Source organism: Ursus arctos, unplaced genomic scaffold (genome assembly GCF_023065955.2).
Source record: "Ursus arctos isolate Adak ecotype North America unplaced genomic scaffold, UrsArc2.0 scaffold_11, whole genome shotgun sequence".
In the NCBI taxonomy this organism is placed as follows: domain Eukaryota; kingdom Metazoa; phylum Chordata; class Mammalia; order Carnivora; family Ursidae; genus Ursus; species Ursus arctos.
Window position 1 is genome coordinate 9,150,295 of NW_026622775.1, and position 144,179 is coordinate 9,294,473.

A 144,179-nucleotide genomic window follows, 5' to 3' on the forward strand; every position below is an offset into this window, starting at 1 on the left:
AATAAAATAGATTTTTAACCAGAGCACTTTTCTTTGTTTTTTTTTTTTTAATGATTTTTTATTATATTATGTTAGTCACCATACAGTACATCCCTGGTTTTTGATGTAAAGTTCGATGATTCATTAGTTGCGTATAACACCCAGTGCACCATGCAATACATGCCCTCCTTACTACCCATCACCGGTCTATCCCATTCCCCCACCCCCCTCTCCTCTGAGGCCCTCAGTTTGTTTCTTTTTTTTTTTTTTTTAAGATTTTATTTTTATTTATTCGACAGAGATAGAGACAGCCAGCAAGAGAGGGAACATAAGCAGGGGGAGTGGGAGAGGAAGAAGCAGTCTCATAGCAGAGGAGCCTGATGTGGGGCTTGATCCCATAACGCCGGGATCACACCCTGAGCTGAAGGCAGATGCTTAACCGCTGTGCCACCCAGGCGCCCCCCTCAGTTTGTTTCTCATAGTCCATAGTCTCTCATGTTTCATTCCCCCTTCTGATTACCCCCCCTTTCTTATCCCTTTCTTCCCCTACCAATCATCCTAGTTTTTATGTTCCATAGATGAGAGAAATCATATGATAGTTGTCTTTCTCTGCTTGACTTATTTCACTTAGCATTATCTCCTCCAGTGCCATCCATGTTGCAGCAAATGTTGAGAATTCGTTCTTTCTGATAGCTGAGTAATATTCCATTGTATATATGGACCACAACTTCTTAATCCAGTCATCTGTTGAAGGGCATCTCGGCTCCTTCCACGATTTAGCTATTGTGGACATTGCTGCTATGAACATTGGGGTGCATATGGCCCTTCTCTTCACTACGTCTGTATCTTTGGGGTAAACACCCAGTAGTGCAATGGCTGGGTCATAGGGTAGCTCAATTTTTAACTTTTTAAGGGACCTCCACACTGTTTTCCAGAGTGGCTGTACCAACTTGCATTCCCACCAACAATGTAGGAGGGATCCCCTTTCTCCACATCCTCTCCAACAATTGTTGTTTCTTGCCTTGTCTATTTTTGCCATTCTAACTGGCGTAAGGTGATATCTCAGTGTGGTTTTGATTTGATTTTCCCTGATGGCTAATGATTTTGAACATTTTTTCATGTGTCTGTTAGCCATTTGTATGTCATCATTGGAAAAGTGTCTGTTCATATCTTCTGCCCATTTTTTGATTTGTTTATTTGTTTCTCGTGTATTGAGTTTGAGAAGTTCTTTGTAGATCTTGGATACCAGTCCTTTATCTGTAGTGTCATTTGCAAATATATTCTCCCATTCCGTGGGCTGCCTCTTAGTTTTTTTGACTGTTTCCTTGGCTGTGCAGAAGCTTTTTATCTTGATGAAGTCCCATAAGTTCATTTTATCTTTTGTTTCTCTTGCCTTTGGGGATGTGTCATGAAAAAGGTTGCTTTGGCCGATGTCGTAGAGGTTGCTGCCTATGTTCTCCTCTAGAATTTTGATGGATTCCTGTCTCACATCGAGGTCTTTCATCCATTTGGAGTTTATTTTTGTGTATGGTGTGAGGGAGTGGTCAAGTTTCATTCTTTTGCATGTAGCTGTCCAATTTTCCCAGTACCATTTATTGAAGAGACTGTCTTTTTTCCACCGGATGTTTTTTCCTGCTTTATCAAATATTAGTTGCCCAAAGAGCCGAGGGTCTATTTCTGGGTTCTCTATTCTGTTCCATTGGTCTATGTGTCCGTTTTTGTGCCAGTACCACGCTGTCTTTGTGATCACAGCTTTGTAGTACAGCTCGAAATCCGGCATTGTGATGCCCCCAGCTTTGTTTTTCCTTTTCAACAGTTCCTTGGAGATTCGGGGCCTTTTCTGTTTCCATACAAATTTAAGGACTATTTGTTCCAGTTCTTTAAAAAATGTCCTCGGTATTTTGATCGGGATAGCATTGAAAGTGTAGATTGCTCTGGGTAGCATGGACATTTTAACTATGTTAATTCTACCGATACATGAGCATGGAATATTTTTCCATCTTTTTATGTCTCCCTCAATGTCTTTCAAGAGTGATTTATAGTTTCTAGAATATAGGTTCTTTACGTCTCTGTTAACCAGAGCACTTTTCAGGTCAAGGAGAACAACAACAAAAAAATAGATATAAATTATTTGAATAATGTCATAAATAAATTTCGTATTGAAATTATTCTCCCCTAAGGTCCTCTTCAGCTACTAGTCACTGACTCTCTCTTTTTCAACACAGTTCCCACACATTTTCTAAAGCTCCCTTTCCAGGACTCTGTATCACTCTAACATAATTCAGAGTTTTATTTGGGTTTCTGTACCTGTCTAGTACTTTCACACCTATCACCTAGAACTATCTTTAAATATGTAAAATGCCAGTTAAAAACAGATCCACTGGTTATTATTATGGTCCATGCTCTTAAAAGAGAGGAAGGGGTGAGATGAGTTAAATATGAAATACATAAATATAACAAGCAAACATATTTTCTAGTTATAAAGGTGCTTAGCTGTAATTTGTATGGGGTCAAAATACATTGTAAACCCAATGGTATTGTACATAAAGTAATTGACTTCTGTAAAACTTTTGGATGCTGTTCTGGGTTATGGGTGGGGACTGTACACAGTATTTACTATAGCAAAAGATATTTTATAAATCTAGTATTTCATCTATTTTCAGTTTCCATTCCTATTGCGAATGGATTCTTTCTTACAATAAGTATTTTAACACCCATTTCCCAAGACCTTTGGCTGAACCAATATAAAAATATCAAGAACAGTCAGACCATAGACACAGAGGACTCACATTACATTGTCTGGTTAAGGAACCTAGAACAAGAAACATACTTTTCAGTATGAGCTGAATAAGGTAGGAGTGATGTGAGACCAGCAGAAAAAGAACACATCAGTTCAGAATACTCAAAGTTTGAAAATGCCATGGGTCCTAAGTGGGGAGAGGCTATATCCTGATACCAGAATTGCACTTTGTATATTCCTTATAGTTCCTTTATACATAATTCTTAATATAGATTGTAAGTTCAGTCAGAATTTAAGCATTTGTTTTTAGGTAGCAAGATGAACTGAGAGGATCTTTCCTGACTAATAGGGCAGCAATTCTGTTGCCGAGAGAGAAAAAACTAGGTTAATAGCACTCCTTAAAGAACAGTCTTAATGAGGTTTTTTGTTAGAGGTTTTCATTTTATGCCTCATTTCATAAACAAAAACAATGAAGACGTTTCCAAGATCAGTTATTTCATATTCAAGAAAAACTAACCAGATAGTCGTGTTTGTGAAGGAGCATAATCTCTCCTTATATGTGGTACCTGGCTGCTCCTTGGGCCTGGCATTAAAGTGAGTGCAGTTACAGTCTTCAGGCTCTGAAAGCTCAATTCATCCATCCTCTCTGACACTAGAGCTGTCACACTGAGAAAATTCTCCAAGGCCTTGACTAGAAACTCCAAGCAGAATAAATCACAACAAAGTTTCAAAGTCTGAGTTTAGTATTTCTCACACTGTAGGAAAATAACTGGTTTTAGAGTGATTTTAGGAAATACTACAGCGAATGGTTCATTTGCCCCGTACTGGATTAGGCAGTGTGTGCTTCTGTACAGGTATAGGCTCCATTACACAGCCATACCCTTGGAGAATTTCAGATTTATAACATTTAACTGTTATAAGTGTAATTTCTTCACTTGTGAAAGGTTGTGAATTATTACTGTAATGAAAAGCATGGACATTGGAAGAAAAATCGTTTTTCATTCTGGAAAAACTTGATTTTGCCTGATAGACCAGGTAAAATCCATATGATACCTATACAGATATGGTATACCTACACTGTATGATAGTAAAAGAATGTCAAACAAGATGTGCCTATGCCAGATATAAATCGCAATTTAACTTGATATAAAACATTTGTTTTTTTAAGAGAAGTGTGTGGTTGAATTAATTAATACAATGAGCCTCTATTTTAAGACCTTTAGTTCCAGTTTTTCTCCACAAATCCTTATTTTTTAAAATTTATTTATTTATTTATTTATTTTTACTGAAAGGAAAATACAAGTAATTTTGCAATTAAGATGGTGCGTATTCAAGGACACTTTATTCTTGAACTTGCTTGTTTCACTACTTATATACAATGAAAAGTAGTTGTTTATATTTCTGTTCCTAGTTATGTTAAAATTCTCTGCTCTTTTTCAGTTTTACCATCAAATAAAAGAAAGTTTTGCATATACAATTTTACTATCACTCTTTCTGTGTTACTAGTTGTTTCTCGTATTAATTCCTTTGCTAGATTAAAACCGCCTTGAATAGAACCAACCAAACCATACTTCCCTTACAATTTAGAAGGTGGCATTTACAATGGCAAATCTTTCAACTAGCATCTATTAAGTTTAATGTGGCCCTCAGTAACTGTTCAATGGTGTAACCATTTTCTAATATGTATTTTAGTAGCATGCCATAATATATAAAACCCAGAGGACTAAAAGGAATTTATAGTGAAATAGCATGAAATTAACTTGATAAGGCTTCCCATTCATCTTCAACAAATTTTTTTTTTTTTTCATTTTAAACACTGGTGACTCTGTTTAAACAGTTTGGAGTAATAGAAGTGTTTTTTTCATTCTGGTTAAATAATGTCCTGATACCGTAGATTCTTCTGAGAAAATACACACATCTGTGCCTGACTCTGCATAATGTGATCAGGAAATGTGGGAAAAATTTCCTTATATTATTGACTAAAATTTACATATTTTAAGTTGACAATTACATAGGACTTTTAAATATTTATTATTTTTTCCTTTAAAGAAGACTGCTAAGGTTAGAGAGAAATATCTTTAAGAATTCTTTATCTGGTTTCAAAAAAGCTTAAATATTTTAACTTTGATGCTTTTAAAATTTTATCATAAAACAAATGAAAAAAGAGTAATTCCGTTTTCAAAGTAAATACCCGTATATTTGGGAAACGGTAAATGTGACATATATAACTTTATATAAAGAGCTGATATTTCTCCAAATAATGCACATTATCTTAATCATTTCATCAGAAAAAAGGACTGGTTCAGAATCAGGGTTTAATTAATTAATTTTTTAAAAGATTTTATTTATTTCGCTGAGAGAGAGAAAGAGAGTGTGAGCAGGAGGAGGGGCAGAGGGAGATGGAGAAGCAGACTCCCCACTGAGCAAGGAGCCCTACATCCCAGGGATATAGGATCCCAGGACTCTGGGATCATGACCAGAGGTGAAGGCAAATGCTTAACCGACAGAGCCACACAGGCAGCTCCCAGGGTTTAATTTAGAGAGAGAGAATAAAAAATTCTCAGTGATGAAATAATTTGCAGATACTCCCTAACTGTTACCTAATAAAAATGAAGCTTATGAATGCATTTTTTAGTTTTGTGAAATATTTTAATTTATACCTTTTTTAATTTCAATTCTCCCTAACTGTGGAAAAATATGAAAAGCAAATGATTAACAATTACAAAATACTGCAATCTGATTAGGAACCGAGAAAACGGAGGCATATAGTAATTTTAGTACTACGTTTGAACAGATAAGGGAAAGCAAGGAGAATGAAAGAAAGATCAACCAAAAATATAATCTGGGAAAAAATAGAAAAGCACAAATTTTCAAAACCACCAATCTTTCATCATTCAGAAATAACCTTCATCATTCTGGCATATTTCTGAATATTGACAGAGTATAGACAGTCTAGTAATAGCATCATAAGGCATATATATTTTGTTTTTTGAGCAAATAAAATATTTTTGAATGTCAGTAAAAATTGTTTTTTAATATACTAATTTTTCATAGTATTGTGATAATATAATTAATCCTTTAATAAAGATATTTGAGTCATTTTGGAATTCTAAACAATTATAAACAATTAAAGATGAATATTTTATAGAATATATAGATATTTTAAAATTTCTTTTTTATTATTAACATATAATGTATTATTTGTTTCAGGATATAGGTCTATGATTCATCAGTCTTACACAATACACAGCTCTCATTTTGAACACTTTTCTGATAATTTCTGTTGGGTTAATTTGTAGGAAAAGAATTACTAGTCTAAAAGGGTATGAATACTTTAAAGTTAAAAAAACATTTGTCAAGTTATTTGATGAAAATGTTTAAGCAATATCCTCTCCTACAACCCCACTGTAATGTGCAAGGAGGTCATTTTCTTAACCCCTTTGTTAGATTGATGCAAGGAAAATATTATCTCATTTAATGCATTTTAATTATTGAATATTTTTATTGACTAGTTGTATTTCTTTTTATGAATTACATATTAACCACCATTTCCTTTTTTCTGTTAGTGTAGTCATCATATTATATTGATTTATGATTGCTTATTTATGAAATATACTAAGGTTTATATCATTAATATTTTGTTTGTCTTTTACTTTTTATTTGTGGTCATTTTTGAGGTACTGATGTTTCAAATTTTAATATTGTTAAATCTATAAAATTTCTCTCTAATGGTCTCTGGCATTATTTTGTTTCAAAAGTCCTTTTCCATTCCTAATAATACATACATTTTCCTACATTTTCTTTCAGTTCTTTAATTTCTTCGCTAAGCTCTTTATTCTACATGTGCTCTACTGGAAATAACAAATGGACCAATGCATAAATCTCTGTCCTTTAGATTCTGAATCAGTCATGCTTTTTAATTATGTCTCATGATGATTAATTTGGTGACTGCTAACTTCATGGGGTTTATACTCCCAGAATTTCTAAAAGTATAACATATAAATGCAAAAGGCAGTCTTACCCACAGCCCATAAAAAGAATATTAGCTGAGTTATAGAAATAAACTGAATAGAGAGATACATAACACATATCAGTTTTACTCTGTTACACTATTAATGTTAAATATCTCATGAAGTCCTTATTCTCAGGCTGTCTGCATATCTGTATGTAATTCAGTCAATAGGATTAGAGCACAGATGAGATAGGAGGTGGGTGAGCTCTGATGCACTAGAAGGCAGAAATTCTGTGCTATCAACTCTCTTCAAAGGCATGTTCATTTTAATTCTTTAACCTTCACTGACTTGATCCCTAACCGCCATGCATTTTTCAGCAAAAATATTGCTCAAGTTTTTTATGACAACTATTATGTTCCATTCTTTTCCACTGCTTTTTCCATCCTACGTCCTTCTTTTTGCCTTTTCATCTTGGTAGGGTGGGTTTTAAAATCATCTAAAGAACTATTAGTAATCCAGTTGCCTCTTTAAAAGCAGTATCAGTCATGGTCCAGTGGGGAAACAGAAATGACATTACATATTTAAACAGAGAGAATTTTGTATGACTTGCTAATGAGGCATAAAGTTGTTAGCTAAGTAACTGAAAGGGTAAAAAGAGAATGATAAGCTCTCATGGAGGTAGCAACTGCAAGAAACAGCTACCACCCTTGGGAAGAGACTAGAATTACTAAAACTTAGAAACTTAAAAGAGGATCCCAGGGGGCCAGGAACCAGACCTTGGAAGAGGGAGCACCAGCCTGCTGGCCCTGGTGCCTCTGAGGAGTAGCACATGATGCAGCTGGTTCTGCAAGTTTTGGAAAAATTGAAATCCGGATTCGGTACTTTCTATGGGAAGGAACTGCCCTTGTTGGGGTAAAAAAAGAATTGCTGGGATGATACTCACAGAATCAAGAAGAAGCCAGGAGGCCCGCTGGAAGCAATCAGGAAGGTGCAAATCCCTTTTTCCTCCCCTAGGCTCCCAGTTTCCTCTGGCACTTCCTATTGGTCAAATACAACATGTCTTCTGGCAAAACAGAAATGTTGGGTTCCAGTCTCACCTTCAATATCAGAATGCAGAGAGGAGAAAGTGGGTTTGGAACTGAAAGGCAGTAACTTAGTGGAACAGGGGATTTCTCCTCTACCGCTCACTACTCCGTCATTCACTCTTTCATACGTTTAATGTCCTTAATACTGACCTCTCACATTTTCATTTCTACTTACATACCATTCCCATCCTCTGCCCAAACTGTGATCAAATGAACTTGTTACTTCCAGTTACTTTGTGGTTTTTCTGTTAAAATGCTTTATAACTACCTGTTTTACTATATAGGAAAGCCAGTTTCACCCCCAGCGTGGTAGTGAAATTGGGTTAATTTAAGGTTGACTTCTTTCTGAAGAGTTCTTAGGTGGATTACCAGGGGGATATACACTGATATCACAGAATAGTGTATTGAGTAATGTGGTAGGACAGGGAGTAAAGTAACTGGTGGGAATCTCCAGGTGTTAATTATCTAGACAGTTTGTGTTTCTGTACAAGTAAAAATGTGTATCAAGCAAGGTAACACATTATTTTCTCATTGTGTCAGGGTGTTGATTTGTTCTGTCTATAGCATTCTAGCTAGAGAAAAATTCTGTACCAGAGTATACAATGGACGAGCCGCCTGGAGGAGCATGATGTGTAGGTAGGAGCAGAAAGCCTATCATGGAAAAAATTCAAGCCCCGTACAAAGAAAATAACGTAAGCCATTAGCAGCTGAACTCATAAACTATAATAAAATGATAAAATGTAACAAAGCTGTAGCAATTATCATGATATCAATTTACCCATAAACTTTTCTGATCCTTTTCACATATATCATTCCAGCAAAATAATACCCAGATGTAGTAATTACAGGAAATTTCCATGTCTGTTGGCAAAAACTCAGAAGACTTTGGCCCATCGAAAGTCTTACTGCATTAGCAGAAGCTGTGTAAATGGGCCATTCTGTAGTTACAAGGCAAGACCTATTGGCTTTGGTTCAGTTTTTAAGTGACTCTAAGGGAAATTTCATACTGGGTTTTATTGACTATGAATTGCTATTTCTCTTTAACCAGAGCACATGATTTTTATAAAATACAATGTTTAACGTATATAATTATGCATTATTCAACTGCAAAACAGTAATTGATAGCTTTGCTTAACATGGAGATAAAAACGGACACTTTTTTTGGGTAAGATTTATTTATTTATTTATTTATTTATTTATTTATTTATTTATTTGACAGAGAGAGAGGGGGAGAGATGAAAGCACAAGCAGGGGGAACGGGAGAAGGAGAAGCAGACTCACCATTGAGCAGGTAGCACAATGCAGGGCTCGATCCCATGACCCTGGGATCATTAGCTGAGCCGAAGCAGATGATTAACCAACTGAGCCACCCAGGCACCCCCAAAACTGACACTTTTTCAATTGAGCATTGTTTCAATTTTATGAAAAATGAAAATTTTGCAGATTATATCATATGAAAAAGTTGTGTTGATCAGAATATGAATAACGTCATACCATTTAATATTTTAAAAATTATTTCTAATATTAGAATTCAACTATTAGTTAATTAGCATATATTTGGCATCTAAGATTCTGTAACTAAATCAGGTCTGGATGCTTAGCTGCTCAATGTCTTAATAAGTTAAATACAAGGCAATAGAAAACTGTACTTTATGAGAAAACTCCATATAAAGCAAAAGTTACACAAATATTATTTGGCCTTGTACTACAGTTATATAGCTCTTTAAAATGTAAACTCCTATATAGGTTAGAACAATTTTATTTTTTTTTGGTGCTTACTATCTTTATTTTTTGACAGTTTTACATTTCATAAGTGTTTTAACAACTTTTTTTCCTTTGAGGAGGAATCTGAGAAAAGGAGTTAAAAATACGCATTTATTTTCATATTATAATCAACACCATCAATAGTACTAAAGACATAAAGAGAACATAACACTAAAATATACAGACTTACAATGGATATAAATTTGAGATAGTGATATATATTAATGTAAAGTCTTGGCTATCAGTCAGGGTATTAACTGGAAAACACTAAGTATTTGAAATAGAAGGAATTTAATGTAGGTGATTAGTTATATAGGTGATAAAAGAATTAAGAAGCCATCAGGCTGGTGAGGCAACTCAGAATTTAAAAATGCAGGAAGCGAAGCCATCATCCTTGGACTGGAGTGACGAAGCGTAGAAGCAATTTTACCAAAGCTCAGAGCACAGAGTCACCAGTGATAAGATGCAGTCATAATAGGCCTATCAGTTGGAGTCGGCAGTTTTAGAGTAAAATGTATTGGGAATGCCACTTTTGTCCTAAAGGAAGAAATACAGCTGGCTGACTCTCCCTTTCTTCCCACTTTCCAATGACCTACCAGTGCTTCCCTGAGTCAGAACCAGCCAGAAGCCAAGAGACATGGAAGCCTAGAAGTGCAGTTGGCAGTACTTGGTCCCTTCCACCCTTACAGCCACCTAACCCTCATGATACAAAGGCAAGCAGGGAAAGAAGCAAGGCAGAAGATGGGCACTGAGATAGTGCAAACAGATCCTGGAAAGGTCAAGATTATTAAGTAAACAATATAACTTAGGAGCCAAAAGCAAATATTTTGTGCATCTCTCATTAATTCTTTATTGGTACTTGAACATGCCAAATATGGTATACAATTTCTAGGAAATCCAATTTTTTCCTATGGATTACTTAAACAAATTTAAAAAATATATTTTACAAAATATGTAGAGAAAAAATAATAAATTTCACCTTTAAAAATTTTTTTATAATACCATCTAAACTTTTTAATGGCAATGTGACTTATTTCTCTTGAAGAGAAAAAAATCCCCTGAAATGGAAAGACAAGATAAGAGCAAAGGACCAAGGATAGACATTTGTTTTTGCTGCTGCATTAAAAAGAAGCTATAAGGGAGGTCATAGTTTCCACTATAGAAGTCCAGCAGGGTGATGCAGGTCCTCTTTGATCTGGCTGGTATCATAACCAGAAAAGAGGGCAATGGAGTCAGACGTTATACTTGACAGAGAAGGCTGGACGGAAAAGAAGTTGAGAATTAGAGTTAGAAATTAGGGCTGCAGCTTCACTAAAAAAGAGAAATATGCTTGGAGACTGAATTGCCTTTCAAAGGCTCTGGCTTCTTCCCGAAGCTCCCAAGCTCACTGGACCGGGGAAGTGAAATTTTATCAACCAGCTTCCAGTTGAAGCCTCATACCTGACAATAGAGTTCTAATAACAATCAGGTGGTCAGTGAGTGGTTCTGAGAGCCCTCTGTCTGTTTATGGCCCACATCTGGCCTGGATAAATCATTCTCTATTCTGAGTCAACAGAGAAAGCATATTTTCCAACAAATTGAGGTCTATGGGAATACACTTCAACATTGAAACGAATATAATATAGAAGATGTAGAAAAAACATAGACTTAAAAAAGATTTACTACAGGAAAATTAAAATACATTTTACAACCTTTCTGCATTGAGATAGTAAAAATAATTCAAGGAATCAGACTTTATGAAAAGAGTAAAGAACTATTCACTTAATACAAAAGATGGAAATAAAAAGGAAGCTAGGAGATGAGAAAATATTGTAATTTTTAACAGGAAACTAAAAATTTAATAGCAGAATTGAAATCTGCATAAAACAATAAGGAACAGAATAAATTTGTGAAATTGTATCAGTGATATAATAAACAAACTGGATAGATCTGAAATGAAATGTAATTTGATAGAAGGAAAATGATAAGAGAGATCATTATGGATCAAGAATACTTATTTAGAGATCTAATATAAGAAAAAATATATTCCTGAATAAGAAATCAAATGGAAAAAGTCAGCAATGTAAAATACAATAAAAGGAATATATTCTGAAATAAGGAATGTTAAATCACCTGACTTAAAATTTTTCCTTATTTACCAAGAAAAAATAATTAAAAAAATACCTTAGACATATTTTGGTTAATTTTGCTTTTTTTCAAGAATATGGATTAATCAAGCACTCCAGACATTTAGGTACAAGAATTTAGCTTTGATATGTCTTTGTATTTTTAATGCCTTTCCTTGAACCTGCCATCCCCATCTTGCAGATGGAGACAGTGAAATTAGAAAGATGAAATAATTTTCTTAAAGTCCTGTAACATTTGCTCCACAAATTTTATATTGGTAAAACTGAAAGGAATGATAACATTAAGTAAGTTAAGGGCATGATTCTTGACAAAAAAATAATACGTGTATTGTATATTAAGTACTCTATGAGTTGAGATTGATTCCCAAAATATATGAAAGAAAATGATCATAAAAAGGAGAGAAAAAGTGGGTTTCTGGGTTCAGTTGAGGTGCCAGCATGCTCTATGGAAAGCAACTCACTTTGAGGATCAATGGCAAGGAAGCTGAGTTGCTGGAAACTATTCCTGATGAATTCATGGCATAATGGGTAGAAAGACATAAAAACTTGAGTTGTGAATCAGTATGTTAAAAAGTACACAAAAATTTATCATAAAAAACAATTGTCCCACGCACTTCTCCTCCTAACCCCTAATTCACTTACCCAGAACAATACTTTTAAGCACTTTTATTTCAGTTCTTCTGGCACATGCACTTTTTCTTCCCAAATATAGTTATATATACCACTCTTTAAAAATGCTTCTGTTCAAATTCAAACAGGTAGTCAACTATTTTGAAACCATTCACATATATCTTTTTTTATTCTTTCTTTTTTCTCCTGTAGCAGTTCTATTGTCATTGGTAAAAGAAAAAGGAAAGTCAAATGGAATATGGAGAAATATGATGTAGAGAGAGTGCTTGCCAGATAAGAAGTGGAGTAAATGAAAACCCTTTGCAGTCAGTCAGTGGATCGTGGGAAAGAGAAGAGGGAGAAAAGCAGTAAAAACACCTATTTGCACACTTTGCCCTGGCTCTCCACCACTGGGGAAAGAGGGCGGAGGACTGTGTGGTTGAGGGAAAGCCAAAGACGGTGAAGTCTGCGGAAATGTATTCTTGCACAAACACAGCAGGGCACACATGGGGGCTCAGTGAGGTTATGAGGAGAAAGGGTGTAATTTATGACTTTATGATATAGAATCAATTCACCAGTTCCTTGTGTCTTGTGGGGACAGGGAAGCAGCTGAGATGAAAACCAGCTGGCATGCAGGGAGGAGGTTTGAGATATTTGGATGTGTGAACTAAGCCAAGGGCCAGAGGGAGACTTTGCTGAGACCTGGAGGAATGGGCAACTAGTAAGAGCCAAAGTGGGGTTAAGTCAGAAAGGGAAGTTCATCAGGCCTGAGGGAGCCAAGAGAACAAAACACAATTCTTCATTGCAAATGTTAGCAGAGGAAGCCAGTGAGGTACCCGGCACATTCAGGAACAACTCTGAGGGGCCCAGGGGACCTAGGGGAACATAGTACAGGAGCTCACATAACCTTCTCCTACTTGGACTTGATAACAAGTTGGGGTAGGAAGGGAGGAACATATATGAGGGGTAAGAAATTTTGCAGACAAGACATTTACATAGAATAAGCTGAATTATATGAAAAAAAAAGTTTAAACTGGAAACAATTGATTTAACAGGAGTTTTGTCAGAAAGATTAGATCAGTTTTAGAAAAAACAACTACGTTATTTTTGTACTGCTGACTGGTAGTGAGTTTATATTTCCATATAAATTATATATTAAATCTTCTATTTATTATTCAATGTCTTTTCTTTCTCAGTCTGAAAGATGGAACTATTTTCTTTTTTGTTTTTCCCTCCACCTTTCCTTCTTTTTCTACCTCCCAACAGCTGTCTCCTGTACTTTTACACGTATGTGGTCAAAGTGGATAAAAATTGCAATCTATTTTGTAACCATAAGTTTTACAGCTTTTCTTAAAAGTTGATTCTAAAAGCAGAAAATTTGAGAGTCATCTTCTTGCTTTATTGCCTGGACTATTTCATGCCCTTAAATGAAAGCCATTGAATTCCTTTTCCAATTTGAATAGTTTCTTTGCATTTGGATTCTGATTATTTTAGATTCTTTTTCTTTCCTAGAGTCTTAATGTGGTTGCTCTCTAGACTTGCTGAACACTTGAAGAGCTGGGACCTCCCTTTATTGCTTTCCTTGGTTAGCTCTTTTGTTTCCTATTTTATGTTTATACCCTCATTTTTTTTCCCAGAGCAAATCCTTAAATAATTACTGGGGTAAGAGGTAAATATTTTAATACTTTCCATGTCTAGTATCTTTATTTTACCTCCATATTTAGTAATGATATGAATGGACACAGAATTCTGGACTAAAGTAACTTTTTCTACGTCTTTGAAGGCATTGCTTCATTGTGTTCTACCTGTAGTATGTCAGTTGGATAGTGAGATGCTAATTTTCTTCTTATTGCTTTGAACATAATGTGTTTTTCTGTCTTTTTAGATGATGTTATTCTTTTTCAAAAATTGAGATATGATTATGCATATATATCTGTAATTGATATATTAGTTTCAGATGTACAACATCAGATTCAATATTTTTATATATTGCAAAATTATCATGACATGACAATAAGTCTAGTTAACATCCATCACCATGCGTGGTTACAAATTTTTTTCTTGTGATTGAAACTTTTTAAGATCTACTCTCATCAATTTCAAATATACAACACAGTATTGTCAACTGTAGTCACCCATGACTTATTTTTTTTATAACTGGAAGTTTTTACTTTTTGATTCTCTTCACCCATTTCACCCAACCACCCTCCCTACCCTCTAAGGATGATTTTATTCTTGACACATATTGCTGTGTCCAATTACGTGTCAGCTTTCACTTGTCCTACTATTGCGAGGTAGTCTCTTTTAATCTGAAGGGTTTTTTTTTTTTCTTCCTCTGGGGAAATTATGCTTATTTTATTTTTTCAACTGATTTTATCTTCTCAATTTGGTGTTTTTGGTTTTTGTTTGTTTTATTTTCTGTTGTTGCATCTTTTAGATTTGTCTTCTGGATCTCTTATGTTTTTTCCTCACATTTTTTATCTCTTAATTTTATTTCTGCTTTCTTGGAGCTTTCCTAAACTTTATATTCCTACTAATTTTAAATAGTGACCATCATATATTTAATATGCATCACTCTACTTAACAGCTCCAAACTGAAAACTACCCAAATGCCTGTCACCAGTAGTATTAAAGTCACACAGTAGAATGCAGTGGAATTCAATGGGATGAATGCAACACTATGGATAATTTTAGGAATACAATGTTGAAGGGCTCCTGGGTGGCTCAGTTGGTTAAGTGTCTGCCTTCAGCTCAGGTCATGATCCCACGGACCAGGGATCAAGCCCCATGCTGGGCTCCCTGCTCAGCAGGGAGCCTGCTTCCCCCCTCCCCCCTTGTGCTCTATCTCTTGCTCTCTCTCTCAATTAAAAAAAAAAAAAAGAATACAATGCTGTTTAAAGAAACCAGGCACAAAAGAGCACATATAGTATAATTCCAACTATGTGAACCTAAAAGAAACAAAGAAATGAAACTAAACTAACACATGGAACTATATGTTAGAAGTCAGAATATTAGTCACCTTTGGAGGGGAGAATAAGGACTAGAAGGAGCAGAAAGGTCCCTGGTGTCAGGGTGCTCTGTTTCCATATATGGCTGCTAAGTACACAAATGGATACAGTTTGTGGAGTTTATCAAGCTGTGTACTTTTCTGTACCTATACTACACTTGAATAAAGAGTTTAAAAGAGCAATAGCAAATTGGTAAAAATAATATTGGCAATATATTTTACACAGAAATTATTTAATAAAGATCTTCAAAATGAAGAAAAAGATAAATACTCCATTTAATATGTAAAAAGAACAAGAATTTAAAAAGTTGTATATGAATATGTACAAGTAAGTAATAAACATTTAAACAATGTTAGAAGTCATTGGTAAGTAAACAAATGCAAAGTAAAATGGGTATGGCACGTATCTTAAACTGGTAGGAGTAAAATGAGGGAAATGCTCCATGTCAGTAAAGCTTTGGGACCCTGAACACTCTAAAATATTGCACAGGGGATTAATACTGGTAGAGAGTCTCTTGAGGATGAATTGGCCATGATAACAACAACAAAAGGCAGTAAAAGTGGATATTCCGCGGCCTTTTATTAAGCCCTAAGAGTTGATCCTTAAGAATTTTGTTTATGGATGTCCATTACATCAATTATTTATCAAAGCCTGATTTATCAGAGCTAAAAAATTTACCAACTAAGCTTAACAATGAGAGATGGGCTAATCAATTTGTGTTAAAGTTTTACAATGGTATCTTGTGCAGCCTTTAAAAATGGTGCTGCGGATGAATATTTCATTATACTCAAAGATGTTGAGAATACATTATCAAGAAAAAAAATTCCCAAACCACATACATCTGGTTTTTTTAAGTGTGCTTTTTGTGCACTTTTTCTCCTCTGGAGGGGAATGAAGTGGGACTCATCAAAACATGGGATTCTGTCTCTTACAGATGAACTATGAGTATGTTTAATTTTCTTAGTTTATTTTATGGATTTTCACATGTTTCTATAATCAACAAAAAAAGTATTTGTCATTTTTATTTATTTAATTAATTAATTAGAGCATGTGCAAGCCCGTGGGGTGGGGAGGGGCAGAGGGAGATATATATATATATATATATATGTATGTATTTTTTTAAAGATTTTATTTATTTATTTGACAGAGATAGAGACAGCCAGCGAGAGAGGGAACATGAGCTGGGGGAGGGGGAGAGGAAGAAGCAGGCTCCTAGCGGAGGAGCCTGATGTGGGGCTCGATCCCATAACGCTGGGATCACGCCCTGCACCGAAGGCAGACACTTAACCGCTGTGCCACCCAGACGCCCTGAGGGAGAGATCTCTTAAGCAGACTCCCCGCTGAGCCCTAAGCCCATTCCGAAGGCTCCGTCCCAGGACCCTGAGATCACGACCATGGATGGAAAGTAAGAGTCAGACAGTTAACTGACTGTGCCACCCGGGAGCCCCAGGATTTGTCATTTTTAAAGATTAAAGATATTCTAAAAATATTAATATTTTGCTTTACAAGATAAATTATTCAGAGTCACAGAACTTTCATTTTTGCCTTTCTGTGACAAAGATTTTATTTTTATTTATTTATTTGACAGAGACAGCCAGCGAGAGAGGGAACACAAGCGGGGGAGTGGGAGAGGAAGAAGCAGGCTCTTAGCGGAGGAGCCTGATGTGGGGCTTGATCCCAGATCGCCGGGATCACGCCCTGAGCTGAAGGCAGATGCTTAACGACTGCGCCACCCAGGTGCCCCTGTGACAAAATATCTTGATCCTCTTCCTTTATGCAATTTCTAGTGCTACTAAGCACATCATTTTAATTTTCATATGCTAGAGAGTTATTTTTATTCCATTCAAATTCAAGTAATTATGGTTTTAGAAAGAGTAAAAAAAAAAGTAAAGAAAAAATCTTTTCTCATGTATAGGGAGTGAGTCAAATTATATAATTCTAGCACAGGAGCAATGAGCAAACACATTAATATTGGGCGTCTCTGCCATTTAAGCAAGAACCATAATACTCCATTCAGTTTGCGAACTTGGTACAGAGGCCAGATACAACATCAACTAATTATATTCAGGCTACAGAAAAGCAGGACTGATACTGACCAGGCTTTAAGACCCTGTATCTTTCTCTGGATGATTTAGGATCAAATCAGTGGCATACGTCAGGCCCTAAAGGGAATGACTTTCCTAACTAAAAGCTGAAGACTTAGTAATGCAATCTTAGTAACGGTAGAAAGTGTGAGCTTGAAAGTTAAGTTTATAATTGCAAGTCTAATTTTCTTTAGAATTTTTGCAGCACTACATTTCACTTAATTTTCCATTCATATGCAATAAAATTACTGATGTAAAACAGTTGTGCTATTGCATGGATGCTTTTAAGAGTGTGTTTTGCAGGTGCTTAAGACAAGGATAGTCTTTTGTGAGAGGCAAGAGAGAAAGTACAAGAAGTAATATTGATAAAGGCATTTCTTAGGAATGTCTGTATATTCCAAAATAGCAGTTAAGCCAATCAACTATATGGAGTTTCCTCTGAGTTGTTTTTCTTTTTAATTATAAGTGCAATGATTATATAAATATAGTCTAATTTACCCTAGCTTTCAAATAGTTAAGTTCAATCTACATTTGTCTAGCAGGTATGAGTCTCAGGCCATGCAATGTTTTACTTTTTATATTACTTAAATTAATTTTTATGTTCATCTCCTATTTAGCCATCTAGCAAAAATTTAATCTTAGTTCAGGTTCATCTACTCTTTGGCCTGGACTTCCATTAAGTTCCAGGAGGTTTACAGAGTGCCCATAGGAAGGGAGGATGTCTGTTAATCAGTGTCCTCTCTATCTTGGTGGCAGCTACTGGTTTATCCTCATTACCATCTTGTCTTTAGTTCCTGGTCCCTTTAAGTAGCTACTGGGTCATCCTTTGTCCCAAGCACTATGCCTGGCCAGTTGTCTAGCTTACTTCCTTTCCCATCCTATATGGTATTGGGCTTTAGGAAACTATGGATTTAGCCAAGGTTATCATCACTTTGGGGACTATGCTAAGATATACAGAATCGTATTGCTCTTTGTGTATGGGAAACTCTGTCTCCTACGTCTCCACCTTTTTGTTTGTAGGAACCAGCTTGAGACTAATTTATAAGACCCCCATACAAAGTTTTGAGCATATTAAAAAATGGCAGTCCCTTTGGGCAGATGACCTGTGAGAGCAGACATACACTTTCGTAGATGTGCTTCTTGCAGGTGGGTATAGTGCCACCCTAGGCACATGGCTTGGTGTGTTGAATATGAGCTGGATTTCAATCTCTTTACCTCCCAAGTGCTATGATTCAAAATAACATTTTTTAAAAATGCCCAGTGGCTACATCTTCATGCAATATATAATTGTCTAGAAAACCATTGTTTAAGCGTCTACCGATATACCCAGAAGTACAATTATCAGACCTATATTTCTCAATTGTGCCTAGAAGGCAGGTGTTATATTGCTGTTAAATGCCTTTCTTGAGCCACAATGCACAGTGTATTTGCCATTACCCAGATGTAAATGTATAATACTGTCTTTTAAAATGAAAGTAGTCTTCCATGACTTTCAGTAGTGAATCATTACTATTTCTCATTATCATCAATAGGTTTCATAAATACTTACAAATGATCTTTAAATAGCCTTCTAAAATTTGCCTTAATTACCATGTCTTGCATACTAATACAATATGTCTAGAAAGAAATTTTCTCTCCTTACTACCATCTCTGAAAGTAAACATTTTGTAGTCCTGGTGTGTAAGGTATTATGATAGATAATATCAGCTATATATATTTGAAATATCAATATGTTATTTCTGAGTGTATAGGGTTTGAGGAATGGAGTTAGGGAAGGAAAATTATATATCATTGAATGTCTATGGTATTTTAGGCCTATTTTATTTTATTTATTTATTTTTTTAAAGATTTTATTTACTTGTGAGAGAGAGAGAGAGAGAGCATGAGCAGGGGGAGGGGCAGAGGGAGAAGCAGACTCCCCACTGAGTGGGAAACCCTATGCTGGGCTCAGTCCTGGGACTTGATCTCGGGACTCTAGGGTCATGATCTGAGCTGAAGGCAGATGCTTAACCCACTGAGCCACCCAGGTGCCCCAGGCATATTTTATTGTATTTAAATTTTCCCACCTGATTCATGTGCCAGATATTATTATTCTTATTCTCATTTTATCGGTAAGAAAATTTATGCTGAGAGGTCATAAAACCAAAGACAAAAATGTATCTGATTCCAAAGTCAGTGTTATTTCAGTTCATCAATTGTGATCTTAGTGTATATATTACCAATTTATTAAGAAGCGGATTCTTGGATCCTTATGCCTAGAAATAGTGATATTGTTAGTCAAAAGGGGACACTAGGATCTGAGTTTTAACAAGCAATCCAGGTGATTTTGATGCAGCTAGTCTGTAGGTCACAGTTTGAACAATTGTATTAAAACATGTTCTCAGAAAGTGACAATCCTATATGGAACCATCGCTGCATGCAAAATTCCAATAAAGGTAAATTGGGCTTATTCTATAATGCAGTTACAAAGTACTCCTTCGTCATAAAACAAATTTGAATCTGGAAGACATTTAATCTGAGTATTAGAAGTTGGCTTTGGGGGGGCACCTGAGTGGTGCAGTTAAGCCTCCAACTCTTGATTTTGGCTCAGGTCCTGACCTCAAGGTCATGAGATCGAGCCCTACATGGGGCTCTGTGCTAAGCAGGGAGTCTGCTTGAGATTCTCTCCCTCACCCTCTCCCTCTCACCCCTCTTGTGCATGCATGCTCTCTCTCAAATAAAAAAATCTTAAAAAAAAAAAAGTTGGCTTTGATGTATCAGAAGGATGTGATCCTTGAAGGGTTATGAACATATTTACAGGGAAAGTAGCAGGTAAATGAAGTTCATCATGGCTAGGGATTATGGTGCAGGGTAAGAGGCATAGCAGATGATAACTTTTGCGGTTAGAATGTGCTTAGGTCACATACCCAAAATTGATCTGTGAAAAAATTATCCTGGTTTTTTTTTGTAATGTGAATCATCTCCCCCCCCCCCCAAGGATAGTAGTGATGTAGATTAGATCTATGTTTTAGATGATAAAAAAATAAAAGGCATTAGGAAGACTCAATGGGGTAGAAGTTATAATCCACTTTAGAAAAAGCTCTGGTTTTAGATCAATAAATGTATAAAAGTATCTGGAGAGAATAAAAAGTGAGTGGAATGAAGGGGTCGAATCTCAGAATGTTTTGTGCTAAAATTGGCTTGATGTGTTGATTGGTTATATTAGCTGAAAAAAAAAAGACTTAAATATTTCTTTAACAGTAAATTAGGGTGACTGGAAGTGTGGCAGAGCCATGAGCCCTGAATGGAAACATAAAAAACAGATTTGAGTGGGACATACGAGTTCAAGTTTTGATTTAAAGTAGTTGAGGTTCTAACAGGGTATCACTGTGGAGGCATTTATATAGCCACTTGGAAAAATAGATTTGGAATACAATAGAAGGCCAAGGCTGATATATACACTTGGGAGTATTCTGCATGATGAGTTCATAAAACCAGGAGCACAGTTGACACTAAATTTGGTATATCAACTAAGAAGATTTTTGTGTCCTGAATTTGAGGCAATGTACCTCCAAGAGGTAACCAAAGAAAAATTAACCATTAAAGAATATAAAACAGAGTCCCTTAGAAAGGCATAAGAAAAGTTCAAAAAAATACAGTGTCATAAAGTTATAAGGGAAAGAGGCAATACAGAGGGGATAATAGTTCTGAATAGTGCAGTATGGTCAGGATTTATGGAAAAGAGAACCAGTCATCTGATTTGGAAATTATGAAATCATTAGGCGGCTTTGATAAGGAAGAATTTTAGCACATAGTGGACAAGAAATCCCGGTGTCAGTGTGTTGAGTTGAGGTTAAATAAGTGTAGCCTGCAAACCTAGATCACGTCTTCAAGAGTAGCATGGCTGTGAGGTAAATAGAGATAGGGATAATAAGTAATGTGAGCAAAACACAGGTTAAGGAGAGAAGGTGATTTTTTTGTTTTAAGAACTGGGGAAATTTAGTATGTTTATAAACTGAGATGAAAATAGTCAAGAGACAGTGTGGATTGAAAGGGTAGAAAAGGAAGGAGATGATTGGACAAAAAAAATAATGAAATTGAGAGCTTAAAGGAAAGGAAAAGGATGGACCTCCTTGAAAAATAATCAGCTATGGAATACTCTCTGTCAGGTCTTAGAATACCTCTTTTAATTTTCAGAACATCTATAAGTTATATATATGTAACACATATGGAAATTGATGTGATAAAGAATTAGTTTAAGGTTACCCAGTAAGAAAATGTCAAGTCCTTTTTTTTTCTTTCTGTTTTTTTATTATCTCTTTTCTTTGTGCTAGAAAGTAAACAATAAAAAATCAGGAATTAGGGGGCGCCTGGGTGGCGCAGTCATTAAGCGTCTGCCTTCGGCTCAGGGCATGATCCCAGCGTTCTGGGATCGAGCCCCACATCAGGCTCCTCCGCTAGGAGCCTGCTTCTTCCTCTCCCCCTACCCCTGCTTGTGTTCCCTCTCTCGCGGCTGTCTCTGTCAAATAAATAAAATAAAAAATCTTAAAAAAAAATCAGGAATTAAAGTACAGTAGGAAAAGAGGAAAAGGAATTTGAAGGAATTTACATGGGTATTTTTAACATTTTAAATAAACAACGAGATGAAGTCATTGCTCATAGATTTGACTGCATCTAGAGATAGGCAAAGGTCAAAACTACTGGGGAGTGGGGTTATTGAAGAGAATTTAAGTTAAATAAAATAATGATTTGTGATTAATATTCATTATTCAGTTGTAGTTAGACTCTGCCTTGTAGTGAGGTCAATTGGCACAATAATGTGATTTTTGCTGTTTAGTCATTTCAAATAGATACGGAGAAACAGCAATATTAACACAGAATTAGAAACTGCTAAGGTATGTAAAACAATAGGTCAATTCTTGGCTGCTTATGAGAGAGCATGGCTTACTGACTGATCATGGTCAGGCTTGGTAAGGAATTGAGTGAGGCTGGAAGGTGGGGTAACAGGATGGGATGTAGAGTTTGAGTTGTGCAGGGAAATTCAGACTTTGAAGGATGCACATATTGGAAGATTTCAAACTGCTGCTGTTACCAGATCTTGGAGGTGAATCAGTGGGGGTGATAATGTGCTCCAAGTTTGCTAGTTGTATGGGGAGCTGAAAGGGAGATGATGGTTGTTAGGGTCAGGATGTTTTGAAATTTAGGGTCTCTGATGTTGGAAAGGTTATGATTGTGAACAGTCATGTAAATTATAATAGTCTCCCCTTATCCATGGTTTTGTTTAGGTGGTTTCAGTTACCCACTGTTAACCATGGTCTGGAAGCAGATTATCCTCCTTCTGACATGTTGTCAAAAGGTGAATAGTAGCCTAATGCCGTGTCGCAATGCCTACATAATTCATCTCACTTCATCTTATGATGTATGCATTTTATCGTCTCATGTCATCACATGTAGAAGAGCGAACAGAGTACAGTGTAATATTTTGAGAGGGACTATATTCACATAATTTTCAATGCAGTATACTGTTACAATTGTTCTATTTTATTAATAGTTACTGTTGTTAATCTCTCACTGTGCCTAATTTGTAAATTAAACTTTATCATAGGTATGAATGTATAGAAAAAATAGTATATATAGGGGTAGTACCCTGCACTGTTTCAGGCATCCTTTGGGGTCTTGGAAAGTATCCCCCACAGATAAGGTGGGACTATTGTATAGTCCACGGAAAAGTGGAGAGTAATTATGCAATCCAGTTGCTAAAATTGAGGATTATGGAGTAGTTTCTGCAAATAATTTAAGGGATGAATGGAGAAAGTATTGTAAATATATCAAGTGAATTATCGAAGAGAGGAAATGGGAAGCAAACAGGGAATAAAGAGGATGTCAGCTTAACTTCTTGTTCTTATGAGAAGACAGTTTGCATGGGATATTACACAATTTATGCAAGTAATTTAATTTATCCTTAAAATAATTTTGAAGGTGATAATTTCTATTTATATAGAGTATGGCTATTAATTTATTTGCAGAGTTATTTAATCAAGGCTAGGTCTTAACATATGATATCATGGAGAAATTAGATTATTATTGAGGCATTTAAGTTATTTCCATTAATATAGATTGTTGCAACAATGACCAAGTAGAAATTTTGTGGTCTTCAACTTGTGATATGGGTCAATTAAATAGAAGTGGTGAAATTAAATAGACAGTAATGATCAAGAGCCATGAACCAGATACTGCCTATGTTACCTTGCAAGTTTGGATCCTACTGAGTAACCTAAATTATCTAAGAGTCTTGGTACTGAATATGTACAGAGAAAAAATGTACTAAAGAACTAAATATTTGCTGCTAAAGAAAAGGCAAGCAGATCCCAGTTTATTTGGAGTTCAAATCACTTCACACAAGTCTTCAAGATTTCTCATTACAGTCCTCTAAACAATGTTTTTCCCTGAATAAATAATATTTAAAGTCTACAGTTATTTAGAGTTCAAATATCTGTCAGTTGCAAAGATCTCTGTGGTATCATTTTTTTTAAGGAGAAAATTTTACTTTCAATCTGTATTAACAGGCTCCATTAAAGATGACACACAAGAAGTTTCAGAGAGAACTTTCTAACATTTACATCATGTGCTTGCAATAAAAGTAATTATAAAGTTTAGGTACTGTATTCTCTTTGCCAAAATGAAGTCTCTCTGGAAAGAGTTAAATGGATACCTCAGCATGTAAACCTCTTGTTTGATCTGTGTAGCTTACTTTGATAATGATAGAAAATGATTATAGTAACAAAAATCATACCTTAGTTAAAGGTGTATTTGATATTACAAAGCAGTATTTGGATTTGTAGTTGAGTCATAACAAATATATGGCTGAATGAAAATTGAGGCACATCAGGCTTCAATCTGGAGGAATGGAGGGGAGAAAATTTCACTTGTTCATGGTTATTCTAGAAAGCATAATACCATAATATATGTTATTGAATTAACAATTTGCTTTTGATTAAATATTCCACAATGTAATCCACTCTCTTTTCTTTTTTTGAAATAACTTCAGACTTACAGATGAGTTATGAAAATATTAGAGTTTATATATACCCTTACATTATAGCTTCCTCTAATGTTAAAAATTTACATAATCATAGAACAATTATTATTAATGTTGGTACAATATTATTAACTGTGCTACACACCATATTCAAATTTCAAAACTTTTTTCTCCTAATACCCTTTTTTTTGTATCAGAATCCAATCTAAAATTCCACACTGCATTTACTTGTTACATTTCCATACTCTCCAGTCTGTGACAGCTCCTCAGTTTTTTCTTGTGTTTCATACCTTGACATTTTTGGTGAGTATGGGAGTTATTTTGTAGGATGCCTCTCAATTTGACTTTGTCTGATACTTTCGCATTAGATTGAGGCTATCCAATTTTGGCAAGAATACCCCAAGAGTAATGTTATTTCCATTTGTCCCTTTGCATCTTATTAAAAGCGTATTGTGGTGATGTATTTACTGGCAGTGTTAACCTAGATTATTTGGCTAAGGAGGTAGCTGCTGGTTTTCTTTCAGTCAACTGTTTGTTTTTTATAGAGTTACCTTAGCTGATCTCTACAGATTACTAATCTCAATTATACATCCTGAAAGATGTATGGAATATGAGATAATGAAACAGAAAATTTAATTCTATCCTTATATTTCTGTATGATTGAAGCTTCACTTCCATTCTGAAATCCTTGGGTGAAGCAGAAACAACCTGGTATTTTGGTACCTGTGCAATGAAATGTTTAGGCTTCTCAGAATTCAGGTAACATTGCAGACTGAAGTCAACATCCCTGTATATCCCTAAAGTAAAGGTAATTTTGGAACACTTTTGACCTTGAAGATTCCCCAATTACCCAGGTCCAGAAATTGCCAATTGAAGTTTAATTTTCTTTTAAAACTTTCTGTTTTAGTCTTACTATTATTATTCATTAGTTTTTTTCTTCTGTGACATTTCCCAATCAGTTTGGTCGTTTGATTAATCTTGTAGACTGTAGACTTCTGAATATTTGCAATGCAATAGCACTAACCTTTCTTCTCCTTTCCTCTTTTTACTTTATCTTGTTCTTATTGGCATGAAATCCCAAAGAAACAGTGTGGAGAATGATAGTTATTTTAAAAGCCCCAAATAATTTCAGTTTTCTAAAAAAAAAAAAAATTCCAATTTTCTATAACAAATCTAATTTATATTTACATAGAGCTCATTCTAAGGAAAATATTTTTTAATTGTAAATTTAAATTCCAGTACCAATATACAATGTTATATTAGTTTTGGGTGTACAATACAGTGATTCAGCAACTCCATACATCACCCAGTGCTCATCATGAAAAGTGTACTTCTTAATCCCCATTACCTATCTCACCCATATCCCCCTCTACCTCCCCTCTGCTAACCATCTGTTTGTTTTCTCTAATTAAGAGTCTGTTTCTTGGCTTTTCTCTCTCTTTCTCTCTTTTTTTACCTTTGCTTGTTTGCTTTTTTTTTCTCTCTTTAATTCCACATATGAGTAAAACCATATAGTACTTGTCTTTCTCTGATTGGCTTATTTCACTTAACATTATACCCTCTAGCTCCATCCATGTCTTTGCAAACGGCAAGCTTCCATTCTTTTTCATGGCTGAATAATATTCCATCATATACCAACTCTTCTTTTTCCACTCATCTATTTATGAACACTTGGACTGCTTCCATAAATTGGCATTGTAAATATATATAATAAATATATAAACATCAAGGTGCATGTATCCTTTTGAATTAGTATTTTTTGTATTCTTTAGGTCAATACCTAATAGTGCAATTGCTGGATCATAGGGTTCTATTTTTAACTTTTTGAGGACCGTCCGTACTGTTTTCCACAGTGGCTATACCACTTTGTATTCCCACCAGTAGTGTTAAAGGATTTCTTTTACTTCACATCCTTGCCAACACTTGTTTCTTGTGTTTTTTATTTTAGCCATTTTGACAGGTGTGAAGTGATACTTTACTGTAGCTTTGATTTGCATTTCCTTGATGATGAGTGAAGTTGGGCATCTTTTCATGTGTTTGTTGACCATCTGAATGTCTTCTTTGAAGAAATATCTGTTCATTTCTAATGCCCATTTTAATAGGATTATTTGTTTTTTGGGTGTTGATTTCTTTAAGTTCTGTATATATTTTGAATACTTACTCTTTATCAGATATGTCATTTGCAAATATCTTCTCCCATTCAGTAGGTTTCCCTTTAGTTTTGTTCCTTCTTTTGCTGTGCAGAAGCTTTTTATTTTGATGAAGTCCCAATATTTTATTTTTGGTTGTATTTCCCTTGCTCAGGAGACATATCTAGAAAAATGTTTCTATGGCCTGTGTCAGGGACATTACTGCCTGTGCTCTCTTCTAGGATTTTTATGGTTTCAGGTCTCACATTTACGTCTTTCACCCATTTTGAATTTATTTTTGTGTATGGAGAAAGAACATGGTCCAATTTCATTCTTTTGCATGTTGCTATCCAGTTTTCCCAGCATCATTTGTTGAAGAGACTGTCTTTTTCTCTTTGGATATTATTTATTGCTTTGTTGAAGATTAACTAACCATATACTTGTAAGTTTATTTCTGCATTTTCTATTCTGTTCTATTGATCTATTTTTGTGCCAATCCCATACTGTTTTGATTACTACAGCTTTGTAACATAAATTGAATTCTGTATAGACATTTTAATAATATTTGTTCTTCCAATCCATGAGCATGGATAGTCTTTGCATTTCTTTGTGTTGTCTTCAATTTCTTTCATCAATGTTTATAGTTTTCAGAGTAGAGGTCTTTCACATCTTTGATTAAGTTTATTCCTAGGTATTTTGCTGTTTTTGGTACAATTGTAAATGGGGTTGCTTTCTTAATTTATATTTCTGCTACTTCATTATTAATATATAGAAATGCAACAGATTTCTGCACATTGATTTTGTATCCTGCAACTTTAGTGAATTCATTTATCAGTTCTAGTGGTTTTTGGTGGAGTCTTTAAGGTTTTCTGTATATAGTATCATGTTATCTGCAAATAGTGAGTTTTACTTCTTTCTTACCAATTTTATTTCTTTTTGTTGTCTAATTACTGTGGCTAGGACTTCCAGTACTATGTTAAATAACAGTGGTGAGAGTAAACATGCTTGTCATGTTCCTGACCTTAGAGGAAAAGCTCTTGGTTTTTCCCCATTGAGTATGATATTCACTGTGGGTTTTTCATGTATGGCCTATATTATGTTGAGGTACGTTCCCTTGAAACCTACTTTGTTGAGGGCTTTTATTCTGAAGGATGTTGTACTTTCTTTGTCAGTTGCTTTTCCTACTTCTACTGAAATGATCATATGGTTTTTTTCCCCTTTCTCTTATTGATGTGATGGATCACATTGATTGATTTGCAAATATTGAATCACCCTTGCATCCTGGGAACAAATCCCAGTCACTCATGGTGAATGATTTTTTAAATATATTGTTGGATTCTGTTTGCTAGTATTTTGTTGAGGATTTTTGCATTTATATTCGTCAGAGATATTGGCCTATAGTTCTCTTTTTTAGTGGTGTCTTATCTGGTTTTGGTGTCAGGGTAATGCTGGTCTCATAGAATGAATTTGGAAGCTTTTCTTACTCTTTTAGTTTTTGGAAAAGTTTGAGAAGACTAGGTATTAATTCTTTTTTAAATGTATGGTGGAATTCAACTGTGAAGCTGTCTGGTCCTGAACTTTTGTGTCTTGGGAGTTTTTTGATTACTGATTCAATCTCCTTGCTGGTAGTCAGTCTATTTAAACTCTGTTTTTTCCTGCTTTGGTTTTGGGAAGTTATATGTTTCTAGGAATTTGTCTATTTCCTCCAGGTTGTCCAATTTATTGGCATATGGTTTTTCATAATATTTTCTTAGAACTGTTTGTATTTCTGTGATGTTGGTTTTTATTTCTTTTTCATTTGTAATCTTATTTATTTGATTCTTCTCTCTCTCTCTCTCTCTTTTTTTTTTTTTTTTTTTTGATGAGTCTGACTAGAGGTTTATGAATTTTGTTTATTTTTTCAAAGAACCAGCTCCTGGTTTCATTTATCTGTTCTACTGTTTTTTGAATTTCTGTATCACTTCTTTCTGCTCTAATCTTTGTCATTTCCTTCCTTCTGCTGCTTTGGGGTTTTCTTTGTTGTTCTTTTTCTAGCTCGTTTAGATGTAAGGTTAGGTTGTTGGAGATTTTTCTTACGTCTTGAGGTAGCCCTATGTTGCTATAAACTTCCCTCTTAGGAAAGCTTTTGCTGTATCTCAAAGGTTTTGGACCATTGTGTTTTAATTTTCATTTGTTTCTATGTACTTTTGGATTTCTTTGATTTCTTGGTTAACCCATTCTTTGTTTAGTAGAAAGTTATTTAACCTCTATGTATTTATGGTCTTTCCAGATTTTTTTCTTGTGGTTCATTTCTAGTTTCATAGCATTGTGGTCATAAAAGATACATGGTATGACTTTGATCTTTTTGAACTTGTTGAGACTTGTTTTGTGACCTAATATGTAATCTATTTTGGAGAGTGTGTCCCCTGTGTACCTGAAAAAAATGTGCATTCTGCTGTTTTAAGATGGAATGTTCTAAATATATCTGTTAAATCTACCTGGTCCAATGTGTCATTCAAAGCCATTGTTTTCATTTTGATTTTCTGATTGGATGATTTTGTTGGGGGTTCTGTTCTCTATGACTCTTGAATCTGGATATGTGTTTCCTTCCCCAGGTTAGGGAAATTTTCAACTATTATTTCTTCAAATAAATTTTCTGTCCCCTTTTCTCTCTCTCTCTTCTTCTTCTGGGATCCTGTAATATGAATGTCTTATGTTTTATGGAGTCACTAAGTTCCCTAAGTCTATTCTCATTTTATATTGTACATTTTTCTCTTTTCTTTAGATTGATTACTTTCTATTGCTCTGTCTTCTAGGTCATTAATTTATTCCTCTGCTTCTTCCAGCCTTCTGTTCATTCTATCAAGCGTGTTTCTCATTTTGTTTATTGAACATTTTTTCTATTATGTCATTCCTTATCTCTGTGTTAAGGGTCTCACTCATGTCTTCCACTCTTTTCTCAAGTCCAGTGAGTATCTTTATGATCATTACTTTCAATTCTCTATCAGATATGTTACTTATGTCTTTTTCTTTTAGATCTCTGGCCATGGCCTTGTCCTATTCTTTCATTTAGGACAATTTCCTTTGTCTTCTCATTTTGTCTAAATCTCTGTGCTTGTTTCTCTGTGTTTGGAAAGTCAGCTACATCTCCTGTCCTTGAGAGTAATGGGCTTATGAAGACGAAGTCCTGTAGTGTCCTGCCAGGAACTGGTGCTTCAGGTAGTGTTTCCAGTGTGTGCTATGCATGGTCTGCTCTTGTGTCCTGGCTGCTTTATCCTTCAGACCAGTAATCTGCAGAGGCTCTCTTTGCCTGTTGTGAACAGTATTTGGTCCCTGGCCTGAATGTTGTGAGTTTTAACTAGGTGTGCTCTGGTCTGCTTGTGAAATGAGACCTGTCACTACTGCTGCTGAACTGAAGTTCTGCAAAACTCCCAGGTCAGGAGATGGGGCTTTTGTAGGGGTTTGGGCTTGTCTTTTTGAGGAGGAGATCTGCCACACTGTGACTGAGGCAAGTGTGACTGGGAAGGGAGATTATATCAGTGTGTGTGTATGTGGGCTTGGTGTAAGCAAGTAGCAGTGTCTGTGCTACCCTGGTTCCCACAGGTGGTCCTCTGCTTATGCTGAGGGGGTGGGGTCGGGAAATAGCACTGGCCAGTTCCTTTATTCCTGGACAGGTCTCTCCACGAATGCTGCCTCTCTGGGACATGCTCAAGATGAGCAAATAACCACCCCACCATGTCCCAGGTGCTCTTCAGATCACTGTTGCCACACTGTATGTCCGTAAGCTGTTTGCCTGCCTTCTCTCCAAGAGCAGTCCCAATGCCCTAGGCTCTCTCCAAGCCAGGCCCCCTGATCTTTAAAACTCCAGGCTTTAAGCCCCACTGGTTGCAAGAACTCACGAAATTTGGCCCCTCTCACATTCTAAGCCAATTACTATGGGGATTCGTCTTACCTGTGTGGGCTCCTCTGTGTGCTGGCCTGTCTCTTGCCCTTCTCTGCAATTTTAGTGACCACATCCATTTCTGCCCTAAACCATGTCTCTGTACTTCCCTACTTTGATGTGGCCTCTTCTCTACCTTTAGTTGTAGAGTTTGTTCTGCCAGTCTTCAGGTTGATCTGAGGTATTTAGGGTGATTTGATAGTTATCTAGTTGTATTTGTGGGTTGAGGTGATCCAAGGATCCTTCTACTCTGCTGCCATCTTCCCCCTCCAGTCTGGACATTTTTTCTTAAGTGAAAAAGAATGTAACTGCATGAGTGCTAGAATTTGTGTCTTTTTTTTTTTTTAAAGATTTTATTTATTTATTCGACAGAGAGAGAGACAGCCAGCGAGAGAGGGAACACAGGCAGGGGGAGTGGGAGAGGAAGAAGCAGGCTCCTAGCGAAGGAGCCTGATGTGGGGCTCGATCCCAGAATGCCGGGATCACGTCCTGAGCGAAGGCAGACGCTTAACCGCTGTGCCACCCAGGCGCCCCAGAATTTGTGTCTTTTTGATTTGCAATAGATTTATCCTAAATACCTGAATAATCCCTGACACATTATAAATTTTCAATAAGTATTTGTTGAATGAATGATTGAAATATCATGTAATAATTCCTTATTTTTCAAACAGAAATTAAACTACCTAGACTCCTCAGATAAAAGAGGGCATACATGCATATGTGTACAGACACATAAACCTATTCATGAGCACTTCCGTGATACGAAATTTTAAATGAAGCAAAAGCCACCTAACATGTAGAAAAGCAAAGTGCTGAACCGATACCCCTATTTGTCTACAAATGTTTAATTCATCCATTATCCTATGAAAATATGGAATCTCTGTGAGCTTAAACCTTGAAATCCCCAATTCAACTTTCTTTTGTTCCTGCAACTTACTTGGTAATTTTGCAGTTCGGAATCAACTTCTTTTCCTCTCATTGCAAAAGTTGTAGGTAGAGAACAATGAGGAATGTACCTTGAGATTTTCGTTCTGACTTCAACATTGTTGCAAACTGTCCTAAGCCAATTTGGATGCCTATGATTTTAAGCTTTTTTCCAGTAGATAAACAATAGCCAGCAAAGGAGTTTGATGGAGAATGAGGCTTAGTTAGCTACTCCCCATTGCTACAGGTTGTAATAAAAGTAAATCTCAAATTAAATCTCACTCATTGACTGAACATTTATTGGTAAGCAAGCACACACACACACACACACACAAAAAACCAGTTTCTTTACCTGTTATGTAAGTACCAGCTTTCTGTTGAGTTAGGTATTCAAAAATCAATTTACAGGAAAAGCTCACTAGAAGTCAAAGCCAGGATTCCAAATGGTTCTTCCACCCTTGTATCTGAACACCAGGCAACCAAAATCATGTTTGTGGATGAGCAAAGACTTGTTTAGAAATTTAGATAACATCTCATTGAATTTTTGTACTCTCTTCATGCTAGGGAGGCAAGGTCTAAAATTGTTTTGCTGATTCATATTAACACCCTTCATTTACCAGTAAAAGCCCATTTCTAACATTCAACAGGCCATTTAAAAGGCTGCAAATTTTACCAATAAAAATGCCCTTAATCTTTATAATGCAATGTTTGGTGCCAACCAAGATACAATAGCAGAAAGACCTGTAGCAATCTTTTACAAAGTACAAGTGGACTTTCTAATAGAAAACTTACAGACCATGTTTGCGCTGAATATTTCCTTTTAAAATATCTTTTTACTTTCAGATAACTAAAGAGTTCATAAAAACTGAAAAAAATAGTATAAAGAATCCCTGTATGTTCTTTACCCATATTCTCCAAATGTTAACATTTTACCACATTTTTTCTCAGTCTTTATAAAATATATGCATAATTATCTTATCCTTGCTGTCATGATTCTCCTTTACCTAGATTCTTCAAATTTGACTTGTGTTACTAATGATCTTAACAATAAAAGAAAAAATCTTCTTACAGTGTTTTAGTTTCCTTTCATCTGGGTTATTTCTAGGTCTTTCTTTGTCTTTCATAATCCTGCCATTTTGAAGAATACTAACCATTGATTTTATGGAGTGCCTCTCAGTTTATGGGTTGTCTGATGTATCCTCATGATTAAGTTCAGATTATGTATTTTTAGCATATTGATATTGTGATAGTGTTTCCTTTTCAGTGCATTATATCAGGAGGTTAATTTTGTGGTCTGTCCAGTTTTTCCATTGTAAAGTTACTATTTTTCCTTTTGTAGTTAATATGTGTCTTAGAAATAGATAATTTGAGCCCATAAAAATATCTTATTTCTCATTAAAATTTCAGTCATTAATTTTAGCATCTATTGTAAATTTTTGAAGAAAACAATTGTTACTATTTGCCAAATGATGTTTTTCTAATCCTTTATTCTTTCTGCTGAAAGAAAGAACATTCTTTTCTCCTTATTAAATTATTTCATATTTACTTTTATAATTATAGATTTGTGGCCCTTGTTTTATTCTATGGGTTACATAATCTGTTCCTATCACTATTCATTTTGATGAATTCATTTGATGTTCAAATTTTTGGACTGTGTATTTGGATTTGAATGCTATTAGTTGTTCAGTAGACTGTACATGTCTGATTAGAATGCCTAACTGCTCCAGGAGCATAGCTTAATCTAACAGCCTTCTCCCCCAACACACACACACACACACACACACACACATCACACTATATATGTTGAAGTATTTTCATGTGAATTATCGACATTGTAACTAACATCAGATCCATTCCAGGTGAATAAATTTAAGTTGAAATATAAGCTCTCCAAAGGAGAACGATAAACTCTGAAAGCTATAAATAAGCATTTTGAAAATGCTTTGCATCATGATTATTAGTCAGGTCCAAAACAAATTCAGGTAAGGCTTATCATTTGATGTAGCACTTATTGAGGCACACAATTTAATTGGTATTTTTAAAAATAAGCATTCACATTATTGTTTCTTTATTCTTTTGGGGAAAAATTAGTTTGAATCAGCCTAGGGTTGAAAACACCTGAATATTTTTTGAAGTTAACCTTTTGCTGGTTTTGTTTCTGGTGATTTAAGGAAAGTAGGGACTTGAGGTTTCCTATTATTGTTTCTAAATTAGTTATTCAAAAACTGAAATAAGTGCTGGATGTTAACTCAAACTGATTTGGGGAAAGTTAAAAACTTCTGTCAGGTCCATGTAGAATATGGATGGAATGTAGATGTTTCCTTATTTACTTCCCCTATAAATTTTCTCATTGTGTATCTAGATTTTATAGTTACAAAAACTATTTGCAATGATCAAGCTTCATTTCTCCTGATTGTTATTAGTATTTCATAAAATATTGTTCTAATAAACCAGTTTTATAGAAGATCATGAACTCAACATATGGACAAAAATAAAGGCCAATAATAACCTTCTGTTTTTGGACTTTATAGGTAATTCACATAAGAATAAGGTCAATTAATATTTAAATTCAAGGAAGGTATAGCATTTCCAAGGCAGTCAAAAATACATTGGGGTGCCCTCAAACATGATAATCTTGATTTTATCCTAATTCTAATTTTTTTCAATGGGCTATTAATTGCTTTTTAGGGAAAAAGCAAAATGAAGAGGAGGGAATAATGGCAATGCATAATTTTTCATAATGCTTTATGCCTCCAGGCTGTTTATTTTCATAGTTTCATTTCATTCTAACCATTGTCTTATGAATAAGGTGTCATTATCCCTGTGTTTCAAGTGAGGAAATTTAATTTCCAAGATAATTTGCCCATGATTATTTAAATGAGTTCTCTGTATTGGAAATGGAACTGAAACCTAGGTAATTTTACTTCATATCCTGACTTTTCCACTTAACCATGCTTTGCGTTGTGAAAATGTGAAATGTGTTGTAAGGGACACTCAGAAAGTGAGTTGTCATCCTAGCTCTGCCACGTTTTATTTATGACTTTGAACAAATAACTTCCTCCCCACTGTCAGTTTTCTCTGAGATCTTTTTTGGTTCTGAGTCAGTCATCCGGACATTCATTCAGCACATCTTCACTGAGAGCCAACTCTGGCCAGGGTGAATGGTATCACTGTTCTTATGGAGCTTATATTAATGTAGGAAATATAGGCTTATATTTATGTAGGAGCTTATATTAATGTAGGAAACAAAGGCAATAAACAAGTCAACATATATACAGATGTGAATTCTATTAACATTTGTTTAAAAAGAGGAAATTTTAAGATTTGTAGTTGGTTAATATAACTTAAAAAATTATTGAAATTTATAATACTGACCAAAATCTGGACCTTTCAATTTTATTGACTAATTCGTTTTAGTGCGACTGACATAGCATTGTTGATCGGGTTCTGAATTTTATTTTAATAATATAGACATACACAATCTGTTTCCATTATATTTTATTTTTTTTTGAAAATGTATTTGTTTAAAGAGGTTAAACTAATTCCTTTGCTTTGGGCATTAATATTGCTGAGCTTATGTAATATACAGCAGCTTTTAAAAAAAAGGTTTATTGAGATATAATTCCAACTAACCTATTTAAAGTACAAATTCAGTGGGTTTTAGTGTGTTCACAGAATTGTGCAACAGTCAGTTTAGAACAATTTAAGCACTTGAAAAAGAAACCCCATACTCATTATTGGTCACTCCCTATTTTCTTCAGGTCTCGTGGTCCCCATTTTTGTGTACTCTGACCACAATAGAATTAAATTAGAAACAGATAATCTAAACATCTCTGAAACATCCCCAAATATTTGGAAACTAAATGACAAACTTTTAAGTAACTGTCAGATTAAAGGAGAAATCAAAAGGAAAATTAAAATGTATGAACATAAAAACAGAACAAAACAAAGTTTATGGAATGTCTTAAAACAGTGCTTATCAGGAAATTAACAGCACACTGAACACCTACATTAGAAAAGGAAAAGTTCTCAAATCAATAACCTCAGTTTCCATTCCAAGAAACAGAAAAAAAATAAGCAAATTAAATCCAAAGAAAGTAGAAGAAAGGATGAAAATCAGAGCAGAAATTCACTAAATAGGAAAACAGGAAACAATAAAGAAAAACAATGAAATAAAAAGTTTGTACTTTGAGAAAATAAATCAAATTCATAAATTCCCTCCAGACAGATCAGGAATAAGAGAAAACAGAAATTATCAATATCAGAAATGATAGAGGAGACATCATCACTACAGATCATGTGACCATAAAAAGAGTGATAAGAAATGTTCGGACAACATTTTGTCAATAAGTTTGGCAACTCAGATGAAATGAATAAGTTCACTGAAAGACAAACTTCCAAAGCTCACCTAAAATAAATGCATAATGTGAACTCCCCTGTATCAATTAAAGAAACTGCATTTGTAATTTAAAAGTCTGGCAAAAAGAAAATGTGAGGCCCAGGTGGCTTCATTACTAAATCTTGCCAAACATTTAAGAAGTTAGTAATCTTCATTCTACCTAAGTTCTTCCAGAAAGTAGTAAAGGATGGTATGTTTCCCAGCTTATTCTGTAAAGCCAGAATTACCCTGATACCACAATAAGAAAAAAAAGACATTACAAGAAAAGAGAAAGACAGATGAATATCTCTCTTAACATAGATGTAAAAATTGTACTTTAAATTTTAGCAAATCGAATCTAGCAATTAGGAAAATGTATATTGGATTAAGATGATCGTATGCTTTTTTTTCTAGCTTGGTAATATGATGAGTTTCATTTATTGTTTTTGAATGATAAACAGTCTTACGTTGTAGGGACAAATCTCATTGTATTAGCAAACTTTTTAAAAAAAGAAAAAACCATATAGTCATCTTTTTATTTTTTATTTTTTAAAAAGATTTTATCTATTTATTTTAGAGAGAGAGCATGAATAGGGGAGGGGCAGAGGGAGAGCCCATGTGGGGCTCAATCTCATGACCCAGAAATCATGACCTGAGCTGAAACCGGGTTGGATGCTTAACCGACTGAGACTACCCAGGCGCCCTGTGATCATCTTAATTTAACCTACAGTTTTAATATAAACTCCCAACAATGTAAGAATAGGAAGGAATTTGCCTAACTTGATAAGGAACATTTATGAAAAACCTAGAGTTAACATCATATTTATTGGGGAGCAACTAAATACTTTCTTAAGATTAGGAACAAATTGGATATCCACTCTCACTATCTGTTTAACATTGAATCAGATAATTCTTACAAATGCAATAAAGGAATAGGAATAAATAAATGACATCCAGATTGGAAAAACTGTTAATTTTCATAAATGACATGATTGTCTATGCAGAAAAATCTGATGAGATCTTTAAAAAAGCTATAGAACTGAAAAGTGAATTTAACAATTACGGAATATGAGATCAATATAAAAAAGCAATTGTATTTCTGTGTACTAACAATGAACAATTTGAAATTAAAATAAAGAATGCCATTTATAATAGCATCATATTATGATATGCTTTTGGATAAATTTGACGAAAGATTTGAAAGACATATACACTTAAAATTGAAAGCACTGCTGAGAGATTTAAAGATCTAAATAAATACACAGATATGCACATCCATAAAAGTAAGACTCAGAGTTATCACTGTGTCAGTTCTTTCCAAATTAATCATAAATTCAACTCAATCCCAGTAGGCTTTTGTTTTGTTTTGTTTTGGGAGAAGTTGACAAATTGATTCTAAAATTACCTGAGAATTCAAAGGACCCAGAATAGCCAAAACAATTTTGTTATGGGGGAATGAGCAATTACAAAAGGCATGAGGGAACTTTTGGAGTTGATGGAATTATTCAATACTTTGTGGCAATGGTTTCACAGATATATATGTATTTGCAGATTTGTCACATTCGGGAAGTTAAATATGTAGAGTTTATTCTACATCAACTATACATGAAGAAAACAAGTTAAAGATAAAGGAAATTCATTGAGTGTATTTCATTCTTTACATCTTCAGTTTGAAATACCTAACATTTTGAAACATTCCATTTTACTTCTCATGAATTTAGGTTGTTAATGCCTCATTACCTGAACCTTTAAAGTTACTTAATGTTATTTCAGGGTGGATTTCAAAAGCTGAAGGAATAATTTAGTCAGGCCCTTTTATTGTAAGTCTTGACTTACTTCCTGAAAACCTAGCTAAATGATTACTAAAAACTAAAAAGACATAGAGTGGCCATTTAAAATATTTAAAAACATGTTTCATTAAATCCCTTACTTATGTACCCATTTGCTTTATAAGTGCAAAAAGCACATATAAAGTATCCAGTAATATTACTGTTCAAAGATGGTCTCTTCAAAACAAACTTCCAAAAAATAATAATAAAATAGCCTGAGTGAGTTAGAATAATAATATTAAGAAAATCTAAAGATACATATTTTTTGTTTTCTATGTTAACTTTCAACATTAGTTAATTTTAATTCATAAGCAGCAGGACACATTTGAAATGAAGTAGTTCTTGAGGCATGAAAATAAATATTCTCTAATTCCATGGCAATACCTCCACATAATGATGCCTGGCTTGAAAGTATTAAAGTTTTGAAGTGGGTAGCTAAATACTGCCTGGCCAGGGAGCTTTGTCATTCCAGATAGCACCATATATTCTCTTTTGGCATTGATAATTTCAAGTCTTATTTTCCTATGTAAAAAATTTAGCAAGCATCCAGCACTTTGTTAATTATAAAGCACATACATCTTTAAATTTATCATAAAAGATAGAGCCTTATATTCTAGTTGCGTTTTTTAACAAAGAGGCAACTTAGTCTGTATTTCTCTATCTTCTATTTATTTTATTTTATTTTGGATGAAAGTAGCAAATATTAGCAAACACATATACATTTGTACTTAGTAACATACATGTTCATTTATTTGATATCCTCTGTAACCACTACAGAGTACAAGATAGGCCACAAAAGAGATTAATTTATTAGTAGAGATATTTCAGCAATCTACCAGATATAATTAATGGTTTGATTAAGATTATCAAATGTAATCTATTTAAAGATATCAAAATGAATATGTGTGGTTGCTAAGCAATAAGATAGGAAAATCAAGATGTGAATGGTTTAGTCAATAATCTTAGACTAGTAACTTCATCACTCTCTGGCAAGGTTATACTTTGGATGACAATTCCAACTTGAAAGCTTGAAAGAAGAATATGGACAGGTTAGGGACTTTGGGACTGGAAGAATGATAACGTGGTGACCTCCTTAGGTTTTTCCTTTATTTCTCATATACCACTGGACTGGGTGCTAGACAGAACCTGGAACAACCAAAAAACATGGACAAAAGCCAACCAACCAACCAACCAACCAAACAAACACAAAGCGCTTGCTCCTCCTGGCCAAAGGACAGAGAGAGAGGAAGTCAAAAAGAGGTCTAATGGAGGAATGTCACCCACAGCTCCACAAATTAGGCTGATGTCCAGTCCAGGCTTCTGGAAGCAGAGCAGTAAAGGTCTAGACCATCCTAATTGCTGTACAGTTGGGGCATCAGTGGGTGTTCCAATGTGGTGGCAGTGGTGGTGAAAACAGCGAAGCCCTATGTCTCCATGTCCTCATCCACTAGCATAACAAAACCCAAACACAGAGGCTTCTGCACTCTTCCCCAAAAGGTTGTTCAGTAACAACAGATGGTCCAGGGATGTGCCTACTCTACCTGCAAATGGTACCAGTAGGGACTGAATGGGAATCCCAACAGTACCAGAAGAAGAAAGTAGATCAGAAAAACATAAGGGCACAGAAAAGTAAACCATCACTGAAACTAAAGACCACAAAAATAGACACTAATCTAAAATAGAAGGTTTAAATAGAATCAGAAGTTTCCTACAAAACAATCACAATGTCTAGGATATAATTTAAAAAGTTACTTTTCATCTCAATAACCAAGAAAACAATAATTGAATGAGAAAAAGAAATTAGCTGATACTAATACTAATATGAATCAGATGTTGAAATTATCTGACAAGGATTTTAAAGAGAGGCTATCATAAAAATGCTTCAATTATCAGCTGCAAATACTCTGGGTACAAATAAATAAACCAAAAATCTCAGTTATAAACCAAAATCTAAGTTATAGAAAAGAAACCAAATAGAAATTATGGAATTAAAAAATATAATAACCAAAATAAAAATCTTACTAGATGGATTCAGTACTGGAATGAGGATGACAAGAGGACAGAATCAGAAAACTTGAATGTAGATCAATAGTATTTACTCAGTCTAAACAATAAAGATAAAAAACTGAAAAGAAAAAAAAAAGAGCCTTATTATCCTTGAGGGATAATAACAACAGCTATAATATTTGTATCACTAGGGTCTCAGAAGGAGAGAAAAAAGGGTGTGGAACTTAAAAGCTATTTAAATAATGGTTGAAAACTTCCAAATTTGGTGAAAGACATAAATCTACAGATTCAAGAAACTGAAAACAAACAAACAGAAAAATAACTTCAATTGGGATAAACCCAAAGAAATTTACACCAAGATACAGCATAATTGAACTTCTGAAAACTAAAGACAACGAAAAAATTCTACAAAAAGCCAGAGAGAAATGGCATATTATCTAAATAACAGCAGATTTCTCATCTGCAACTATGGAGGCCATGACTGGAAGATTTTTCTAGTGCTAAAAGAAAAGGACTGTGAAAATGGACTCTTGTATCTATTAAACCAGTCCTTCAAGTAAGGAGGGGAAATAGAGACATTCTCTGATGAAGGAAAACAAAGGTAATTTGTTGCTAGCAAATCTATCCTTCAAGAATGACTAAAATAAGTATCCAAACAGAAAGACAATGATAATAGAAGGCTGGGACCTTCAGAAAGAAAAGAACCAATGGCATGGGTAAAAACAGAAGTAAACAAAATAGAGTTTCACCTCATGGGTTTCTTTAATCATATTTTAGGGTTGAAGCAAAAGTGATAACACAACTTGATATAATTCTATGTAGAGGAAATGCTTAGGACAATTATATTTAAAGTTGGGGAGGGTAAAGGAACCTCAAAGGAAGTAAAAGTTCTACTTTTCACTCAAAGTGTTAAAACATCAACACCAGGAATCTCTGATAAGTTACATATGTATAAGGTGATACCTAAAGCAGTAATTAAGAAAACTATAAAGCAATATACCTAAAATATAAATAAAACATAATGGAACTCTGGAAAATGTGCAAATAACCTACAGAAGATAAGAAAAAAGAAACAGAAGAATGAAAATCAGAGATTGACAGAGTGAATAAATAAAAATGACTCAACTGGATGCTGTCTATAAGAAATGATTCAAATATAACAAAATTTGTTGGTTAAAAGTAAAATAATGCAAAAAGGTATATTTATCAAACATTACTTTTAAAAAATTAATCAAAAAAAGTAAGAGTAACTACATTAATATCAGACAAAGTATATATGGCATTCCTAATTAGTATGCACCAAACTACAGAGCTTTTAGACACATGAAGCAAAAGCTGATAGAGCTGAAGGAAGAAATTGAGAAGTCCACAATTATAGTTGGGAAACCAGAAAAATAATAGACAGTAAATCAGCAGGAATATAGATAATTGAATAACACCATCAATAGGATACCGTCAACAGTTATAGAACACTACACCAAACAAAAACTAAATATGTCTTCTTGAAGTGCAAATGGAACTTTCACTACAATAGACCAAATCCTGGGCTATAAAACAAATTTAACATATTTAAAGGAACTGAAATCAAAGAGCATAAGTTTTCTAGTGATAATGGAACCAACTTACAAATCAATGGTAAAAGACAACAGAAAAATCTCCATACATTTAGAACGTAAACAACACTCTTTTATTTTATTTATTTTATTATTTTTTAAGATTTTTTTTATTTATTTGAGAGAGAGAGGGAGAAGGAGCAAGGGGAGGGGCAGTGGGAGGGGGAGGAGCAGACTCTCTGCTGAGCAGGGAGCCTGACATGGGGCTCCATCCTGGGACTCAGGGATCATGACCTGAGCTGAAGGCAGCCCCTTAACAGACCGAGTCACCCAGGCGCCGCTAAAAGCTAGTTCTTAAAAAAAAAAAAAAAAAGTCAATACAACTGATACACTTCTACCAAGGTGACAAAGATAAATGTTGGGTTTTTAATATTCATTTTCATTTATTTTTTCCTGAATGTGTGTACATGGAGAGTTCTGGATCAGAGACAGATTTCTTATTAGATACCTTTAGCAATAATAAGTGTTTTTTGTTGTTGTTGTTGTTCTTCCCACCATTCCTGATTCTTTGTTCTAGTATTTACCCTTAACGTCAACATAAAATTTTTCCACATTCTGAAAATTGACAACGTTGACAACTGTCTGTGGAGAATTTATTCAGGAAGGGTGAATCTTGGTAGGAGATTAGTGCCATTTTATTTTGCCCAATTTCCATCCTTTTCTTTCCTTCTCAAGTTCTATGATAGCCTTGAAAACCAAGAAGCTCATTTCCAGATTTGTCACATTTTATTTAAAATGTTTATTTTTTTGCCATTAGAAAAATTATGAGGCATACGAAGAAACAAGAAAGTATGGAAGTATGGCCCATATACAGGGAAAAGTGGTCAATACAAACTGTCCCTGAGGAAGCCTAGATGTTTAACTCACTAGACAAAGGCTATAAATGAGCTATCAAAGAACCAAAGGAAAGTATGAGAACAATGTCTCCCCAAATAGAGAATATCAATAAAGAGGTAGATATATATTTAAAAACCAAACAGATAATGTGGAGTTGAAAGTATAGCTGAAGTGAAAAAGTCACTGGAGGTGCTCAAGAAAGATTTCAGCAGCAGAGGAAAGACTCAGCAAACTAGGGATTATTCAGTCTGGGGAACAGGAAGACAAATGAATAAAGAAAAAGAAGAGAGACTCAAAGATATGTGGAACACCATCAAGCATACCAACAAAAATATAATGGGAGTCCTAAAATGAGAAGAGGGAAGAAGAGGCAGAAAGAATATTTGAATATTATGGTTTAACAATTTTCCAAATTTGATGAAAAAAATTAATCTGCACATGCAAGAAGCTCTGTGAACTCCAGTAGAATAATCTCAAAATGATCCTCCCTTAAAGACATCATAAACTGTTGAAAGCCAAATACAAAGACAGAGTCTTGAAAGCAGCAAGAGAAGCGTGACTTATCACATACAAAAACTCAGTAAGATCAACAGCCGTTTTATAATTCGAAATTGTGGAGTCCAGAAGCCAGTGGGATAACACATTTAAATTGCTGGAAGTTGTGGTGGTGATATGAAGCTACTTATGTGACAAAATTCTAGACAGCTACACACACATGCACACACACACACAGATATACAAGTGCATCTACGGCTGGTGAAATATGAATAAGTTTTATGGTTTATATACATGTCAGTTTCCTGGTTTTGATACTGTACTGTAGCTATGCACAATGCTAACATTGGGAGAAGCTGGGTGAAACATGCACAGGACCTTCCTATATTTTTTTGCAATTTTATGTGAATCCATACTAATTCCAAGATGAGTATTTGAAAAAAATATTCTTCATCTTATGTAAAATATTACTGTTAAAGAGAGAATTCTCAAAGCTCCTGAAAGAATAGTCATCAAAGGTAATCTAGTTGTACTTTTACTTTTCTATTCTCCAAAACCTTTAGCATAAAACAGTGCGTGTACCATCAACCTGGTGCCAAAATACTACTGTTACATTCTTGAAGCTGTCCTAGAAATTGTAGTGTGACCTTACACTATCCATTGAATTTATTTACTCTTGAGAATCTTCAACTACTGTCTAACAAAGCAATTTTACACATATTAGGCAACATATGTTTTAACTCTTTGAAAAGTAAGTGACATTTTATAAAAAAGCAAGATACTAAAATTTTTTAATAATTTAAATTAAGTTTATACTTATATTAGAAAATAATCCAACAGTGTACACAGAAAATATAAAGGCTTTCATGAACAAACATTATATTTCAAATGGTACTGGTATTGCATTTTATAAACTGCATCATGTTCAAGTCTGTGGCTCCCAATAATCTTATTTATCTATCTTTTGTTAATATTCTTCACATGATTATTGACTCCACAGACTTCCCCTCGTTCCTAAAAATTACTCTCTATCATCTGTTAAGTTCTATGTCATTTTCAATATATGGTGTCTAGTTTTGGAGTATTCTGACGTGCCCTGCTCACCTTAGCAATATGTAAGTATCATGTTAAATTAAAGCACTTTTGATCGCATTGACTAGTCTCTTACACATCAACAGCAAGGAAAGTTGCAAGATACACTGCAGTTTTTGCCTAATTATTTTTTATGTACAGCATCTTAGGAAGAGTTTGATTTACACTGTGACTTGAAAAAATATTTTCTTGCTTTTTGAGATTTTTGAGACTGCCTTGATTGATCAGCATGGTCAAACTATAAGAATGCCATGGACTGTTCTTGCTTACAAGATTTTCTTCAAAGACCAGCAAACCCAATACAATAAAATGTTCTCTAAATCCTAGGCTACAAATGCACCTATGATACTACTCAACTCATATTGAATGTAGAATGAAACGGATTACAGTTAGTGTTTTGTTTCACATTAAAAAATTTTTTTTCTCTGCTTCTGGTATAATTTGTCCTCTCACCACTTCAGGATAATCAGCAAAATGATATAGTCATTTCTAGTGAATATATAATCCAGACTTAGGATAAGATCCATCAGCTTTAATAGGTGGTCCTTACAGGAAGTCAATTATGGAGAAGTTTGTGGTTGGAATCTAGTTTCAGTGAGCACAAGGGTTTGTTTCAGGCTTAAAACAAAGATGGGTTTTTATGCACAGAAAAATCTTGACAACTAAGGAGACTGCATTTTCAGTAGGATTTGTGTAAAATCCTTTTCCTTAAGAAGGAAAAGAAAAAGGCTTGGTATGAGTTTTTCTCTGCCAGGATGTCATTTTGTTACAGCTTGAGAATGTGATTAGAGTTCCATTTATTGAAGGCATAAACAACAAAATATCTTTTGAAGTGCCACCATGAAGGCTCAGTGCTAGGTTCTTTACGAAGTGTGTTAAATAATACAGGTGTTGCCTTTCATTAGGAGCTATCCCATCAGGTCACATAGTAAAATTGTCCCATTTTTTCTTTGTGGTTGAATTCAGTAAAGGCCAGATCTATTAGAAAATTTAAATCTACCACTAATTATATTACATCTATAGAACACATCTTACTATATTGAACATCTGACATAGATTTTGATTCTATAATTAATGTCAGTGATTATGAAGCTCCTTGTGTTTACTTTTTTTTTTTATCTGTTTTGCAGAACATCTCTTTCCCATCCCTACCCCACTTTTTCATTGAAAAAGTTCAGTGGAAAGTATATTGGATCCACATTTCCTTTATTTTAAAAATGTATGTCTCAGGTATTCAGAATTAGTTTAATAATAAACATTGATTTGTGGTACACCATCATCACTGAGCCATGCATGGCCACATTTAAAATTTTATTTTTAATAATATAATTAACATTTATGAACCTACTATCAAACTAGACATGTATAAGACTGAATGCACAGAACAGCACTCAACACAAATAACTATCCAGCCCCAACCGTCAATGGTGAGGTGAGAAAATCTGTTCTAGATCATCACTTCTCTAACTGCAACGTGCATGTGAATCACCCGGGATTCTAGTTCAAATACAGGTCCTGGTGTTCCCAGAGATTCTGAAAATCTTACAAGTTCCTAGGTGCTGATGATGCTCTAGATCTTAGTCTGGACCACTCTTTTAATAGCAAGGCTATGGTCTTGTAATAGAATAAGATGTAGTTAATTTTAGGTCTTCTGAATCAAAATTCTTTGTATGTAGTTTTATTTTTTAATTATTTTTTCTAAGACAGGTAATTTTATTTTTTATTTTTTAATTTTAAGTTTAAAAAGTGTTTATCATTGAAGTATATAGTTCACATTGAATGTTATGTTAGTTTCAGGTATACAACATAGTGATTCAGTAATTATATACATTACTCAGTGCTCACGGTGATGAGGATAGTTACAGTCTGTCAGCATACAATGTTATTACATTGTTTTGACTATATTCCCTATGCTATTCTTTTCATTGCCATGATTTATTTATTTTGTAACTGGAAGTTTGTACCTCTCAATACCCGTCACCTATTTTGCCCATCCCTCCATCCACCTTCCCTCTGGCAACCACCAGTTTGTTCTCTGTATGTAAGAGTCTGTTTTTTATTTGTTTATTCATATGTTTTGTTTTTAGATTCCACATGTAAGTGAAATCATATGATACTTGTCTTTCTTTATCTGAAGTATTTTACTTAGCATAATATCTTCTAGGTCCATCCATGTTGTCGCAAATGGCAAGATTTCAATTATTTTTATGGCTGAGTAATATTCCATTGTTTACATATACCACATCTTCTTTTCATTCATCTATCAATGGGCACTTGGGTTTCTTCCATATTTTAGCTATTGTAAATAATACTGCAATAAATGTAGGGGTGCATATATCTTTTCAAATTAGTGTTTTCACTTTGGGGAGTAGATACCCAGTAGTGGAATTATTAGATCATAAGGTATCTCTATTTTTGATATTTTAAGGAACCTTCATGCTGTTTTTCAAGGGGCTGTACCAATTTACATTCCCACCAACAATGCACAAATGTTCCCTTTTTTCCACGTCCTCACGAATATTTGTTATTTCTTATCTTTTTGATACTTAGCCATTTTGACTGGTGTGAGATGATATTCCTTTGGATTTGATTAGCATTTCCCTGATGATGAATTGAACATCTTTTCATGTGTCTGTTGACCATCTGTATGTCTTCTTTGGAAAAAGTCTATTCAGATTTTCTGCCCATTATTAATTGGATGTTTTTTGGGTTGAGTTATTTAAGTTATTTATGTATTTTGGATATTAACTCCTTATCAGATATATCATTTGCAAATATCTTCTCCCATTCACTAGATTGCCTTTTTGGTTTGTTAATGGTTTCCTTTGTTATGTGAAAGCTTTTTATTTTGGTGTAGTCCCAATAATTTATTTTTGCTTTTGTTCCCGTTGCCTGAGGAGACATTTCCATAAATAGGTTGCTAAGGCCAGTGTCTAACAGACTACTACCTATGTTTTCTTTGAGGAATTTTATGGGTTTCAGGTGTCACTTTTAGGTCTTTATTCCATTTTGAGTTTGTTTTTGTGCATGGTGTAAGAAAGTGGTCTAGTTTCATTCTTTTGCTGTCCAGTTTTTCTAACACCATTTATTGAAGATATTCTTTTCCTCGTTGTATATTCTTGCCTCCTTTGTTGTAGATTGATTGGCCATATGTGCATGGGTTTATTTCTGAGCTCTCTATTCTGTCCCATTTTTCTATGTGTCTACTTTTGTGCCAGTACCATACTGTTTTGATTGCTATAGCTTTGTTGTATACCTTGAAAACTGGGATTGTGATACCTCCAGCTTTGTTCTTCAAGTTTAGTAGCGGTTTTTATCATTAATTCATGCTAAATTTTATTAAATATAATTTATTATATTTCTATGAATTTTTTCTTTCTTTTGAGATAATCATCGATGACATTTTTATATTAAGTGCTACATATTATTATATATTATTTATATGTTAGATATTTACATATTAAATGTTAACCCATCCTGATATTAACCCATCCTTATATTACTGCAATAAATCCTACCTGGTCATGTGTGATTCTCATATATGTATCTCAAATATGCTACTTGATTTAGGGAAGAACCTGTAATTTTCTTTGTTAAGTGTTGCATTAAAATTTTACAGGTTTGAGATATATTCTTTCTTTTTCCATTGTCTAGAAGGGTTTCTACTAGATTGTAATGATCTGTTTCATGAAAATTTGGTAGAACTCACTTGTAAATCATTTGAGACTATTATTTTCTTATGGGATATTTTTAAGCTATGGTTTCAATAATGAGTCTTCATTTTTCTATACTTTCGGACTCAGTTTTGGTAAGTTACATTTTTTTAAGAATTTGTCCAAGGTAACTAAGTTTTAAAATTAATCTCATAAATTTATTGATAGTTTTATTACATCTTTAATATCTGTTTTATTTCTAATACCTTCTCCATCTTACTCAAAATGTTATTTATATATATCTTCTCTTTTATCATTTATCAATTTTGTTAGAAGTCTGTGTTTTATTTTTTTGAACAACCAACATTTGACTTTTTGAGACTTATTTTGATGTTTCATCAATATTTGCTTTTACCTTTATTTCTTTTTCTATCTACTTTGTATGTTTAGTTAATTATTGGCACTTGTTAGTTTATTTTGTAATTATTTGAGGTATTTAATTGCCCTTTAGATACTGTTTTTGCTGCAGCTTCAAATTTTGACATATAGTCTTCTCATGATTATGCAGTTTTCATTATGTTATCTTGAAGGAAAAGTTACTTAGAAAGTATGCTCTTTCCATTTCCAAATATGTGCACATTTTTATTTGTATTTTTATTAACTTCGAACTTAATTATGTTGTCTACATCTAAATAATATTATCTATATGAGCCCTATTCCATAATCCTAATGTACCTATTTTTCCTTTAAAGAGCTGTGTTTTAGTCTTGCCCTCTGATTGGCAAATTTGCCAGTTTCTCCTCATAAGTCTATTAATTTTGATTTTCTAAATTCTGAGACTTTTATTAGATATAATATACTTATAGTTATTATAATTTTTTAATAAACTGGACTTTTAATTTTCATGAAGCAATCCCATCTATAATATCCATTTTTCCCTTAAAGTTGAATTTGTCTGAAAACAAAACGATTATACCAGCTTTGTTTTGAATAGTATGTGCATACCATCGGATTTCTTCCTTTTAGCGTTTCTGTCCATAAATGTCACTTGAATATCTTCCAAATGAAATGTAGCTGGAGTTTTTTTTTTTTAAGACTTTATTTATTTATTTGAGAAAAAGAGAGAGAGAGGGAAAGAGCTATCACACAAGCAGGGGAGGGGCAGAGGGAAAGAAGCAGGCTCCCTGCTGAGCAAGGAGCTTGATATGGGACTTGATCCATGACTCTGGGATCATGACCTGAGCCAAAGGCAGATGCTTAACCAACTGAGCCACCCAGGTGCCCCTGTAGCTAGAGTTTTAAAAGCTATCTAATAGTTCCTATTTTGTAACTGGTAAGTTTAGTCCATTTATTTATATTGATTGTGATTGCAGATATTTTAGACTTATTTCTGACTTGTTTCTTTTCATTTCAGTTTGTCTCTCTTCTACAAAATCTCTTTTCTCCTTTTTTTCTTTGTTACTGTTACATTTATATTTATATCTGCATCTAGGAAAACAAGAATGTTAAAATCTTCTTGGCATGCTTGAATTCCCTCCAACTTCAATAATGTTAGTATCATCTAGAAGTTTAACTCTGGGTTATTTGAAATTCCTTTCCTCTTTTCCTTCCTCCCTCCCTTCCATCCTCTCTTCCTTCCTTCCTTCCTTCTTTCCTTTTCCTCATAGTTATTTTTGTTTGTTTTAGATAGTGAGAGATTTTCCAATTAATTTTTAATCACTACTACTACCTTTCTGTAAGTATTACATTTCTTGGATGTTTTTTCTCTTACTGGTCCAGTTCCTCAGAAATTATTTTCAATGTGCTTTTCAAATTTTCAGAGAATTCAAATGTCTGAAAATATTTTTTATTGTATCTTCACATTTGACTGACACTTTGTAGGATGCAAAATTGTGATTCCCAGGGTTTCTTCATTTAATAGTTAAAATATTTCCTCATTGTAGTCTTACACCCTGTGTGGCTTTTGAGAGAGTCTTATGTTAATCTAAATCTTGTTCTTTGGTAGTTATTTTGCTCTTTTGGTCTTGAAATTTTAGAATCTTCCCTCTGTGTTTGATATTTGCCTTAGTCTGTTCAGGCTGCTATAACAAAACAGAGACTGGATAGTTTATTAACAACAGAAATTTGTTCCTCACAGATTGGGAGGCTGGGAAGTCCAAGACCAAAGTGACAACATGGTCACATTTTGGTGAAGTCCCTTTTCTTGGTTCATGGCTTGCACCTCCTGTCTAGATCCTGACATGGTGGAAGGGGTTAGGGATCTGTCTGGAGCCTCTTTTATAAGGCACTAATTCCATTCAGAGGGCTTTGCCCTCATAACTTAAGTATCTCCCAAAGAGCCCATACACTAATACCGTTACCTTTGAGGTTTAGGATTTCAGCCTATAAATTTTGAGAAGACAAACTTTCAGACCATAGTGATGTTTTAAAACTTTCTGAAATAGTTCTATGTGTGTGTTTTTTTCTTATACCATCTGTTTGGCAATCTATTCATTTATTCAACAAATACATGTTAAACACCTACTCTATCTAGTCATTGTTCTAAGTGTTTAAAATAGGTTTATAAACAAAACAGCCCTATATATTTTTCACTTGTTGAGTTTATAACTTGATTGAGAGGGAAAGAAGATGAGGAGTAGTGATCTAAAATAAATATAATAAATAAATAGAGTATATAGTTTATTACACATTATTAAAGTTAGAGTAGGTTGAGGTTGTTCGGGAGACCAGATTCCAATTTAAATACAGTGATCAGGGTAGGCTTCATTAAATAGGTTACATTTGAACAAGATTTGAACAAGGCGAGAGGGTAAGTCTTGGGATGACTGATCAAGGTGGAAGAAATAGTAGGACATGTGGCAAAAAAATACTAGGAAAGCCAGGACATGTAGAGGATTTCAGGTCATTTTAAGAATTTGTTTTTTAAATGAACTAAATCCAGACTTTATTCAGTTTTCCTTAGTTTTTACCTAATGTTCTTTTTGTTCTGGGATCCTGTCCAGGTGACCAAAATACATCTACTCACCACTTGTACTTAGGCTTCTCTGGGCTGTGACAGTTTCTTAGACTTTCCTTGTTTTTTTTTTTTTTTTTAAAGATTTTATTTATTTATTCGACAGAGATAGAGACAGCCAGCGAGAGAGGGAACACAAGCAGGGGGAGTGGGAGAGGAAGAAGCAGGCTCATAGTGGAGGAGCCTGACGTGGGGCTCGATCCCGTAACGCTGGGATCACGCCCTGAGCCGAAGGCAGACGCTTAACCGCTGTGCCACCCAGGCGCCCCTAGACTTTCCTTGTTTTTGATAACATAAACAGTTTCAAGGACTCCAGGTCAGATATTTTATAGAATGCTCCTCAACTGGAATTTTTCCGATGTCTTTCTCATGACTAGATTTAGTTATATGTTTTTGGGAGGATGACCACAGAAAGTTCCATTTTTATCATATCATATTAATGATGCATCCTATCCACGTGACTTACCACTGTTGCTTTCAATCTCGATCACGTGGCTTATCAGGTTTACCTACCGTAAAGTTATTCTTTTTCCCTCCCACTTCCATGCTGTACTCTTTCCTATGAAGGCACTGTGCATAGCCCACATTTAAAGAGTAGAGAGTTATGTTCCACCTGATATTATTGTTATGTCCCACCTGTTCCACCTTTCCTGAGGACAAGTATCTATATAAATTGCTTGGGATTCTTCTGAAATTTATTTCTTCTACTTTATTTATTTGTTTATTCAAATATTTATATCAGTATGGACTCCTAGATTTTTTATTTTAGTTTAGGTTATAATTCAGTACTGCATTACATTTTGTGTTATGGTTGTGGTTATGTTGTTCTAACTTTGGCCCTTGAGAACTCTTCCAGTTGGCTCCTCTATCCCTTTGACAAACCCCCATTGTTATGTTTAATTTGAAAACTTCTTACTTTCTGATACTGTGAGATGCTTCAAGTTCATTTTGTGTGTTTCCTGCCCCAGTTCTAGAATCAGCCATTTCTCCAAGGGACCCTGCTTACTTTTTTGGGGAATGGCTTAGAAACCAACATCTGGATACTACATGTAAAATTTTTGACTTTTAATCAGAGTGGTCGTTATAGGATTTTGAGAAAAGAATGATGTGTTATGATTTACAATTTGAAAAGTTTCCTATAACTGCTGTGTTAGACTAGATTATAGGAGGGAAAGAGTGGAAGCTATTAGGAGGCTGTTTGGCTATTAGGAGGCTACTACAGTTATCCAGACCAGAGGTGATAGCTTGGATTAAGGTAGTACTGGTGGAGGAGGTGATGAGGTGTTTGTATTGTAACCCTTCACTTTGAAGACAGTTTATCTTCATTTTTTGTAAAATATTTCTTCCTTCTTTCAAGAAATTGTACTCCTTCTAGGACTTTATTATGCAGATATAAGCATATCTGTATCTGTCCTACCATGTAACTATTACATTTTAATTTTTTGCTCTCTTCTACCATTCTATGAGAAAATTTCTTAATCCAGTCTTTTTTTTTTTTTAAGATTTTATTTATTTATTTGACAGAGACAGCCAGTGAGAGAGGGAACACAAGCAGGGGGAGTGGGAGAGGAAGAAGCAGGCTCCCAGCGGAAGAGCCTGATGTGGGGCTCGATCCCAGAACGCTGGGATCACGCCCTGAGCCGAAGGCAGACGCTTAACAACTGCGCCACCCAGGCGCCCTTAATCCAGTCTTCTAACTCATTAGCTCATTCTTTAACCATATCCACTCTTTTACTTATTCTATTCATTTTTTTGTGTTTTTTATTTTGCCAATTATATTTTACATCCTAAACATTGCTGCTATTAAATATCTCCTGTCACCTTATTGCCCATCTCCATCCTTTGTTTTATATATTTCTTTAGCAATCATCATCATTTAATATACTAGATACTTTTTCTTATTTTTCTCACTTATTGTCTGTCTACCGCTAGAATAGAATATAAATTCCATGAGGGCTGGAATTTTTGTTTTTGTTTTTTCTTTGCTTTCTCTCCTGAACTTATTATAGTATCTGAAACATAGTAAGAGTTCAATAGATAGTTTTTGAATGAGTGAATTGAAGAGTAGGTGGCATAGATAATCTTGCACTTGGGGAGGGGGGCATGACAATTTCATTAAGGAAATTTATGCCACCTCTAGTTTTAGAGAAGTATAATCTATTGGGATGCCTTAGTGACTTATTATACCGTGTGCTTAGCCTTGGGCAAGGCCACCTTTGGAATCTGACTTTTAAGTGTTGTTCAAATATCCCCATGTCTGAGAAAGGACATATAAAGATGTTAAGTGGGAAATGTTGAATGGAAGTATAGTCAAAGATGTGATATTCTCAAGTAGTCTGTGTTTGACAAGCCTTAAAATTATATAATTGTATCTGTGGCTTGACCATTTTCTGAAATAAGAAACTGAGAGTTATTTAGTCTCTAAACTAGGTGCCATTTAGGCAAACTGGATGGAAAAGCACCTCTTTTATTGAGTATTCCTTATCTCGCTGATTTTTTTTTTTGCATTTAATAGTTTCCTTGTTATTTTTTAAAACAATAACAATTTCACTTTTCTCTTTGCTTTGGCTTTAACAAGACTTCATTAGTTAAGGGGAAAAGAGCTACTAACAAGGATGACTTCTTTTCTTTTGGAAGACTTCTTAACTGTAAAGTCTTTTTGTCCTGATTTCCCATCCCAACTTCTGTTATAGAGGAGATGTTCCTTTAGAAGATCTTTACAAAATTTGAGGGCTGCAGAACAACACTTTGCTTTTAAGACAGCTTATGTTGTGCTAGCATATCTGTCTCATTTGCACACACACACACACACACACACACACACACACACACGTATAAATCTACATCTGTGTACGTTTAACTTACACACAGAATTTTATGATGCTGTTTACCCAAAAGTTAAAGCAAGGTGTGCCTCTCCTTATATGTGCATTTGTTGTTGTTATTGCGTTATCTCCATTTCTTATTGATTGCCAATTTGTTATCCTCTGCCTTTGCAGTCCTAAAGATTGATGCCATTTTGGGGTCTAATTACCCAAGCTGTTCTCAATTACATTTTCAATGTATTTTTTTCTGAAATGCCTGCAGCTTATGGCACTGCCCCAAATTGCTTGTTCTGGTGAGGTGCTTGCTCAGCACATCTTCTTTCCGCAATCATGTCACCTTCGATGAAGTCTCACTTTCCCTACAGTCTTTTTTATTTGCATTTACATATGTCAGCCAAATCCTGTCCTTTTGCACTTGGCATTTTAATTAAGGTTTCTTTACCATGAAGTTACCATAATTTATAGGGAATTGGTCAGAAAATGCAAAGAAGAAATCAATAGGAAGACATTTTAATGTATCATCTAATTATTTTTCCTTTTTCAACTCTTTCTTATTAAAGTGCATACATAAGGTTTTTCAGTCTAAGGTTTTTCATAGTAATTGGGTCTTCCCAAGGTGTATTTCTTATTAAATGATACATTTAAAATTTCTTTTATTAAGAAATGGTGTTAGTAATGCAGAAGCTGAATTCCCATTTCCCCAAAGGGACAGTTAAATAAATCCTTAGGTATATATCATACGTAGTATTTAAGAATACTGGCGAAAAAATTACACAAACTAGAAAAACATAGCCTGGAGTATAAGTTTAACTTCTAGATTCTGGAAGATATTGTTTGATCCCATCTGGTATGGGGGAGAATGTGCATGCAGGATATGTTATGAATAAGAGCTGGGAAGTGTTTAGAGGAGTCTCTCAGAAAATGATATATCAAATGAATAAATATATGTAAAGTTAATAGAAAAATCCAATAGCAAAATCAATAAACTTGTGCATATATTTGTGTCTATACCTGGGTACATATAAATTTATCTTTTTATTCAACAAATACCAAAGTCACGTTCATTCCAAACATGTATAGAATATTTAAAAACATTGACAATATGCTAATTCTCCAGAAAAGCTCCAATAATTTTTAAAACATCAATATTATACAGGTTAATTCCCTAACCAAAATGTAGTAATGATTAAAAATCAGTAATAAATGGCTAGCTATAAAAAAAATCTTGTGTTACTAGAAACATACTAAAAAAAGAGAAAGGTGCTACATAACTGTCTGGTTAAAGAGGAACTCAATGGGTAAATTATTAAATTTTCGTAATGAATAACCAGGGAAACACTGCATGTTAAAATATGTGAATGCAGTTTTTAGGAAAAAATGATACATTTCATACATCTTTCAGCTACCAATACAAATGGAAAAAATGAGCTAAATTTTTATTTCAAGAAGATAGAAAAAGAATAATAGTATAAGCCCAAATAAGCAAGAATAAGGTGAATATAAAGCAATTATGGATATCAATTTCCATCAACCAGATTGATAAAAATATTATGAAGTTGGATAATATTAAGTATTGCCGAGGGTGTTGGCTGGTGCAATAAAAACTGATGAAGAGATTTTGATGAGCAATTTGGCAGTTACTTAGTGAAGTAATGTACATATACATCTTGCAATTACATCTTTAGTATAAACTGAAAAACTCAAAACTCTTGAAAAGGTACACGCTGAGACTATGCAAAAATGTTCATTGGACTCTTGTTTGGGTAAATAGATGAAAATAGAATGACATCTATGGTACAATAATCTTTATGTATTTCAAAAACCATGTATAAGGTAACATTATATATTTTTTGAGAATATTTATTTTTTTCTTTTCAGTTTTTTATTCAAATTCTAGTTAGTTAACATACAGTGCAATAATGGTTTCGGGAGTAGAATTCAGTGATTCATCACTTACATACAACACCCAGTACTCCTCACAACAAGTGCCCTCCTTAATACCCATCAACCATCTAGCCCATCCCCCACCCACTTCCCTGCATCAATCCTCAGTTTTTTTCTCTGTCATTAAGAGTCTCTTATGGTTTGTTTCCCTCTTCCTTTTTTTTCCCCCATCCCATATGTTCATCTGTTTTGTTTCTTAAATTCTACATGTGAGTGAAATCATATGGTATTTGTCTTTCTCTGACTGACTTCGCTTAGCATAATACACTCTAGCTCTAGCTCCACCCACATCTTGCACATGGCAAGATTTCATTATTTGTGATGACTCAGTAATATTCCATAGTATATATGTTTATGTGTGTGTGTGTGCACGTGCATGTGTGTACATGTACCACCTATTTTTCATCCATTCATCAGTCGATGGACATTTCCATAATTTAGCTAGTGTTGATAATGCTGCTGTAAACCTCGGGTGGCATTTTCCCTTTGAATCTGTATTTTTATATCTTTTGGGTAAATACCTAGTAGTGTAGTTGCTGGATCGTAGGTAATTCTGTTTTTAACTTTTTGAGAAACCTCCATACTGTTTTCCAGAGTGGCTGTACCAGAATAAACATATTTAAATAAATAAGTAGTAGATTAGAAATTGTATTAGTTAAGAGAGAGGCTAAGCTGCTATGTGATAAAGGGACTCAAATATACAGAGACTCAAATGAAATCAAAGTTTATTTGTTTCTTAAATAAAAACCCAGAGGTGGGTACACATGTTGATAGTATGGCTCTACCATTAATACTTGGTTTCCAGAGTTCCCATATGTGAATCTTTGCAGATGTTAGACAACTGGAAGGACTTGTCCCTCTTCCGGCAGAACACTTAAGCATGTTTATTCTTATGAAGCTGCTTATAAATCTGACTGCCTGTAATGTATTGTAATGATTGAATGACTATCAGTAATGACTAACCAAGTATAACTCTGTTCTGTTTTTTCTTTCTTATGAAAACCAACATTACAAAGACACATTTTTACCTGCAAAACTTTGGAGTTTATGAGGCAATTTTGTGTATGTTAACTCATTTCATTAAATTTGAGAACATAAATGTGAAGCATTCATAATTCATAATGTAAACACTAAAAAAATCTGCTTAGAGTTTCTAAAATTCAGTATAAGAAGAGAATCTTAGAGTACTGCTTAAGCTTGGCCAATCAATGTACTTCATCCTCTAGCTAAAACAGGTCTTCTTGCTGGCATTGATATTTGTCTTCATAGAACAGAAGACAAGTTGGTAGAATTAAAAATCCACCATTGCTGTCAAAGACATGTGAAACAGAAGTGAAACTCTCCTTCTAATGGCAAAATTCTGTCTTGCTGATAGCACAATTCCTATTATGTCATGGTGTAAGTTGTACAGTGCCTGGCATCAAGTCCACACGGACTTTGTCAACTCACTAATTAGTTGATCAATTGATGATTCTGTGTCTCATCAGTGAAGGACATAGCAGTTTGGTGGTGTTTCATGTTCTGCCTCTGTCTGGTGTTTAAGTCTCTTATTACTATGTCATAAGGATACTAGGAAGCAAGTTAAAAAATATATAGTAAATTAATACTCTTGAGGAACATCTCAAGGGGAAGTGTTTACAAATTTGGAAATCTTATTTCTAAGACATGGAGAATATTTGCATGCATCACTGCATTTAATGTGATCAGTTTAGGTTATTTAACTCACTTGGTTTTTCCCTTTGAGAGAAATTCAAGAATAACTGGCATTGACCTTGATTTTATTTTTACTTGATGCCATGATTAATAGCACAAAATAGTTCACTTTATTTTCTCTGTCAGAATATTTTTGATAAATGGGTTGCCTTGATCATATTATATGGACCTCACTCCTCAATTTTCTCAGTCATAATGCTACCTCTGAATAAAATTGAGATTTACTGGTGACCCTCCAATCTGGTGAATAGAGCAATAAAATAAAGATGACCAGTACAAGCCAAATATATATATATATATATATATATATATATATATATATATATATATATATATGACAAACTTTTCTTTGATGCCTTTCTTTCCAAATATGGGGGAAATTTCTTGATATTCTATTAGTGGCTTTGTAATGAATTTTCCTCTCAATAAAAGACTTTATCGTAAAACATGTTTTAATTATATTTCTTCACTGAGGACTATGCTGTTTTGCACATTAGAATGGAGAGCATTGCAAAAGGAATAGGTAGGATCACTGGCTTTTGTCTGTTGCTACTTTTTTGACAAGGCACATTGCTCTAATAATACAAAGGTGCTTGGAACCTGAAGTAGGCCACTGTGCAGGGCATAGACCTGTGTGGGCAGCCTCAGGGGTGCAGTTACCAGGAAAGTTTTGTCAAATCCTTTAAACCTGAGCGCAGCCTGATGGTGTAACCATTAGTCGCAGGATGACCTGATTGTTTGCTGGGCTTCTCCTGTGAAGACTTTGTGAAGACACTGAAATGAGAAAATGCTTAAAATGGACAAGTATCTAGATTGGGTGATTTAGAATGTAACCTCTGTATTTCACATAAATGTTGGGTTAGGTGCAAGAGATAATGTGCACAGTGAGACTTTTTGCTTCTGGTAATATTCTTTCCATTTCTGTAAGCAGAAACAACTCCTCCCTGGCTCCCTGCTCAGGCCAGAGCCCTTGAGGTGTAAGAGGGCTTTAATATCTCTGTACCTAGCACTATACTTATATGAATGAAAGTGGTACTTTAAGTGCTTATCTTAAATATATTTGTGCCAAATGGAATAGTGAGCAAATATGTCCATTTACTTGTATTTACATTGTTAAGAAATGAATTTCTCTGCATGAATGTTTTTTCCAGACATCTGGAAATGCACTCACTGAAGATCCTTATGTTTTCTTTTATATTTGTTAATGACGGCTTATGACAATGCTTTTTATAATCCTTGCCTTAAAACTTGGAAATGAACAGATCTTGAGCTCTTCTCCATGTTTCAGTGTGTTATAATCCAGGCCTGGGTGATGGCAGAATGGGATGGCCTGAGGTCCAAGGTCAGACAGACCCCTGGCAGTAGAATGAATATCGTTTGGAGCAGTGGGAGGAGGTTGGGTGAGGGGACAGTGGGAATCAGTGATGAGCCACAGTAAACAGCCTGCTAATGGTGTAGAACCCACATCAAGCTAACCTGGCAGGAAGCAGTAGTTTGAAATCCAGGTAGATGAGACTGGCAACAGGGAGTTTTGGCCAGAAAGAATAGAGATTCTGTCACAGAAAGGGATCAAACACCTAGGAAAACTGGAGAATGAGGCAGGGTCTCATAGGATCTGGATCCCTGAACACAGGCCAAGTGGAACATAAGACTAAATCCTCATGGAAAACTAATAATGGAACTGAAAAATTAGGTTGCCTTCTCCAGTCTCCATTATGCAAGTTTAGGATTAACAAAATGAACTCTTCCACTTTAGAATTTGGAAGATATTAAAACTACAGGCAATAGTTTAGGATTTGAAGAGGCAAAGGGTTAGAGTTGATAAGCCAGTCACTCCATGGATGAACTACATGAACTTCCTCATTCTATGGGGATACGAACTTATTTCCAGAGGCTATTTCCTCCCTCCCTCGTTCTTTTCCTCCTTCCCTCCTTCTCTCTCCCTGTCTTGCTCCTTCCCTCCCTGCTCACTTGCCCGCCCTTCCTTCCTTCCTTCCTTCCTTCCTTCCTTCCTTCCTTCCTTCCTTCCTTCCCTCCCTCCCTCCCTCCCTCCTCTCTCTCTCTCTCTCTTTCTTTCTTTCTTTCTTTCTTTCTTTCTTTCTTTCTTTCTTTCTTTCTTTCTTTCTTTCACCTATGGATTCATTTATCTGTCTATCATCTCTATCATCTGGCTATCTATAAAGTATTAGCTATGTTTCACTGCTCCCAGAGTTCCATACTTTTTTTTTTTTTTTCAATTTGACCCCATGTTTAGTTTCTGGGAGAGTCTTCTCTCACATCTCTCATTGTCACCTGTCACTTATCCCTGAGTAGTTGTATCTGTTTTGAGGTGTTATCTCCTGCTTTCTCATTTGTATCTTCTAATTTGTTGTAGGTAGGAAAATCAGATGACCAAGCTCTGTTGACCTGTTAACAGGAGACACTTTGGGAAAATAATTCAGTGGTTTTTCACATACCCAGACACCTCTTAATCTGAAAGATGCAGTAAGGACATCGTTATCCTTATAACTCTTCAGGAAAATTCTCTTAGATGCAAAAAGGAATCTCAGAAAGATCATGCCACAGTCTCCTGTATTTCGTTTATAGGTGAGTCTCTCAGGCATCTATCCAGATTTTATTAGTATTTATACTTTATGTCCAAAGATATTCCTTTGATTCAAAAATAAATCCATGCCTTGACATAATTCAGAATTGGTGCAGGGAGAAAGAGGCAATTACTCCAACCTAAATATTTTATAAAGAAAATTCCTGCCAGTATGTTTAATATGTAGCCTAATACTAAACACATTACATCATTTATTTATATACAAAAGTTTTTGCTTTCAAACAGCATTGGATGTTATTTTGAAGTTTGGAATGATAACACAAAGTTATCCAAAAGGCATTCTTTGTTGCTTATATCCTTCAAGTCTTTATGTTCTAGCCAAAAAGAAACAGACAAAAATAACAGTTGCAATGATGATTCACAAGACTAGAAATATGAGCACAGGGAAGTGTACAGTGGAACAGTTGAAACTATACTATTTACAGGTTTACATCTTTCCAGTTATTTTATTGGCTTTTCCATCTTTTCCAGTTTTTCTCACTCCTGTTGTCTGCTTTGTTCTTAGTCATTTTCTCCCTCCTTATGTTTTTATATTTTTTTCCAATTTTCTCTTCAAATAATGCATTTCCTTTAAACATACTTTATCATTATTTTATCTTACCCCTTTCTACCTCTTTTATATTACAGTTTAGTTGCTTTTTGATTGTATCTTTTCAAAAACGGCATCAAGGATCAAATAAAACAAAACTCAGCAGTAATTCAAAACTGGAAATATTATATTAAAACTGCTAGCCTCAAGGAGATATTTTACATAAATATGTGTTGCAACTTGACCTCAAAGTCAGGCAGCTGGGCATTTTGCCTGGCTGAGGAAGGCAGAGATTTGGAGGGTGGGAAGGTTTTATGGCTTTTTTCATCTGTAGGCATATGCTTGTGTTCTTCTAGCTCAGAGGTAGGAAAGGGAAAGTAGATAACAGACCATTAAGAGTGGGCTGATGAAATTGTTAGAAGTTTGGTGAGTTTTTAAAATATATATTTATCTGCAGCCAACAAATTAACTCTTATAAGTGATACTACTTACTACCTTTAACAATTAACATTCAGTTATAGGCACATTTAAATCCCCAGCATATCAGTCCTGCTTGTATTTATAACTACCCTCATGCTATCAGTCAAACCTAGGATTTCTTTTGTGGATCAGAAAAGATCTTTAGTACAAAACATGTTGAATCACTAAGTAGACTTGGATTGCAGAAAAAAAATAGTAGGAGAGTATTTCAAATGACTAAAATTGGTTAAAAAACAAAGACTAAAATTGGTGGCTAAAATAATTTCCTTCATGTCCTCAGTAGGACGGGATTACTACCTCATCTGTCCAAAATGATCATTCAAAAAATATCAGATCTGCTGACAAAAATATCAGCAGCAATGGGCCCAGCCACCTCCTACCCATTCTCATGCTCATCCAGGACACTCCCTTTCTTTCCTGTCTTCATAGCACATAGCACTCTGTGCAAAGAAAACAAAAGATGCTGCGTGTGATGAAGGTATGATATACATGAAAAGAAGGCAATGATAATGCTGTTCTTTTCTGCCTGGGCTTAGAAAGTAGGTTATATAAAGAGCCCTTCTCAAGTTGACATTAAAAATGTGTAAATCAAGTGGCAACAGATCCTGTATTCCTTCTGGCGTTGACTACCTACGTGAACCTTAGCAAAGTCTTTTATCTATTAAAATGAGGTAACTATAACAGATAATTGCAAAAGTTCCTTCTAAATGTAACATTCTTTGATTCAGATGCAACAGATCTAACAGCCCAATTAAAGATAAAGGGTTGTTATCTTATTTATTAATTTGAGAGATAGAGAGAGAGAGTGGGAAGGAACAGAGGGAGAGAATCTTAAGCAGGTTCCACACCCATCTAGAGATATACCCAAGATAAATGAAAACATGTCCATGCAAAATCTTGTACAAAAATGTGCCTAGTGGCACTGTTCATAATTCCTAAAAAGTGGAAACAACTCAAATGTCCTTCAACTGATGAATAAGTAAGTAAACTGTGGTATATTCATACAATGAAACATGATCATCAATAAAAAGAAATTCATCAAGAAAAAGAAATGAAGTATTGACAACATGCTAACCTACAGCATGGATGAACCTCAAAAACATTATGCTAAGTGAAAGAAGTCAATCACAAGAGACCACATAATACTAAACCATTTTAATGGAATGCCCAGAATAGGTACATCTGTAGACACAAAGAAGGTTGCCTAGGGCTGAGAGACCTGGGTTGGGATGAAATGGAGGAGTGACTGTTAATGGATGTGAGTTTCCTGGGGTGATAAAAAATATTCTAAAATTGATTGTTGTGAGGCTGCACAATTCTCTGAATATACTAAAAACTTTAAATGGTTAACAGTATGGTATATGAATTATATCTTTAAAAAGTTTCTGAAAAAAGTTCTTGTAAAAATGTAAATTTGTACTTTGGCTAATGTGTTATAATTATATATTTTTCCATTTTGCTGTTTGGCTTTGTACTTAGTTATAATATTGGTAACATTACAAAATTTTTATCTACTTGAAATTATCAACAATTTTCTTTATGGCTTTTGTCTATTGTGTCTTAAAAAGGAATTCATTTTTTTTTGAAGATTTTATTTATTTATTTGACAGAGAGAGACAGCAAGAGAGGGAAAACAAGCAAGGGGAGTGTGAGAGGGAGAAGCAGGCTTCCTGGCGAACAGGGAGCCCTACGTGGGGCTTGATCATGACCTGAGCCGAAGGCAGACGCTTAACAGCTAAGCCACCCAGGCGCCCCTAAAAAGAAATTCCTTAATGCAAGATTGTATTAAAGTTCTCTCATTTTTTTTAGTACTTTTGTGGTGTGTGTGTGTGTGTGTGTGTGTGTGTGTGTGTGTTTATTTAAATTGTTATTCTATCTGAAAAAATTGTTTTAAAAATCTTTTTCCCAGAGCTTCTGGCTGGCTCAGTTGGAAGAGCATCTGACTCTTGGTTACTTAAATAAATAAAACTTAAGAAACAAATAAATAAAAATCTTTCTCCCTAATTGGCAGGGCCACCTTTATCATATACCAATTGTTGACAGTTTTTTAGGGCTATTTCTAAAAGCTCACCATCTAATCATAAAAGTACTTCACATCCTTTTAATGACTGTCACCACCAAATGTGTTTTCATAGCTGTTAAGTATTGTCATAAATCATCTCATCTTTAACATTTCAGAATTTTTATGGTTTTTCTTGAATGCTTTTTTCACTGTAAACTTTTTAATCAGTTAAACTAGTTTCAAAAAATGGATATTGAATATTCTGTTATTTTTATTGGAGTCATATAAAATGTGTAGATTATGGTTTAGGGGTATTTAAAACACTGAGTATTCATATGCAATAAGAAACTGTCTATTTGGGGCACCTGGGTGGCTCAATCTGTTGGGTGTCTGAGTCTTTGTTTCCACTGAGGTCATGATCTCAGAGCCCTGAGATGGAGCCCTGAGCAGGGCTCTGAGCTCAGCAGTGATCTGCTTCAGATCCTCTCCCTGTCTCTCTCCCTCCCCCTCTGCTCTGTTCTCTTTCTCTCTCTCTTAAATAAATAAATAAATAAATAAAATCTTAAAAAAAAAAAGAAACTGTTCGAGTCTTTTATGTTTGAGTCTTAAAGTTATCTGCATATAGAATTGACATATTGCTTGTTAAGTTTATTTCTAGGTTCTGTTTATTTTATTTTGTTTTTGGTGGCTTTTATAAATGAGATTTCTCTCCATTTTTTCTGTGTAGTTATTTGTAAACAGAAAAGCTGTCCTTCTTTGTATTAATTTAATAACTAGATAATCTATCATTTTCTAGTAATTTTAGTTGGTCCTCTTGGATTTTCTAGTTATGAAAATAAAAATTTTGTTTCTTCTGTTTAATTTTTATACATTTTTCACCTTTCACTTCTCTAATTGTATTGGTTAGTACTTCCAGAAAAAATAACTTAAAAATTAGAGTAAAGAAAAAAAAATTATAGCGAAGATGGCCAACATTACGTTATACTTTAATGAGAATGCTTTTAGTGTTCATCCAGTAAGCAAAATACCTATTTGTTTTAAATTTTATTTCTTTAAGGAAGTATCCATCTGTATCACAATTTCTTTAAGAAATTTTAACAGGGGGGCGCCTGGGTGGCACAGCGGTTAAGCGTCTACCTTCAGCTCAGGGTGTGATCCCGGCGTTATGGGATCGAGCCCCACATCAGGCTCTTCCGCTATGAGCCTGCTTCTTCCTCTCCCACTCCCCCTGCTTGTGTTCCCTCTCTCGCTGGCTGTCTCTATCTCTGTCGAATAAATAAATAAAATCTTAAAAGAAAAAAAAAGAAATTTTAACAGGAATCAAGATAGTTGCCTTTTCTCAAAGTCTTTTTGATGTCAAGAAGCCTGGTCCTGTGTTCTTTTTCCTTTGACCTATTTATCAATTGTAGGCAACATATCACTCTAGCTAGTTTAAGTAGAAAAGGATTTCACACCAGATATTTCATGGCTTTCAAAATCTTTTAAAGAGCTAGAGTTTCTGGCTCTAGGTTGAGATTCCAAGTAAGGCCCCGTCCCTTTGTATCATACTTGCTGCTCTCGGCTGGAAAGCAGCTGCCAATGCCATTCATCTGAAGTTGAATCAGGAAGCTGGTATCCCTTGGGTCCACAAAGTTCTACTTCAAACCATATCACAAAACAGATCCCCATTCCCTGCCTCTCTCTTGCTTAACTCGGTTCCAAATTCAGGCCTCAAAATCTCATTTGTATGCCTGGTTGGTGGAACCAAAATCATACCCCGGTTCATAGGTTCAAGTGTGCCTGGGAAATGCAGATTTTAGACCCCCAGCCTCTGAAGTACAAGGAAAGCATACCCCAAAGAGGGTGTAAATGGTTATTGATAGAGGCAGTCTACAAAACCTGCCATATTATTAATATAGTGAGTTATATTAAGAGAGCTTGTGATATCATAACAGCTTTCTAGAATGAATCCAAGTTCATGTTATCTTTCTACTCTCCTAGTCAAAGGTATAGGCCAATATTTTGCATTAATATTATTAAATGTGATTTTTTTTTCTTTTTTCTTTATGGTTTTTGTCTGGTTTTGTGATCAGTGAATTCATAGACAGCATTTGGAAGCTTTCCTTTGGACATATTCTGGGACATTTTAGATATTTCCTTGAAAGTGTGGTGAACTTCACCTGTGAACTATGTGGTCTCTATCATTTCTACAGAGTAACTTTGTTGTTTTTCTCATTCAACAAATATTAGACAATATTCAGTATCTATTCCTTTTGTGGTCAATTTTAGAAATTATTTTCCCAGGAAAGAAGGCATCTATTTTTTCCAGGTTGTCAAATTTAATTGCATATATTTGAGCAAACTATGTTATTACTTTAATTCCTCCCCATCTATAATAATTTCTTCATATGTATGTCTCTGCTTGCTGTATCTGCTCTCTTTTTTCTCAGGTTAGATATGGGCTTATTTTTTTTGCTTGCTTGTTTTTTTCAAAGAAGTGCTTCTGGAATTGATTTATTACTTTTTTTCCTTCTAAATTCATTCTTTCTGTTTCTTTAGGTTTTATTTATTTTTTAACTTTTTCTATTTTTTTGTGTTAAATGATTAACTCATTCAGTGACTTTCTTTTCTACAACAATTAGCATCTAAATCCACAGATTTTTCCTCATATATATGTTATTATTATTTGTATATTTTGTGTTTTCAAAATGGTTGGCTATTTCAGTTATTCCTGAATCCAAATAAAAAATACTGTCCAGGCAGATGTTTTTGGTATTTTCTTTTTATTGTTTCCTATTTGTATTAATTTGTAATCACAGTATTTTATCATTTTATAATAAATTGACATTGTCTTTATGGAATGATATAAAGTCAGATTTTAAAATACCACATAAAAACTTGGAAGAAAGGTATGTTCTTTGTTTTGATTCTTCAGTGGCTGAGGAAGGTGAGTTAAAATCTCTCGTCGTTAATCCTTTATCTTCAGTTGCATGTCCTAAAGTGTTTGCTTTATACATTGAAATTCTATTTAATCAGACGTATAAATATTTACAATCCTCTTTGTAAATGTTACCTTTTATTATTAATGAAGTTGTTATGTGTCTCATATATTTTTGCTTCAATTTCTACCTTGACTAATATTAATATTCCAAACCTTTATTGCATTTATTTTTTACAGCACTAAGAGCAAAAATGGTAATTTCATTTTCAACTCTTGTGAGTCACTTGTTTTAATTTTTGCCTCTCGTACACAGGTTGCTATTGGGTTTTGCTTTTACGTCCAATCTACTTGTGTTAATAGAGTAATTTATCCTTTTTATGTTATTTGATATGATAGGTGTTTTTGGTTGGTCTTAATTTTATTATATGTTCATTTTTCTTGATAAAAGTGAGAAAATATATAAGAACAGGAGATTTAATTGCACCTTTATTAAACTGCAAGAGCTGAGTTTTCATCTTCTCTTTTATTCTGATTACCTTATTTGTCTTTACTTTCTGAGTCCTTGTTTAATACAGGATAAAACTGGCTCTGAATGTTTGTAAATGGTTTCTCTCTCTCTTTTTTTTTAATGTTTTACCTTTTATGTATATTTCATTAGGATTAGAGAAGAATCTGATTTCATTCCTCCATTCTAACTCAGAAATCTTATAATTTTTCATGGATGCATAGCATGTCATATTATAGATGTTCCAAATTTGTTAAAATATGCCTGATTTGTCAATATTATAGGTAATGATAAGTGGAATATCATTGTACCTATATTTTGGTATAATTATGCAAATATTTTTGTTGATAGAAACCTAGAAGTATACTTTTGGGACTATATATACAAATTTGCACTCTACCAACAGTATGTGAGAAAGGTTGTTTGCCTGTAGTCTAATCAACAGTGAATATTTTCGATATTTTAAATCATATTTTTTCACTTTGATCAGTATAAAAATGACATTTTCTTTCTATTTCTATTTCTCTTATTGGTAGTTTGTGTGTGTGTGTTAGTTATGTTGCCTATTTTTATTTTATTTTTTTTCTGAATTTTTCTTTTTAAGTTGTAACATTTTACATATTCTTTTTATGTTGTAACATTTTACATATTCTAGCTATCCCTACTCTGTTACACATGCTGTAAATAGTTTATCCTTGTGTGTCACTTGTATTTAAACTTTATATAGGTGTTCTTGACATATTTTAGTTACCACGTAATCAGCCCTGTCAGGTCTTTTTTGTTTTGTTTGTTTGTTTTGCTTATGATTTTTTTTTATAACATTATTCTCAACTACTACCAGGTGTCCAGGTTGTCAATTATGATAATGAGTCAAGTTAAAGATAGTAATGAAGCTTTTCTTCACTAATAAGATTAAACTGCTAGATCGCTCAATATTTCATTTTTCACCATGGCATAGCACCAAGCGAATGTCAGTCAGATGACTGGCAGCGCACGTGGAGGAAGTTGTCTCATTGTTGAGTCTGAACTAAAGGCTTTTGCCATTTTATGAACCTGGGTCCCCAGGGAGGGAAAGAAAGAAGGGCTAGGAGTGAAAACTACTGAGCCATAGTGGAGAAAAGTGTCTTCAAGGACATTCCACAATGCCTCATAGGAAGTCTCAGTGAAGGCACCTGAAAAGTGTCTAACTAGAGACAGCCCGGAGAAGGAAGTCTTTGAATGGAAGCACTAAGACTAAGAATGTGGATCTGTGTGTGTGCAAGGCCAACAGGGTGATGCTGGGACTGAGGGGCTGAGTTTTTTACTGCAATTTCTCCCAGTGCACTGGCTGTACACCAAGTTGGAACTGGGGATGGCAGCTTTCCACCCATGGGCCTGCCAGGTAAAGCCTTTGTAATTACTGAAGATTGGGCCTGAAATAGCATGCACTGGATTTTGGCTTAGAGCCAGACTTCTCAGTGAAAAGTTACGGATGTTTTAAGCTAGAGGTATCATGATTCTGATTTCAAGATATACTAAAAAGCTCTAGTAATCAAAACAGTATGGTTCCGGCACAAAACTAGACACATAGATCATTGGAACAGAGTAGAGAGCCCAGAAATAAACTCATGACCTTTTTTTAGGCTTATGTTTACTACTTCTTTTTTCTCTTTTTTTGTTCAACTTTTTACTTAAATTCCAGTTAGTTAACATGCAGTGTAATATTAGTTTCAGGTATAGAATTTAAGTAATCCAACACTTACGTGCAACACTGGGTGCTCATCACAAGTGCCCTCTTTAATACCCTTCACCATTTGGCCCAGTCCCCCACCTCCCCTCCAGTAACCATCAGCTTATTCTCTATAGTTAGGAGTCTGTTTCTTGGTTTGCCTCTCTCTTCCCCTCCCCACCCCCGCCACCATATTCATTTGCTTTGTTCTTATATTCCATATATGAGTGAAATCATATGGTATATGTCTTTCTCTGACTTATTTCACTCAGCATAATACTTTCTATCTCCATCCACATCATTGCAAATGTCCAGATTTCTTTTTTTTTTTTAAGATTTTATTTATCCATTTGACACAGAGAGAGAGAGAGAGCACAAGCAGGGGAAGTGGCAGGCAGAGGGAGAGGGAGTAGTAGGCTTCCCACCAAGCAAGGAGCCCAGTTAGAGCCTCTATCCCACGACCCTGGGATCATGACCTGAGCCAAAGGCAGACGCTTAATCAACTGAGCCACCCAGGGCCCCGGCAAGATTTCATTCTTTTTGATGACTGAGTAATATCCCATTGTATGTAGATACCACATCTTCTTTAACCTTTCATCAGTTGATGGATATTTGGGCTCTTTCCATTATTTGACTATTGTTGATAACACTGCTGTAAACATTGGGATTCATGTATCCCTTCAAATCAGCGTTTTTGTATCCTTTGGGTAAATACCTAGTAGTGCAATTGCTGGATTGTAGGGTTGTTCTATTTTTGACTTTTTGAGGAACTTCCATACTGTTTTCCAGGATGGCTGCCCCAGTTTGCATTTCCTCCAACACTGTAAGAGGGTCCCCCTTTCTCTACATCCTCACCAACACCTGTTGTTTCCTGTTAAACCCATGATTTTATGGTAAATTAGCCTATGACAAAGGAGGTAAGAATATACAATGGGGAAAAGATAGTCTCTTCAATAAATGGTGCTGGGGAAACTGGTCAGCCACATGGAACAGAACAAAACTTTTATACCTTTAAACTACTTTTTAACACTGTAGACAAAAATAAACTCAAAATGGATTAGAGACCTGAAACTGTAAAATTCTTAGAATAGAATACAGGTAGTAATTTCTCTGACATTGACTGTAGAAACATTTTTCTAGATGTTGTCTCCTAAGGAAAGGGAAACAAAAGCAAAAATAAACTATTGGGATTACATCAAAATAAAAAGCTTTTGCACAGCAAAGGAAACCATCAACAAGATGAAAAGGCAACCTAAGGAATGGGAGAAGATACATGCAAATGATATATCCAGTAAGGGGTTAATATCCAAAATATATAAAGAACTTCTACAACTCAACATCAAAAAACAAACAATCCAATTAAAAAATGGGCAGAGGACCTGAATTGACATTTTTCCAAAGAAGACATGTAGATGGCCAACAGACAATGAAAGGGAGAGGAGGGGCACACGGAGGAGCAGAAGGAGGCGCAGAGGGAGAAACGGGAGGAGGGGTGGAGGGAGAGAATCTTCAAGCAGACTTCCTGCTGAGCACAGAGCCCAATGCAGGACTCAATCCCAGGACCCATGAGATCACGACCTAAGCCAAGACAGAGTTGGAGGCTTAAATGACTGAGCCACCCAGGTGCCCCAAAAGATTGTTTTAGCATATGTAAAAATATCAACTAAAACTAGGAAATAAAAATACAATGGTCAATGCCCAAAGAAGGAGATATCTCAGGGCAATGAATAGAATGATACCAGCAAGGTAAATACCATCTTTATCACATCACTCCAGTAGCTGCCAATATGCTAGAAAGTTGTGAACCACCACAAAAGAAGCCTACTATTTTAGCAGCTGTCAGACATGTTTCAAGAGACTTGGCATAAATGATTAATAAAAAACAAAACAAAACAATCATACCTATACCAGAGGGGAAAAAAATCCAAGAAATTCATCAACTAGAGACAAAACAAGAAGGAGATGGAGGGGCTCCTTAGAAGCAATATGGGCAGTCTCAGGGGATTTATCACTGTTTCTTATTTTGTCCAGTGGTCCTCTCCACAAAGTTCTGCTGGGTAGTGGGCTTCCTCTTTGAAACTGAAGTAGAATTAGCCTTGCTTTCTAGGATCTGTGCACTCTAGCCTATGGTAGAAGTAGCAGCTTTGATAATCTCTGAATTGCAGCCTTCTTCTTCTCTCTCTCTCTCTCTCTCTTTTTTTTTTAAGTAAGCTTTACATCCAACTTGGGGCTTGAACTCATGACCCTGAGATCAAGAGTTGCATGCCCTACCAACTGAGCCAGCCAGGCACACCCTTTCCCTTTTCTTGAGGACCCCTTGTAGATGGCTACATTCTCCTCTGTCCCTGCCATGGGAGGACACAGGAGAAGGCAACATCTACAAGCCAGGAAGAGAGCAGTCATCAGAAACAACTGTGCTGGCACCTTTCAGCCTCCAGACCTGAGAAAATAATTCTCTGTTGTTTAAGCTACCCTGTCTGGTGTTTTGCTATGGGAGCCTGAGCAGAAATCTGAACAGGGAGAAATCTCCCTGACTTGATTTTCACTCTGCTGATCTTTATTAATTACTTAGAATTATTATAACTGGTATAATTTTAGCTTCCTTGCATATCCTCAAATGTTGTCTTTTGTCTTGTGTTAGAATGAAAAATTGCTAGGAAATTATTCTTGGGTTATGGTGATTTTCTGTGAAAATCTGGGTTTGTTTTGTTTTTGTTTTAGCCTACGTGAGAAACTTTTATTTTTTTTTCTTCTGTATCTAATCTATTCTATAGCCTTATAAAATTTTCTCTTTATCTCTGTTATTCAGAAAATTTTCTAGCTACCTCTTTGTAAATTAATCCTATTTTAAACTCAGTGAGACTTTCTATTTAAAAATTTAAATCTTTCTATCATTTGGGGAGGTTTTCATCCATTATCTATTTGATTATTTCTTCTTGCCCAGCTATCCCTCTCTCTTTTTAGAAAGCTCTGGATTAGTTCCATATCACTTATATTTTCATTTGTGTCATCTATTATTTTTGCTCTATATCTTCCTTTGATCTTCCCAGGACATAATTTGGTTTACAGCAGTTTTGAGTTTCAGTATTAAAACTTGAAATTTTTGAAACTATTTTCTATTTCCTAAAACTATTTATTTTGTAGCTCTCTGTGCCATTGTGCTATGTTGTAAAACCTTAAGAATTTACATTAGAGTTCATTCAAGATTGTCTTCTATTTTTCCAACTAAATATGTACTCGGTGAAAACCACTTTTTTGAAAACCTGGCTTGGTGTAACTCCTTAAAATTAGTGTGTTCTTATGATCTGTAATTTTTCTCTGTCTATTCACGTGTTTGGGTGAGAGTTCCTTAAACGTATTGCAGTCATTGTTTCAGGTTTTCTAGGGAACGTGACTTGAAATTATTAGAGATACAGTTTTTATTTCTTTGCTATTTGGCAAGCAACAACTATGCTGGCTTAGTTGAAATTAGATGTTTAGGATTTTTGCTTTGCATGCCTTTTAGCATAAGTGGGTGAGAGATAGCCTTCTCCCAGCTGCACTGAAAGAGAGCAGTTGATAACAGTCAATTTCTACTAAAATGTTGTTAACTAGATCCTAATTATTGGAATTTTATCACAACTACACATATAGAGCAAAGTCCTTTAATGGCCCTACTCATTGAAGAGAAAGTGGTGTACCCTCTGTCCTCCCCCACACTAAATGTAATCCACAATAAAAAAATAATATGCGTGAGAAAATCCAACCATGTTATGATCTTCACATTATATTTTAAAATATATCATCAAATATTATTCTTTTAATTTCCCCATAATCCCTGCTTTATTATTGCCATAAGCACTTGCTTATCTGATTGAGGAATAATCCAATACCATATATATTGTGAGCAGACTGGGTGGTTCATCTATATGGGTTGTAGATTCTGAGCTGGAATGCACTTGTGACTGTGAGACCAGAAGTTTTTGTTCAGATGCTATCAGGAAGGAAGATCTCCTCTCAGACCTTTGGACCTGAGTCCTCCTGTGGGCAGAGGCATTCTGTGAGCAGGAATATTCTGATGCTGACATCTTGCTGGCATTGACTGACCTATTTTCTCTGGAATGGAGGCTTTATATGTGTTTGGGAGCCCCATCATTTTCCAGGAATAGGTTTTACTCAAAATACAAGTTGAGCTGTCCCTGACCAAAATAGGGAGAGAAAGGAAGTCATAGATGTATGCTTAGGCAGCCATTTCCCAAGAATTTCTGAAAACATACTTTCAGTATAATTTTCATAAGATAACATCATTTGTTTTCCATAAAATAAGATGAATAAGGCTCCTTTCTAATTTGACAATTTGCTGTCCACAGAATGTTTCAACATTACTTGAATTCTTTATTGAAAAAAAATTCATCTTGAGAACTAGAGCCGAAATGGCACATAAAATGAGGTAGCTTTGAATGCTTTTTAAAAGAGTAAATGTTTTTGCAGGACTAGATTTAATTAACTACATTAGTTTAATGAGAAGTTCCATTTCCTATCTACCATTTTTGATGTTCAGAATTACATTGAAGTTATCTGTATGAAAGCTGGTTACTAGTATAGGAATTTGACTTTATAATAGTTCAAACATTTTGAAATGCTAAATTGTGAGTTTCCTTGCAATATGTGTTGATTGCACAGTTGGTATTTTGGAATGCTAATTTTTTTTGTGTGTGAAAATTATCAGAATGGACATATACATGATCATCTGCTCATGCCATCTATATCTGTTTCTCTTTGACTTTCTCAGATTCCTAATGGAGGAGGAAGTATAGCCAGCAACATTAGCTCCTTCCTGGCTTGGTTTAAAGATATAATTTATCTAGATCTGACTCTTTACGTGGTCAGAGAGTTCTGAGTCAGTGCTCTGCCCCCCTTTCCCTTACTTTTTAATTGAACTCAAGATGTGAAAAATAACTTCTTCTCATAAAAGTATAGGGTAACTGTTGATGTCACAATATAACTCTCACATAGATTTTTGCCAAGATTTCATTTTCTGTGTAGAAAGTTATTCACATGTTTATTCAGTGCAATAAATTAACTCAAATGATTCAATAATAGTCGTGAAGAAGACAGTAGGAGTAATTCTGTTATTGCAGAGAGAATTTTACTCATGCTGACTAGAATAGAGGTGTCAGTTCCTTTACAATATCTGAAGAAGATATGTAAAATATAAAAATATAAGGAAGGTGCTTATTCTTCCCCACACTCAGAAAGAGGTAAAGGATATCAATGCAATTCTTCAGTTTGGGGTCACTTCTGATTCCTATCTCTCCTCCAATTTTTGTTCTTTCCATGAGAAGAGAGATGTCTTTTTGTACTTGGTGAGATTGGAGAAAATGACATTCTTCTGGCATAGCCTCAAATCCTGATTCCACTTTTCCCTGTCATGTAGATTACAGATAAACATGCCTTTTCTCTGCTTCTATTCCAATGGGGTGTATTCTAGATTGAAACAAGATTGAGTGGCTGAGTGGGAAGGATAGGGGTTGTCATGCTGTCCTGTGCCCCACCGGAATAGCTACACTACCAAAGGAAACTCTTCCTTTGCTTTAGAATAACTCTTCAATAGAGTTTATTATTTCTCCAGCTACACTTAAAGCAATCCAGTTCAGGAAGGTAGAAATAAAAACTGACCAGCTATGCTGTCAGTTTAGGGCCTTTGCATTCACTTTTCCCTCTACCTGGAATGCTGTTCCCTCAAATATGCCGTTCAAGTCTTTGCTCAGGTGTCCCCTTCTTCATGAGGCCTTTAGAGACCACCCTATTTAAAATAGCAATCCCCTTAGTAGCACTCCTTATACCCATTCCTGGATATGCCATACAGTTTATTATTTCTTCGTTGTATGTGTTTTCTTAACTAGATGAAAGCTCCATAAAAATGTAAGTTAACTGTTCTATCCCCAGTGCTTAGAATAGTTCTTAGCATACCTCTATCAGTATTTTTTGAATAAATGAAAGTTTTATTTTGGTTTTTGAATCAAGCTGTGTTCTCAAAGCTGGTTTTGCCAAAAAAACTGTACTTTGAAAAACAAAGCTAGTACTACATTGTAGTTCCTATACAGCTCCTATGTATACTTCTCAAATTTTTAGCTTCCTTGGTGAGAAGGATTGTGATTGATGAGATCCCTGGACTCAGAGAATATGTGAAAAATCACAGACCATTAGCCAAAGCTGGAAAGTTTTGTTGGGGAGAGGGCAGGTGGGAAGACTGCTTATAGTGATCTGGCAGATCAGATTCACTTTCATCCATGGCTCTGACAATTGTATATACATAGTGGCTATCTCAGAGTGAAGTGATTATGAGTTTCCATCTTCATTGTATTTTTGAGGAGTTTACTTCAAATTTTCTAAAATGAACATAAATGGTTTAAACACTGCACAAGAAATAATAAACTCTATTGAAGAGTAATTCTAAAGCAAAGGAAGAGTTTCCTTTGGTAGTAATATGTCTCACTTGACATGTTGAAGAGAACTTTCTGTCCTCAATTTGTTTAATAACAACCCTATCTGAATGCTGATACTTACAGAACACCTGCCCTTTTAGACTTGAGACAAATCCCAATAATTCCCATGTTCACACAGTGCATTTTCTCAGAACAATGCTTTTATCATAACATTAACTTATTGTTTTCAAGAATAGGGTAGCCTTCCAATGGGAGTAGTTCGTCTTATAATTAAGGTGACTGGTAAGCTACAGATATATGGTCCATTTAAAAAAAAAAAAGATTTGATTCGAATTACACACTAACCATACTCTGCAAAAGGTTTTTTTTTAGTTCAATATCATATAGTTCCTTTTCTTCTTATTCCCAAGAAAATAAAGTTATTAATTCATTCAGAAAACATTAACTGATCATTTACTGTGTTTAACTTAAGCACATACTAATAACATGGTATTAAGTTCAGACATGATTCCTGACAGATGGTACTGTCTCAGGGGGTCTGCTTAAATCTCAGGTACCCTTTCTCTTCCACTCATGCTATATTTTCAGTAGCCTTTCTTTAGTCTCAAAAGCCCTTTTGAAATCTCTATAACTTTTCATATTTCTCATGTTGTTTTGTGTTTTGTAAATCTCGTCTCAGAGAAAATGTAGTAATTTCATCTAATATCTAAGGACTTCTTAAAAAGGGATTTCTTTATAACATTGAGAATTTACATGCTCCTTGAATATATAAGGACTAATCAGTTACTTTCCTTTTGTTATTTTATCCTGGACCTATGTGCCACTATACTTAAAATACAGGCATACAGACGTACATTGCTTTCAAACTGGGGTCTTATAGTAACACTTACCTGTGCATATGTTATGCTTTACTCCCTATCTGAAATTCCCTCCTTCTCATTCCATTTAATTTCTCTAAATCTTCTCTCAGATCTCCCTTGTTCAGTCCATCTCAAGTAGGTTTGTCTCTACTCTAAAGCACTTATGTTGTATACTATATGGTAATTTGGTGCTTACAATGGGAAAGAAACTGCTCTCTGTCAGCGTTATTCAGAGTTGCCATTTGTTTGGTGTACAGCTACACATGCTCTCTCAAAATGGTCAACAGGGAAATGTATCTGGTACTTTAAAAGTATAGATAAACTTACATGAATCTATATAATTTGGTAAAGAAGTTAAATATATTTAGTTTTAAATCCTTGGAATGTAAGCAAAGTCTTTTACTGATTAGGAAAAGATAGTCATGAATAAATATGCCAAGCATAGCCACCATTTTTTGCCATGCATTTTTCCCTAATTATATGAGGGGATTTCTCCCTCTTGCAGAACTGTAGCTAGAGCATTTGCAAGAACAGAGTGTGGTATAAATGGGCAAGACAGTGCTGTTAAGAAACCTGCTTCAGTGAAATTGTAGTCTTATGTGGCCCTAGTAGTTGAAGCTGTTCCAAAGGAGGCTTCTGTCACCCAGAAGATAACTTTCATGGTTTCTGTAAATAGGGCTAGAATAATCAATTAAGAGTGGTTGAACACTGGTAGTGGGTAATTTCAGTGTGATGATGCCTTACCATGCAGTATAATGAAAACTCACTCCATTTTTTTGAATTTTTGATTGCTCACAGCTTTTAAGCCCACCTGTCTCTTTCTCTTTGCCCCAGTACTGGACAAGCTGCTAAGAGAGCCCAGGTATTCCCTCCTTTGGCCCTGGTGACTCAAATAAGAATGGAAGCTCCTGACCATGCAAGGGAGCGCTCACCCCAGCCCTAGCTCCTAACTGCAATAAAAACCTCAGCCCTTTTCCTTTCTTTGCTCTTTCAAGCCATTTCACACCTGCTTTGGAGGCCTGTCCTTCTCTCTTCAGAAATGCCTCAATTATGTAAGTAATAAACCATTTATACTCTCTGGGTGTGTGTCTGATGTCATTGGTCTACATGAACCAAATTTTGGGTGGCAGGCCACATGCTTTTAAAGCAGGGTAGCCACAAAAGCCAGTGTTTGAATGACAAAATTTTTCAGTGTTTGTGCTTGTTTAAAGTGATTGACTTTCATGTTTTTCATATTTTTTAAATAGTAAAGACATAGGTTATTATACAGTGGCTTTTACTTATCTAAATATATGAGAAAACTGAGACACGTGGGTCATAAAGCTATAGCAGAAAGCCGAACATTGCTCACCTGGTGACTGATTCTTGGATTGCAATTATAAGCCTTATTCATGTATGCTTACCTTAGACAATCCAATATAGGGGCTTTAAGTGCCATACTTAGAACCCTGCAAATATTAGGCCTGAAAGGAGGAGCACGTGTTAAAGTGCTTGTTAATGACTTGTGTTCTTAGAAGTTTGTATATAACCTAATCAACCCATTGACCCCTGAAGTCAGGGAATACTGCCACTTTAACTTCTATATAACCTAGTCATCATAATACTTCTGCTACTACTACTGGCTAACTTACTATTTACTACTAAATTCCGAGAATATTGGTACCCTCTTTTCATGTATTATCATGTGTAATTCTCCAAAAGCATCATTAGGTAGGTTTCAGAGATCTCACTCATGAGCAGATAAGACTTGTATCAGATAGTCCCCAGTCTGGGGTCACCAGCTGGTATGTCAGGCCTCCAGAAGCCACTGTTAGCCTCTTTGTGCATCTATCCCAGTATGCACTTTACTTTCAGTACAGCCGAAATTTGTTGGACAATTATAATTACTTTTGTATAGAACATGTTCACGGAGAATCAATGTGGTCTTGTAGAAAGACTATTGAATAGATTATTTGAACACAGATCTTTGAATTTCCATCATGTTACATATAAGTTGGTTGTCTGAAAAAAGTACCCTTCTAGTGACTTTATTTATTTATAAAATTTGAGGGTTGGATTAGATCAACAGTTCTTATTCTGGGATTCACAGAACTCCGAAATTATATGCAAATGTTATTTTTATGTATGCATATGCACTTTTCTAGAAACAGTATTCATAACACATCTATTTCTTAGAGGGTTTTGTAAAAAATTATAAGAATGTTCAACTGGGTGGTTAAATTCTCTTGTAGTTCTAAAAATATTATGACTCCATTCAGCTGGAGGATGACATGGAGCAGAAAGGATTAGGAAGTGACAAGGAAAATATTAGATTACATACTTTTTATTTAAACAATACTTGGCTAAAAAATATTTCTAAACCTGCCACTTAAAATAAATAAAAACCTATAGAGCTTTTTTTTTTTTTTTAACAAAGCCCAAGTCTACATCTTTATATATGAGCGGGAAAAATGATAAATCTGGTCTGACCAAGATCCAAACAGAAGGACCTTAATGGTGTTGTTAAGAATTATAATCCATTTCAAGAGAAAAAAATTGAATCCCATAACCATTCCTGGCTTGAATGAATCAGTAAGTATCTTTAGTTTGGGAAAGAAAAGGTGGAAAATTATCGATTGCATTGGTTGACCTTGAATCTTGTATCCAGGTGATTTTAGAGTTCAGAAATCCAGTTATTAAAAAGTCATTTTCTTTTCTTTCAAATAAATAACTGAAAAATCTGAAGCTTCTGATCATGTGGAACTATGGGATTTTAGGGGAAGTAAAGAGTTTACTATCTTTCAATTCCTCATATTTAAAAATAATGATATCTTGGAAAGTAATAACAGAGTGCCTGTATCCTGATCATATAATGAGATGACCACTAGGGTGAGTACAGCAGGGAAGATGCTATTTAAACTAATCTCCTTGATTACTTTTCAAAGGTACGGAAAGTTGCAATGAGAGAACATCTGCTTCTTATTAGGAATTTTTCCACAGCTAAAATTTTATGGAAGACAATCTCAGAGATCATAGGGAACACTCAGTAGCATGTCTGGATTTATTAATTGTGCATGGCATCTGTCCATGAAATATACTGTTGCCATTAGAGTGTACTCATGTTTGAAAGAAACAGAGTTTGTCAGAAAGATTATGATCATGGAGCACTGGGTGTTATATGCAACTAATGAGTCATCGAACTTTACATCAAAAACCAGGGATGTACTGTATGGTGACTAACATAATATAATAAAAAAATATTTAAAAAAGAAAGATTATGATCAGTATTATAATTAATTTAAAGAAATTAAACCAAATTTTCAGAAAAAGTAATGAGTATTCATTTCTACTTTCATCACCCATTCACTATAAAACTTGTTGCAGTTTGGCTTCTCCACTTCGAGCACCCCATCTTTGTTCCCTCTTTCTCACTACAAACCTGTTTTCCATCATTGGTTATCAAATAATCTTGTCACCAATTTTAATGGTTATTTCTGAGTGATTGACCTTCGTATCTATTCAGAAGACACTACTGAACTCCAGCTCATTTTTGTGACTGTATCTTCTATTTTTTACTTTTTACTCTTATAAAAAGTGATTTTTTTTACTTTTGTAAAAAAGTGATTACTTTTTACTCTTCTTATTCTTCTCCATCCTCCTAACGCCTCTTTCTTCTACCTCTAAACATAGGGTTTCACTAAGATATTTTTAATTTTCCTTTTATTCTTTCTAAAATTCCTTCTTGAGTGATCTCATTATGAAGGGTTAATTCCAAGTGGAACACAATCAATTAGCTCCCATATATTTACTCAAGTCATAAAATATAATTGAAAAGAAATGTGGTTATTGAATAAACAGGTCTAAGATAGTGAAGCACCCTGTCTAAGATGCAGTAGTGAGAAGGGGAAATGAGACTGAGATCCAGGCATTATGATTCTAAATGCAGTCCTTGTTCCAGCGCACAAGGAACTGGGAAGCACAGCTCCGAGAAATAAAGGTGGAGAAGGAAGCCAAACAGCCATAGGTGAGGCTGCACAGTACACTTTAGTTGATAACAGTTAGATAGAGAAGAGATCACTTTAGGTGGCAATTTGTTTAAATGATGATTTTCCTTCCGTACTTAGTATTCCCTGTCACCATTTAGTTTGTTCTCCCTTCCAGATTGGCTTTTGTTATGGCCCCATTTCTCTTGGTTTCTTGAAATACTGTAATGGCTTCCAAAATTTTTTCTTCCTTTTCTTTCTTTTTTAAATTTAAGTGTGTTTAAAAATTTAAACTACTTGCAACAAAGGAAACTTTCCTAAGATATTTGTATTTGTAGTTTAGTAGAATACATAGCTTACTGTCTTCTCACTAGTATAACTTCATTTCCTTCCAGCGGCACTAATACTCTATTACCCATCTCCTAGGCTGCTTTACAAGTTTCCATTTGCACTTACTATCACAGTACCTGAAATACCCTCTCTTCCTAATACTCACATTTGCACTTTCTTTATTAAAAAGTCACTTCCTCAATGAAGCCTTCCCTGACTACTTTTCTAAAATTTTGGCCTCCAACCCTTCAGATCCCCTTCCCTGTTTTTCTCTTTGCATAATACTTACGTTATCTCTAACATACTATATATTTTATTTATTTATTTTGCTTTTCATCTGTCTCCCTGATGGCAGGGTTGCTGTGTTTTGTTCACTCTCATTTCTCCAGTATTAGGAGAAGTCCTGGATCCTGGCAGGTACTTGTAATAGGTATCATTGTGTTCTACACAGAAACCTGTTAACTTCAGTGAGATCAAATGAAGAAAATACACTTCTAGAACAAGATGAAAGAAACTGAATTTCTTCATCAAAAACATAAATTAAGCTATCAGAAGAAAGAACGTCTACATAAACTCAAATTCTGTCTTCCACATCAAAATCATTCTCTTTACTGACAGTCTTTGCTCTTGGAATCCTGATTAACAATTCCGTCCTTACCTTCAGTTGTCATTTCAAAACACTGAACACCTGAGCTCGTAAGTGTCTGTTTTTGTTAGGAAACAAATGCTTCTGTCAGTGCTGCCAAATTCCAGAAAAAATATCAAGGAAACAATGTTTTTCTATTCCTTTTTATGTTTCCTTTTGAAACAAAATACAAGTAACAAAGACAGTGTAGGTTGTTTTCAGAATTCATTATCCAGGCATAAAGAAATTCAGATGTCAGGAAGCTGGCATGAATCCTTTCCATTCTTGCTCTCAGAACACAGTTGGAGGACAAGGTCAGCTAGCAACTCTTCTTTATTTTTCTTATGCATTTTCTGATGCCTCTTCAGAGAAATTCCAAAAATGACTTTCTTCATTGCAATGTAAAAAGTAAAAATTTTCAAAAGATAAGAAGGACCATCAGGATTGACCCATTCACCTAAACCTAAACCAGAATTTATAAAGGTAGATTTTGATCTCAGAAAAGGCAGAAAGTTTCATAGTGTTCATATATTTTTGAATCACATACTTCCTTTTTCTTGCTGGATGTAGTAGGAAAGAGCATAAGCTTTGAAGGTGGACAGATTTTAGTCTCAACTTCAGAGTTAAGTAGCTGTGTCACCTAGGGTAAATATTTATACCTGTTTAATTATTGGTGTCCTATTCTGTAATTGTGCTTAATATGTCTGTTAGGGCTGTTTGAGTATTAAATGAGATCATTTATATGATGTATATGATATAAAATAGGTAAATAGATACTTAAAATTACTTATTCTTCCCCCTAACACACACACACACACACACACACACACACACACACACACACACACACACACTCATTCTTCTTAAACTTGTTAATTTATTTCACTTAATTACTAATTTAAAGAAAAGATGGTCAAGGAATTTAAATTTTGACTATTTTCTAGTCCTGTCCGATTTATTTAGTATAGGTATTTTGGCAATTTTCTGACAATAGCAAAAAGTGACATATTTTTAAAAGGGTTAAGTAAAGCTGCAGAGAGCGTGGTTAGAAAACTTAGTCAGAATTCCTATGTTGACTTTCTGTGGCTGAATATTGAGCTTGTACCATGAATTTCTATAACAGTGGTGCTTCTCCAAGACATTCTTTCAGCAAGTCAAATTTAATGTGCTTGAAAATATTATCCTTAGGATTATTGCTATACTTTTTAAGGTAAATTGCTTAGTTATCATTTTTCATTTTGGGTGAAATGGTTGTGTTCCATTTGTTATAGTTTTCCATGGCAAAAGGATTTAAACTGCCTGAAAAAAGGTGTTCCCTGCAAGTAAGGAAATGTAATTGTTATAAGCCTAAAGCATCTGAACGTAAGTCTTACATAGCCCTTCATGGGATTTTTTATTAAAACAGATGACAGAGACTAAACTGTAAATAGATGCCCCTTGCTTAATGTGTTCATTATTTTGATGTACTCATAATCATTTAAATAAATATTTGGTAAATATAAAAATGTATCTTTTACATACATGCTCACTTATGTAAATCTTTGGTTGTGTTGCATGGCTCCAAATTTGGTTACGAGTGATATAGCTTTCTGACGGGTAAGAGTGAACAAGTGGCATGTTTTCTTTCATTATTTAAAGCTCTAAGGTGTTTCCTTCACCTTCCTTGGAAGAATTAACTTTTAGGTGTTAATTAGTATCCCTGTCTAACTGTCAAGCAGTTACCAAAATAGGAATCAAAAGATTATTGAAGCAGAAAGAAGGTAGAACCTTGAAATATTAATTAGTTAGAAAATAAAGATCCAAAGGGCGTGTTTCAAATGGTGTTTTATAGCTTTATTTTTTTAACCTGGAAAATGTCTTAGAGATCTTCTAGTTCAACACCACTGTATCCTCCACCACAATTTTGCACTTTCCCTTTAGGAGTGCATAGATGGGCTGTAAGGAATGGTTTTGCATCCTGTCCCACAGAGGTGCCCCCTGGGATCCCTTATTCTCTCTCTCTTCACCCATCCCCCAGCTTCTGGGTGCTTTCCTGCTAATGCCTTGTACCTGGAACTTTTAGAGGATTGCAATGGAGCCTTTTCACCTGGAGAAGTTGCTGGACATCTGGGAGTTCTTAGGACATCCTCCATCCTCCAACGCCCCATAGTCATTGACTGGTCCAGGAGTGTAAAAGCCAGGCTTCTTTGCCTCCCTGTGTGATTAAACCTGAGGTATAGTTACACCTCAGTGTTCCTCATGGTATCAGACAGTCTGGAAATTTTCCTGAAAATTCTCCTGTGCTTAGTTTGTCTCCCTTCCTTAATCTGCCCTCCTCACAGCCTTTGTGATTGCTCCTGGAAGCTTATAATGTGTCCTTTCACTATAATCCTTGTGTTAGGTTGGCTTCTGGAAAAACCGGCCTGGTGATACCTCCTATAGCATTTTATAAAAAAATATATTAGACCTAACCGGATTAAGTGACTAGATCCACTCAAGAAATCTGCAGAAAAAAGAGGGCAGAGGGTGCTTATACTCCATTATCAACAGGTGGCAAAATCCATACAGCAGTGATCCTAATGTTGGATGCCCATTAGAATCATATAGGGAGCTTTTTAAAAAACACTGATGCAAAAGACACATTTGACAAATGTTGAATAAGAACCTCTAGGGGTGGAGGTATGATAGTTGTATTTTTAAAGTGCCCCAGGTGATTCTAGTATGCAGTTGGATTGAAAATGACTGTCATGGAGTTAAACACTTGGTAATATTTTTAACATAAGTGGTGAAATAGAAGTAGGGTTGGGTAAGAAATAGCAATCAAGTGGAATTTAGATTTGGCAGTGCTAGGATATTTCCTGTTTCTTCTTTCTAATTTGATAGGGACACAGGAACAGATAAGTTTTAAAAACAAAGTTTATAATCTTAAATGGAATGAATAAATGAGCAGAGCAGACAAGACTCCTTTTTTTCCCACAAAACCTTCTTTTATTGCTTGATATTAAAAATGTAGAAACAGTCTATGCTTCCACCATATGCTTTTCCCCGTCCTCACTCCCACTTTTTATTTTGATATACCTAGCCCTCGCTGCTGATCTTTCCATTTTCCTATTTTTGACAGAATATGGATACCAGAAATGTTTCATTAAAAAACTGTCTATGAAAACATTAGGCCATTGATGTCCTTAGTCCAGCAGAAGCAATAAGAAGACTGCCCTAAAGTGTCATAAAACCATGAAGACAAGCTGCAGCATAGTTCCAGCCGATCATTGCCTTTTGGGGACTCAGGGCCAGTGTTGCCAGAAAGTTGATTTTTCAAGAGTCCAAAAATCTAGATTTTATGAGAATTCACATATACTTAAATGTTAACAAATAATTTTTTTAAATTTATGAAACGGTGGTGACTGACATGGTGTTAGGACTACTGAAATAAATTTGTGCAATGCATTTTTCATGTGGGTCACCAGTTTTTCACTTCTAGTTTACAGTATATTTGTAAATCTGTAGGATTTTTTTGAAAAATACTAATTTAATTCAAAATTTGATTTCAGTTTCTTTATCACCTAACTTTCAATGATCTGTAATTTTGCTGGCTTTATATGATTTAACCTTGTTCCCCTTCACCCTATACATTTGTTTATGTGTCCTTATGGTTGCTTCATATAATATGTCTACTTGGAAGAAACATGCATGAATATTATTAGTTTACATAAATTTAAATATTAAAATTTCCACCATGGCCTTTTGGATGGGAATATCTTAATAGTTTATGTAGCTTATGTAGGCTCTACATATAATACATAAATCCATATTAAAAGATCTTTAGATGGAAGTATTTTTTAATGCTGCCACATTTCTTATGTCCTTTTCCCTTCCTATTTTATAAAGCTTTTTGCTATTCATTAGTCTAATTAGCTGTTCAATATATATTTGCGGAAATGCTGTGTTTATGTGAGTTTGGGGGTAAGAACATGTAAGAGAAAGGAAAATCGGATCTAAAAATTTAAATGTATATAGTACCTATAAGTCAAAATATAAAACTGGGAGAGAGATTAGTATATTTGAAAAAACTTATCATTGGAAAAAAAATACATTCTAGACTTTTTAATATACTCAGGTCCCAGAGAAAGGATACACAGTGAGAATCTTTGCAACTGTAAAAAAAAATATGAGACAAATAGCTTTTTATGTCTACTTATTTATCATTGCAATTATATATTACAAAATTGGAAATTTGGAGCTCTGTGTAGAAGCAAGATAAAGATGACAGTTTTTTTTTTTTTTGGTAAGTCTGTCACATGAGTAAATGGTTTATTCTGAAAGAAAAATCTTAATATCTGGAAAGAAAGAGAATAAGAAAGGAAAGGGAAGTGAGGGGAAACTTTGTTAAAAGCCTCTCTTGCTTAATTAGCAATCAGAAGTGGAACAACAAATGTGAAGACCTGAACAATCTGGTGTATCCATTAATGAATGTCTGAGTGGGATGGGGGCACAGAGATAATTATGGCAGGAAGTTTATATTATTATACTAGGCATATTTCAGGCTACCAAGAAGAGCCCTGCTGTCCTAAAGCTTATAAAGTAGGTGTGACATCATTTTGAATTCACACCAAATATTAAATGATAATTTATGAGATCTAATAAAGCAGTGTAGAATTTTATAAAAAGAAATTTTGTAAGTGCTATGAGTTTAAAGGATGAAGAAAGTTCATGAAAGAGAGCTAAGTTGAGTTATATCCCAACTTATTTGATGGATTACGTAATTTTTAGATCAAATCCTTGGTACTATCCCTGATTCTCTTTCTTTTAGTGAATAACTTTGCTTAGGTTGACACTTAAATATTATGTTAAAAAACATAATATTAAATATAAAAATTACATTTTAAAATTATGAATACCACATCCACGACCTTTAAACAGTAGGAAGAATAATTATTACCATATATTTTAGGCAACTTTTTGTTTGTGGGTGACTTTTTTCTTCATGATAATGGTCGTATTTTCATGATGTTGACACCAGGATAGTATACCCCCTCTTTTTACCCAGGACCTCATGTACGGGGAGTGAGGGGTGTTGGTCTGTCCTGCTTGGAGTTGCCTCACTTTTGGTTAACATCTTGGGAATGCAGCTAGTTTCCCCCATGAGTCTCTTAAAAGGTAGAATTTTGGGGGTGAGGGAATAATTACAATAAAACTGGGTAGCTCTCAAATTTTAATCAAATGGATATTAATATGGAAAAGGAAAGAAAGAAAAATACTCAGTAATCCCAAATATATACTCTGTATTTATAATTTCATCTGTTTTTAAATTTAGCAATTTATTTTTTATTACTGGTATCCTATCTAATCTGAAATAAATTAGAAATATGCTATAAATTAGAAATATAAGTTAATAAAAAATTAAAAGTGATACAAAGGAATCATTAGAACATGAATAAGAAAGAATCAATGGCCACATACTGAAGAGAGGAGATGCTTATATAAAAATGAATTAGGCTAAAAGTAAATTTTAATATGGTAAATTAATACTGAATCTAACTTTTGCCCTCATATAAAGCAAGAAAGCAAGAATTTTGGCATCAGTTGGTTTAGTGGCCTTAAATCTGTTAGCTTTTATTTGTCTGGGAAAATCTTTATCTCTCCTATTCTGAATGATAGCCTTGTGGATAGAGTATTCTTGGCTGCAACTTTTTCCCTTTCCACAATTTTTATATATCATGCCACTCTATTTTCTGGCCTGCAAAGCTTCTGCTGAAAAATCTGCTGATGGCTTTATAGGGTTTCCGTTGTATGTAACTGTCTTTTTTTCCCTCTTGCTTTAAAATTCTCTCTTTATCACTACTTTTGCCATTTTAATTACTATGTGTCTTGGTATGGACCTTCTTGGATTGATTTTGTTGGGTGATTTTTGTGCCTCCTGGATCTGGATATCTGTTTCCTTCCACAAATTAGGGAAGTTTTCAGCTGTTATTTCTTCAAATAAATTTTCTGCCCCATTTTCTCTCTCTTCTTCTCGGATCCCTTCTAGGTTCCCTGTAAGGATCACTAGGATCCCCAAGTTATTACTCTTGATGGAATCGCTGAGTTCCCTAGGTCTATTCTCATTTTGCATATTTTTTTTCTCTCACTTGCACAGCTTGATTACCTTCCATTACTCTGTCCTCTAGGTTACTACTTCATTCTTCTGCTTCCTCTACCCTGCTATTTATTCCATCTAGTATATTTTTTATTTCATTTATTGTATTTTTCATCTCTCATTGATTCTTTTTTATTTCTCTTTGTTAAGGGTCTCACTAATGTCCCCCACTATTTTCTCAAGTCCAGTGTGTATCTTTATGATCATTTCTGTAAATTCTCTATCAGGTATATTGTTTCTATTCATTTCACGTGGGTCTCTTGCTGTGGTTTTATCCTATTCTTTCATTTGAGACATATTCCTCTGTCTCCTTATTTTTTTTTAACTCTTTATGTCTTTTTCTCTCTTAGGGAAGTCAGTTATATCTCCTGTTCTTGAGGGTAATGGCCTTATGAAGAAGAGGAACTGTTGTGCAATGCAGTGCACTGTTCCCTGTTCACCAGAACCTGGAACTTCAGGGATGTCTTCTATCTGTATTGTGTGCCCCCTGCTATTGTGTCTTGGCCACTTTTTCCTTCCATCTGGTCATCTATAGTGGCTCTCTTTTCCTTTTGTGTGCAGTGTTTGGTCCCTGGCATTTGCCAATGCAGTCACATCAAACTGCAGGGCACTTTCCCAGTGTTATCCCCCAAGAAGTTTTTATTGGGGGGGGCGTGATCAGATAAGCTGTCTGCCCCCAGCCTACTGCTTGGGCTGCCACAATCTGACTGGTATGTGTGGTTATCATCCCCTCACCCAAGAGCAGGAATCACTTTGGAGTGATTCTGGCTACCGTTACGGCTGCTAGCACACTGCCAGGCTTGTGGCCCTGGTTTGAGGGGGCTCCAGCCAAGAGTGTATTGGAGGGGACAGGGCACATAGTTTTAATAAGGTGCCTACGAGTCTGCTTGCAGTATGAGACCTGCCACTGCAACTGTCCCAGGAGTGGATGAATGGGGCAGATCAGCAAAGCATGTGTGGGCTAGGCATGCAATTATAACAGGGTTCCCGCAGTCTTCTATGGTGGGGAACCCACTGCTGCTGGAATTGAGGGCCTGAATAGTGCTCTGGTTGGGAGGCATGGTGTTGGCAAGTCTTGCATTGGTCTTCTGGGAGAGGGAATCTTCAGTGCTGGGACTGAAGCAAGTGTGACTGGAAAGGGTGGAGCCACCAAACCATGGAGGAGAGGGGCTTGGTGTAAGCAAGTTAAGTAGTGAACGTCTCCTGTGGTTGGTTTCTGCAGATGGCCCTGTGTTCATGCTGAGGATCAGGGGAGGGAAATGGAGCCTGCCAGCTTCTTTGTTCCTGGAGAAGTCTCTCTATGAACCCTGCCCCTCTGACCAAGCACTGAGCTTAGTAAATAATTTTACTTCTGTATGCCTCAGGCATTTTTCAAACTGTTGCTCCTATGCTGTATCTCCACAGGCTCTTTGTTTTGCTGTGTCATTAAGGGCAAAGACTTAGTTTCCTTTCACCCTCCAGGCTTTCCCAGAATGGATTTCACTGATTTTTAAAATTCCAAGCTTTATGTTCTGCTGGCTATAAGAATTCACGAAATTCAGCCTGTCTAGTTTTAAAGCCAAGTGTAACGGGTATTCATCTTCCCTGTGTGGGATCCCTGGTGTGAGGGTCTGTTTTTCTCCCCTCTCCACACATTGACTCCCTCCCTCCCTCAGATGCCCTGAAGTCTGTTTTGTTCTCTACTGCTGTCTCCACCCTTCCTACCCTCATCTGTGTAGCCTCTTCTCTACCTTTAGTTTGAGTTAGTGGAGTTTGTTTTGCTAGTCTTCAGGTCATTTTCTGGGTTATTTACATTGACGTGAGTATTATCTAGTTGTATTCATGGGATGAGGTAAGCTTAGGGTCCTCCTACTTTGCCATCTTCCCAGCCTCTGCCAATAAAATGCTAGTTTTATTTTTAATAATTTTTCCAGGAAGTAGAATAATTTGCAAGCTTATCCTAAAATCCCAAGTTCAAAAAGATAAGATATAATCAGCAAATTAAATATTTAAAATTATATAATGTAAAGAAATCCTTAAAAAGTTAAAAAACAACTGAAAAATCAGAAAAATTATTTGTCACTCACTTGACAAGAAAGATGTATTGACGTATAATTTTCAAAAAGTTAAAAAGTTGACCTATACAAGTATAAAATGAGCATGTCCTCCAAGATGAAATTAACTCATTAGTGAAGTAACCAAAATTTTTAAATTATATTTTGAAATTAGGTAATTTTCTTAGTATAAAATGAACTCTTAAAAACCAAAAAGAAAATAAGACCCAGTGGAAAAATTATGCCATGGACATAAAAGACAATTGACAAAATAGCTTAATATAAAAAAAATTAATAAAAATATTCAGCCTTACTCATAATGAAGAAAATAAATAGGGCCAAAGAATACATATAACAAACTAACTAAAATTTGAATTTCACTGAAACTTACTGAGACATTTTATTATCTTCATTTAACAACAACAACAGAAAAAATCAACTCTCTGGAAAGCTGACTTTAAGGAAACTATTATAATTGGTTATTCTAGGTAAATTGTCTTAAAAATCTTTACCTCTAGACCTCTTCATTCTATTTTTCTATATTGCAAGTATCTGCAGAAACAATTTGCTAATGTAACAGTGATCTTATTTCAGATTTTTAAGCTTTAAAGGGATTTTTGGCATTCTTGTGATACCCCAAAGAATAATTAAGCATCAACTTTCTTTACCCATGTTTCATGTATGAAATAAAATAATTTCCTAGTTTGTGAAAATATTTGTTGTACTACTCAATTTTAATTTTGAGGAATTATAAAACAATAATAAAATCACTACACATACCTATATTCTGTTCTTAGGATCTGGGATATTTCCACAGAACATTAAATTAATCATAAATTGAAAAGGTTTATTTTACTTTTTTTTCTAGTGAAAGTAATACATGCCCATAAACAAAGGAAGACAGAGTACAAATTTACTTAAAGTTTTGGCTGTCATTATAACCATCACAGACAGTGGCTCTCAGCCATATCTTCATGGTATTTAGACATCTGTTTAATAGCAATGTCAAAACTTGGTTATAGATTTCTTAATGATATAAACAAACTGAGTACTTTCTAAAAGAAAGAGCTATATTGACCCAAAAGACAATCTCTAATGCAAAAATTGAGGCTGTAGCAATCTAAAAATTGGATATTTAAGGAATATGGTTTATAGTTGTATATAGATCTTTTGTGTCTTCCTCATTCCTTCTTCTTCACCTTTGGAGAAAGTCCAAAAATGGAATTGCAGAAGTAAAAGATATATACCCTTATATATATTTTTATATGTACCCTTACATTTTTATATATTACTGTTTCTTAGCCTAGGTTTTCTTGAATGAGACAAAGGATTGGTTACAGAAGGTTAATTTGGAAATATAATCTCAGGAAGTAGGAGAGCAGCATGAGGTAGTAAAACAAGGAAGAAGGCAAAGCTAAAACAAGAGTGCATTACTGAATGGCTGCTGCTTCAGACACTAGGGCTAGATTCTCTGGAACTTTATGAGGAGCTGTAGGCAATGATTCTCAGTGCTTTCTGTCCAGGGAATAAATTGCCTCCTTTCTCACCGGCGGGGTGGCCCCTTAGGCATGAACTCCCTCATACTTGTAGGCTGCTTTGAGAAGGTTTCAATTGAAAACCCTCACCAGAGCATCAGAGAGGTCCTGTATCCTGAAACAAGAGAGAGGCAGGGAGGCCTAAGTTGAGGAGCTGTGATTGCACATTAACAAAGTAGTTAGCAGTGTTAGGAGTGAGAGGTGGGACTGAGAGGGATTTCTTTTTCTTTTTCTATTTCTTTTTCTTTTAATTTAAATTCAATTTAGTTAACATATATTGCATTATTAGTTTCAGGGTAGAATTTAGTGATTCATCAGTTGCATATAACACCTACTGCTCATTACATCAAGTAACGATGTATCCATCACCCAATTTCTCCATCCCTCCACACATCTTCCCTCCAGAAACCCTCAGTTTCCTTCCTGTAGTTAAGTCTTTTATGGTTTGCTTCCCTGTCTGTTTTCATCTTATTTTATTTTTCCTCCTCTTCCCCTATGTTCTTCTGTTTTGTTTCTTAAATTCCACTTATTAGTGAAATCATATGGTATTTGTCTTTCTCTGATAAAGCCAGCAGGAGAAGAGAAATAATAAAAATTAGAGCAGAAGTCAATGAAGTAGAAATCAGAAGAATAATAGAATAGATCAACAAAACTAGGAGCAGATTCTTTGAGAGAATTCATAAGATCAATAGACCCCTAGCTAGACTTATCAAAAAGAAAAGAGAAAGGACCCAAATAAATAAAATCAAATATGAAAAGAGGAGAGATCACAACCAAAACCAAAGAAATGCAAATAATTATAAGAGCATATTATGAACAACTATATGCCAACAAATTAGGCAGTCTGGAAGAAATGGATGCATTCCTAGAAACATGAACTACCAAAACTGAAACAGGAAGAAATAGAAAACATGAACAGACCCATAACCACCAAAGAAATTGAAGCAGTAATCAAAGATCCAACAAACAATAGTCCAGGACCAGATGGCCTCCCAGTAGAATTCTACCAAACATTTAAAAAATAATTAATACCTATTCTTCTGAAGCTGTTTCAAAATATAGAAATGGAAGGAAAACTTCCAAACTCTCTATGAGGCCAGCATTACCTTGATCCCAAAGCCAGATGAAGACCCCACCAAAAAGGAGAATTACAGACCGATATCTCTGATGAACATGGATGCAGAAATTCTCACCAAGCTACTAGCCAATAGGATACAACAGTACATTAAAAGGATTATTCATCACGACCAAGTGGGATTTATTCCTGGGCTGCAAAGGTGGTTAAGCATCTGCAAATCAATCAATGTGATACACAACATTAATAATAGAATGATAACTATATGATCCTCTCAATAGATGCCAAAAAAGCATTTGATAAAATACAGCACCCTTTCTTGATTAAACCTCTCTGCAGTGTAGGGATAGAGGGAAGATACCTCAATATCATAAAATCCATATATGAAAAACCCATAGTGAATATCATCCTCAACAGGGAAAAACTGAGAGCTTCTCCCCTAAGGTCAGGAATATGACAGGGATGTCCACTCTCACTGTTGTTGTTCAACATAGTACTGGAAGGCCTAACCTCAGCAGTCAGACAACAAAAAGAAATAAAAGGCATCCAGATCAGCATTGAAGAAGTCAAAATTTACTCTGCAGAAGACATGATACTTTACGTTGAAAACCCAGAAGACTCCACCCAAAAATTGCTAGAACTCATACAGGAATTCAGCGAAGTGGGAGGCTATAAAATCAATGCACAGAAGTCAGTTGCATTTCTATACAGTAGCAATGAGACAGAAGAAAGAGAAATCAAGGAATCAATCCCATTTACAATTGCACCAAAACCCACAAGATACCTAGGAATAAACCTAACCAAAGAGGTAAAGGATCTGTACTCAGAAAACTATAGAACACTTATGAAAGAAATTGAGAAAGACTCAAAGAAATGTAAAAACATTCCGTGCTCATGGATGGGAAGAACAAATATTGTTAAAATGTCTATGTTACCCAGGGCAATCTACACATTCAATGCAATCCCTATCAAAATACCATCAACGTTTTTCACAGAGCTGAAACAAATAATCCTAAAATTTGTATGGAACCAGAAAAGACCCCTAATAGCCAAAGGAATGTTGAAAAAGAAAACCAAAGCTGGTGGCATCACAATTCTGGACTTGAAGCTCTATTACCAAGCTGTAATCATCAAGACAGTATGGTACTGGCACAAAAACAGACATACAGATCAATGGAACAGAATAGAGAACTCAGAAATGGACCCTCAACTCTAAGTTCAACTAATCTTTGATAAAATAGGAAAGAATATTCCATGGAAAAAAGTCTCTTCAACAAATGATGTTGGGAAAATGGACAGCCACGTGCAGAAGAAGGAAACTGGACCATTTTCTTACACCATATATAAAAATAAACTCAAAGTGAATGAGAGACCTAAATGTGAGACAGTAATCCATCAAAATCTTAGAGGAGAACACAGGCTGCAACCTCTGTGACCTTGGCCACTGCAACTTTTTGCTAAACAAGTCTTCAAAGGAAGGGAAACAAAAGCAGAACTGTTGGGACTTCATCAAGATAAAAAGCTTTTGCACAGCAAAGGATATAGTCGACGAAACTAAAAGACAACGGACAGAATGGGAGAAGATACTTGCAAATGTCTTATCAGATAGAGAGCTAGTATCCAAAACCTATAAAAAAAACTTACCAAACTAAAACACAAAAACCAAATAATCCCATCAAGAAATGGGCAGAAGTGGTGCCTGGGTGGCTCAGTCAGTTAAGCGCCTGTCTTTGGCTCAGGTCTTGATCTCAGGGTCCTGAGATAGAGCCCCACATCAGGCTCCCTGCTCAGTGGGGAGTCTGCTTCTCCCTCTCCCTCTGCTGCTCCCCCTGCTTGTGCTCTCTCACTAACATGCTCTCACTTTCTCTCTCTCAAATAAATAAAATCTTAAAACAAAACAAAAGAAATGGGCAGAAGACATGAGCAGACATTTCTCCAAAGAAGACATACAAATGGCTAATAGACACAAAAATGTGCTCAACATCACTTGCTCAGCATCAGAAAAATACAAATCAAAACCACAATGAGATACCACATCTCACCTGTCAGAATGGCTAACATAAAGAAGGAAATAACAGATGTTGGCAAGGATGCAGAGAAAGGGGAACCCTCTTACACTGTTGGTGGGAATGCAAACTGGTATAAGCCACTCTGGAAGACAGTATGGTGGTTCCTCAAAAACTTAAAAATAGAGGTAACTTATGACCCAGCAATTGCATTACTAGGTGTTTATCCAAATGATACAAACATAGTGATTCCAAGGGGCACATGCACCCAAATGTTTATAGGAGCAATGTCCACAATAGCCAAACTATGGAAAGAGCCCAGATGCCCATCAACAGATGAATGGATAAAGAAGAAGTGATATATATATATATATATATATATATATATATATATACACACACACACAATAGAGTATTAGCCATCAAAAAATATGAAATCTTACCATTTGCAACAGTGTGGATGGAACTAGAGGGTATTATGCTAAGCAAAATAAGTCAGTCAGAGAAAGACAATTATATGATATCACTCATATGTGGAATTTAAGAAACAACATAGATGAACCTAGGGGAGGGAAGGAAAATTAAAATAAGATGAAAACAGAGAGGGAGACAAGCCGTAAGAGACTCTTAACTGTAGGAAACAAACTGAGGGTTGCTGGAGGGGAGGTGTGAGGGGGGATGGGGTAACTGGGTGATAGACATTAAGGAGGGCACTTGATGTAATGAGTGAGCAGTGGGTGTTATATGCAACTGATGAATCACTAAATTCTACCTCTGAAACTAATAATACCCTATATGTTAATTAATTGATTTTAAATAAAAAAATAAAAAATAAATCGCTCAGTTTATAGAATACCTTTACATTTTGAAGTAAATTTATTTTGAAGTAAAGATCAAGGAGATGGAAACTAGGGAATTGTTATTCTTCCTTAATATATTTATTTATCAAATATTAATTGAGAATTTTTATTGTAGAAAGCTTGACTCTGTGGGAGATACTCATTTGTAATAAGTATGGCTTCTGTACACAAGAAGTCCATAATATGAAAGAAGATATAGCTGTATACATAATCATTGTAACACAATAAGCATATAATAAGTAACAGATCAGTGAAAAAAAAGCCATAGGAATTCATTGGAAAAATAGATCACTTATTTCTTTGAGACATAAGCAAAGAATACTTAATGAATAGATAGATAATAAGTGAAGTGAAAGCTTCAGCTTAATAGTCTTAATATTAATGTCTTCAACAAACAGATGAACAAAGGAAAAATAAAACAAGAGAGAGAGACATAAACCAAGAAACAGACTCTTAACTATAGAGAAAAAACTAATGGTTACCAGTGGGGGGGGGATGGGTGAAATAGGGGATGGGGATTAAAGAGTACAGTTTAGAAAAAATATCTTCAATAAAGAAAAAGGCAAGGATACCTGAAGATCCAGAGTGTATGGGAAAGTTAGGCAAGAGAATTTGAGAAGATGAGAGAAGATTTGGAATTCAAGTTATAGGGAATGGACTAATTTATCATCTAGAAATGAATAATATGATTGTCAAGTAGCTTTGAGAACCCAATTGAAAATAGCATGAATTTATGGTAGGTCGGTCAGCATAGTTCTATGATTAGCAAAGTCAAATGAGAGGAATGCTCTTCTTAACTATCCGTGGCAGACACTGTGGAAAAATTTAACTCTTTATTTGAGCAAAAAGTCTATTTTGAACTATAATAGGCCATTAATCTTCATTGTTAATTCCTTAGGTCATTGAACTTTCACAGAGAGACTGATGTCAATATCAAAGAACTGAGCATTTCATTTTGTTTCTGCCTTTAGAGTGTTGCAATATAAAATAATAAGGGACTTGACTTTATTTAATGCTCCAGGTGCTGTTGATTTTCTGTAAATATTATATAATCAGAGAGGGTAATGTCCTGTACAGTTGTATTTCTCTCAGAATACAGTGTGTTATGTTCCGAGTGGTTGCATGTGATTTATAATTGTTGGTAAGATGGTTCTGTCAGGCAAACTGTGTTATGGCTTATTTTCACTTATCACATTCAATAAATCACTATAAAAACAGGCGACAGCATACATGAAACACTACAAAAGAACACTTAAAAATTCATCTGCCTTCACATTGTCTTATGGAGGGTTTCAGTTTATTGGGAAAAGAAAATGGAATTTTTTTCTCTAAAGATCAAGTATACATCCCCAACATTTTTGCCCTTATTATTATCCAGGGTTAATAAGAGCTAGGATTGTAGTATATTATTTTATACTTTTATAATCTCTATTTTTTTTAGGGATTTCTAACTCAGTCACCATATAAGCTCTGAGTCTAATTCCAGGATATTCTAAAAGATGAGTCTTCAATAAGAAATTTCACATTTTCTTAGTATTGTAGTTTGTCATGTCCTTTTTGTTTACTATCTCCATGTACGTAGGAGAAAAGAGAAGGAAGAAATGTTGAGAGGGAAAGAAACAAACTTTTATTCTGGCATTTTGACCTGAAGAAATGACTCATACCCTGTTTGGTGATCATTATCTAATGACTCTTTTCTTTTATTTGGGATTACTGGTCTAAGAGTCAAGAAACAGTCCTTACTTTCAAGCACGTGGATGTGGATGGACTCTGATCTTGGTCACTGCATTGGTGGTCTTTGCATAATAATGCGCAGAACTGGAAGGGGACCACTGTAAACACATTGAGCCCTGGACACAGTTCCCAAGGGTGTGGCAGCTGGTGTTGCATCATCTTATCGTGATTTTACCCTGAGACCCAATGCTGCTTCTCTGTCTCTCCTTAGACAGAAAACTTGGTGACTTAAATAGCCAATATTTATAGGGCAGATGAGAAAATTCAGGGAAATGTGGTCAACCATGCAATAGTGGAAGCTTCCTGGCCAGTGATATGGCCTTGTAAGATAGTAACCTAGTTAGGGCAGTTCAGATACTAATTCCACTAGTATGAGCTGGAGAAACAGCTTATATTCTTTTCATGAGTTTATTCAGTGCTGCTGAGCCAACTATCCGCCAAGCCACCTAAAAGGGGAAGGGAGAGGGCAACAAGGACCATGCACCAAGACAACCCAAAAGATAAGAAATAAGTATCTACTTAGTGACCTTAAAAGCAGCATGTTCAGACAAAAGTTTGGTTACATCAGAAGAAAGTAAAAAGTGCTGGCAGCTCAAAAAGATGCAGGGCAGGATTTATTTATTTATTTATTTATTTATTTATTTATTTATTTATTTTTAATATGGGAGATGCTACCATGTTGGTGTGCTGAAGAGAATAAGTAGAGACAGAACACTGGTAATGCAGAATTGAGAGGGTCACTCAAGTTAGCTAAGATGTTTGAGTTGGTGAGCAGAAACAGAATCTAGAGAACTTGTGCAGGAATTATCATGAAGTAGGAGAGGAGAAGAAGAGTCTAGATTTGAGTGTTTTGTAGGCATTTATTCCTATCTGCTAACTTGATAATCTCAAGGCCTGGATAATTCTCCTAAGGATTCTGCATTCTACTGACTCTATTGCTTCTATACTTTCCCTAATAAATACATCATAGGGACTAGTGTGTATGCATCTGTGTCCCTTGCATAACAATCTCTAGTGACTTCTATGCTGTATGACACTGCCATAACTTCATTTTACTTAAGTTCTCAGTGGCATTCAACATGTGAACCATTCCCTCCTTCTCTTTTCCTCTTTGTTTCCAAGACTCTCTACCAGTGGGTCTCAAACTTCAGAGTCCATAAGAATCACCAGAAACACAGATGGCTGGGTCCCACTCCAGAGTTTATGTTTCAGTAGGTATGAAGTAGGGCCTGAGAATTTGCATTTCTACCATGTTCCTAGGTGATGCTGTTGACTTTGTTCTGAGGACCACACTTTGAGAACCACCACTTTACGCTCTCATGAAAGCTTCATTTATCTTTACAAATTTCCAATTTAATTATGCCACCATTATGGACACTTCCCATTATCCTCTTTACCAGATTAGTCTCCTTGAAGTGACTTCTAATTTCTCCTCAGAGTTCAGTGACTCTCTGTAGTATTCTTCCAGTCCCATGGCTTTACCCATTTTGTTTGTTTGTTTTATCTCTCTAGCTTACACATTTTGTATAAAGCTGCCAAGTCTTTAACCTTGGTCATCACTTGGCGTTGTGAGGATTAGGTTGTAAACTTCAATTACTTTGGCCAAGACAAAAATGGTGTCATGACTAATTAATAAAGCAGGAACACTAACACCTGGTAATTAATCGTAAACTTTATTCCTATTTTAAAGTAGGTTCTGAAAAGAGAAATTCAGAACCTAAATTATTTCAGAAATATTAAATTTTATATAGGTAGTTCCTGTAAATCATAGCTCCATATCTTTGATTCTGTTGGCCACAAATTTAAAAATTTGTGGCATCATTCACAGTTTAAACTTTTTAATATAATCAGTCTGATCAGACAAATTGCATTAAGTTCTGTTTTCAGTCATTGTCAGAATAGATTTATATAAGGCAGACATTCTGTCAAATTTTATAATTACTTCTTACATAATTTTGTCCAGTGCTAGGAAATTTTATTGGTAGAATGCCCAAAGAGAAGCAGTCACTTAATAAAATGAAGATGCTATTCAAACAAATGACTGTTTGACAGCATAATTCTTTCAAGTTGGACAGAAACGGTCATCACCTTTTTATGTAAGGAAAACAACATTATTTCTAGAAGCCCATTCTAATTGCAGTATATTTTGAAGTTACGTAATCATACTCTTCATGTTGAAAGAAAGTTGGTATGGCTCTCTTGTATACCCTATTGCATACGGGCAGGAAGGAATATAAATCAACTTAGTAATTCATGTCTTTTCATGTCTATTTTTCTTTAAAAAGTTAATTTATTCCATGTCTATCTTTGTTAAAGATCTTTAGGAAATTTTCATGATTTACTTAATTTTGGTATCAAAAGATTATAGTTTATGATATATGAGTAATTCTATTCAATTGACAAGTTCCTCAAAATCATTCATAAGTTGACTCATTTGAAAAATGTAAAGTGAAGTTTTACTTTATTTTTACTTTATTTACTACATTTATTTTTCAATAAAGTTATTCACAAATAACTTACCATATTTGAAAGATTATTTTTCATACCTGTATTCCTTTTATTTACATATATTTCATATCTGTATTTCTTCTTACATTTGAAAAATGTAAAGTGAAGTTTTACTTATTTTTACTTTATTTACTACATTTATTTTTCAGTAAAGTTATTCACAAATAATTTACCATATTTGAAAGATTATTTTTCATATCTGTATTTCTGAGACTTGGGCAGATGCATATAGATATTGCATGGCTGTTAAACAGATTTTAACTCTGATTAGGTTCCTAATTGACCTGTAAGAAACATTTGATGTAAGTGAAAAATAAACACTTTTGTTTTAAGCCACTGATATTTTGGCAACTGTGAGTTATCATAGTGTGGATTTAGTCTATCCCAAGTATGTCAGTAAACATATTTGGGGGATTTGATTGTGGGCCTTTTTGTTTAAGTTTTTAATTTATCTGAATTAAAAACACTACAGCTTGCTTTTAACCAACAGAATATGTCAAAGGTGATAGAGTGTGCATTGTTAATGTTTCATGAGATTTAAATGACCATCTTGCTAAGAGACTTTCTTCTCTGGCTTTGAAGAAGCAAGTTGCCGTGTTGTAAGATGCCATATGAACAGGGCCACACAGCAAAGAGCTAAGGACAACCTTAGGCTAACAGACAAAAAAAAAAAAAAAAAAAGAGGCCCTTAGTCCACAAGAAACTAAAAGCTACCAATAACTGAAAGCTTGAAAGTAGGTCTTTTCCCAGATGACCCCAGATGAAACCCAGTCATGCCTGACACTTAAACTGCAGGCCTGTAGGGGACTGAGTTAGACCTTGCCTATATTCCTGACCCACAGATACTGTGAAATAATAGATCTGTATCATTTTTAGCTGTAAAGTTTGTGTTAATATTGTTATGCAGAAATATGTAAGTAATATAATTGGGGATATAGTTCTATATATTTTTTAATTTAACAAGGAGAGATTTCACTTATTTTGTTGCAGCAACTTCAAAGAATAATAAATTTAATGAAGGCAGTTATGAGACAAAATATTCTGAAAGCTCAATGCACTTTCAGTAGTTTTATGAGTTTTATATAGACTTTACTATCATAGATGATATAGAAGATTGGATGTTTTGATCTTTTGAATAATTAAGACATACTCATTAAAGAATACTTTGGACCATTTTGTGATTTCTGTCCAGGTTATTATATGGCTATGAATAGTTTATGAAATATTCACTTTCTATATATATATTATTCTTCAGTAAAATGTGGAAAAGCATAGCTATACTGGTTTGAAATATAATCAAATAATCTACATATTTATTTTTTTTTACTAAAACAGAGTGAATACAAAATAAATAGAACTAATAAGGCAGTTTTTAACATCACAGCAAAAATTTTTACGCTAGGAATTATGTAGGCTGGCATCTTTTAGAAGTAAAGCAATATCAGAAAGCAGTTAAGTTAAAATTGTAGATGATGGGTAGCTAAATAACAGGTAGACAAATGATAGATATGTAGATAGATAGTAGATAGATAGATAGATAGAAGATAGATTGTTCTAAAATAGTGTATGTCTTTCCCTCATTTTCTCTCCTGACAGTAGAGTTAGGGATTTGGTTTTATAGACCTTCCAATGAACTGTATCTTCAAGTTCATACCTATTGTTCCAGTCTGGTCTTTAGGTGTTTTTTTTTTTTTTTTTGGATTGTTGTTTTAATCTAACTACTGTACTTTAAGATGTTCCATTATTCTCCACAAACTTATATTTATGAGTAATCCTTCACTGTTTGATTCTATTATATATAATCTCCTTTCATTAATGTAGCTTTCTGAATATGGAATGCTGCAGAGAATCTCTGAATCACTTTTTATTGCAGAAATTGGATCATGATTTCATGTTTAGCAAAAAGCTTGTTGCTCTGTTCAGTCTGATATATTGTCCAATATATCTTCCCACAATTCACAGCAAAAGACTAACTGCGTAGTAATGCATTATTGTGGGATACTGGAAAAAATGCACATGAATCTACATCTATAAATCATTGGTCTAAAGTCTTTATCTTCGGATCTGTGAGGCATATTATCAATCTCAGCTGAACCATAGAACAGTTACTGTGTCATTGCCCTGGGTGAAAGTAATTGATGACACTGTTAGCAGGTTTGTGACAGGGGAAAAGCTATGTAATTTCCAAGCCTTTGAATCTATGGCCATGGAGAACAGATGAATGGAGTAAACCTACCAAGATTGGTGACTCCTCTATTAAAGATGGAGAACATGAGGCAGATAACTTGGGATCTTCCAGTATGTTCTCTGTGTATTTTTGTTCCTGGGCCTTTGTCATAAAAATGTTCTAACTTTCCTTACCCTAACCCCACCGTTTATCTGTATAATATAGAGAGTGATTAAAAATGACTGCTTACCTATCCTTTAAGATACAACTTATGTTTCCACTTCCTCATACATTTTCTTGGACTTTATTGTGTTCCTTTTATTAATTTTTAGACCACTGATCTCAAACACATGACTTAGAATTTAATAATTTCTGTTCATATACTGGCTGCATCCTTTTCCAATGGTTTAATCTCAAGATAATTTACATTTTTACATGATATTAACTTTGTATATACTTACTATTCACTCATATTTAAAACATATTTATTGAGTGCTTTCGTATACACTAGGCAAGATTGATTGATTGATTGACCGGTCCTTTTGTTTTCTATTCTATTAATATTTACTGAATATATACTATATGTCTGAGATACGATGGATAGTATATACAGAACAATAGATACATTGGGCATATCTACCTAAAGAATTCTAGCGTAAGAAAGGAAACCATAACAAATTCCATTTTCACAAGCATCCCTAGGTTCCCTGAGAGAAATAGTGAAGGAGATTGTGAGACTGAAAACAGGCTTTCAATCCCGCATCAAACGTCCTATAGTGGGGAAGGAACATAAGAGTGTTCTGCTTTGTGTGTTTTCCAGGGAGAGGTGGAGCTCTGGTAACTTAGGAAGCTACTAAATTACAGGAAAAAAAAAATCAAAATACACATGCCCAGTACTGGCATGGATAGAGCAGTGTGGAATCACTTCCAAGAATTTCATATAATTCTATCCAGTGTCTGGTTCCTGTCTACATCTTCACCTTTATCTTTTACTGTTGCCTAATATTGTGAGCTTCTTCAACACCACCCTAAAAAGATGTTTCTATCTCCCTTCCTTTACTTACATTGTTTCCCATTACAAGGATACCTACCCTGCTCCCTTGTCCTTCTTCACCTTGCTAAAACTTGTTAGACTTTGTCAGGTCTGGCCAGCAAACCCTGAGACGGTGAATGAAAAGTTTACTCCAGACACCCAAGTAGGAGAAAGGAGAGGGCCTGGGGACCAGACACTCCAGTGGCAAAGGCTCTGAGCCAAACTCTACCTCCATTTTTATTATGCATGTTATCAAAGAATCAAGATCAGAAAGGAATGTAAATTTTCAATAACGAGTGCGGTGACATTTATGGGCATTGTGAGATTAGAACTATCTGTGTTTGTGGCTTGCAGGGAGTAGATGACTATTAAGGATTTATGTCTAACCTATCTGTCCCTGAGAGATAGCATTGAGCACAAATAGGATCTGGCTGTTTTCAGCCTAGAAACCTAAAAGGAGGCCCAGTTTTCTGGTCACTTCTTTGTTTTTCAATTAGCCTCTCCTAAGGAAGATTGTGTTTATTGTATCTTAGCTAGCCAGGCACTGTTCTGGTCACTCCTTCTTTGTTTTGTAATTAACCTTTCCCAAGGAGCATTGTGTTTATCATATCTCAGGTAGCCAGGCATTGTGAATTCCCACAGGTCTTAACCTCTCCCACATCTTTACTAATCAGATAGGGTTAGCTGCCTCTGAGTTTATGTGACATCTATGAATATTTCCAACACAGCCTTTCTACCCAATAAATTGGAGTACTACACTAATCCTAGAGCAGGAACTCTGTTTAATTCTTCTGTATAATAAGTGCTTGATAAGAAGTGGAGTGATTCAAATCAATGGTTCTTTAATTCCACTTTAGAAAATAAGACATGTTCATAATAATTATACAATGGATAAAACTTTCATCAAAGAAGTTCAGATAAAATGCTATGGAAATTCATAAGTTTGGATTCTTCATATATTGTGGTTCTCTAGACTAGAAGGAATTTGATCTGTCTTCCTAGTATCCTTTCTTTATTCCATAGTTAAGTTTTTCTTCTTCCAAATTGGAGAATTTCCTTGTCATTAGCAATTCCTGACAAAGAAAGAATTCATAAGAGCTAGCCAACACCTGTTTTTCAGTTGAAGCACATTTCTTTTTTTTTTTTTTTTAAGATTTTACTTATTTATTTAAGAGGGAGAGAGAGAGTGAGTGAGAGCCCAAGAGCAGGGGGAGAGAGAAGCAGACACCCCGCTGAGCAGGGAGCCCAACTCTTTTAATGTGGGGCTTGATTGGAGGATGCTATGATCATAACATGAGCTGAAGGCAAGTACTTAATCAATTGAGCCACCCAGATGCCCCTGAAGCACATTTCTTAAGTTAGTGGCAGAGTCAATAGAATTCACATTTTCTTACACAAAATTTGTTCTTTGTACATGGAGACACAAGAATAGTTTTGTGTTTCTTAATTGCGTTTTTATATTGACACTTTGATGAATAAGTTCTACTCTTACAAATATTCTATTCATTAATCATTTATCATTATATTATTGACAAACATGTAGTTTGGTATCATATAATTTTAATAACAATGACTTCCTATAGTGTTAATTTGATATTGCAACTTCTGGGGTGGTTTTTTTTTTTTTTTTAGTTTTTATTTACATTCCAATTAGTTAACATACAGTGTAATATTAGTTTCAGGTGTATAATATAGTGATTCAACACTTCCATTCAGTACCTGGTCATCATCACAACAAACGAACTCCTTAATCCCCACCATCTATTTAACTCATCCCCCTACCCACCTCTCCTCTGGTAACCATCTGTTTGTTCTCTGTAGTTAAGAGTCTGTTTCTTGGTTTGCCTCTTTCTCTCTCTTTTTTTTTTCCCCTTTGCTCATTTGTTTTGTTTCTTAAATTCCACATATGAGTGAAACTATATGGTATTTATCTTTTTCTGACTGACTTATTTACTTAGCATAATACTGTCTGGCTCTATCCATGCTGTTGCAAATGGCAAGATTTCATTCTTTTCATGGCTGAGTAATATTCCATTGTATATATATCACATCTTTATCCATTCATCAGTTGATGGACATTTGGGCTCTTTCTCTAAATTGACTGTTATAGATAATGCTCTTATAAACATTGGGGTGCATGTATCCCTTGGAATTAATATTTTTGTATTCTTTAGGTGAATACCTAGTAGTGCAATTGCTGGATCATAGGGTAGTTCTGTTTAACTTTTTGAGGAGCCTCCATACTGTTTTCTAGAGAGGCTACACCAGTTTGCATTCCTACCAACAGAGTAAGAGGGTTCCCCTTTCTCCACATCCTCGCCAACACCTGTTGTTTCTTGTCTTGTTGATTTTAGCCATCCTGACAGGTATGAGGTGATATCTCCTTATAGTTTGTATTTCCCTGATGATGAATGATGTTGAGTATCTTTTCATGTGTCTGTGTTTTATAAGTTCTTAATTTTTAAAAAAATATTTATTCATTTTAGAGAGAGAGAGCACAAACAGGGGGAGGAGCAGAGAGAGAGGAAGAAACAGATTCCATGCTGAATGCAGAGTCCAATGTGGTGCCTGATCTCAAGATCCCAAGATCATGACCAGAGCCGAAATCAAGAGTTGGATGGTTAACCGACTGAGCTACACAGGTGCCCTTATAAGTTCTTTATATATTTTGGATGCTAACCCTTTATCAGATATGTCATTTGCAATGATCTTCTCCCATTCTGTAGTTGTGTTTTAGTTTTGCTGATTGTTTCCTTTGCTGTGCAAAAGCTTTTTATCTTGATGAAGTCCCACTACTTTATTCTTGCTTTTGTTCCCCTTGCCTTAGGAGACATATCTAGAAAGAAGTTGTTACAGCTGATGTCAAAGAAGTTGCTGCCTGTGTTCTCCTCTAGGATTTTGATGGTTTTCTGTCTCACATTTAGGTCTTTCATTCATTTTGAATTTATTTTTGTGTATGGTGTAAGAAAATGGTCTAGTTTCATTATTTTGCATGTTGCTGTCCAGTTTTCCCAATTCCATTTGAGGAGAGACTGTCTTTTTCCCATTGAATATTCTTTCCTGCTTTGTTTAAGATTAATTGACCATACTGTTGTGGGTTCATTTCTGGGTTTTCTATACTGTTCTGTTGATCTGTGTGTCTATTTTTGTGACAGTACCATTTTGTTTTGATCACTACAGCTTTGCAATATAACTTGAAGCCTGGAATTGTGATACCTCCAGCTTTGCTTTTCTTTTTTGAGGTTGTTTTGACTATTTTGGGTCTTTTATGGTTTCATACAAATTTTAGTTGTTCTAGTTCTGTAAAAAATGCTGTTGGTATTTTGATTAAATTTTCATTAAATGTATAGATTGCTTTGGGTATTATAGATATTTTGACAATATTTGTTCTTTCAATCCATGAGCATGGAATGTCTTTCCATTTGTGTTATCTTCAATTTCTTTTATCAGTGTTTTACAGTTTTCAGAGTATAGATCTTTTACCTCTTTGGTTAGGGTTATTCCTAGGTATCTTATTATTTTTGATGCCATTATGAATGGAATGGACTGATTCCTTAATTTCTCTTTCTGCTCCTTCATTATTAGTGTATAGAAATGCAACAGATTTCTGTACATTGAATTTGTACCCTGTAACTTTACTGAATTTGTGTATCAGTTCCAGCAATTTTTTGGTGGAGTCTTTCAACAAATTGGACAACCTGGAAGAAACGGGTGAATTCCTAGAAACATATAAACTACCAAAACTGAAATGGGAAGACATAGAAAATTTGAACAGACCAATAACCAGCAAAGAAATTGAATCCATAATCAAAAAACTCCCAACAAACAAAACTCCAGGGCCAAATGGCTCCACAAGCAAGTTCTACCAAACATTTAAAGAAGAGTTAGTACCTATTTTTTGAACTATTCTATACTATTCCAAAAAATAGAAAACAAAACCAAAAAAACCTCATTCTATGAGGCCAGCATTACCCTGACACCAAAACCAGATAAAGACTCAACTAAAAAAAGAGAACCACAGGCCAATATCCCTGATGAACATGGATGTAAAAATTCTCAATAAAATAGTAACAAACCAAATCCAAAAATACCTTAAAAAATCATCCCCATGATCAAGTGGGATTTATTTCTGGGTTGCCAGGTTGTTCAGTATTCACAAATCAATCAATCTGATACAGCACATTAATCAAAGAAAGGATAAGAACCATATGATCTTCTCAATTGATGCAGAAAAAGCATTTGACAAAGTACAACATCCGTTCGTGATAAAAACCTCAAAAAGTAGGTTTAGAGGAAGCATACCTCAATATAAGAAACTTCTGGGTTTTTAAAAGACTTTTAAAGGAGAAGAGATCAGAAGAACTTACAGAACTTCATTAGTGCTTTCAGGTACAAATCCATTAGTTTCCAAAAGAGGAAGTCAGAAATTTCAGGGATTGAAATAAGGGTAAAAGAAATTTAGTTCCTTCTTAGTGTTAAACAACAAAAATTCAACTGAATAAGATTAAAGATTAAATTGGCTTTATTTAGTGATTCATAAATCAGGTAGCATCCCAGCTAGCAACAGAATGGAGCTCCGTTAAATTGTAGAAAAGGAAAGTTTTTAAGGGCAGAAAGAGGGTGAAAATGACAAGGGAACAGAAGGCAAGCTGAGGACAAGGCAGAAGCTGACACCCTACAACCACACCCCTCCATGGGATATATGTGACATTCCTCATGCATTCCTGGCTGCCCTAAAGGAAAAACAAATGGTTAACTAATAGAGATCACAATCCTGCAAGACCTGATTCTCCCTCAGTTTACACATGTCCTAGTGATTTACAGGAAAGAAGCTTTCTTATCAATACCCTAACTTCAGTTTCCTGAAGCCCTAACATCACCCTCCCCTCCACAAAATTGAGGGAGGCCGAGGCCGAAGCCGAAGGAAATGTAAATAAAATTGAATTTCTTTTAAACCTGCAGCCCATTGATAAGGACGTGTGATAGGAGGAATGTAACATTCCTCCAGGAAGCTCCCAACTATCTTACTGTTAATGCCTTACTTAGAGTTGTAAACAACCTTAACTTGACAATAACAAGGCCTCTGGTACCCTGTGAGTCTTCTTTAATATATGAAAGTTCCTTTTCAAAACCTCCCTTTTTCCTTAACCTCCCCAACCCCGTAGTATATAATCAACCCTCACAACCCCAGTGCAGCAGCTCTTTCTGCCCAAGGGTCCTGTCCCCATGCTTTAATAAACCACCATTTTGCACCAAAGACGTCTCAAGAATTCTTTCTTGGCTGTTGGATCCGGACCTCACCCCACCGAACTTCACCTATATTCTAAAACTACATCAAAAAGAGGAAATTTTTAGGAAAGATTGGATCTTCCTAAGAAGAACAGAAAGAAGGGGTCTATTGGGCAGATTATCTAAAGGAGTAGTCAGTGAATACCATATTGACTAGTTAACAGTTCCATTTCTAGGGGGGTTAAAACTGCAGTTAGGCTGGGTATTAAGTTTGGGTTGCCAACACAGGGTTTAGTACAAGTGCCTCCATTTTGGGCTTGCTGCCTCTTTTTTACCAGTAGATACTTCCAACAAAGAAAATAATAACCGATATTTTATAGGAAAGCAGTGTGCCTAGTATTGATTGAGGTTATCGTATGTGCCAATTCATAAATATCAGTCTTTATGTGAGTAAATATTTAAAAAGAGAATTTTATAAGTGTGTGTGGTAGGCCCCCTAATGATGTCTATACCCTAATCCCCTGAACCTGAATATGTTACTTACATAGTAAAAGGGATTTTGCAGATGTAATTAAGGTTGCTAACTAGCTGACTTAAAGAAGGGATTTTATCCTGAATTACCTGAGTGGTTCTAATGTAATCACATGGACTCTTCAGAGGAAGAGGAAGACAGAAAATTCAGTGAGAGATGTGACAAGCGAAGAAGTAGTAGAGATTTGAAGCATGAGAGGAATTTTGCCCACAGTTGTTGGCTTTGAAGATGGAAGAAGGGGGTCATGAGTCAAAGAATCAAGTGGCCTTTGAATAGCCACCAAGAAATGGAAATGCTAGTTCTGTAATGATAAGGAACTGAATTCTGCCAAAGACTTGAATGAGCAAGGAAATGGATTCTCTCTAGAGATTCCAGATAGGAATGCAACCTGCAAACACCTTGATGAGACCTGTTAGACTTCTGACTTACAGAATTTAAAGTCATGAATGTGGTTTTTTTATACTGCAAAGTTTGAGGCAGTTTGTTTTGGCAGCAATAGAAAACTAATACATCATGAAATTGTCTATATAATGCATTTAATATTTATAATCCATGATACACAATACACTCATGAAATTTCATGCTTTTTAGTTTTCTGATTTAAGAAAGATGCCTCAAAATATTAAGTGAAGGTGTAAATTTTCTCCCTATGCCCAAGGAAATTCAGCCTCTGAAGGATCACAGAGCCATGGAAATTGCATGAGGTCTGAGAATAATTCCAAAGCCAGGAGACTGTTCTCTGCATTCAGGCCCCATCTGCCGCAGAGAGTCTTCTTCCCTGATGAATTATATTAGCAGAATATTAGCAGAAGAGAATGCAAGAGGATATTAGCAAAAGAGAATGCAAGAGGAGAGACATAATGGTGCCTTCCTGGAAAGAGGCAGCATAATTTGAAATAGAGATTTGATAAGTGTACTGCTTCTCAAATCAGAGAGGTTACGCATATATCCACCTTTCAGGCATGTTTCTGATCTCTAAGAATTGTTGACAGTATTTGGGAAGAAATGGCACCTGAGCTGCTTTGTCATACTTTGCACTTAGACCGGGCCTCCTTTCATCCTGTTTTGGCTGCCTTGTTACCTTCCTCATTTTGAGATATCACTTGTTTGCCCATCATGCCATCTTTTTTTTTTATTAATGTTTTTTATTATATTATGTTAGTCACCATACACTACATCCCTGGTTTCTGATGCAAAGTTCGATGATTCATTAGTTGCATATAACACCCAGTGCACCATGCAATACATGCTCTCTTTACTACCCATCACCAGTCTATCCCATCCCCCCACCGCCCTCCCCTCTGAAGCCCTCAGTTTGTTTCCCAGAGTCCATAGTCTCTCATGCTTCATTCCCCCTTCTGATTACCCCCCCTTTCTTTATCCCTTTCTTCCCCTACCGATCTTCCTAGTTCTTATGTTCCATAGATGAGAGAAATCAGATAACTGTCTTTCTCTGCTTGACTTATTTCACTTTGCATTATCTGCTTCAGTGCCGTCCATGTTGCAGCAAATGTTGAGAACTTGTTCTTTCTGATAGCTGAGTAATATTCCATTGTATATATGGACCACAGCTTCTTAATCCAGTCATCTGTTGAAGGGCATCTCAGTTCCGATTTGGCTATTGTGGACAATGCTGCTATGAACATTGGGGTGCATATGGCCCTTCTCTTCACTACGTCTGTATCTTTGGGGTAAACACCCAGTAGTGCAATGGCTGGGTCATAGGGTAGCTCAATTTTTAACTTTTTAAGGGACCTCCACACTGTTTTCCAGAGTGGCTGCACCAACCTGCATTCCCACCAACAATGTAGGAGGGATCCCCTTTCTCCACATCCTCTGCAGCAATTGCTGTTTCCTGCCTTGTTAATTTTTGCCATTCTAACTGGTGTAAGGTGGTATCTTAGTGTGGTTTTGATTTGAATTTCCCTGATGGCTAATGATTTTGAACATTTTTTCATGTGTCTGTTGGCCATTTGTATGTCATCATTGGAAAAGTGTCTGTTCATATCTTCTGCCCATTTTATGATTTGTTTATTTGTTTCTCGTGTATTGAGTTTGAGAAGTTCTTTGTAGATCTTGGATACCAGTCTTTTATCTGTAGCATCATTTGCAAATATATTCTCCCATTCCGTGGGCTGCCTCTTAGTTTTTTTGACTGTTTCCTTGGCTGTGCAGAAGCTTTTTATCTTGATGAAGTCCCACAAGTTCATTTTATCTTTTGTTTCTCTTGCCTTTGGGGATGTGTCATGAAAAAGGTTGCTTTGGCTGATGTCGTAGAGGTTGTTGCCTATGTTCTCCTCTAGGATTCTCATGGATTCCTGTCTCACATCGAGGTCTTTCATCCATTTGGAGTTTATCTTTGTGTATGGTGTGAGGGAGTGGTCAAGTTTATGTAAAACAGAGGTTTATGTAAAACAGAGGTTTATTTACATAAGTTTAGATTCTATTACAAATCTGTTTTAACACTGTTCCACCACAAGTACTTTAAAGGGATTCTTAATTGCAATATGATAAGCACATGAAACCCGCATTAAAGTTGCAAAGATTAACAGTGGTTGAAATGTAGGTATGAACCTTATATGCATTTTTTAAAACAGAGGGTGGAAATGGGGGTTTATGAAAGCCATTTTGGCCATCATATTGAGAAAATTAAGAATAAAAACAAGAGCAGAGATGAAAACTGGATAGCAAGATAAAAGCTTCTAGGCAATAATGATGGAATCCTTGGATTGAGTTATCCCGAACCCAGGTCCTTTCTTAACTTTCCTTTTATATGGGTAAAAGATTATAATAACTTTTGCACGAGCTGATTTACATTAGGTTTTGTTGGTTGCCTAAAACAAACTCAGATTAAGTAGTCAATGCCCCTTCTACATAAATCACATAGTTGGGTGTTTAGGAAGATGCAAAAGAGATGTGCATTATACCAAGACTTTAGGAATGAGAACATGTATGTGTAAAATAACTCATTCTTGTGTCAGGATGTCTTGTCAAAGGATTATATAAACAAAATGTATTAAAATAATTTCAGAAGAAGGAGCTGTATTTGTAGTTGGAGCTGTGAATAAAAGCTGAATGAACAGGATCGAATATTCTCTACAATGATTGGTATAATTTAAATGAGTAGAGGGAAAACATTTTTAAAATTCATGTTTTTGATGGATCTTTATGAGGACAGAGTCACATCTTATGTGAAGATTTGTTTCTAAAATCATTACAAAACACAAAAACAAAAAACAAACAAACAAAAAACCCCAAAACTGTATCTAATGAAAATCACTCTTTTTAAGACATTACTATTTTTTAAAAAGTTAGTATGTATATGATAAGGGTTTTTAGTATGATTAAGACTCCCCATGGGTTTCCTGTGCTCTTAAACCCTGTATTGTAGTTCTTCCGTTATGATCTTAGGTGGTGCTGTAGGTCAGCTTTTATCAGGGATGCTATGTGTGGCCACTCAGACTGATTGTGCATAAATATAAGGGCATCTTATTTAGACTTTGATGTGTGAGGCATCCCTAGGATAATGCAATATATAAATTGTGAGCACTTGGATAGACTGAATATATGATATTACATGTGCTTGACAGAGATAGTTTCAGAAAACTAACCTACAATTTAGAAATAAATTATGATTGATGTCAACATGCTGTGTTTAAGTAGAATTTAGAATGCTTTCACTTACTCATTCATGCAAAAATATTTCCTAAGGAGCTACCTTCTTCCAGGAACTTCATGAAAGATATCATGGTAAGCAATAGAGATATGAATGCTACATTCATTGAATTCACATTCTGAGGGAAGACACCATCAAATGGATGTTCTCATTGTGGAAATGGATAAGCTCTATAATGGGGGAACTATGGGGTACTGTGGGAACACAAAGAAAATGCATTTAAACTGAAATCCAACTAATGAATCAAGCGGAAAGGGTTTAACATATTATATAAGTATCTTGTGTAATAGTACTTAGGGCTTACTTTTTGCTCTGTGATTTGGAAAAAGGCAACAAAAGTCAACCAAATGAAGGATAATGAAGTTTTCTGAAGTCCGGCTTCACACAGCTCCTCACAAGTCAGTTACCATACCAAACACACTCATTCTGCTAATTTGCTGCTCTTCTTACATTTACTGTTCTTTGTTGTCTCTGATCCCAACTGGGGTTAAACAAATCATTTTGCTTATGACACATATCTCTTAAGGGATGAATCCAAAGAACTGAAGTTCTAAAAATCCGTCTACTTCCTATTTTAGTGTACCCCCTTCATGAACAAACCAATCAGAGCCATTTTATAGAGCTGTCTACTCTGCAAGTCCCTGCTCTGCTTATTTATACTCCCGCTAACAGCCCAAAGCAGGACAGAAGCCTATTGATCTCTTTCTTGTTCTCCCTTCAACTGGGGAGTTTACATCAGGTCTTCCAGCGAATTCTTTTTTTTTTTTAATATTTTTTTATTATGTTAGTCACCATACAGTACATCCCTGGTTTTTGATGTAAAGTTCAATGATTCATTAGTTGTGTATAACACCCAGTGCACCATGTGATACGTGCCCTCCTTACTACCCATCACCAGCCTATCCCATTCCCCCCCTCCCCTCCAAAGCCCTCAGTTTGTTTCTCAGAGTCCATAGTCTCTCATGCTTCACTGTGAATTCTTGCCCTCTAAAGGAGCTGAGCTCAGCGTTCAGTTATATGGGAAAACTTTTGTAATCTTCCCATTAGTTTAGGACCTATGCCTTTCTCTTGCCTGGAGTGTGCGGGCGTTTTTAATCTCTCACGTAATTCTTGGCTACATGCAACACGTACTTTTGCACCCTGGGATACTTGAGCAATCTTTAGGAGAGAAGGTACATGCCAATATGCCAAGAAAAGAATCATCAAGGACTGAGATTATTGGGAATCAAACCCAGCCTGGCTAAGAAAGCAAAAATTAAAACAAAGAAGGTACCGGGGATGTACTGTATGGTGACTAACATAATATAATAAAAAATCAATCAATAAATAAATAAATAAATAAAACAAAGAAGGTATATTCAAAGATTTTTAATAGAACCTAGAGAAAAATTACAAAAATAAAATTCTCATGAATCCTTAGTTGAGTATGCTCAGAAAAAATAAAATAAGAACATGAAATAAAGATACATAAACTGTGTTAAAAATGTGACATTATGCAACTATGCATATGAATTCCCAGATAAAGAATGAGAAACAAAGACAGGTAACACTGATTTATTTAATTAATTTGTTAAGATTGGAATTGATTTGGCCTCATTGGCCTGTGATTTCTAAAAAAAAAAAGAAGAGTAATTATTATTATGCTTCAATTAATTGGAAACATATAATAATTGATATAAATAAGGCTAACTATATGTAAAATATTTGGATGCAGTAATCTAAATAAGAAATACCAGTTTATAACCAAATTCACTATTGTAAATTCAATAACAAAACGGTTGGAAAAAATTATATATAATCTTGTAAAATTTTTTTTTTCAAATAATCCTACAGTGAATGTCCTGAGTGTTCTTGTCACTTGTAAAGGATAAATTCCTAGAAATTGAATTGCTACATTAAAAGGCATGTACTTTTAAAATTTTGACAGATGATTCCAAATTGCTGTCTGAAAAGGATATGCCAATTTATACTCCCACTTAAATTCAGATTTTACCTCTTCACACTTTCACTATCAATGGGTATTCACTTATCCTTAATCTTTGCCAATCTAATAAGTTATATGAAATCATGTTTTAATTTATGTTCCTTTAATTATTGACATTAAATATATCTTCATATAAAAAATAATAATAATCTTGTAAAATTACACAGGTTAGGCCATCTGTCAAATTGGAAAAGGACTCAGATTATGCTAAATTAACTAACCCCTGCAGAGGATTCTGGTTCTAGAAGTATTCAGGTTCACCAACCACAGAAAGCTTTTATGCCTTCCTTGGCCATTGTGTAGGAAGCCCATCATGGATTGCCAAAGGTGATACTCTGTCTGAAGAAAATTATACCTCAGAAGTTCTAAGAAACTTTATCACTTCAAACAAGGACCCATTGTATAAGCACCTGGAGTCTGTTTCTGATTAGGCAATAATGATTAATCAATTTTTTTATTGTATGATTTTTGATAAATAAAGAACTACATGTTACATACATGTAAATGACTTCTCCACTATCACATCTCCTATATCTCCTCCGACACCAAGTGGAAGAAAACTATCTTGATGTTTGTGTTTATTGCTTTTATCTATTTGTCAAAATTGTTTCATCACACATGTATGTGTCTCTTAATAAATCATTTAGTTTTGCCTGTGTTTTAGCTTCATAAAATATCATACTATATATGTAGTTTTCATGATTTGCTTTTTCTATTCAAAATTGTTTGTCTAAGATCCATTCATTCTATTGCATGTGGCTCCAGTTTGTTCTTTTTAATTGTTGTGTGATACTCAGCTCTGTGAACGTATCACAATATATTATTCATTTTCCTGTTCATGGATGCTAGTGTTGATTCCAATATTTTTCTATAATGAGCAATCACACTAAGACCTCTTTTTTGTGTATTTGTCTTTTGATACACATTTACAGGAATTTCTCTGGAGTATATAGCAAGGGGTTGAATTGATGGGTTACAAGATATGTGAATATTCATTACAGGATAATAAATTGTTTCACAAAGTGGTTGTATCATTTTACATTCCTACCTCAGTGTATCAGAATTCCTGTCCATCTACAAATTTTCCAAAGCTCAGGACTGTCAAAGCAATTTTTTTTCTGATCTAGTATACATAAATCATTTCAGTATTAATTTACTTTTCCCTGATTACCAAAATAGAATATAATTTCATATATTTATTAATCATTTGGGATTTTTCTTCTGTGATATGTCTATTCATGTCTTTTACTCGTTCTTTTATTAAATTTTTGTCTTTTTTGAAAACTTACTTGAACATTTTCTTTATAAATTCTGGTTTATGAATCAGTGGTCAGTTACATGTATTATAAATACCTGACCTGAGTTTGTAGCTTGTAATTTCTTTTGCTTTTCTTTTTTTGGGGGAAGGATGGAAAGGAATTTATTTATTGAATGGAAGTTATTAAAGTTATTATTTATTGAATAGAAATTTTAATTTTAATATAAGCACATTTATTAAACTTTTAATGGCTGTATTTTTTGTGTTCCCTTGGGAAATAATCCTTTCTTATGTGGAGTAAACAACAACAGGATTTTTTCTTATATTTTCTTCTAATACGTTTAAAGTTTTGCCTTTTATATTTAAGCATTTAATCTATCTAGAACAAGTTTTTATATTTGTTTTGAGGCTGAGATTTAATTTATTTTTCCTTCTGGTTAACTATTTCTCTCAGCACAATTTATTGAATATTTTCTTCTTTCCCTGCAGTGTATCTTTTGTTACATTCATGTACCCATATGTACATACATATGTGTGCCTTATTCTGGGTTCTCGTCTTTGCCTAGAAAGAACTCATGATCTTTTTCAGGCTGTATTTAATTAATAGTCTTAATCTGAACATAGCTATTTATGTTATGTTAGTCTTCTAATTATGCATTTCTTACTATCTTGTTCATGGTTTAACTGGTGAGAATAATAGTTTTTTTAATAATTTTATTTAATAAAGAGAAAGAAACTGACCTGGACTGTTTTAGTCCTGCTGTACTATTTTTGTTTCTATATCCTTTTGTACACCCTCCTATAAATGTTGAAAATTCAGGAAGTAACCATCTTCTTATGAAAACAAGCTCCACTAACACCTGCAAAAACTAAAGCCAAACAAAAATATATATGTCCCTTACTTAGCACTGTTGATGAATGCCTCATGTTTAAGTAGGAGGAATTTTAGGTCTTTCCTTGGATTTGATCAAAAATGTACTATACACTATGTTTTGTAGGAGATTGTCCTCAATTTCTTAGGAACTCTTCATTGTATGATAGTTTTCTATCTCCTAATCAAATATATTTCCTTGAATGTGGCAGCTGGAATAAAAAGTAGGTTGTGAAGATTTAGTTGGTTTTTAAAATATTGGTACTGCTTAACTATTGACTAACAAGGACCTCCTAGCTTAAATATTGACTAAAAGAACCTCTAGTCTGGCAAAATTTTAATGTTGTAGTTTATTAAGGACTGTGGTCTGGCAGAGATTTTTCATTTAAACAATTGTGTATTGTTTACCTTCTTAACCTCTTTGCAATGCCCCTTTGAAAACTGTAGGAAAAAAAACATTGCAAATATCTAACATAAATAAAGCTCTTATAAGCAAACACTGGAACTAAATATTAGATTCAGGTGTGAACTGGTAGAAGAATGTGTTATGGTTGGCATCATCTTTGGTTCTCTGAGACTTTGTAACTTTATGAGTGCTAACTAATATTGCCTTATTTCTAAATAAGGTAGGAAAGATTTCTTGGACAAAACTAAACATTACTCAAGATATAAGCACATAAAAAACATTTCAAACGGAAGGCCCACAAATTTGACTTTATCTAAACAGGTCTGTATAGTGAAATGAATATATCTTCTCTGGCTTATTGCATGTCATTTTTTTCCTTTCATTGGAGTTAACATGGAACTCAAGAGCATCCTGAATTAACCCATACTTCTCCCTTAAACACAACATCACATTGTTTACTTGGTCATGAATTTGCCACTTACTTTTGGAATTGTGGCCAATGATTACAGTGTTATTTGATTATATAATTATCACTTTAACTTCAAGTGTCTGATGTCAAGAACTCAAATCATGCAACATGTGATCCCAGACTGCACTGTTATCTGTGCATCTTCCAGTCATGACTGATATGTTCACTCCACCAACCAACCCCTCAGTGCACCCAGTACATTTTTTAAAAATTTCATTTCTGCAAACATGATTTTTAAAATCAGATTTAATGGATAGATTACTTTATGGATGAATTCAAACTTAAAATTCTGTAAAGTAGAATTTCACTTTAGATAAACAGAGGGCTAACCATTATATAGGTAAGAAGGAAATCTAATTAAAATAAAGAACTAGCCTTGTAAAAGATGGAAAGTTTGCCAACCTTTCTGCCTCATTTGGTAAACTTCTCTTGATTGATTCACTCATTAGGAATTTTTATAGGTACTCAATTCTGACACTGCCACTAAAATTTATATTTAAGGAAATCATTTTAAAAAGGTGCAAAACAAGTAGTATAAGTATTAAGTAAAAAGCAAGATACACAACTATGTATATGTATATAGACTGATTTAAATTATGTTGAGAAAAACACCTTGTACATAGGAAAATAACTGAAAGAAAATAACCAAAAGTTATGAGTGATTTTCATGATTGGTGTGTTTATATTGATTATTATTCATTTTACCTTTATTTTCTAAATTTCCTTTTATCAATGATATATATTATACTAGATATACTGAAATATATAAATATTATAGTATATATATCCTGTAGTAAATGTGTATAATTATATTTCTATATCTATATTTTTATAGTCAAATAAAAATATCTGTTCAATGTGACTTATGCTATTTCTGACATATCCTGAATTATCTACTATAAATTTTATGTGTTGTTATTATTGTTCAAAATGCTATTATTATTATTCATTAAATGTGAATGAAAATTATTATTGCACAAAAGTCATTTAGATTAATCAGGGCTATAGAAAAGAGAGTATTTGAGGGGCGCCTGAGTGGCTCAGTCATTGGGCGTCTGCTTTCGGCTCAGGGCGTGATCCCGGCATTCTGGGATCTAGCCCCACATCAGGCTCCTCTGCTGGGAACCTGCTTCTCCCTCTCCCACTCCCCCTGCTTGTGTTCCCTCTCTCACTGGCTGTCTCTCTCTGTCAAATAAATAAATAAAATCTTAAAAAACAAAAGGGACTATTTGAGGCTGGGATGGAGTAAAAATTCTATTAGTGCTTATAAAATATATAATATTAATTTAGATCTTGCTTAAAAATTTATGAAAATGTTTGAAAATATCCAAAATGAGTAAAAACTCCACAATTTGTCAATATAACACATTAAATTGAAAAATAAAACTTAATGTAGAATCAAGGCTTTACAGGATGCTTTAAATAAATTGAGTAAGAAATTTTGAAGTATTCAAAAGTACACAAAATACAAATACATATGAAACAATTCTCAAAGGGTGAAATTAACTCATTATGTAGAAAATGTTTTATATTTTAGCAAAATGAATTCTTCAAATACTTTGTTAGGCGAATTAAACATTAGATGGATTTGTATTTGGTTACAGAACTTTAATTGAATTGACCTAGAGCCCAATTTGAGCAAGATCTTAAAGGATTGATTGGGTTTTAAAAAGGAGATTAGTGGAGAGAGAATTCAATAAAAGAGAAGGATGGCATGTGTCAAGGGAGTTGGGGCATTGCCAACAAGGTGGAGTTTCTAGTATGTGTAGAATAGTTAATGGGAGGAAATGTAATTGGACCCAAACAGTAAGGAGTTGGAACAACTACTGTATAAGTCTCCAAAATGAATTTTGTACCATGAAAAGGAAAGTGTGCAATATTCACGCATTTATGCCATATGGACCTTACAATACAGTGGGGGAAGACACACATTCATTATTGAGCACATACTAGATAATAGCCACTTTTCTACACTGTGAACAGTGAATAAAACAGAAAAAAGTGCCTGCCTTTCTAGACCCTATATTCTATATTAAAGTTAATATAATCTCAATTATGATGAAAGTTTTTGGGAAGAGCAGTAAAGAGAGAGTAGGATTCAATTTATAAGAGACCGGAAAGTAGAGAGTATATGAAGCCCCTTATTGTTTTATGATCAACTGAGGGACTAAAATAGTGAGAGATAAGTAAACAGAATAGACAGATAACCTTATTGATGTGATTTTGAGTGTCACCAATATCACTAAATAGTTAAATGAGATTCTTTGGACAGTATGTATATCTCCAAATAACACAAGTCCAGGAAATGAAGTTGAAAGATGGTTGTAATAAATTGTAAGGTGTATTCTTATTGTGGGATGAGGGATGGACTTCCTGTTTGTTTCCTGAATCATATCTTTTAGGTCTTGCTGTAAAATTGACCATTAGAGATAATTATTTTATGAGAAAAAAACTAGGTAACCCTAGTCATTTCCAGAAATTAAATTAGGTTTCAACTCCTTAAGAAAATTGACATCTTGCCCCTCCCTCTCTTTTTCCCTGGGTTGATGTTTTCCTTTTCTACAGCTCAGCAGGAAAGGGAGTATCTAATTCTTTTTTTTTTTAAGATTTTATTTATTTATTTATTTGAGAGAAAGAGAGAGAGAAGCAGACTTCCTGCTCAGCAGAGAGCCTAGTGTGGGCCTTGATCCCAGGACCTTGGGATCATGACCTGAGTCAAAGGCAGACATTTAACCACCTGAGCCACCTAGGCACCCCAGGAGTATCTGCTTCCCAGTCTGGTCAATGCTGTGGCTGGCCCCACCCAAGAGTTTCATTACTCTCTTATGGTGACATGGATACATTATTCAAAAATAAAAATTAAATTTAGTTTTAGAAAAATAAAAATATTATGTTTTTAAATATGTAATTTTATGTATTTAAATTCACACTCACTCTACTAAGTACTTATTAAAACCATTACAGAGGGGAAGAGTTTGCTGAAAATTAGCAGATAGCAATAATGATGGGGATAAAATAGTATAAATGAATTTCCATGTTCTTCAGAAGAAGTAAGTTGTTGGGAAGTTGTGCAGGAAAGATGGGAAGCAGAGGAAAGTTCAGTTATTTGGAGATACCCATTTTGTACAGACAAGACACACTGAGTTTGCAGTAAGTAATGAAGGACAAATGAGGAAGGAAGACAAGAACCTAAACTTGCACATTGCCAGCCCTATAGCTTACCTTAACCAGACCCACAGTGTTCGGCTCCAGCTAGGCTTTGAACTGATTCACTTGCTCACCATCTATTCACTGTCACATAGTAGCAGTGTGAGGTCCTTTGTGTGTGACATTATTATATAATTTATGGACAATATACGAAGAGGCCATAGGTGGTGGTATAAGAAACTGAACCCAGAACTAAGAAGCTATGAGTCGAAATTTGCTAAAGGCAATATTTGTTACTTATGTGTAAATACACTAATGTTTCAAGCTGATATTGTTAGAGTATAAAATATTTGGCAAACCTAATTTGGGCATATACTTATATTAGGGCAGGATCTCATCTGGGACAGGTTGAATACTATCACTTCCAATCTAAACATAGTTCCCTTGAAGAACTGAGAAGACTACAGAAGCCCAGTTCACAGAGTATCATCCAGCTTCACATCACTTGGTGAGATTTGCTCAGAATTTATCCTTTGTGTTTATAGCAGTAAACTGTAACCTCTGTAGTATGTGTCAAAATGCTCATTTCTATCAAGCCTCATCTCAGTACTCTGTGGGACATTGACAAAACATCACAGAAACTGGCTCACATTGACAATTTAATACAACCCTTAGAGACTTCCTCAGCAGGTATCACTTGTTCCTTTGTCTAGTGGTCCACCCTTAAATGGAGCTCTGTCTGTATTTTCACTGTCTGTTATCTGCTTACAAAATATATTTCACTGTCTTGTGGATTACATTATAACAGATTACATGTTTTAAAAACTTTCACATGGTTCTCTTATTTCTCAGATTCTACCTTTCAATAATATTTACTCTTAAATTCCACTTGGACAAATTATATCTTTTCCTTTGGAGATGTGAATACCACAGAGAGAGGTAGTGGTCTTTAGTGAGGGGCTGAAGTTAGTCAGCAGAAACCATAAAGTATAGTCATAGCATTCATCCCATTCATTCTGCTGCGATATCTGTGACCCAATCAGAGTCTTCAGATGTTTAGTCCATTTTCCACTATGGTATCTCCTCAGCTAACTTCTAAAGTCTCTGCTAGAGACAGTTCGGCTGGAGAAGATGCAGGTGCTTTCCAGTAACACTTAGGCTTCAGGACTCAGGGGATTCAGGGTGTGGATATCGCACTCTCTCTGACCAAGATACTATACTTTGTCACTCCTAATCTGTTGTTAACACATGACTCTGACATGAGAAATTTCTCCAAGGACTTCTGATCCTCAGAATTCTGGAGATAATTAAGGTGGTTTTAGGTCATTCTCAGCCCTCACCTCTATCCAGAGACTCACCTGAGAGCGGTGGGATAATTCAGAGGAACTGCCACCAACATTGAAACACCCTCCATCAACTCTTTTCCTTTCTTCCATCTTGGAGAATCTTGTATGCATGTGTGGTTTATTTATGAGAGAATTGTTACTATCTCTGCTTCATGATATCTTCTCCTAAATCTTTCCTTATTACATCTAATGGTGGTACTTTTCAACTTAGAACCATTTGGGCCAGTAGTGACCCCATATCTTTCAGCACAAATGAAAGATGATAAAATCTTCCTGTGGTTCTCTAACCAGATCTCTGCCCTCTTATATCTCTTTCACCACCAATTGAAAAAAAAAAAAGTAATGCATACTCAATGTCTTGTCTTCCCTACCATTCTTACTCTCTGTTGTCAAAGTTGTCATCCTGATGCTGACTGCATTTAGGTTACTCCTTTATCCTGAAATCATTATCGACTTCCAATTGCCCACAGAATAGTGCTTATTAGTCTCATTGCTTACAAATTCAAACCCCTAAGTGATCTGACCCAAATTTGCCTTCCCACACTACTTTCCATCATTCCATTTAATTCCTTAATATGTTTCATATATGTATTTTTTGCATCCATTCCTCCATGCTCTCTTAAGTGCCCGAAATGTCTTTATGTTACCATGTTCGTATGTTCTAATTTTAGTGAACTTTGAGGATTCAGCTAAAATTTTTCCACAGATTGTCAACACACACACACACACACACAAACACACACTCATAAACACACACAGAAACTCTTCTGTCCAAGCTGCCACAATCCTTTCCTTACACTTCTCTTAGTCACTTATTCTCTATCCCATAATATATTAATTTAAGCCCAAGTCAACTCCTGTGCTCAACTACATTTTAGGTTTCTTTTTTTTTTTTTTTTAAGATTTTATTTATTTATTTGACAGAGGTAGAGACAGCCAGTGAGAGAGGGAACACAAGCAGGGGGAGTGGGAGAGGAAGAAGCAGGCTCCCAGCAGAGGAGCCTGATGTGGAACTTGATCCCAGAACACCAGGATCACGCCCTGAGCTGAAGGCAGACGCTTAATGACTGAGCCACCCAGGCGCCCCTAAATTTTAAGTTTCTTAAATTAAAAAAATTTTCCTTAATCCTTGTATTCCCCAGAAAAATAATTAATAATGTCTAAAATGCAAAATAGTCAATACATGTTTGTGATAAAACTAATTATTTTTATATTTGAATTCTTTCTTTAATAGATTATTTTGGGGGGGGCTCCTGGATTGCTCAGTTGGTTAAGCATCTGACTCTTGATTTTGGTTTAGGTGTTGATCTCAGGGTCATGAGTTCAAGACCTACATTGGGCTCTGAGCTGGACATGGAGCCTACTTAAAAAAAATTAAAAAAAAATAAGTTATATAAAATAAATAGATTATTTGGTATTGCATCACAGGAAGATTTTTAGTAAGCTTTTATTTTACCTAAACCAGTTGTATCATGTGTGTGTGCGTGTGTGCATGCACACACACACATTACTGCAGAACATATGATTGATTTTGGCTTTAGAAAATTACAAGCTAGTCAACCATGTTCTAGTTTTTGGAAACTTTACTTTAGGGAGTGATAGGAAGAAGGAAAAGGCTATGTTGTATTTTCAGTTGCTAATTTACTCCAGCTTTTGGAAGAAAAGAGAAAACAACTTAATATACCTCCATCAATCTTTTCTGGTCAGCCTGACCGTGTGCTACATTCATTTAATTTTCTAACCTAGCAAGCTGACAATTTCAGGAGTATTCAGCGTTGTCAATCAGCCCATTAGTATGATATGCAAGAAGCAGTTCATGTCATTTTTAGGGCATCTCCTTTCCAATATGGTTTCAGTTTATTAAAGCCATTTTTTTCACTCATGAAATTGTAATGAGCCAGATTTTCACACATTTTACTATTGTTGGCCTATGCAGCTTAAAAAATTAAGTTGAGCAAAGTGAAAATAAAATTTAGTATAGTGTATGTTATTTTAAATCCTTAAACTGAATGTGTAATATGAACTCCATGAAGGTAAAGGATGATTTGCAGAATTAAACAAAGGAGAGAAGGTCCTGGTATGAAAAAAGAATGAAGTCTACAAAGGAAATTGTGGCTAGTTTAAGCCATGAAGAAAATTAAAAGGAGAAAATAATAAAACTGATTTGGTATTAGTAAAATAACCTAAAAGGTGATAGAATAATCAAGTCTTCTAGGAGATAGAGAAAAAAAGCAAGCAAATCAGTGAATAATGTTAATAGACCACTTGTGGGGAAAAAAGAGCCAGTATTTTATTGATTACATAAAGAGACAGAAAAAATATTGAAGGCTTAGAACTCTGAGGTTTAATTCTTAAATTTTTGTTTGTTTAAAAAATATTAAAATTATTGTTCACCTAAGTCACCTAGAAATATAGTCTTACTACCAAAGAAGTGAACATAATAGACCTAAGTTTTCCTAAAAGATCTTTATACCAGATGTATGCCTATAGAGTCTGTATCATAAGAAAATAGTAAGAAAAACAGAAGCCGAAACAGTCCTGCAAAGTAGGTTTCTCTTTTAAAGCTTTTAAAAATAACATTTTTGTTTTTGTTTTGCAGTTGTTTCTCTCATAGTACTCTATCATATTTAGATTCAAATTATAGAAACATTTTGTTAAGAACTGTTCATGATGCTTAATAATAATCTATCTCCTTTTTTATTTATCTTTATGAGAATTGTTGAATTTTTCTCTTTGTTTTTTCTTTTCATGGAGAAAAGGATGATTAAGAAGGTCACTTTTCCAAATATTGAACAGATGGATGAAAAGAATTGAGTGATATTGAATGCTTTACCTACTGGCTAACCTAAAAAATAGATTTAATATTTCTATAGGGCTTACAAAGTATCATGTCATTTCATTACTTTTGTTTCTGGAAACAAAACTTTTCAAATATTTAATGGAAGAAGTCAAAGTAGACATTAAAAAAAAGTATTAAAAGAAGAGAAGCCATGTTCCCTGTTTTCCTGTGAGGTCCTCAAAAAGATCTCTTTTATTTCTTGGGTTCTAATATATCCAATTTTATTTCATGTCATAGAATCATATTTGAGTGATTTCATATGATTATGACATATAGAGAATTTAGAAATGTAAACTAGATGGGCTAACAAGGAATTATGCCATTGACTTAATATATTACTACGAGGAATTCATGTAACTCCTTTGGGTTACAATTTCCTAGGATATTTGTTTCTCTAACAGGAAAAAAAAAAGCACAGGATATTTTTTGAGAACTCACATCTTTTCTTTAGCTAAAAGTGTCTTCTGAAAGTCAGACTTGTTTTGCAAAGTTATTCCTGGAGAAGATTGACTCAGAGGGCAGCATGACTTATATTACCATTACTCTGAATAAACGGTTCTCTTATGTGTAATACCAAGTTCATGATTTTTAAGCACTTATGGTTTCCTTGAACCCAACACACTTGACAAAACATACTTTCAGAATAACTCAAGTTAACATGTTATGTTAAAAGGACTTATAAAATATGTTCTAAACATCTTACATATTTATTAATATTAATGAGTTTCACACTTTGAATTTTGAAGAAACTGGAATTTCCTTGTGGGAACAGACATAATGGCAAAGTTTAGTAGTAGAGGCAAGGGTTCTAGACTTGTGTGGTCTTGATTTAATCATGTCCTCTGGGCATAACTTTTCTGTGTTGTAAAAAGAGGAAGTTGAAATACTTGATGTATAAGATCCTTTAGAGATGTATACATCTAAAATTCAAGTTGTTTTCTCTATAAATTTAAAAATTTTAATAAACATTTTATTTAGAATATATTTAGATTAAAAAAAGTTGTGAAGAGATTATCACTATTGCCCTTGTTAGTAACATCTTACATTAGTATGGAATATTAGTCACATTTAAAGGACCAATGGATACATAATTTTTAACTAAAGTCTATATTTTTAGTTAGATTTCCTTAATTCTTACCTAATGGTTTTTTTTATATTCCAACATCTCATATAGGATACCATATTATATTTAGTCATCACATCTCCTTGGGCTCCTCTTGGATGTGATACTTTCCCAGACTTTCCTTGTTTTTGATGACATTGACATGTTGTTTTATTTATTTTTTTGACATTGACAGTTTTGAAGAGTAGGGAAGTGTTCTGTAGAATTTTTTCCTGTTGGTATTTGATGATTTTTTTTGTGATTAGGCTAAGGTTCTAGGTTTTTAAGAAGACCACATAAGTAAAGTGTCAGTGTCACCACATCACATCAAAGGTACATACTATCAACATGATTTATCACTGTCAATGTTGACCTTGATGGCCTGAAGTAGTATTTCTCAACAGTAAAGGACTAGATGTCCATCGACAGTTGAATGGATAAAGAAGAGGGTGTGTGTGTGTGTGTGTGTGTGTGTGTGTGTGTGTATTTATACACACACACACACACACACACACACACACACACACACACACACTGGAATATTACTCAGCCATCAAAAGAATGATGTCTTGCTATTTGCAACAATGTGGATGGAACTAGAGGGTATTATGCTAAGCAAAACAGGTCAGTCAGAGAAAGACAAAAACCATATGATTTCACTCATATGTGGAATTTAAGAAGTAAAACAGATGAACATAGTAGAAGGGAAGGAAAGATAAAATAAGATGAAAACAGAGGGAAACAAACCATAAGAGACTCTTAACCGTAGGAAACAAACTGAGGGTTTCTGAAGGGGAGGTGGGTGGGGGATGGGTAACTGGGTGATAGGCATTAAGGAGGGCACTTGATGTAATGAGCACTGAGTGTTATATGCTACTGATGAATTACTAAATTCTGCCTCTGAAACGAATAATAATACACTATATGTTAATTAAATTGAATTTAAATAAAAAATAAGAACAATTTGGTGTTTAAAAAATATTTTCTTTTTCTTAAGATAGAAGTCACTATATAGCCTATAACAACCAGTTCTCAAAAGTACAGTCTCCTGGCTAACAACATCAGCACCTCCTGGGAACCAGTTAGAAAACTAGACCCATTGAATCTTACTCCGGATCTACTGAATCAGAAACTCTGGAGGTGGGACCCAGTTTATGTATTTTAATAAACCTTCCAGGGGATTCTGATTCTCTAAACTTTGAGAACTCTCTTAGATTGTAGGGATCCAGAAGAAAACAATTACCAAGACCTCAAAAGAGCAAAGATGTATGAGAGTTACGTCACACTGTTTCTTAACCTCCTGAATCCTGCTTCTTTTTCTCCTTTCATACATTCACTGTTCTCTATTATTTCAATAATATATTTCTTCTTTCATTAAATGTGGACACTGCTAGAAGTTGAGTACCACTAATTTAATCACTCAGCTTGAATTCCTACCTTAAAAGATTATGTTTAATTGGAGAGCAGATTAGTAATTAGCATTCAATCACTTTTAAAAAGTCTCAACACAGCCCTGATTAAATCATCTCAAGTAGAATTTTACAGTTGATAAAGGGAAAAGAATTTATATATTTTCATTTAGCTTAAGGTCCATTAAAATGTAAACTTCACTGCATCCTGTTAAATATGGCATCAAATGTGTATTTACTTAATGCTTTTACTATTACATTTACTGTTAAAAGGAGAAAATAATTAGAGTTGCTTCTGTGATTTTTCTCATGGGAGTGAATAAATGGAAAATTAAAAAGAAATAAAAATATAGAGGAGTCTAATGGGAAAAAATAAGGATAACGAACATAGGAAGGAAAGCATTATAAAGGGGGGTGGGAATGTGTCAGATGTAGTTGAAGAGAATCTCTCATGTAGAGCAATATGAAAAAGTAAGGCTGTGTATGTGAAAATAAGTCACTAATGTAAGTTAAATAAAGAATTTGAACTCAGAACTGATTTAATCCTGTTTCTACTATTGATTCAATGAGCTCGTTCAAATCTCTTGCTATCTTTGTTCTACCATTTGCCCCTTTGAGGAAGAGGGATTTTTTTTTCTTTTGCCTGTAAAGAAATCAGAGCCCAAATATTTGAGTACTGTATCCCAGGTCAAGGAAGAGGAATCTTGATACCTACTTATACCTACTGCCTGGGAAAGTACAATGGTAAATACTAATGATACTTAAATATAACCTTCTTTTTCTCAAACTGAGGATAGAATTGAAGGGCTTGCCTAACTTCTGTTTCCCATCTTACTGGCCTGTGTAAACACAAATGACATGTTAGAAAATAGAAGAACTTTATAGACTTTCAAGAGACAATAGACATTACGTAGACCAATTTTCCCATCTTAAAAATTCAGTGCAATTTTAAGCCTTGAGAAGTTAAATTAAAGTCAAATACTAATTAGCAACAAATACTAGGCTCAAACCCAGTTCTTTAATACTATTCTGTGTTTTGGGGGTAATTGTAAGTGCTGAAAGAAAATATAAATATTTTCTTCCTACTTAAGGTTATGAATATTACAGTAACAAAAGATGGAAAACAACAGCAATATCTCTGAAAATGCATTTTGGTTTGCCTAAATTCATCCCCCCTCCCCCAAAATCAATTCAAGACTGTTATACTCAACTGTACTGCCCTACATAATCAATGCAAGGCATCATCCAAGCAGAATATTGTCCCTAAAATATATGTATTATAAAACTTTGACTATGAAATCCAATTCAACTGAACTCAATTCTTGAGTGCTTACTATCTTCTTCCAAGAATAACTATGTTCTTGGTAAATAAAAGTGGGTAAGCCACATTTTTATCCATAAGAAGTCCAGTCTCATAAGAAAATATGCATATACACTATTAATTATAATATAAGTCAAAGTCTGATGCTTTAAAGTTTTCAATTATACATACAAATTTATATATATATATATGTTCATTTTTTATTCATATTTAAAGTTTAACATATTTGCAAGCCCAAAAGTAATTTGATAAAAAATAGTAAGGGAATTCTAGGTCTAGTTTTAACAACAGTGTAATTTATGTATCATTAATGGCAGAGTATAACTAAGTAATAAAATCTGGGTCATTCTCATTTTTGATATTTTTATTAATGTTTCCTCAAAAGTGGGCAAGTTCTATATGATAGGTCCTAGACTTATTCAACTGGCCCATTGCCCAGATTGCTCAAAGATTTCAGGTAAAGTAGATAATCTGGATGAAGACTGGGGTAAACATATGAAACATGTAATTTTGCATAGGCTTGGGAGACATAGAGGGGATCGTTCTTACAAAATGGAGTAGATTTCTGGCAACCTGTTTGCTTTCTACAGAAAATGTCAAATTTTGGCTAGTTCAGCAAGTCAACCATGACCTCATAGATAAAAGCATAAATGAGAATAGCAGCTGTACCTGAATATGGTGCCATTTCCTTAATTAATTGTTTTTATATGGTCCTGACTGAAATACAGTCATACATTCTCCCAGCATGACTGCTAATGGAAATGTTTTTCATTTTTTAATTCTGTTACATAAGATAATTCTAAATGTCTGTTTCTCTATCCACCATATGTTGGTATTGTGTTTAGCTAGCACAAAACTTACATGTTTGTAAGAAACTCCAGATTCCTTCTATATATGGTGGTAACAGAAAAGACATTCCATTCTCATTGCTTGGTACATGGAAAATGCCATTTTTAGAATTTTTTCGAAGTATGCCAAGAAACTGTACTATTTGGCCTGAGAAAACTAAATGGCATGCATTTGCCAACTCCTGCTACTGTTGTGAGGTCATTGCTAAGCATCTTAGGAAGTGTTTATACCAACAGCTTTTCCATGATGGTGATTAACAGGCTTTTCCTGAGAAGTAAATTTTAATACAGCTACTTTTACATTTGATTCAGAATATATTACATCTATAAACATAAATTAGTATATTCTTTTAACCAAGTATATATATTCTATTTATTCCAGATATTACATAAGCATAGGATTCAAACAGACCTTGAAAAATCATCTAGTATAACACCCTACCTTTATTCAAGAAAGCAACCAGTATCACTACTGCACACATTAGTTCCATAGTTGCTGGATCAGGGATGATTCAGGGCCCTACAGAAGAATCCAAGTAACCAAAGTAATAATGAGACATTTGGGGAATTAGGGAGCCACTTTTTATCAGCCTGAATAGCTTATATAGTTCAATATAGTTCCGTATTTTTCACCTGGTACATACTAGCTGAATATCAGCTGTGGTAATATCCAAACTAAGCATGGAAAGCCTTACTCTTTCTGGGACTCTAATACACACCTCTAATTGACCATGGCACCATTTCCTGCTGAGTCCAAATAAGGTCTCAAATTCTATCTCAGATCTTCAGGGCCTCACTATCAATCAAAGCAAGCTATTTTGAGCGGAAAAAAAACAGTAAACAAACAAAAAAACAACTCTTTGTCTGTGATCTGAAAGAATTATAAACATATGAGGATTCCAAACTATCTTCTAATTCCAGCTATTCTTCATGGTCAATATTATCAAAGAAATCTTCCTCACATCTTCCATATAATACTCCGGTTCTCTCCTCAAGGAAAAGTCTTATCCAATTCCATGGGCTTATATTGATATTCAAACACATCTTTCTCTGAAGTCTTATATTTTCTCTGAATTGCACAAGTTAGCACTTGATTACACAATAATTTCTATTACCTTCTAATTGTTTCATGTTTGGGCACCTTGTTCCCTTTAACAAGATGAGCTATTATTTAATATAACATATAAAATCAACCTTTTGATTTCCACAGTAAGATAGCTGAGGTGCTTCCTGGTTAAAACCCATATATCACAAGAGCTTTCATGTTTCTCAAAGCCTTCTGGGCTTGAGGCACATGGAACAATGGGTGAGTGTGGTGAATTTACACAGGAATGCTGTCACCTACATATATTCCTTACTATTACCATTATACCAGCACCTAAGAATCACGGCTTTTCCTAAAGTCATTTGTTTATGATTCCAGCACGTTATGCTCCTCACAAACACAATTATTCCTGAGTATAAAAAATTGCCACATTTCCTCATCACAAACCTATTTGTCTTTCTTGCCCCCCCCTTTTATTCGGTTCTCTCCTATTTTAGCAATAATGACAGCTACATTTATTGAGTAATCCCAGTGTGCCAGGTTTCAAGTTATGGATTTTATGTGCATGATGATATTAAAGCAGCATCATTAGCTTATAATACAGGTTATATTGTCAACCCTATGTTTTAGATGATGAAACTGAGGCTCAAAGAGGTTAAGTCACTCCAGATCTCACAGCTAGTAAGAGCCAGATCAAGGACTCTGTGTTATAAGGGATAATTATGTTACTTAAAGTGGACCGTTTTTGATGTTTAGTCTGGTGTGGACATAGAATAACACCACGGAGAGGCATATGAAAGAGAAAGAGATTTGTTATACTCAGGGTCCTAAAAGGAAGTTACCTGCATGCCATGCAGGAGGCCACACAGGAGGAGAGCCGTGGGAGTGGGCTCAGCGAAGCAGGTGAGAAACTAAGAGAGAGTGAGGATCTGTGGACAAGTACCTTTTTGGGGGGTCAGAGTGGAGTATAAAAGCAAAGGGATAAGGGGAGTTCATTGAAACATTTGAATGTCACTAGATCACAGTCAGGGGAGGTGAGAAGGGGAACTTGTGGCAGAGGCCAGCTCTATCACACTGCTCCTCCTGATTACCTGGGTGGGTGGGGTTCTCACAGCCTGGTCTCAGGATGTTGAGACATTTGGAAAATATGAAGTTTTAAGCATTTACAATATAATCTCTAATCCAAATGTATCCAATTCCCAAGTGAGTCCTCAAAACCACTAAACTTTCCTGCTCTTTACTAAATTCCACTGGTCACAGATCTTTACAGTTATTTAAAAAATACATTAATAGCTTCATTTCCATGCTTTCTTTTCAGCTACTTCAGGTTAAATGATTCTAAAATCTTCCAGATATATCTTTAAATACTGGTTGTTGTCTTGCAATATGACATTTGAACAAATTAGTCATTGTTACTAAATCTTCCCTAAAAGACAAAAAACGTCAGATTGAACATGCACATTTTAGTTAGCTTAAAATAGTTTTTAATCAAGAGAGAAAGGACAGAAAGGTTTGTCTTTATTCATGGGAGAAATTAAACATGTTTTCAAATGTAAGTGACAAGTGTTATTAAAATAGCTCTCTCAGTTTTTATATCCAGTTTAGAATATATAAATATAGATTTAAAATGGCATTTTAACCATTCAGTGTAACTACTTTTTAAAAAGTACTTCCTTGAGTATTATTGCACTCAAAGCAGAGAGCCCATTTTCAGTCAGGTATAACTTTATTACTATCACCCCTTTTCATTCCTAGTGTCCCCCAAATTAAATTCACTTTTTTTTCCTGATTGAATTAACATACAGAATATTAAATTTTGGGAAAACCTCAAGGTCATGAAGTAAGTAAACTCCCTTATTTTAGAGAGGAGAAAGGTGACTCCCAATTCCATAAAGATAAAATGTTTACATGTGCATATGGCCACCCAGAATAATTTCTGGGGCTTCTTATAGCTAAGTTATATGTCCATGTGACTACAATCTGTGGAAGGGATGCAAACAGAGATGCATTATAGTAGCTTCCAGAAACCTTCCCAAAGAGACAGCTGGAATGTCCCCTTTGCCCTCTTCTTTATTTTTTCCTACTTTGCTGCAGGAGCTCAGAGGTACAACCGCTTAAGCCAAAAGAATGAAGGTTGTAGCTCAAAAAGAGAAGAGAGAAGAGGATAAACTTTACCTTGCTTAAACTGCTATTTTTCTATAACATACAGATAAACCCAAGTCCAACTAGTGCACAACTACATTGTCAGAAAGTAATCATAGCTCCCTTCTTTTTGTACTCTACCATAATCTACATCTGTACAGAGAGGAACATGGAAATAAAGGAGATAAATTCTCCTCAAATACAAGCCAGTAAAATCTATGCCCTGTGAATAGATTAGGAATGGGAGTGAAAGTAAATAAAAGTATCTACAGCTTCACAACTGAAGAGTTTTTCATTTTTATTTTTAACAGCTTCATTGAGATATACTTTATGTTAAATCAATTGCAGATATTTAAAGTGTACAGTTCAATAGGGCTTGACATATGTAGACATTAGGGCCGGGTGTATACTTACAGATAGAGTGAGGTGAGTGAGGCACTCATCTCAAATGCATTTTAAGGGAGCACCAGAACACACATTTATCAAGATAAATAATATGCAAAAAAAAAAAAAAAAAGGATGACAACTTATGACCTATGGGCTATCCATCTACTTTTGTAAATAAAGTTGTATTGAAACCAGAGCTTGGAGTAGGGTGAGTTGAGTGAGATAGGGTCTTGCAAGTGCAGATGGATCTTGTCTTAATATAAAATTTTTGTTTGTTCATCACATTAAAAAAATTTGCATTCTATTATTCAGTTTTTGAATTTATTAAAATTCAATTATTGAATTTGTTAAATTATTGTTTATCTTGATTACTGGGTGTTTGTCTTCTCTCACACCCACTTCTGACATCTTACCAAGTATTGGGTATAATCTATGGAGAAATTACATTGCCTTATAGAATGCTTACACTGGGAATCAGGATTGCCAGCTGTTTCTGACTGACCTTAGAGGAAGGTCACTTTGCATAATATTGTGCTAAATATTTTCCAGGTCTAGCATGCTATTTATCAATAGAAGCAATTGTTTTGTCATATGGTTTCATTCTTAAGTTGATGTTTATCAGTAGGACTCACGCAGAAAATTTACTGGAATTTGTGCGAAACCACACATAGCCAAATAATTAGTTAGAATTGCATTTTGGAGTTTTATAAAGTGTTAATTTTAAAATATGTTTGTGTAACAAGCATAAAACCAAGCTAAGTAAAGCAAATACAATGTAATCAGGAAATATCTGATTTAAGCTGCATATGTAATAGACATAAATATATATCAAAACCACACACAGATTTGCAGGGACTTCCTGACTTAGATTCATGAAGAATCATGTTTCTAAAATTCTTGGGCTGTTACTCATTTTCAAAAGAGTGTGTGTTGGAAAATGAGGGACATTAAGTTTGAATTACAGTTTTACAATAAATGGTGTATTTGCTTTAAACATAATCATCTGAGAGTTAAACATTGATTTAAAGAGCTTAACATCATGAGCTCTTCTGTTTCTGGGATAAATAAGAGTGTATTATGCTAAGTGAAGTAAGTCAGACTCAGAAAGACAAATACCATATGATTTCAATCATGCGGAATCTAAAAAACAAAAGTGAATAAACAAACGCACAAAAAGCAGAATCAGACCTATGAATACAGAGAACAAATTGATGGTTGCCAATGGGGAGGGGGATGGGGGGATGGGCAAAATGGGTGAAGGGGAGTGTGAGATACAGTCTTCATGGGAGTAAAAGGCACAGCATAAGGAATATAGTCAATGATATTGAAATAAGGTTGTATGGTGACAGATAGTAGTTACACTTGTGAGCATAGCATAATATACAGAGAAGTTGAACCACTATATTGTACACCTGAAACTAATGTAACACTGTGTGTGTCAACTACACTCAAAAAATTTTTTTAAAAAATTGTAATTGTTAGGTATAAATATTTTATACAAAAGTTAATTTTCTTTAAAAAAAGACTGTTGATAATAGTATAAAGATGAGATTATTCCATTAATGTCTTATTTACTTGCAATAACACATCAGCTTTGCTTTATATCTATAACCTGTATATTGAGCTCCTTTTTCATTCATTCACTTAATTTATTCATTAATATTTTTTAAGAAGTGAGACTTGGTGATAGAAGTGATGAATAGTTAGTTATGTCAGTTCCAGGGTTTGGTCATTGGTCTGGTCTTTTTTCTACCCTTTCCTTTTTTCTTTCCCTACCACACCCCCTACCTTCCCATTTCTACCATTTGGTAGGAGGAAGCATCCAAAACCAAGAATAGAAAAGAGATCAAAAGGCATTATAGTAGCCTTGACTTTGGTGCTATCCCTAGTTTTCCTTTGCATTTTTTTTTGTCTTTTACAGAAAGAATTAATCTGCAAATAACCAGCACTGAATCTATATTGGTAAGATATATGTTGCATGTGATTCAATATTATTCTACCTACAGAACAATGGGGGAATAGAACAGTGGAAATAAATACTATTGTACCAGCCAAAATGAATCACCATGTACTGACCGGTGAGCTGGACTTCCTACCTAATCCTATACATGCCCTGAGGATAGCTATCCAAGGATAGTGACCCAGCGGTCAGAGGGTAGAGAGATGCCTGGAACAACACAACTGCATTGCACATAGATATCTCTCTCCATATTGTTTTTTCCCCCTCTACTCCAGATTGGACCTTAAATTGAAGGATAATTGTGGTAAAGCATCATCTTGGAAACATTCCTACACTTTTGGCCGACTGTTGTTGGCTCATCGCTCATCAAATTATGTTTATGTGTATTACCTGCATCTTCCTCAAGATTATTTGTATTTCTAGAAGAAGGCTCTGTCCAGGCTTTCCTCATCTCCTGAAAATTGAGATGAGTACAAATGAATACTCATAATAATTTGATAGTTTCTTGAGGACTCATGGGTTTCTACAAAGGCAATGGCCTTGGCAAGGTGAAACAGTATGAATACTTCCAGAAACGTCTCTTCTTGTAAGCAGAGAATACCTGAAATCTTGGATGGGAGAGACATAGTAACTGCCTTACATTTATAATTCAGCCTACCATGCTTTCACAAGTGCTGTCCATTTTAGCTAGTGTTTTATGATTGTAGACCTGCCATCTGGTACTGGAGCCAAAGGAAGTGATATAAATTCTAGTGTCTACTAACACTATGCTTTCTGTGCTTCTCAGCTCCCAGGACACTCATTCAAGTTATACCTCCCAATACCTAGCAATGAAACTGAATTCAAACAATAAATGAAGTAAGTACAGTAGCAGAAAAAGAAGTTAACATACAAAATCTGTGTCTATGAATACACAACAATAATGGGAAGACATAATGGAAAATAAAACCATATTTACAAAAGCTACAAAATAAAAGACAAATTACTTATGAAAAAACCTAAGAAATATATAAAAGCTCTATGAAGAAAACTTTAAAACACTCATGAAAAACACACAAGTAGGCTGCATCAAATAAAAAAAAATCTGTTGTTCTAATTCAACATTATAAAGATGTCATGCATAATTATCTGTTTTAGATAATTTATAAATTTTGTGTGATCTTGATAAAAATCAGCCAAGTTATTTTTTTCCTAGAGCTAGGCCCATTGACTCTAACATTCTTACAGAATAATAAAGATACAATATTTGTTTGTAAAATCCTGAAGCAGAAGACTAATTGCAAGTGATTAGTTTAATACTTATTGAAATACTACAAATTTTCCATACTTTAAACTGTGATACTGACCCATTAATAAACAGAAGACCAAAGGAAAGAATAGCAAAGTTAGAAATAAACACACATACACATGGAAATTTAGTATATGATAAATATGGGACTCTAGGACAAATGATAGTGGGAAAAAAAATTAAACTTGAAACTATACTTCACAGTTTAAAACATGAACTCCAAATAAACCAGAAAACTAAATGTTAAAAAATAATATAGAAGTACTGAAAGAAAACATGCAAATTCCTTTATATTCTGAATATAAGGAGCATCTTTGTATTATTCAAACTCAGGAGCAAAGAAAGAAAACATAGATAAGTTCAACCACCTTAAAAAAAATTCTTTATGCTCCCCCAACTCCATATAACAACAAACAAATTCAAAAGACAAATGATAAACTGGGAAAAAATACATGCAATATATGTCATAGAAAATGACCAATATTATTAACAAATAAACTTTAGAAAATTGATGCTAAAAAGTCTAAATGCAATCACTAGACAAAGGGACAAAATACTCAAATAGACAATCATAGAGATACAAAAGCCTAGAATATGTGTAATTGAATTCCCAGAAGTAAAGGGAGGACCTAAAATATATTTGAGGGAAAAATGTCCAAAAATACTCTGAATTTAATTTAAAAAAAAAATCTAAAACCACACATCCAAGAAGTACAATAAAGCCCAAAAACGATACAATGAGAAACCACACCAAAGTTCATCATACAAATTTCTGAAAACTAGTGATGAGGAGAAAACATAAAAGTAGCTAGGGAGAGGGTAGGGAGAGGGAGTGCATAACTACATTGTTATAGGATGGATGTGTACCCTCCCCTCAAATTCGTATGTCAAAGTCCTAACCCCCAGTACCTAAGAATATGACTGTATTTGGAATTAGGGTCTTTAAAGAGGTAATTAAAATTAAATGAGGTCATATAGGTGGGCCCTAATAGAAACTGATGGGTGTCTTTATAAGAAGAGGAAATTTGGACACAGACACCAGGGGCATGCACGTAGAGGAAAGACCATACAAGAACATAGCCAAAAGTTGGCTATCTGCAAGCCAAAGACAAAGACAAAGACCTCAAAGTAAACCAACCTGCCTACAACTTGATCTTGGACTTCTAAGTTCTAGAACTATGAGAAATAAATTACTTTTATTTAAGCCACCCAGTCTGTAGTATTTTGTTATGGCAGCTCTAGCAAACATAATAACACAAATTGTGAATCGAGAAACAAAGAAAATTCCAGAATTGGCTCTTCATATTTATAAAGTATATAAAGCCACGTCTGGAGCCCATGTTGCTATTAATAGTGTAGAACACATTATGACAGCATGGAAAAAGATGGAAATAAATCATCGCTGGACCTTTTGGTATAAAAGAGATTTTTTAATCTTGTAACTGTAACTTGCTCAGCATTTTCCAAAGAATGATCCTAAGAACATTAATTCTATAGATCCCAGTTCAGCTCGTGTTCTTTGTGAATAACTGTTTGGAAACCAGACGGGATTGATCGTGAGTAATTGGCAGGACAGAATTTGAACTTCCTATGTTGCTTAGAGTTAATACCATCAGATGGTATGAAAACATCACCTGATTAATGTATTATTGGCTTGCTTAATGTTAATCAAGACTTTATTAAAGATTTGCAACATAATGTCAATAGTTGCATTTGTTTATCATCAGACTATTGACCCCAGTTGAATATGTAAAATATCCTAAAGTAGTTCTTGTGCTTGAGTACATGCATGTTTTAAAATGATACAGTAAGGGATTCTTTAGTTATTTTCCATTATCTTGCAGCTATGCTTTACTTGTTAATTAATGCAAATCCAAAATATACCTCTTAATTTTTAAAAAATTTTATTGTCTAATGCTCAGAGAAAAGGCTGCCTATTAGTGGCTCAAAGAACAGTTTATATATAATAGGCCAGAGCTATAGTAATGCTGGATGGAAAAGTAAACCACATAATTACAGCCTTTGTGATTTGGACTTCTTGAATCTGCATGTAGAACCTGGATTTCAAGCCTTTTTGATTGTACATAATTAATCAGACTATATTGTCCTAAAAAATGAAGAATGCTACATTATTGAGACTAATGACATAAAGTTGGTGCCCATTAGTCAAAGACCACCAGGAACACAACAGTAGTCAAACTTGGGTTTATTAATGTTTGCTACAGCACAGGAAGCATGCCATGGGAACCATGGGGTGCCTCAGTAAGAAAATAATTAGGAAGAGCTCTTTACTGTATTTGGGCTTGTGGTAGGTGATTTAGGGGAGGGTTCAAAGATGCTGTGAGGAAGAAAGAGTAATTCTATGATTGGATATCTTCCCTTTTTATTTAAATTCAATTAGCCAACATAAAGTACATCATTAGTTTCACAGATGTAGTGTTCAGTAATTCTACTCTTTTCTACTCCTTAGACCAGGCAGCGTTCACAAGCAGTAAGATCATTGTCTTAGGAAAATAATGGATATACAGAGGTATTCTGAAATATGTAAAATACTCTATCTCATTGAGGAACTGTATACTCAGTAATGTAATATACTAATATTCTCAAATCCTAATAGATCTTTATTTTTTGTAGTTTATATCTCAAATCTCTAACTTTTCCATTTATGTATGGGAAAACTAGAAACTTTAACAATGAAATAAGTTTCATGACATACAGTGTGATTTACAATGCTTTCTGATCTTTGTATTCGTTGGATACAAGTTAGATACAAGCTCATGAATCAACGTACATCAAGGGTTTATTTAACTTAAGGACCATTTTTTTTCTGTCAAAATTCCATTTTTCAGGCTATTTGGAAATTATTCTAAGTATATTTAGTTTTTCAAATCTTTAGCTAGAAATTCAAGAATAAAAAAAAGAATTAAATAGTATTTTCCTGTATTTGGTTGAGCTGGATAATGAACTGGTCTCTTAAGACTATTTTTTTAAAAAGGTTTCCTCCCCCCCAACGCTTTATTTTAACCACTTTTAACCAAGCTGCATTCAAGTTGCTTAACTTCATTACAGTATACCAGGAAACATTGTTCTTCCACTGAAATTTTATTTAGACATCCATCTGGGAGTTTAGTCCTTCAATCTAAAAAACAAAATATTCTTTGCCATTATTTACAAAAGTAATATTAAGGGTTCCTTAGACAATAGTCTGTTTCATAACAAAATTTGGAACTCTGCCTACCATCATGTAATCATTTCAATGTGTTAAAGTTTTTCTTCTGATTATGGTTAATCTCTTTTCATGGGTAGTAGGTAGAATGATTATCTGATTCATGATAACGTACTAGACTCATGGTGTCCAGATTTTGTAGGTACAGAAAAATAAACAATTCTTATAAGGGAAATGAGCTCTTCAGGTTCCTTGAGAGTCTGTGTTTTGTCTAAAACAATTCATTTTATTTTATGTTTAGTGTAATTTTTCACTTAATTTATAGTGTGTTTTTTTCCTGCAATAGGAGCACTAAATCCTGAATAAACTACTGAGGTTTAAATTGCCCGAAGGGAGAGAGTGCACCTAATATCTGCTAATTTACTAGAGGTCCAAAAACAGAACAACTCTCTGGTAAATCGTCAAAATGTATTTTTTAATTTACTTATAGGTAGTCTGTGCTATTTCTATTTCTATACTTGTATTCAACAAATTCAGATGATTGTGTGTGAAATTCTGCTTTACTGAGCTTCAAGTATTTTTTGACTTGGAAGTAATTTTATCTCCTCTTTCTATTCATGATTAACTGTGGAAAAGTTTACATTTGGATACTTTCCAGTTTTTCCTTAGGACTGCAGTAGAATGATACAATCTTGATCACTTGCAGCTGCAATTATAAAGACATGCTGAGCTATTAAAATCACAGATACCACAATTAAAAAAATTTAAGAACCCTAAAATTCATCATAATTTACAGATAAAACAGACTCAGGGAGAGGTTAAGCCATTTCTATTAGGTTTTATTTATATATATATATATATATATTTTTAAGTTTTTATTTATTTATTTATTTATTTATTTATTTATTTATTTATTTATTTGACAGAGACAGCCAGCGAGAGAGGGAACACAAGCAGGGAGAGTGGGAGAGGAAGAAGCAGGCTCCTAGCAGAGGAGCCTGATGTGGGGCTCGATCCCAGAACGCTGGGATCACGCCCTGAGCCGAAGGCAGACGCTTAATGACTGTGCCACCCAGGTGCCCCTCTACTAAGTTTTAAAATAAGATTTAGAATGTGATCTAATTATCTCAGATAAATTATGTTGTTTATTGATACAATGATCTTCATTACTGTTGACCCATTCTCCTTGAATATGCAAAAAGCATTACCTTAGGGATTGCTTGAAATAAGCAAGGTGTTTTTATTGTTAACGAAACGTATTTCCACACATTAGCCTACATTTTAACAATCAAAAGGATGTGTTACAAGAATATAGTTTCTCATAAGTAATAATACCAGAAGCCAAAAAGATAGTGGAAACAGAGATATACAGTACGCAATGTAAAGAACTTATATACTAAATTACAGACTACACTAGTGAAAAAATAAAATATATCAGAATACATGTATGGAATATCAGAGAGAGTAAAATATTCACAATCACTGATGCAAGAAAGGATATATATAAAGGGTAAGTAGAAAAGATAGAGAGGGTGGACTGGCAGGAATCTATAGGTTAGTCCTTTGCTAGAGCAGAACAGACTTTAAAAAAGATATTCTATTACTATTCTAAAAAAAGTAGACTTTTTTTTATTTTAATGTTTTTTTAATTATATTATGTTAGTCACCATACAGTACACCCCTGGTTTCCGATGTAAAGTTCGATGATTCATTAGTTGCGTATAACACCCAGGGCACAATGCTATACGTGCCCTCCTTACTACCCATCACCAGTCTATCCCATTCCCCCACCCCCCTCCCCTCTGAGGCCCTCAGTTTGTTTCTCATAGTCCCTAGTCTCTCATGCTTCATTCCCCCTTCTGAATACCCCCCATTTCTTTATCCCTTTCTTCCCCTACCGATCTTCCTAGTTCTTATGTTCCATAGATGAGAGAAATCATATGATAATTGTCTTTCTCTGCTTGATTTATTTCACTTCGCATTATCTCCTCCAGTGCCGTCCATGTTGCAGCAAATGTTGAGAACTCATTCTTTCTGATAGCTGAGTAATATGCCGTTGTATATATGGACCACAACTTCTTAATCCAGTCATCTGTTGAAGGGCATCTCGGTTCCTTCCACGATTTAGCTATTGTGGACAATGCTGCTATGAACATTGGGGTGCATACTACGTCTGTATCTTTGGGGTAAATACCCAGTATTGCAATGGCTGGGTCATAGGGTAGCTCAATTTTTAACTTTTTAAGGGACCTCCACACTGTTTTCCAGAGTGGCTGCACCAACCTGCATTCCCACCAACAATGTAGGAGGGATCCCCTTTCTTCACATCCTCTCCAGCAATTGTTGTTTCTTGCGTTGTCAATTTTTGCCATTCTACCTGGCATAAGGTGGTATCTTAGTGTGGTTTTGATTTGAATTTCCCTGATGGCTAATGATTTTGAACATTTTTTCATGTGTCTGTTAGCCATTTGTATGTCATCATTGGAAAAGTCTCTGTTCATATCTTCTGCCCATTTTATGATTTGTTTATTTGTTTCTCGTGTACTGAGTTTGAGAAGTTCTTTGTAGATCTTGGATACCAGTCTTTTATCTGTAGCATCATTTGCAAATATATCCTCCCATTCTGTGGGCTGCCTCTTAGTTTTTTTGACTGTTTCCTTGGCTGTGCAGAAGCTTTTTATCTTGATGAAGTCCCACAAGTTCATTTTATCTTTTGTTTCTCTTGCCTTTGGGGATGTGTCATGAAAAAGGTTGCTTTGGCCTATGTTGTAGAGGTTGCTGCCTATGTTCTGCTCTAGGATTTTGATGGATTCCTGTCTCACATCGAGGTCCTTCATCCATTTGGAGTTTATCTTTGTGTATGGTGTGAGGGAGTGGTCAAGTTTCATTCTTTTGCATGTAGCTGTCCAATTTTCCCAGCACCATTTATTGAAGAGACTGTCTTTTTCCACCAGATGTTTTTTCCTGCTTTATCAAAGATTAGTTGCCCAAAGAGCCAAGGGTCTATTTCTGGGTTCTCTGTTCTGTTCCATTGGTCTATGTGTCTGTTTTTGTGCCAGTACCATGCTGTCTTTGTGATCACAGCTTTGTAGTACAGCTCGAAATCCGGCATTGTGATGCCCCAGCTTTGTTTTTCCTTTTCAACAGTTCCTTGGAGATTCGGGGCCTTTTCTGGTTCCATACAAATTTAAGGGCTGTTTGTTCCAGTTCTTTGAAAAATGTCCTCGGTATTTTGATCGGGATAGCATTGAAAGTGTAGATTGCTCTGGGTAGCATGGACATTTTAACTATGTTAATTCTTCCGATCCATGAGCATGGAATATTTTTCCATCTTTTTGTGTCTTCCTCAATGTCTTTCAAGAGTGATTTATAGTTTCTAGAATATAGATCCTTTATGTCTCTGGTTAAGTTAATTCCAAGGTAACGTATGGTTTTTGGTGCTATCGTAAATGGGATGGATTCCCTAATTTCTCTTTCTTCAGTCTCATTATTCGTGTATAGAAATGCAACTGATTTCTGAGCATTGATTTTGTATCCTGCCACATTACTGAATTGCTCTATAACTTCTAATAGTTTGGGAGTGGATTCTTTTGGGTTTTCCATATAGAGTATCATGTCATCTGCGAAGAGAGACATTTTGACTTCTTCTTTGCTGATTTGGATACCTTTTATCCCTTTTGGTTGTCTGATTGCTGTTGCAAGGACTTCTAGTACTATGTTGAATAATAGTGGCGAGAGTGGGCATCCTTGTTGTGTTCCTGATCTTAAGGTAAAGGCTTCCAGCTTTTCCCCATTGAGAATATTATTTGCTGTAGGCTTTTTATAGATGACTTTCATGAGATTGAGAAATGTACCCTCTATTCCTACACTCTGAAGGGTTTTAATTGGAAAGGATGCTGTATTTTGTCAAATGCTTTTTCTGCATCAATTGAGAGGATCATATGATTCCTGAGTCTTTTCTTGTTGACTGATCGATTTGCGAATGTTGAACCACGCTTGCATCCCAGGGATGAATCCCACTTTGTCATGATGGATAATCCTTTTAATGTACTGTTGGATTCTATTAGCCAGGATCTTGTTGAGGATTTTGGCATCCTTATCATTAGGGAAATCGGTCTGTAATTCTCCTTTTTGATGGGGTCTTTGCCTGGTTTGGGGATCAAGGTAATATTGGCCTCATAGAATGAGTTTGGTAGCTTTCCTTCTGTTTCTATTTTTTGAAATAACTTCAGGAGAATAGGTATTATTTCTTCTTTGAATGTTTGGTAGAATTCCCCAGGAAAACCGTCCGGGCCTGGAGTTTGGTTATTTGGAAGGTTGTTTATCACTGACTCAATCTCTTCATAATTAATTGGCCTGTTTACAAAATCAATTTCTTCCTGTTTCAGTCTTGGTAGTTTATAGGTTTCCAGGAAGGCCTCCATCTCTTCCAGATTACTTAATTTATTGGCATATAGCTGTTGATAAAAGTTTCTAATAATCCTTCAATTTCATTGGTGTTGTTCGTGACCTCTCCTTTTTCATTCATAATTTTATTAATTTGGGTCCTTACTCTGTTCTTTTGGATAAGTCTTGCCAGCAGTTTGTCAATTTTATTGATTCTCTCAAAGAACCAGCTTCTAGTCCTGTTGGTCTGCTCTACTGTACTTCTGGTTTCTAATTCATTGATTTCTGCTTTAATCTTGGTCAACTGCTTCCTCGTGCGTGGATTAGCCTGTCCCTCTGTTGCTGTTTCAGCTTCTTGAGGTGAGAATATAAAAACTGCATTTTAGATTTTTCTATTCTTTTGAGTGAGGCTTGGATGGCTATGTATTTCCCCCTTAAGACTGCCTTTGCAGTATCCCATAGGTTTTGGACTGTTGTGTTTTCATTCTCGTTGGTCTCCATAAATTGTTTAAATTGATTTTTGATTTCCTGGTTTATCGAGTCATTCCTGAGCAGGATGGTTCTTAGTCTCCAAGTGTTTGAGTTTCTTCCAAATTTTTCCTTGTGGTTGAGTTCCAATTTCAGAGTGTTGTGGTCTGAGAATATGCAGGGGATAATTTCAGTCTTTTGGTATTGGTTGAGACCTGTTTTGTGTCCCAGAACATGGTCTATTCTTGAGAATGTTCCATGGGCACTCGAATAGAATGAGTATTCTTTGGTTCTGGGGTGTAGTGTTCTATATGTATCTATGAGGTCCAACTCATTGAGTATGGCATTCAAAGCTCTTGTTTCTATGTTGGTTTTGTGCTCCGGTGCTCTGTCTGTTGCTGATAGTGGAGTGTTGAGGTCCCCTACTATTAATGTATTTTTATCTATATGTCTCTTTATTCTGGTTAAGAGTTGGCTTGTGTAACTTGCTGCTCCCCTGTTGGGGGTGTATATATTTATAATTGTCATATCCACTTGTTGGATACATCCTTTAAGAATAATATAGTGCCCTTCTGTGTCTCTAACTATAGTCTTTATTTTAAAATCCAATCTGTCTGATGTGAGAATTGCTACCCCAGCTTTCTTTTGAGGTCTATTGGCGTGAAAGATGGTATTCCATCCCTTTACTTTCAGTCTGAATGTATCTTTAGGTTCAAAATGAGTCTCTTGTAGACAGCAAATGGATGGGTCATGTCTTTTTATCCAATCTGCAACCCTGTTTCATGTTATGGGAGCATTTAGGCCATTTACATTGAGACTGATTATTGAGAGATATGATTTTAATGATGCCATGTTGCCAGTAAAGTCTTTGTTTCTATAGATTGTGACTTTCTGTTCTGTATCACTCTTGGGGCCTTTTTACCTTTATAGAGCCCCTCTTTTTTTTTTTTTTAATTTTATTTATTTATTTGACAGAGATAGAGACAGCCAGCGAGAGAGGGAACACAAATAGGGGGAGTGGGAGAGGAAGAAGCAGGCTCACAGCAGAAGAGCCTGATGTGGGGCTCAATCCCATAACACCGGGATCATGCCCTGAGCCGAAGGCAGACGCTTAACCGCTGTGCCACCCAGGCGCCCCTATAGAACCCCTCTTAATATCTCCTGTAGGGCTGGTTTCGTGGTTACGAAATTGGTCAATGACTGGCAATTCTGGAAGTTCTTTATTTCTCCATCAATTCTGAATGACAGCCTTGCTAGATAAAGGATTCTTGGCTGCATGTTTTTCTCTGAAAGAGCTTTAAAAATGCCTCCCCAACCCTTTCTCTCATTCCAGGTCTGTGTAGACAGGTCTGACGTAATTCTGATGCCTTTGCCTTGGTACGTGAGAAATTTCTTTGCCCTGGCTGGCCACTTTCAATACTGTATCCTTGGATCTAATATTTGTGAAATGCACTATGACGTGACATGGCATAGGTTTGTCATGGTTGAGCTTGGGAGGGGTCTTCTCTGCCTCTTGGACATGAATGTTTGTTTCCCTTGCTAGATTAGGGAAGTTTTCAGTTACAATTTGTTCAAATATCTCTTCTAGACCTCTGTTTTTCTCCACCCCCTCGGGGATGCCAATGATTCTGACATTGGAACGTTTCATTGAGTCAGTAATCTCCCGTAACCTACATTCCTGAGCATGGATTTATTTGAGTCCAGATTCTATTTTAGCTTTTTCTTCTACTAACCCATCTTCCAATTCACTGATACGTTCTTCTGCCTCATTCACCCTGGCCATCAGAGCCTCTAGTTTTGACCGCATTTGGCTCATAGAATTTTTAATTTCTGCCAGATTCGCTCTCATTTCCACCCTAGAGATTCTATATTCTCATTAACAGTTTCGTTAATACTTTTTTCAAGTCTACACATCATCTTGACCATTGTTACTCTGAATTCCATTTCTGATAATTTGGTTATATCCATATCCATTAGTTCTGTGGCAGAGGCCACAGACTCATTGTCTTTTCTTTGCTGGGAGTTTCCGTGTCCCCTGCGAGGGGGGATGGGGATGGGCACACTGTGAGCCGGTATTTCCAGGCTTTTGTTCTCTGGCGGCTTTCCCTGGCGGTTTGCTGTGCCTCTTCTGAGAGTCAGAGCA